Source organism: Megalobrama amblycephala, linkage group LG19 (assembly GCF_018812025.1).
Source record: "Megalobrama amblycephala isolate DHTTF-2021 linkage group LG19, ASM1881202v1, whole genome shotgun sequence".
NCBI lineage: Eukaryota > Metazoa > Chordata > Actinopteri > Cypriniformes > Xenocyprididae > Megalobrama > Megalobrama amblycephala.
In genome coordinates, this window is record NC_063062.1 from 15,916,232 (window position 1) to 16,060,410 (window position 144,179).

At 37.1% G+C, this 144,179-nt stretch overlaps 5 protein-coding genes across 12 annotated transcripts; 3 read left to right on the top strand and 2 right to left on the bottom strand.

The window, feature by feature from the left end:
• Nucleotides 1-23,760: 23,760 nt before the first annotated feature.
• ccpg1 (cell cycle progression 1) lies at nucleotides 23,761-59,956 on the top strand. Of its 7 annotated transcripts, none has more exons than XM_048167687.1 (12): nucleotides 23,762-23,915; nucleotides 25,449-25,519; nucleotides 28,079-28,163; nucleotides 31,359-31,447; nucleotides 31,530-31,737; nucleotides 38,259-38,348; nucleotides 41,726-41,892; nucleotides 44,279-44,414; nucleotides 46,856-46,944; nucleotides 54,328-54,453; nucleotides 56,830-58,148; nucleotides 58,973-59,956. In XM_048167687.1, the coding sequence occupies exons 2-12, from the start codon at nucleotides 25,460-25,462 to the stop codon at nucleotides 59,163-59,165; spliced, it is 2,562 nt and encodes an 853-aa protein (XP_048023644.1). In that variant the 5' UTR covers nucleotides 23,762-23,915; nucleotides 25,449-25,459; the 3' UTR covers nucleotides 59,166-59,956. The 7 variants fall into 7 exon arrangements, with proteins under 7 accessions (XP_048023649.1, XP_048023644.1, XP_048023646.1 ...); XM_048167689.1 differs by having other exon boundaries at nucleotides 38,265-38,348; XM_048167690.1 differs by having other exon boundaries at nucleotides 38,268-38,348.
• A 101-nt stretch (nucleotides 59,957-60,057) lies between these two features.
• On the bottom strand, nucleotides 60,058-67,859 carry pigb (phosphatidylinositol glycan anchor biosynthesis, class B). Its single transcript, XM_048167694.1, has 12 exons — nucleotides 67,511-67,859; nucleotides 66,762-66,891; nucleotides 66,544-66,661; nucleotides 66,370-66,474; nucleotides 66,128-66,258; nucleotides 63,570-63,710; nucleotides 63,433-63,484; nucleotides 62,371-62,582; nucleotides 62,163-62,227; nucleotides 61,864-62,077; nucleotides 60,396-60,576; nucleotides 60,058-60,254 (listed from the first exon to the last, which is right to left on the bottom strand). The coding sequence occupies exons 1-12, from the start codon at nucleotides 67,623-67,625 to the stop codon at nucleotides 60,123-60,125; spliced, it is 1,596 nt and encodes a 531-aa protein (XP_048023651.1). The 5' UTR covers nucleotides 67,626-67,859; the 3' UTR covers nucleotides 60,058-60,122.
• A 584-nt stretch (nucleotides 67,860-68,443) lies between these two features.
• On the top strand, nucleotides 68,444-68,923 carry LOC125253688 (protein PIGBOS1). Its single transcript, XM_048167695.1, has one exon. It carries the CDS (start codon nucleotides 68,497-68,499, stop codon nucleotides 68,671-68,673), a length of 177 nt encoding a protein of 58 aa, XP_048023652.1. The 5' UTR covers nucleotides 68,444-68,496; the 3' UTR covers nucleotides 68,674-68,923.
• A 1,811-nt stretch (nucleotides 68,924-70,734) lies between these two features.
• Nucleotides 70,735-93,434, top strand: rab27a (RAB27A, member RAS oncogene family). The gene is made up of 6 exons (XM_048168299.1): nucleotides 70,735-70,974; nucleotides 82,299-82,471; nucleotides 85,656-85,741; nucleotides 85,889-85,992; nucleotides 86,535-86,658; nucleotides 91,909-93,434. The coding sequence occupies exons 2-6, from the start codon at nucleotides 82,319-82,321 to the stop codon at nucleotides 92,108-92,110; spliced, it is 669 nt and encodes a 222-aa protein (XP_048024256.1). The 5' UTR covers nucleotides 70,735-70,974; nucleotides 82,299-82,318; the 3' UTR covers nucleotides 92,111-93,434.
• A 5,892-nt stretch (nucleotides 93,435-99,326) lies between these two features.
• On the bottom strand, nucleotides 99,327-135,604 carry LOC125254560 (potassium/sodium hyperpolarization-activated cyclic nucleotide-gated channel 1). Of its 2 annotated transcripts, none has more exons than XM_048169217.1 (11): nucleotides 135,380-135,604; nucleotides 116,121-116,316; nucleotides 115,916-116,017; nucleotides 115,697-115,834; nucleotides 111,011-111,172; nucleotides 110,831-110,924; nucleotides 110,334-110,461; nucleotides 110,097-110,228; nucleotides 109,715-109,952; nucleotides 99,821-99,988; nucleotides 99,327-99,580 (listed from the first exon to the last, which is right to left on the bottom strand). In XM_048169217.1, the coding sequence occupies exons 1-11, from the start codon at nucleotides 135,562-135,564 to the stop codon at nucleotides 99,534-99,536; spliced, it is 1,590 nt and encodes a 529-aa protein (XP_048025174.1). In that variant the 5' UTR covers nucleotides 135,565-135,604; the 3' UTR covers nucleotides 99,327-99,533. The 2 variants fall into 2 exon arrangements, with proteins under 2 accessions (XP_048025174.1, XP_048025175.1); XM_048169218.1 differs by lacking the exon at nucleotides 135,380-135,604 and adding an exon at nucleotides 128,022-128,176.
• Between the last annotated feature and the right edge of the window lie 8,575 nt (nucleotides 135,605-144,179).

Sequence of the window (144,179 nt, forward strand, 5' to 3'; positions counted from 1 at the left end):
CCTCTGGTTTGAGTCATCTGCCTTTACTTCTCTTCCATCTTTGTCCAGTTGCTTTTGGCTCTGGTGCTGTAATGGATCAGCAGCACTGGTTAGGAGGGTGTTCCTCACGACACCTAGCCAGTCCTTTCGGTCTGCCATCTGGGCAGTTAGGCTGAGCATCTGCAACATTTAGGCACGCTTGTGGTGAGAGTAAGGGCAAGAGACTACTGCAAGATCAAACAGAATTTAGGGCTAAAGGCACAGTGAGCAGCCAGGTGTATAAAATACAGCTAGGTTTAATAAATGACTTAAGATGGTTCTTGTGGTCAAATTATTTCTTAGTATTTCTTACTGATGGCTCACAACAGGCTTGACCTCTGAACAAATGGAAAAGAGAAAGAGAGAGGAAGAGGAGAGCTTTCCTATTAGATTGTGCTTATTAGTGGTGCTCAAAACTATGCCATAGCAATCATTCAGATTCCTTTGTAACTGGCTCATAAAATTGAAGCAACTGTTGTAAATAAACAAAATCAAGAAGGAGAGTATGTCTAGTTGCTTGTGGTTATATTGGGAAATTAAACCACACAAGACTAAACAGGAAAATGTAAATAAATCACATAAATGAAAGAAATAATACTAGTAAAAACAAATAGCTGACTGCTATTATAATTAAAATCAATAAAATATTTAAAGAAGTGATTAAAACAGCAGAATGACCTGGTATTGGGAATAGTCAATAGCACTAGTGATTAACAATTAGATTAGCTTTGGAAATCACTCTATAGTTGGTCACAGCTGCAGCGTGTTCAGGACCACACCATGTGTGTGTCCCTCCCAGAAGTTTAGTCAACGTGCTATTGAAATCATCTCAATAAATCCTAGAATTCTTCTTTAGCTAAACAGTTTACATGTAATTAAATTTAGATTTAATTACCCTAGTAATTGCAGATTTAGCTGAACAGTGTTCAGGGAGAAATGCACCTAAGTGCAGGTGAAATTAGCTGAGAAGAATTAAAGGTAAGGAAAGAGAGAAATCAGAAAACCAGGAATGTGGTTAAGGGAAATTGGTTTAGATCAGTTCACACTGCATACACACAAGCTATAGTTAAAGGCTTCACGTAAATGATGCTAACCACTAACTGTAGAAGCTATTAGTTAGCTTAGCCTGAGGTGCAGGGCTGCTAGGTGAGGTTAGCTTAGCCACCTAGCCTGGTTTGTTTACAATATGGCATCACAGGGTGATGAGTTAGCACTTCCTGTGACAAGTCGTTGTCATGGGAACCAATGCACATCAGGGCAATTCAAACAGTTTATTGAGACTGTCTGCTCATTTCAAACAAGTTACGTATAGAGTTAAAATGTGACGCTTATACTTTCAGATTTTCAAAACTTGATATTACATTCAGTAAAATGCAAATATGTTTTGGCATTTGCAAATTTTACTCATGTAAACTCTTCTCTCTACTTTAAACAACGTCTTGTACTTGTTTAAAGGGTAATTACACAGTTTGCTGTAAGTCAAAGCTTGTTTAAGCATATATAGTTAAGTCCGTCTTGTGCATGAATACTGATATTCCTTTCAGCGAGTGAAACACAGTTTTGGTCAAAAGGTAGCTATGCTTGTAGATGCAGCCAAAGTTTAGATGAATGACATCAATCTTAACTATAAAAGGGGAGCATTACCAAAATCTACATTTATATAACACTGTACTGAGATTCATTCATCAGAAACAGGTTAAGCAATACTGCAATTGGTATTTCTCCAACCAAAGCAGAATAATCAATTCTGGTACAGTTTACATGCCGCTGAGCTGAGATTCCTTCGTCAATACAGGCTTACGCTCTAATACTGAGATTAGGATTTCTTCACTAAAATCAGATTAACTTTACACTGATACCATTTGAACATATGCTAAAATGTGTCAAGAGTAGACTCTTTCAGTTACAGTAGAGATGTCAATTCAAGCTATCACTTTATCAGCATCTAACAAGGCAGCAATTAGTGACCAAAATGCGCATCGTCTGACATATTCTGACTGGAATTATCAAATGCACACTTTTAAGTTGACAGTGGTTTAAGCTCATAACCTTTGTTTATTCATGCCCGCATTCTCCACCATTTGTAGCAAATTAGCTCAAAATAAATATGAATAATTAATCATAACTAGTTATAATTAATTATTAATATTTTAATCAGTTAATAAAATTAACTTAATGTAATAAAATTAATATTACAATCAATTAACCTGTTGTTCAATGAACACACAGTGTTAATTGTTTATTAATTCTAAGAAATGTTCATTTCCAGGTTATGGGAAATGACAATCTTATTCTACTAAAAGCCTGTAGTCAGGACCGACATGAATAGGGACTCCTGTATATGAGCGCACAACACAGACAACCTTACGTGTGACATGAACAAGACTTTATTAACTAGACTAAACACTTAAACTACTCTAACATTCACACACATACATGCATACAGTTTACCAAGAGAGAGGGGGCTAAAGCAGAGTACAGGAAGCAAGAGGTTACAGCATTGTTGTACATTTCAGCAGATCAACAGCCTTGAGCAAACCATCAGTTTAGTTTTAACAGGCCCTTCTTTCAAAGGGGTAAGGATACTCAATGTATCCGATAATGAGACTAAGTTTGATACTTGCATGTCTCTCCAAGTTGAATTAAAACTGTCCTGATGCAATTTGTGGAGGCTTCCGTTGAATCTTTGCTGATATTGTCTTGATGAAAGAGAACCAGTTGGATTCAGAGGATCTTTGGTGAATGGAAGGTCTAGGCCGAGGCCTGGCACAAGCTTGGGGTTCCTTAGAAGCTTCTAGCTTCTTACAGCATCATCTTGACGTCAGCATTTGTCAGTAAAAGAAAAGAAGAGGAGGACGAGCAGGAAGAGCAGGGGTTCCTTGTGATCAGTGAATATAAGGGGTGAAGATGTCACACCCTCTTGAGGTGTCTGAGCCAATAAGGAGTTCCCCTTTCAGAGGGAAGTTTTACGAGTCTTTGTTCTGTAGCAAGATATTAGCATGAGACACTGGATTGGATGAATGAGAGAATAACCTTCTAGCTTCCTATAATTCTAACATGTCACAGAGTTAGTAACATGTAACATAAATTACCAAATAGGAAATTAAAGTTGGAGTCCGTAGATACCAAACATGCTGCCAATGTGATCTCAGTTAACTATACATTTGCAACTATGGAACATTAATACCAAAATAGTTCAAAAGAGAGAATTAATACATAGAATAAAGCCTATAAAAGGAAAGTCATGAGATGGGAAAATTGGATACATGTTTATACATTTCCCAAATGGTTATATAGATAATACATAGGATTAAGAGAGTTTATTTGTCCTTCTCAGGAAGAATGAGTCACTAGTCTCTCCAGAAATCTTCTGGATCATAAAAGTACCATATAACTGTAACAGGACACCTAGGTTGGCCTGTGTGCTAGCAACATTGGGATGCTGGTTACAGTTTTAGGGGGATGAGTTCAGAGAACTTTGATAGTGAGAGTGAGTTTATGGGTAATTCATTAAATACAATGAATAATTGTGTGGCTGAATTGTCCAGACGTTACAAACGTGACCGACTGAATGGGAACGTCTCGGTTACAAAGGTAACCCTCGTTCCCTGAAGGAGGGAACGGAGACGTACGTCCCGTCGCCACAGTCGCTGTACCCCGCTGATGCTGCCGCCTATCCGGTTCGGCTCAGAAGCGAAAACCTGAAGATGCAACGCACCTGCTGCTCATTATATATCCGCGCTGCGAGGCGAGCAGCTGATGCATATGATTGCATGCCGATGTGCATTGGCTCGTTTTAGTTACACTCGAAGTAGATTGGCCTCTCTAGCGAGATTCCTATTCGTCGGTCTGTCCGACGTACGTCTCCGTTCCCTCCTTCAGGGAACGAGGGTTACCTTTGTAACCGAGACGTTCTCAGCGCTTCACGCAGTAACACTGATGTTTCATGTTATAGACAAACCTTAACATGTTATTCTTACAACCTGATTTTTAAACTGTTTTGTTTATTTATTTATTTTTTCTCTCGTTTCAGGCTCAATCATCTGATGTGCTCCATTGTTTACGTAAGTATTGTGCTTATTTTCAAGTGTATCAGGTTTATGACAAAGAATTCAGTGAATAAACGATTTTATTTTGTCAATTATTTTAAGCAATATTTTAAGATGCATCTTTTCTGAAGTGTAACAGGAGACATTACTGAGATCATATGCTTAGCTGTGAGTCCTTGTTTTCACAAAAATGCTATGGTGAATGAATGCACAATATTCACTTCTCTCTCTTTCTCTCTCTCTTTGCTTTTCTGCTTTTAGGCTCTTTGACATACACCCTAAACATGGCTCAAGATCCAGGAAGGGGGGAAAATAACCTTCTGTGAAATATGGTTTTGTTAACGTAAGTATTGCACCTAATTTCACATGTGATGTAATCAGGTTTATGGCAAATAATGGACTACTTGCACTGAGGCTTGTAACACACGTTTTGAAATAATACAACTTGCCTATTTCTGCTTAGTGATCGATGCTGCAGTGTGTGTGAGACCTGATGAATAAGTTCAGGACAAACCTTCATTTATTTTTATTAAATATTTTAATCCCTATTTTTCATTGACAATCATTTCACTGTGTGTAATTCTTAGTATTCAAATTCTTAATATTCAAAGTATATTTGTCAGTCCGCTGTCAGTGCATTACTGTTTAAATGGTTAGTTCACCAAAAAATGAAATTTCTGTCATTAATTACTCACCCTCATGTCGTTCCTCACCTGTAAGACCTTCGCTCATCTTCAGAACACAAATTAAGATATTTTTGATGTGAGAGCTTTCTGTCACATGTCGCAGAGACACATGGATTACTTTAACAATCTGTTTCCTACCATTCTTCACCTTGAATGTGTAAGTTGTGCTGCTGCCTATGGAGGAACAGAAAGCTCTCAGATTTCATCAAAAAATATCTCCATTTGTGTTCCAAAGATAAACAAAGGTCTTACGGGTGTGGAACGACACGAGGGCAAGAAATTAACAACAGAAATTTAATTTTTGGGTGAACTAACCCTTAAAGATGAATTTAAATATTTAACATTGCTAAATGTCTCGAGGCAGGTACCACGTATTTATTATACTATTTTAAAAGACTGGGATAAGAGCACCAACACACACAAGCTAAATTCAACAGGTATAAAATATGAGAAAAACGGTAAGAGAAAAACGGTAAGAGAAAAACAGTAAGAGAGAAACAGTTAATAAGAAGACGAGCACTGGACTGCAGCAGGTTAGTGCTGTATGGAGGGGAGCTGAATGCTTTTACCAGAAACACCCGAGATGTAGTACGACATACAACGCGGAAGCAGTTGTGCATATAGTCCATTCAATGAATAAACAATTTCATTGAATACAATTATAATCATTATTTTTTAGTTGCATCTTTTCTGAAGTGTTCATTGGACATTTTAACTTACTGCAATCAAATGCTTAGGCTGTTAGTCCTTATGTTCACAAAAATGCTATGGTGCATATATTCACAATATTCATTACTGTTTTCTGTCTCTCCTTTTTTTTCTCTTTCTTTTCTGCTTTTTTAGGTACTTTGACATCAACCATGAACATGGCTCAAGAAACAAGAAGGGAAAGTGACTTCCAAGACTGGCAACACTGTGCAAAAAAGGAGCAGTACTGAAAAACTTGTAGGCCTACTATTTGTTTTTACTTCAACTTTGAAAAAATGTTAAATGTAAAAAAGATTGCTGTATTGTTCATTGATAACTGCTGAGTGCATTTAAAATGTTGACCTTTCAACATTGCAATTTTCTGCTTTTTTCCATAAAAAAAAATAATAAAAGTTTTAAAACTCAAGAGTATGTTGCTTTCCATTTCCTTTGCCGCCATATAACAAAACTATATTTTTTAATTATTTAATGACAAATATAAGTGTAGTATGAAAAGCTGTATAAATGCAGTTAATAGCTGTAGATAAACAGTATAATGCTGTAAAAGTACATAATATTACAGCAGGATACTGTATTTGATAATTACAGCACTATACTGTAAATGTTGTTTACAGAAGTAGTACTGTAAAAATACAGTAAGTGGCTGGCAACCCAGCTGCCAGTATTTTACTGTAAATTTACAGCGAAAAGTTTTACAGTGCAATTAGATATTTACAAACTGATGGATAAGGAACCTTGTGCACTGTTTGAATTGGTTGAATGTATGGGGTATTTTAAATTTGTAGCTGGAGCAAGAAACACCCCATATACTAATTTTGTGCTTAAAAGATCCGAGGGAATGCAGTCGGCCCAAGTTTCCAGGGTACATGGCCTGGAAGCTCAGATCCCCTTTGGCTTCTGCAAACTGTCTAAGCCAGGGGAGGAGCCGCACCTTCCTTTGGGAGGACCTGAAGGGTGCTCAAAGTAATTAATGGATTCTTTGTAAGATCAGATCCAAATTTGGCTTATACTTGAAAATCAAGCAGAGCACAAAGTTTTGCCCTTAAATGATTCTGTACAGAAATATAATTGATTATTAAAATCATGGGAACCAGAAAACTGGGTGGAATGTTACCTGAATGTGTTACTAACTAATATGTTTAAGAATTGTGAACAAATGTACATGTTACTGTTAAAATGTAAAGTGAACAACGTTTGTGTGCCACAACTATGCTTGAATAATGATGTTAAAAAATGAGTCAGGATAATTGCATGAAGGGGGTGTTGTATTATATCAAGAAAATGCAATTACCCTGCCTCCTTGTTAAGGTTTTGGATGTCTGTTGCTACACATTTGGCCAATGTATTAAATATTAGGCATTGCTTATAATATTATTGTTATTTATATTTGTTTGTTTCTAAGAAATGTATTGTACTGTATGGCCAGAGATGTACAGTTATTGCTATGTGTGTGTGCCTGTTTATGAGGAGCAGAGCTGGACTGCAGCACACAGAAGTGTGTGTGGTTCTATGTGAGTGTGCTCAAGGACATGGAGAACTGTGGTTCTATTCCTAGAACCTTATAAGGACATCAGCCATCTTTACTGGAGTCCAAGGACACAAAAGCCAGACAGCTTGCACCAGCGAGGCCTTGAGAAGTGTCTGGAAACTTTGGGAAAGTTACAACGTACGTCAATCAAGAAGATAACGTAACGTCTGTGATAAACAACACGAGTATAAAAGACTGATGAGCTGATTGCCTCTTTGGATACTGATACGTCAGTACCCCCGACGCCTAGAAGCCCAGAGCTGAGGACAAGAAACCCCAAGCTGAAGATGGGAAGCCCAGAGCTGACTACACCTTTGACTCAAGAGTGATTACTGTATTTTATACCTTTAATGATTAAGTTTTATTTGCCTTTACATTTTTGTTTATTATAAAAGAAAAGTAACCAATTAAAAGAAATTTAATTGATTACAAAAGCTGCCTACCTTAGCTTGATTTATAGTGTTTTAAGACTTTGAACAAGAACGTACCACAGAGGAGTCTTCTGACCAAATTGTAAGTAATTTAAAATGCTTATAATTTAGGCCAGACTCGACTTACTTTACCTAACCTGAGAATAATAAATAATAAGGTTAAAAGGTGTTAAGATCAAAATACACACCGCAAAACAAGAGTGGCTTGACACAAGGAATGCAACAGCTGAAACCCATGTCTTGCATACGTGTGTATGTAGTGGTTCTTGAAGCACTGACTGCAGCTGCAGTCCACTCTTTGTGAATCTCCCCCACATTTTTGAATGGGTTTTGTTTCACAATCCTCTCAAGGGTGCGGTTATCCCTATTGCTTGTACACTTTTTTCTACCACATCTTTTCCATCCCTTCGCCTCTATATTAACTCCCTGAGGTCTGAAAACGCGCCAGCGCGTTTTGCAGGGTTTTTTTCACATTGCAGCAAAACAGACTTAAAATACTCTGTCATTTTTTGTCATAGAGACATAAGTAATATATCAATTGAAACTATAGAATATCTTCTTTTATTTGTATACACTCAGAGTAAAAACACAATGTTGTGCTTTTTGCAAAATAAAGAAAACTAAAATGATGCATGATCTCTCGTCTCCCTCTGAACGAAGTCCAATCTGATAGTTCTCAGAAAATGAACTGTAACTTAGTGAATACTAATGACAAAAAAATTCAAACGCTGAAATGTCAGGTTTTAAATCGTGCAAGTCAAATCGAAAACAAAAATTCTGTGTTTATGTAATATGTATGAAAAGAGAGCCATGTCAGAAGTCCGTGATTCAGCTCATTACCCGCTAATGCGGCCACGCCCACGGAGCCAGCGCTATTCATAGGCAAATTCAGAGCCAATACATGTATACATCGTCTCAATCGTGTATTTATTGTCTTGAAAAGTGTTTATCTGTATGTAAAAGCCATGGTTAACGACCTCTGGAAGACATGCCGTTAGTTCCTGATATGTCCTCTTCTTCTTTATAATAATTTGTGGACTAAATGTGCACAGAGAGCGCCCTCCGGCTGCAAGTATGAATTGAAAACACCATTCCTGAAATGTCCTCTTCTTCTTTCAAATAATTTGTGGACTAAAGGTGTACAGAGCGCCCTCCGGCTGCAAGTATGAATTGAAAACACCAGCGCTCATAGTGATAACAGTGAATTCAGACAGGACCACTTTGGCAAGTTACTGAGTTTATTGAACACAATTATCTTTGGCGGTATGGTTCCTTATGGGGGTTCTTGCTCCAAAATTAATTGGACATACAAGAGCTTTAACATTAACCCCCCGGAACCATCAGTTTGGAAATACACAGACAATTAAGACACTAGTAATGTCTTTAAGAGCGAACGTGGTATCATGTAGATATGGCAGTAGGACGTCTATACTGTAGCTTGGTTATGAGGATGAGTGTCTCTCAGCAGTGAGGTCCATGCCGGCCGGGACTTGAAGCCTTATTGACTTTAAAGGTAGTGATCTGGAACAAAAGAAGACGACAACCAGAAGGTGCACTGTAATATGCTCATGCTTATAATGGGGAGGGAGGGAGGGTTGCGAGCAGTTTGAGCATACTTACCGAGCAGCGATGCCACGTATATATGTCCCGTGTCTAATAGGAGAATAGTAATGATTGGAGCGATTTGACAGCTGACCGTGTCAGCTGGTCGCGGCACTATGCCTACGTGGCCTGACTGAACTAACGCTGCGCTTGATTTCAGACAGGACCACTTTGGCAAGTTACTGAGTTTATTGAACACAATTATCTTTGGCGGTATGGTTCCTTACGGGGGTTCTTGCTCCAAAATTAATTGGACATACAAGAGCTTTAACATTAACCCCCCAACATGATGAGAAGGAATACTTGTCTGAAGTAGAACCCCCCCAAAACCATACTTGTTCCATTCCTGCAAAAGAGAAAAGACAAGTTATTGAGATATACTTAAAGGAGCCTACTGACTATCAGAGGGGTATTCTCCCCTCTAAAAGGAGGAAGAGAATAGCAGGCCCCTCTTTAAATTTAAGTAGCGAGGGGTGTTCATCCCCATGCAGAGGAATGAACAGCAGGCCCCTGCAGTATAGCAGCAAAGGGTGTTCTCTCCAGCGGGAGAAAACAGCAGCCCTTTTTTTGTTTTTTAATATATGTGAGGGGTGTTCTTCCCTCGCTGAGGGATGAACAGCAGCCCCTGCAATTATAGCAGCAAAGGGTGTTCTCTCCAGCGGGAGAAAACAGCAGCCCTTTTTTTTTGTTTAGCATGTCCACTGATATGGCATGAGGGGTAGAAGAGCAGCACATCCTGCACGTGCAAATACTACTAGTAGAATGTTTTTTTTTTATTTATTTTTTTTATTATTTATAGCTGTTTAATGATTTTTGTGCTAACAACACGTCCTGAGTTGTAGGCCTAATGTATCGTTGATATGCTGATGATGACCAACGACCCATTGCTTTGAGCATGGGTATGGAGACTGTTGAAGCTGCGGTGGTTGCTGCGCCTATGCGGAATGAATGGCTGGTATAAAGCGCGGGGTCCATGCCGCAATGAAGGCATGCGGTTCGGAGACGCGAGGCAAACCAATGCTTGGACATAGCTTCTCCCTTCTCTGTAATGAAAAGTGGATCTGTAGGGTTTGATTTACTGCGTGAGCTAACCAGCTGGTTCATTGGTTCTGGATATGTTAATGGTACTTCCGTTATTATCTCTGTCTGTTTTGGAATGTTTCAGATAGATGGAAAAGTATTCGGTGTGAAATGATATGTCTTTAACTGTGAGATCGTGAGAAGGGTCGAGTTTTTTAGTGTTAATGGTGAATTCCCCTCCTCTGAGGAATCCATAATAGGCGGTGAGGAACGTTGCTTCTAGAAGCAAGTTTGTGTGCGGAGTGAAGAGACCTGATCTTAATTTATCCACCATCGTGTGCACCTGTGAGAGAGACAGCGTTAGTCGTTTATCTGGAACAGCGGGACTTTCCTTTTTTAACCCGTTGAGGAGAAGGCATATGGAGGGATTTTGCAACAGGCTTTGGGAGGAAGGATCTATACATCTAAGGTGGAATTGAATGCCTGAGATCATGATCTTGATGGTAGAAGGCTTAAGCTTCCTGGATTCAAAGGAATGCTTAATGAAAGCACATGTGATAGAAATATTAGCTGGGAGTATAGGCTCCGAGAAAGCGTTGCAGAAATCTGAAAAAGACGACCACGCCGAGTCGTAAGTTTTAAGTGTCGTTTTTGCTAGCCCTGATCTCATGTAGTGTGCGGCTGATTTAAGGTAATTTTGCAAGGTTGCATTCAGTCTAGGACTGTTTGACTGAAGTCCGGGCAGCCCAGTGATGAAACCGCTTCCGGACACAGGCGTCTGAATTCCTGGAAATTAAACCGAGAAAGAGAGTCAGCTATTTTATTATCCAGCCCAGGAATGTGAGTAGCTTTAATGGTAAAATTGTTCATAACTGAGATCCAGGTTAGGTGCCTAACGTACATCTAACGTGATAGTGTCATGCATTTCCTCTATGGTTTTAGACAAATCTAAAAGTCTGGAAATGAAGGAACGACCTTGGGGAATAATCCTCATAGCAAAATTGAGATGGCCCAGCAGAGAAAGAAGATCCCTTTTTGTTAAGGTAGGTAATAGGGAATAAGTTCTGATGAACCCTCTAATCCTTTCTAGTTTGTCTAGCGGAAGAGATGCTTGCATTTTCACTGAATCTAGCGTGATCCCTAGGAAATCGAGGACACGAGACGGGCCTTTTGTTTTTTCTTCTGCAAGAGGAATGCCGAATGTTTTGAACCCTTTAACCAGGGAATTGATGCTGCGCAATGGGTTGGCATCTGGAAAGTCGATGAGGAGGAAGTCATCCAACAGGTGAAGAACGAATGGTAGTTTAAAATTATTTAGTAATATCCAGCAGAGTGCTTCAGACAGTGTATCGAAAATCTTTGGGCTGCTTTTACACCCGAAAGTGAGTCTGACTGAAAAATAAAAAGTTTCTCGCCAACTGACCCCGAAAAGATGCCACTGAGAGGGGTGTAAGGGCATGATTTTGAAGGCGTCGGTAATATCCGCTTTAATGAGCCACGCTCCTCTGCCTGCTAATTTAATGAGTTTAATTGCGTTGTCCACTGTGGAATAAGCCAAGGAAAAAGGTTCTGAGGGAATTAAACTGTTAATGCTCGGAACCCCTACTATAGAGTGGGGAGCGGATAAATCAATGATTAGACGTTTTTTCCCTGAGTATTTCCTAACTGCGACTCCTAAAGGGTTAATGCGAAATAGATTGAAAGGAGGTTGATCGAAAGGTCCGATCATGTAGCCCTTCTCAATTTCTTTCCCCATCAGATCATCAACGGCCTGTGGATCTTTGTTAGCCGACTGGAGGTTTTGACAGGTGAAAGAGAAGGTGGGCAGATAGGAAAGACCAGCTAGGAACCCATGCATGAGCCCTAGAATGAGGTAAGACACGAAACAGCGATTTGGATGCTTTTCCAGGGCTTTAGATAGCTCCTTGGTATTCACCGGAGTGTTTATTTCTTTTTTAGAAATTTTGTGCGCCGTGGACAAGAAAACTTCGGGTGACTGTTCCCGCAATAGCTGCAAGCATGAAAAAATTTACAGTTATTACGAGTACAAACATTCTCATTGAAATTATAGCAAAGAGGGGTTTGTCTTTCAGGTTTCACCTGTTCTTGCGTTGAAGCGCTAGTGTCCTGAGTTGAAGCGGTCTTAGGACAGAGAGATGCGGTGTGGAAAAACGAGCCGCAGAGTGAGCACGACAGTGCTCGGTGGCCTGTAAAGTGTCTGCTAATGAGAGCAAGATCAACCACGGACCAGTCCAGTCGCTGATTAAAACGTTGAATGTACATTGCTGCTTTAGATGAAAATTATTTGTGGTATTCGTAGAATAGAGTGCCTCCGTAAGACATGGCGAGATCCGAGATGATGGCTAGATAGGTGTCTAATTCCTTTCTCCTGTCCGGATACACTTCACAGATAATGTCTCTGAACACGCTGAAAGCAACGTTAAATTCTGCCATAGTTAAACTTTTGGTGAGTCTTGGATCGTTATCTTTAAGAATGACCGATATATCCCCACAATCCACAATCCTTCTTTCATTAGTTTCTGCGCATAGCAATATTTTAACCAAGTTAATGTCATTACCTGACAGATTTGAGCGCGCAGTTGGGGAGAAATAGCAGCTGCTGGGGGGAAAAAGGGCACCCCGGTGGAAGCGGCAGGTAAAGCTGATCCGAGAGATCTTCTGGGAAGAGCCAAGTCGGGAAAAAGTGCGCAGTTTGATGTCGAGCTTGAAGTCTGCCCGTCAAACATCGCCCGAGGTGCAGAAGCCGAGCGCGATTCCAGCGCCTGGATCCTGTTGTCCATGTCGGAGAGGGATCCTTGGATTGACAGCAGCGCTGTGAGAACCCTGTCGTCTCCCTGTTGTGCTGAAGCTTGGGGGGGATTAGATGTTTTAACCTTCTTTGAAGTTGGAGATGCTTGATCATTGGATATATTTTTTCTTTTCTCCGTGGCTTTGCGGCCGGTAGATCGGGGAAGAGAAGATACGTTGGTAGATGGGGGCTGCGGATCTTTATTGACTTCTTGTAAGAAGGTCAGGAGCTGATCATGATTCAGATTCGGAGGCACTTGTACGTTAAGAGAGTACAAAGTGGCCAAGATCCTTTCTTTGGGCCATTCGCTGATGGAAAAAGGATTCCTTGCTGCTATCCTAGAGCTGCGTCTCACTATCTGGGTTGGATCGCTGTCTTCGGTATAATGATCCAGGATCTCGTCCGGAGACTCTTCAGATAGGATTTGTCCTAAGATGTCCGAAGTATCCATGACCAGGAAGCAGCAGGTAAGATGTGCAAGAAATAACGTGAACGTAATTTTCATGCTGTTGTCACTGTAACGCAAATCTTGCGAGCAGTTTGAGCATACTTACCGAGCAGTGATGCCACGTATATATGTCCCGTGTCTAATAGGAGAATAGTAATGATTGGAGCGATTTGACAGCTGACCGCGTCAGCTGGTCGCGGCACTATGCCTACGTGGCCTGACTGAACTAACGCTGCGCTCGATTATAGAATAAACTCTGTATAGAATAAAATCTGTATAGAAAATTGACGTAAACATATGAGAATCCATCAATATTTCTCCAAATGTGCATGCTTTTAAACTAAAAACCTATAGTCAGACTCTTTGCATCACATAAATACATTATATTTTAAAGAATATAATAGAATACCATTATTTTAAATTGAGCTGAGACATGATTACAGAGGTTTTTTTCACAGCCTACCTGACTGAAAGGCCTCATTATTATGCAGCACCATTAGAGGTTCTTTATGCAATTCTTATGTCTTCTCAGGTGTAAATGATCCATAATTCACGATGATTCACGCCTCCACGCATACTGTGTTTCTTGACAAAAACTGTCTTACAAAAACTAAATTAATATATCGTGTTATATGAACAAGTAGGCATTATAATTTTTACATAATTTTTAAGCAAAAACTCTAGCCTACAACCTCCAATACCCAGAAGTCTTGTAAACACAGATTTAATATATATTTTTGGCCTTATTTCAGTGACTTAATTTTTTTGTTTTTTCAATAACCACGCATAAACGTTATTCCTTCAAAAATACAAACACGTACATACATGTTCCTCACATATTATGGTAGCCTAGTTTGTGCTGAATACAGTGTAATGACACTTTTGTCATTTATGTTTATGAACAACTGAAAAAAGCACAAATGTCAGGGCATGTCAAAACTTCTCCAGGCCCCAAATCAGCCTCAGACTCCAGAGGGTTAATGTGCTTGGACACAGAGCTCTGTGAACATCCAGCTATTTTGCAATGACCTTTTGTGTCAATGGTCGTCTTTTGGACAATGTCAAGTCAGCAGTCTTCCCCATGATTGTGTAGCCTACAGAACTAGACTGAGAGACCATTTAAAGGCCTTTGCAGGTGTTTTGAGTTAATTAGCTGATTAGAGTGTGGCACTAGGTGTCTTCAATATAGAACCTTTTCACAATATTCTAATTTTCTGAGATACTGAATTTGGGATTTTCCTTAGTTGTCAGTTATAATCATCAAAATTAAAAGAAATAAACATTTGAAATATTTCAGTCTGTGTGTAATGAATGAATATAATATACAAGTTTCACTTTTGAATGGAATTAGTGAAATAAATAAACTTTTTGATTATATTCTAATTATATGACCAGGACCTGTATATTGTCTATATTCTGTAATTGATATTAAAATTCTATTGCTATTATTATAGTATTATACATATACTATATGCTATTATCAATATATTATTATGGTATCATTGTATTTATACTATAATATTATTGCACTTCATTATATGCTGTATACTGTTTATTGACAATATTATATTCTTTATTATTGACTACATTATATTATATACTACATAAAGTATCTATCTGTAAATATCTGTATCATTTTAGTGCTAAAAATACAGAAAGCAGCATGTGTGATTTGTATTTGACGATTTGTTTCATTTTCTCAATGGTGGTCAATTCTAAACACAAGAAAAGCTAATGGGTTAAAGACAGAAAATGCCTTTTCCACAATAAGAAATCTTTATTTCATTTAATGTGAAAATTAAATTGTATCTCAGTATGGGCATCTTCACAATTCTTATCGAAGAATACAGCATCCAAATACATGACAAGTCTGAGCTTTGACTATTCCTTATTAAAATAAATATATATTTTTTTAAAGTTTAACTATCGAGATATTAAGTAACTAGAGATGTGACTTTTTGTATACCACATACATCATAAACCACTGAAATCGGTTGATTAATGTAAACGTTATTTTTGTTTTTATCCAGAAAAACCGCAGCTTGCCCGTTTACTTGCATTTGTTTACAGCCCTGCACAACATGGCAGACTCGTTGTCGTATAGCAGCAACATTCCAAAGCGGCCAACAGGGAGTCTATGTATTTATTATGTCTATGTGTACAACGTTTATTAAAATTACATTATATTTTAGATTATGAAAGGTTTACTCACCATGATAGCAAGTTATTTTGGTTTTCTGGCAATTAGCAGTAGCCTACAGAAAGCCCGCCAGGTGTCGTCATTATGTCAAAGCTAGCACGTGTCTTGTAACTCATATAGCAGAAATAATGTTAAAGTTCTCTTTAACCACTTTAAGCTTGTTTCATTATATTAATTAATTAAATAATTAATTTCCAAATTTAGTTAGTTACGAAAAAAGAGAATGTGGGGGAAAAAATATGTTCAATATAAATAGGAATTAAAATATTATAAAAATACACTAATAAAAAACATTGACAGGGAAAGGATATTACATTTAAGCTTAAGGGTCACTGCTACATACAATAGAGTACCTCAGGGATGACGTGTTTTTGTAGGCCAACCCGGAAGTTAGCGGCGCACGGGTTCCCTCAGTTGAAAGCCTATGCATTTTTCCTATAGACTTTTGAAAAATCACAGAAAATAAGCTCTGTGTTTAACAAAGGGTTATGACACTTACATGTTTTGTCTATCAAGATAATCTTTACAAGTTAAAACAACATTTATACATTTTGAAGCCTAAATAAAGTCATCAGATATAAAAGGCTAACAGTAGGCTATAAACGGACTACAGCACACCATGGTCGCGAATCAACGTCGTCACCACCAAGCTTCCTCAAACTGTATTTAAAAAACAACGTTATTTAAAAACATGCTCGCTGATTATGATCTGCACTGTGTATGAATACTTATCCACTTTTTCATGAGAAATGCTGTCCAAATGTCCTGTTTATCATGATGACGTCTAAAGTCCCCGCCAAAGGAAGTAGTTTTAGCCTTTTAGCACTTTGTTAGCAACCGCCGTTTTTAAGACACAGTAAAGGTTTAAAAAATCACAAGCGGGTTATAATTGGTGTGTTTTATGTCATAGATCAAAACGTGAAAATATTTAGAGGCTTTGTTAACCACAGACCTTATTTCAGGCGATTTAGCAAAAACTCATTCAAAAAACCCATTGACTTTACGGCGTTGGAACCGGAAGCCCTAAAAAGCTAACTCGCTTCCGGTTTTTGCCTACAAAAATGCGTCATCCCTGAGGTACTCTATTTACCACATGGTAAAAGGAGACCCACCCCCACAGCATTCAACCTAAACTGGTCCGGGTCTGTGTGGCCATATATCTCACCCAAAATCAGACCAGCACTTATGGTCTATAACTGGGCCGAATGTGGCTAAATGTGCCGTGTCTCAGTGCAAATCAGGCCAAATCCGCACATCCTATAGCCAAATCTGCCAACCATTACTGGGCCAGAGCTGCCAGAACACAGCCGAGTGAGCCGACACTCAGCCGCAATTGGCCCAATTGCACTGACTACCTGGGATGTAATTGGTGTGATCTACTGAACAAATACATCCATCACTGTCCAAGTCGCTTTTTTGAGTCTGAAGAAGAGAGAAATCTTCGTGAATGAATTGAATGAACTAGTACGTCGTTCGTAGATAAATGAATGAGAGTGTCCAGGGTAGGTTGGTCATTTAGCATGTGAGTCAATCTTGTTCAGCAATGCACATACACTTGTTTATATTCATATTTAACATACATAATAACTCCACATTTAACAATCCTAGATTTATCAATGTGTAAATGTCTGACCAAACAATTAAAATGTTAATTATGCAAGAAAATCTTTGGTCATCTGAACCACTTATTTAGACTTTATTTAATGAGTAGATTAGGCACACATTTAAGCCAAATCAGTTCTTTGTAACAAATAGCCTAAGTTAAATACGTTCGTTGACTTAAGACCATAGACAAAACACATAAGACGCTCTTTTTCGCCGCCTGCTGGCATATGTAATATGAAGAATTGGTCATCTGAACGAATCATTTTGAACTAACTTTTTTTTAATTTTTTTATTAAACAATACCAAACATCAGAGCATTAAATCAATACAGATACATGTAAAATACACAAAAAGAAAAATACAAACACATAAGTTGCCAGAGTAATAAAGCAACAACAATGCAATATAGGCTATGTAAACCTTAAGAGGACAAAAAGGATGAATAAAGAGAAACAGTTTTCATAGATTTGGGATTAATAGAGCATTGGATAGATTCGATATACCTGTCAAGATCATCTCTGAATAGAGAAAAGAGAGGTTTAGAGTCAGTAATTTTTTGTTTATGAATGTGAAATTTACCCAGTAGGAAACACAGATTAATTATGTAATATTTCCCTATATTCTCTTTAGAGTAGTCAAACAATCCAAAGAAAACATCTTTAAAACAGAAAGAAAAGTCACTTATTAAATATGACTCGATGAACATTAACACATCTGACCAAAATTTCTCTGTGTGGGTACATTGCCAAAACAAGTGAATGAAATCCTCCTCAGCAGAGTGAAAGAAAGAACAATTGACTTCAATATCTGACTTATATTTCTTAAGAAAGGCTTTTGTCGGGTAACATCTGTGAATTAATTTAAATGTTATTTCTTTTACTTTATTAGTAAGCAGATACTTGTGTGACAAGGACCACACTTTCTCCCACGGTAAATTCTCTACAATATTATTCCAATATGGTATTATATAAGGAATTGTCATCAACTGTCTCTGGAAGAGGGCTCTGATTTTAGAATTATTTTTATGTTGCTCTACAGAAAAGCACACATTTCCAATCATTGTGTCAGTTAGGTTCAAAGAGTGAGTACATGGCCATGGAAATGTAGAACCTTGCAACAGAAAAGACACACCAGAAGGAAGAGCATTGAAAACAATAGCGTATTCACTAGTAGTTATAGGAATTTTATATTTCCGTAAAAATATATGGAATAGTTATAAAGTCTGCCCTGTGAATTAAAAAGCTGTCCAACTAATAGAAGGTCATTTCTGAACCAGTTGTCAAAGAAAAGTGACTTATTTTTGTAGAGAATATCCTTATTGTTCCATAAGTAATATCTGTGTGGAGAGAAGTTGTGTTTGTATATCAGGGACCAAGCAAAGAGCATCTGCTTATGGAAATTAGAAAGTTCGAAAGGGATCTTTGTAATATTATAATTACAGAGTAGGAGAAAATTCAGGCCACCAACTTTAGAGAAAATATAGTTAGGGATAATATTCCAAAGTGAGGACGGATTATTAAGGAAATATTTAAGCCAATTAATCTTAAAAGTGTTGTTTAAAGTAGTAAAATCTAAAAAATCCAACCCCCCTTGTTTTAGTGGATTCATCAGTACAGATTTCCTAATAAAATGGGTTTTATTTTTCCAAATAAAATTATTTAACATGCTATCAACCTTTTTTAATGTTCTATTGTTCACCTCCAAGGAAAGAGCTGCATACGTTAGTCTCGACAATCCTTCGGCTTTAGAGAGTAAAATTCTTCCTATTATCGACAAGTCTCTCAGCAACCAAGAATTTAGTTTCTTTTGGGTTTTCATTATTAGAGGATCGAAATTGAGTTTACATCTTATTTTTTGGTCTTTATTAATTACAATTCCTAAGTATGTAACTTGATCTTTCACAGAAATATTGTATATGGAGGAAGCATTACAGCTTTTAACAGACATCAACTCACATTTGTTAATATTTAAATAGAGACCTGAAGCTCTGGAAAAGAAATCAATCAGTCTTAAAGCTAAAGGAATTTGAGAGGCATCATTCAAAAACAAAGTGGTGTCATCAGCTGTCACAGACACGTCAGGTTCCACCTCACTCCCTTACCCACGCACTCAATCACCAGCCTACTAATCACCGCCACCTGCACATCATCACCGCAGTCATCAGCACTAGGATAAATACCACACACTCACACACACTCATTGTCTGGTCTTGTTTGTGATACAACCTGTTGTACGCTTACCTTCAAGGACTCCAAAGTGATACTTACCTGTCTCCGTTATCTCCTTCGTCTCCATCGTCTCCTGGTCTCCTTGTGTGCTTACCTGCCTGTGTGTGAGTGTGTTCGTCTGCCAGCTCCAGCGTCTCCTTCCAGCGTCATCTGCATCATAAAGAAAAGGACAGTATTACCTCTCATTCATCTTCAAGATCATCGTATTCACCAGTCTACTCACCTGTTTCTCTGCTGATCATTTCAATAAACTGCAACATTGCTTTTATCTATGCCTCCGGTGTCTCTGTCATAACATCAGCCAGCTGGCTAATAATAATTTGTCTATCGTCAATTGTAATACGTTGTAAATTACTACTGGAAATATGCAGAGCTAAGAAGTGAGAGGCAAGCAAGAATAAATATGGAGATATAGGACAGCCTTGTCTTACACCGCGTGACAAATTGAATCTAGGTGAGGTTAAGAATTTTAATTTAATAACGCTATTATTATTTCTATAAAATGCCCTGATGGCTTTACAAAATGAATCTCCAAACCCAAATTTGGTAAGCGCTTGAAATATGAAGTTGTGCTCGAGTGAATCAAAGGCTTTGTAGAAGTCTAAGAAAAGTATATAACTGTCATTAAGGATGAGATCTTCATAATCTAAGATATCTAGGACTAATCTAATATTATTTGTAATGTGACATTTTTCCATAAAACCTGATTGTGATTCATCGGTAATACAGTTAAGGACATCTTTAATTCTTTTTGCTAAAATCAGGGCTAAAATTTTGTAATCATTAGGCCTATTTAAAAGGGTAATTGGTCTATAATTTTCTAGACATTCTTTATTGGGTTTGGGTATTAAGGTGATAACTCCTTGTGTCATTGTAGGTGGAAGTACTTCTAAATCAAAATTTTCTTCAAATACTTTTAGCAAAAAAGGGGATAAACCATCACAGCCGGGACTTTTATTATTTTTTAGACTCTTAATAGCCTACATAATTTCAGATAACGATATATTGTTATCACAAGCTTCTTTGTCTTCTAGAGAAATAACATTATTTTGATTAATAGATTCAAAAAAGGATTTGGCAGAATTATCACAATATCCTGGTGTATATAAATTACTATAGAATTTGGAGCAAAAAGAAGCTATGTCCTTAGGATTATCGAGAACTTTATCATTTGTATCATTCGGAGACGATCAATAGAAGCATTCACAGCATTGGATCTTTCCAACCTTAAAAAAATAGGCTGAATTCTGCTCTCCTTCTTCCAGCCATTTTTTTTTTTGATCTAACATAGGCTCCTTTAGCTTTGGATCTATACATGTCGTCTAATTTATTTTGTAGATTGGAATATTCAATATTTTGGATATCTGTCAATGTTTCCTTAAATGATAAAGCAGAAAGTTGTGAAAGAACTTCATCCTCTATTAATCTTTTTTGCTTTGCCATCTCACTTCCAAATTTTCTTAAAGGTGCCCTCGAATGAAAAATTGAATTTATCTTGGCATAGTTGAATAACAAGAGTTCAGTACATGGAAAAGACATACATTGAGTTTCAAACTCCATTGCTTCCTCTTTCTTATGTAAATCAAATTTGTTTAAAAGACTTCCGGAAAACACGCGGATCTCAACATAACACCAACTGTTACGTAACAGTAGGGCTGCACGATTAATCGCATGCTATTCTCACGCGCATTTCGTCAGTAAAGCCGGTTCCCTGATTACCGCTAAATCGCCATCACCTGTTTTTAAACGGAGCGCCTTTTAATAGACGGAGCCGTAGTTCACGGACAAGCCACGCAATATCGCGTTCATTATCGCAGGCGATTCATCTGCGATATGAACGCGATATTGCGTGGCTTTTCAGTGACCTACGGCTCTGTCTATTAAATGCCGCTTCATTTGAAAGCAGGTGATGGCGATTTAGCGGTAATCAGGGAACCGGCTTTACTGACGAAATGCGCGTGAGAATAGCATGCGATTAATCGTGCAGCCCTACGTAACAGTCGGGGTGTACGCCCCCAATATTTGCATATATGCCAGCCCATGTTCAAGCATTAGACAAGGAAAGGCAGTATTAACGTCTGGATCTGTGCACAGACAAGGTAAGCAAGCAAGAACAACAGCGAAAAATGGCAGATGGAGCAATAATAACTGACATGATCCATGATAGCATGATATTTTTAGTGATATTTGTAAACTGTCTTTCTAAATGTTTCGTTAGCATGTTGCTAATGTACTGTTAAATGTGGTTAAAGTTACCATCGTTTATTACTGTATTCACGGAGACAAGAGAGCCGTCGCTATTTTCATTTTTAAACACGTGCAGTCTGTATAATGCATAAACACAACTTCATTCTTTATAAATCTCTCTAACAGTGTGTAATGTTAGCTTTAGCCACAGAGCACAGCCTCAAACTCATAGAGAATCAAATGTGAACATCAAAATAAATACTTTACTCACATGATTCGATGTATGCACACAGCATGCATGACGAACATCTTGTAAAGATCCATTTGAGGGTTATATTAGCTGTGTAAACTTTGTAAATGCGCTGTAAGAGAGCTCATGAGGCAGGGGGCACGCGATTTAAAGGGGCGGCGACTGAAAAAATCAATGTATAGTTAATGATGCCCCAAAATAGGCAGTTAAAAAAATTAATTAAAAAAAATCTATGGGGTATTTTGAACTTAAACTTCACAGACACATTCAGGAGACACCTTAGACTTATATTACATCTTGTGAAAAAGCATTCTTGGGCACCTTTAAGAATTTACCCAATTCATATTTTAAAAGCTCCCAATTACGTCCATAATTATTTTGTGATTTAGCCCTTTCCCAGTAAATTTGGATTAGTTCAATAATCTGTTGCTTGGCCTTTTCATATTTAAGAAGGGAGTTATTTAATTTCCAGAGCAACAGTTTGGAGGTAGGAATTGCTATTTGCGATAAATTAACTACCATATAAATAGCATTGTGATCAGTCAGTGGGCTGTTGCTAATATTAAAAGAGATATTATTACTACTTAACCACTTAATGTTTTAGAATGGTGAACGATAATCAATTCTTGATCGCCTTGAATGGTCTTTGTTACTCCAGGTATACTGTATTAGATCCGGATACATTTCTCTCCAGATGTCAACCAAGTCAAATTTATCCATAAATGCTACAAGATTTGAATTTGGAGAAACTGCTTTCCTTGGAGGGTACCTATCTAGCATGTTATTCATTGTTATGTTAAAATCACCTCCTAAAATCAAAAAGGCAGTAGGATATTTACCTAATGCATATGAGAGTTTTTGATCGAGCGTGTTAAAGAAATCAGTTTTCTGCAACAGAGTTGTATCCATAGATGTTGACAATAATTAAAATAAACTGATTGATGACAATTATCATTAGTAAGAAGTGTCCTGAAGGATCAATACTGGTTTCCAGAATATTACCATTAAAATTATACCTCATTATCCCTACTCCAGCAGAATGTTCTGACCCATGTGACCTCCAAAATTTGGTATCTTTAGATGTAGAGTGACTTTCCTGAAAAAAAAAAAAAAAAACAGAAATCTACTTTGTGCCTCTTAGAAAACAGAAATAAAGCCTTCCTTTTGACATTGTTTTTTAAGCCCCTGGCATTTAAAGAAAATAGAGACAAAGACATAAAAAAGAAAACAAGAGTAGGCTATCTAATACCTAACGAACAAGGTACAGAACAGGATATCAATTAGAACAGAAGAAACTTCTCTAGAATAATACGAAAAAAAAAGCAACAGATCGCCTGACTCTGCAATACAAAAGAACAATAGTAAGTCATGCGTTCAAGTCTTTCTCCCTTATCTTCCCATTTATATTTTGTCTGTTTATTCACACTTTCGTTCCTCTATCAGACATTTAGCTAGTTTGCGGATTCTTCTTCAGAACGAGCATATGGTCGGCTCATTTTGAACGAACTGAAAATGATTCGTTCATTTTCAGTTCGTTCACCAAAATGATTCATTCATTTTCAGTTCGTTCACCAAAATGATTCGTTCAGATGACCATTTCTTCATATTACATCCGCCAGCAGGTGGCGAAAAAGAGCGTCTTATGTGGTCGCGTCAAAGTACCGCGAGAGCGTTTCTAAAAGCATATGGAGCCGTCTGCACTCTGATCACTCTCGCGGTACTTTGATGTCATACACCGACCGGTCTGTGCAGCGCTGCTTCAAGTCGAACAAACCTAACATGTCATTCTAAGATTGAAATTAAATTTAAAATCCGGAATCACTGTTAATCAAATTAAGCTAATCAGCAGATACACTTCAAAAAGTCACTCACAGGATAGGTTAGCCTTGTGCTGCCGCAGCTAGAGGGAGTCATGGGAAATGTTGTTTTTAGAGTTCAAGAATGTTAAGACACAACTGAGGGGATGGTTTCGTGTAAAACTACAACTCCCATGCACCTTCCTCTCGGCAGCGGCCACCGTGTTGTTGTCCGTGTGATGTGATGTTGATGTTTTGGCTCAGTTGAGAGGCGTGACGTTTAATGGTAGATTTGTACAGAGGACATTTGCCTTCTTCCCTTCTCCCGCTGCAATTTACCTTTAAAACCGGTAAGGACAGCTAATAAGGCACCTAATGCAGTTTAAAGTCACCATAAAGCTATAACAGGACTGAGAGATTAAAGAGACTCATTCATAATTTGTAATTTTGAGTCGGTTTGTCATTTTGTCTGCTCATCTCTAACCTACAACAGTTTAGTTCACGTAGTGAAGCAGATGTTGAGTTTTGTTGGGTGTTGTTTGAATGCAAATATATAACAGTTCTAATTTTACATTATATGAGTCTGCCTCGATTTTATTTGTCTGAACTGTTCTGAGCTAAGATGTACTCTAAAATAATCCGCTCACTGTTGACAAGTAACGTTATATTTATCTATATATTTTATCTATTTTCTGCATCATGCACCACCCATTTACTTCCCATCCATCTATAACAGGAAGGGGGTTTCAAATTCAAAGTATTTCAATACTGTGAAAAATGAATATTCTAAATATGTGAAAAGTATTATTTGAAAAAATATTTATTTTCTATTACGTTACTTCATTGTTATTTTTCTACTCACTATAGTACTGTACTGTTAGATATATTATTTATTTGGTAACACTTTACAATAAGGTTCATTAGTTAAACATTAGTTCATGTATTAACTAACATGAACTAACCTTAAGCAATACATTTGTTACTGTATTTACTAATCTTTGTTAAGGTTAGTTAATGAAAATACAGTTGTGCATTGTTTGTTCATGTTAGTTCACAGTGCATTTTACTAATGTTAACAAGATTTTAATAATGTATTATTAAATGTTAAAATTAACAAAGATTAATAAATGCTGTATAAGTGCAGTTCATTATTAGTTCATGTTAACTAATTTTAACTAATGAACCATATTGTAAAGTGTTACCATTTATTTTAATCATTTTTTTTTTTTTTTTTTTGATTTAAATCATATTTTATTTACTTTCAAATTTGGCAAGATAAATAGTTACTGTAATCTTATGTTTATTATTTGTTTTTCAAATTTAGTGGTTTTGTTTGGATGATGTTATATATGTGCAATGACACTGTTCTTCTGCTTTTTTGGATGGTTAACAAACCAGAGTGTGCTATTTTAGTTGCCTCTTTCTGAAAAACAAACCAGTGAAACAACCAGATGTTAGTTTTGACCTGTTTTTTTTTTTTTTTTTAAAGACATAGTTCAACCCAAAATGAATTCTCACATTATTTACTCAGCCTCATGTCTTTCCAAACCTGCTTGATGTTACAGAGTTTTCATTAATTCTAGCATCTCTACTAGTCTTGAAAATGCAGTGCCTTATGGGTTCAAAAACATTTTGCATGAAGTTAAACCAGAATGCACCAGATTTCACTTTGCTCTCAGATCTATGATGAAGAAAAAGTTTCTTTATTTGTGTGTAATTCTTCTTATTTATGGAGATCTCTATTTTGTATGGCTTCTGCAAATGCATAATAGCCATTTACCATTGACAGGGTCAACCTGACATTTCCATCCCATAAATGTGCTTTCAGGTAGACGTCATTACAGAGGACAACAACATAAGTTTTGTTTACTTTTGTTTTCTAGCTGGTTGAGAGATGTCTGAAAGCTCCAGTGACACAGAGTCATCCTGTGGATGGACAGTCATTAGCAATGAGGTGATTTTTTTCAATGCTTGGATCGTTACTCATCAGGTTTACCTCAAATCTGAGTATAAACACTTTTGGGGAGTTATCTTTTTATGATCCTCTTCTGGGTAAATTGAACAATGCCTGTCAACAAAACACATACATATTTTGCTCCAAAATCTAAAGATAGAAAAATATTAAATTATTATTATTATTATTATTATTATTATTTGCATAAGGAAAATTTAGCATATATATTTTGGACCTTTTTTTGGATTATTATTTATTTATTTATTTATTTTTATTGTGCCAATATTTTCATTTCCACATTTGCTTATTGATGATACTCATTCGATACTCTTTTGATTTTGGGTTGAAATATGAGCCATGTTTTTTGTAAGTTTCACTCAATTTTATTTATTTTATATATAAATTATACATTTTATACATATTTGAGTGAAACTTAGTACAGTGTAATATAGTTATACACATAATTGCCATAGTTTTTACATTTTACAAAATTAATATATATAATTTATAATATATATACACAAATTACAAAAAAGTTATGGAAAAAATTAAGAGACCACTTAACATTGATTTCTGAACTTGGAGTGGTCTCTTAATTTTTTCCATAGCTGTATATATATATATATATATATATATATATATATATATATATATATATATATATATATATATATATATATATATAAGGTTATCTTGGTGTCACATATACCCTGAACTCTCAGTTGATTATCCCAAACCCTGCTTACTTGAGGTATGCTGGTTCCAAAAACGCATTCGGGAGTATGTTCAGCCAACCCAGAGTATGTTCCCAGTTAACACACCAGGCGACGAATCGATGATTCACCATGGAAACAGACACTTAGAAAAAGCGTGCCATTCTACTTCCTCCTTCTTCTTTTGTTTAAAGGGGTGGTTGATTATGATTTCACTTTTTTAACTTAAGTTAGTGTGTAATGTTGCTGTTAGAGCACAAACAACATCTGCAAAGTTATGATGCTCAAAGTTCAATGCAAAGGTAAATATTTTCTTTTAAAGAATTCTCTGTTTAAGGACTATAACAAACGGCTGGTCGGGTCTGGGTTGGTGACATCACTAACCCTAAAATTTACATAAACTCTGCCCCCGAGAACACGCAACAAAGAGGTGAGGCCATGTTATCGCAATACAGTACGTAACACAAAAGCAATAGCATGTCAGAAAAGCAAGACGACAACATAAGTTATAAAAACAATTAAACTAAACTATACCTGTTCTATCTTAATGCAGCATATATTCTCGGGCTTTGTAGGCACCTTACAACAGTTCCCACACAAGCGATGTATAGATTATCATAACAGAATATGCAAACCAATGACTTTAAGATAGTTAACTCAACATCAGCTACATAAATTCATTAACTTAACATTCAGAAACGTCCTGTTGCATTCTACATGTTGTCACTTCTTCTTGAGGCTCTCCATCATTGTCTGACTTTGGTTTGAACATAAAAGGCTGAACAGTTTCTGACATTTTCATGGAGTCTTCGTGAGGTATAACACTATTTGCTAACAGGAGCTCTTGAAACCCCGCCCTCTGATTAGGAGCATCAGCTGATTTGCATTTAAAGGGACACACAAAATCGGAGCATTTTTGCTCACCCTCAAATAGTGACAAATTTAACATGCTATAAAAATTATCTGTGGGGTATTTTGAGCTAAAACTTAACATACACACTCTGGAGACATCAGAGACTTATTTTACATCTTGTAAAAATGGAGTTGGCGCCGAGGCCTCACGGGCAGCGCGCCGACATGTAGCGCTAATGCGAGTTCGAGTCCCGGCTTGTGGTCCTTTCCCGATCCCGTCCCCCTCTCTCTCTCCCACTTCACTTCTTGTCTGATCACTGTCCTATCATAATAACGGCAAAAACACCAAAAAAAATCTTTTAAAAAAAATGGCATTATACCACCCCTTTAATGGCAATTTACATAACCTACTTAGTGCACATCACCACCTATTGGGTGGTTGTGCAATCATTTTTTCAAACTTTTTATTTAATAAATAATCGTTATTCACTGAGAATAAGAATTATATTGTTTGTTTGATGCTATTTATTTAGAAAGATATAACATATTTATTTTATTATAGAAATTATAGTATATATATATATATATATATATATATATATATATATATATATATATATATAGTATAGTATAATATTGTATATATATAACTGTAACTATATGATAAATTTAGTTACATTAATATAACTATATTAATTATATAACACGCATCTGAATAACCCTGGAACCGGAGAAGGTTATGTTCAGAGAGCAAGTTGCTATGGCTACTTACCTACCCTGAAAGTTACCTCCACTTACCTCCACTTAGGTTATCCACTTACTTACTCTTAAACATACCCAGGTATGTCACATAACCTGCTTTCTGGAATACCCCAACCCCCCCCCCCCCCCCACACACACACACACACACTTTTAGAAGCCAATACAGCTGCTTTTTATTTTGTTTACTTAGAAACATAGTGATAGTGATAACCTTGGTGTGTGTGTGTTACAGGGTTCGGACATCGAGACGCTGGGGCCGGATAACACTGGAGAGTGTGAGGATAGAGCAGTTAGTCGTGCTCTGGACACACCTGACGGTGAGGATGTCACCCTTTGTGTCATTCAAAATGAATAAACAGAAAACTATTTATTAGGGATGCCCCGATTACGTTTTTTGTGCCTCAAAATCATTGAATATTGAGTATCTGCCAATACCGAGTTAAAAACAAAAGAGAGTTTCTTAGGTGCAGGGGTTCAAATGTAAAAAAGAGACATCAGTAATGAAATATATACTGTGTGTGTGTGTGTGTGTGTGTGTGTATATATATATAAGTGAGTACACCCCTCACATTTTTGTAAATATTTTATATCTTTTCATGTGACAACACTGAAGAAATGACATTTTGCTACAATGTAAAGTAGTGAATGTACAGCTTGTATAACAGTGTATATTTGCTGTCCCCTCAAAATAACTCAACACACAGCCATTAATGTCTAAACCGCTGGCCACAAAAGTGAGTACACCCTAAGTGAAAATGTCCAAATTGGGCCCAATTAGCCATTTTCTCTCCCCGGTGTCATGTGACTCGTTAGTGTTACAAGGTCTCAGGTGTGAATGGGGAGCAGATGTGTTAAATTTGGTGTTATCGCTCTCACTCTCTCATACTGGGCTGCGTTCCAGTTCGGTTTTTAAATGCCCTTCCCTCGCTAACTTCCCTCGGTCTCGTTGACTCGGATGTACGTCATTGCTTACGTTGCACGAGTGCCCACTTCTGGCGGAACCTTTGCAATGGGCTGAACTGGAACCTCCTAAGCCCTTGATCACTTGGAATCCGCAATGGTTTATTATTATATAATAATAATTGATTATTTGAATAATTGATTAATAACTGATTTATTATTTATTTTTTCCCCTTACAAATTTGTTTAATACAGCATTCTATATGCATATATGTGTGTTTTATATGTTTAAAAAAATAATTAATATATCATAGAATTGTTTAAATCGGTTAAAATCGAGGGAGCGAGGGTCTGTCCATGTAAACGTTCCTCGTCCACTTCACAAAGTGGAACGCACTTCAAAATGGCGGCAGGGATTCCCCCGAGGGGAAGTGTGTAGGGAAGTTCGCGAGTGCGTGTCTAAAACTGGAGTGGAACGCAGCCTAGGTCACTGTAAGTTCAACATGGCACCTCATGGCAAAGAACTCAAAATAGAAAATTGTTGCTCTACATAAAGATGGTGTAGGCTATAAGAAGATTGCCAAGACCCTGAAACTGAGAACAGGCCTCACCATGGTCGACCAAAGAAGTTGAGTGCACGTGCTTAGCGTCATATCCAGAGGTTGTGTTTGGGAAATAGACGTATGAGTGCTGCCAGCATTGCTGCAGAGGTTGAAGGGGTGGGGGGTCAGCCTGTCAGTGCTCAGACCATATGCCGCACACTGCATCAAATTGGTCTGCATGGGTGTCGTCCCAGAAGGAAGCCTCTTCTAAAGATGATGCACAAGAAAGCCCGCAAACAGTTTGCTTAAGACAAGCAGACTAAGGACATGGATTACTGGAACCATGTCCTGTGATCTGATGAGACCAAGATAAACTTATTTGGTTCAGATGGTGTCAAGCGTGTGTGGCAGCAACCAGGTGAGGAGTACAAAGACAAGTGTGTCTTGCCTACAGTCAAGCATGGTGGTGGGATTGTCATGGTCTGGGTCTGCATGAGTGCTGTCGGCACTGGGGAGCTACAGTTCATTAAGGGAACCATGAATGCCAACATGTACTGTGACATACTGAATGATCCAACATATTGGATTCCAACATGATAACAACCCCAAACACACCTCCAAGACGACCACTGGCTTGCTAAAGAAGCTGAGGGTAAAAGTGATGGATGGGCCAAGCATGTCTCCAGACCTAAACCCTATAGAGCATCTGTGGGGCATCCTCAAATGGAAGGTGGAGGAGCGCAAGGTTTTTAACATCCACCAGCTCTGTGATGTCGTCATGGAGGAGTGGAAGAGGACTCCAGTGGCAACCTGTGAAGCTCTGGTGAACTTCATGCCCAAGAGGGTTAAGGCAGTGCTGGAAAATAATGGTGGTCACACAAAATATTGACACTTGCGTGTACTCACTTTTGTGGCCAGCGGTTTAGACATTAATGGCTGTATATATAGTACAGTCCAAAAGTTTGGAACCACTAAGATTTTTAATGTTTTTAAAAGAAGTTTCGTCTGCTCACCAAGGCTACATTTATTTAATTAAAAATACAGTAAAAACAGTAATATTGTGAAATATTATTACAATTTAAAATAACTGTTTTCTATTTGAATATATTTCACAAAGTAATTTATTCCTGTGATGGCAAAGCTGAATTTTCAGCATCATTACTCCAGTCTTCAAAATATTTGTGTACAATATTTTTTTTCAGGATTATTTGATGAATAGAAAGTTCAAAAGAACAGTGTTTATCTGAAATCTAATCTTTTGTAACATTATAAATGTCTTTACTGCCACTTTTGATTGATTTAATGCATCCTTGCTGAATAAAAGTATTCATTTCTTTAATTTCTTTTCAAAAAAATTAAAATAAAAATTCTTACTGACCCCAAACTTTTGAACGGTAGTGTATAATGCTACAGAAGCTTTGTATTTCAGATAAATGCTGTTCTTTTGAACTTTCTATTCATCAAGGAATCCTGAAAAAAAAAGTACACAACTGTTTTCAACATTGAAAATAATCATAAATGTTTATTGAGCAGCAAATCAGCATATTAGAATGATTTCTGAAGGATCATGTGACACTGAAGACTGGAGTAACGATGCTGAAAATGTTAAATTGTAATAATATTTCACAATATTACTGTTTTTTTTACTGTATTTTTAATTAAATAAATGTAGCCTTGGTGAGCAGACAAAACTTCTTTTAAAAACATTAAAAATCTTAGTGGTTCCAAACTTTTGGACTGTACTATATATATATATATATATATATATATATATATATATATACCCTGTGTTTACGAGGATACTAGCCAAAACGGCATGTCGACATTTTTGTGTGACACAGCCCTACTCGCACGTCAGGCACACACATTTGAGCTTCTTCTTTTCCTCTTAATGGTTTCTTTTTGATTACAGTTCATTGTAGAATGTAGTATTATTGGCTGGTATTTTTGGCTGTGTGTCAGCACACAAAAGCAAAAGGATGAATGTAATGATTGCTATTAACTGCTATTAACACACATGCTAAACCAGGAGTGGTCAAACAATTTTGAAATATTTTAATGCGTTTTCAGACGAGCGGGGTGAGGAGAGTTTGGGAGAGACTTCTCTAGACCTCACACTGAGAGAGGAGTCGACAACAGAGGCAGCACCTGCCCGAGAGGTGTGAATTTAAATCCAAAAATTACCTCTTGCCATTCTTCTGTATGCCAGCTTAAAGAAGGCACATTTATGTTTTCTTGCAGGCGGGAGATGATGTGGGTGGAGAAGAACATGTGATTCTTTGCTCCTCCAGTGAGAACTCTGACATCATAACCCTGCCAGACTCTTGTGAGGCAGAGATTGATGCATGGGAGGAGCCTGTTGCCAAGCAGGCAAAGGAAGCAAGAAGTGAAAAGTTTTATCTCGGAAGCTCATCGAGCAGCCAGTATACTTTTAGAGATTCTGAGACAAGTGAGTGGAAACTGTTGCCTTCAGTTCATGTTGGAATGCTTGTGTTTACATTCATATGAATGCCACTAGAATGCCATAATTAGCAGTGGAATTATTACAGCTGGGATGATACATCGATTCTCGATCAATACAATGATATTTTCTCTCTCTAATCGATTCTGAGCTTAGTTTTAACCACAGATGGCGCTCTAGGCTAGTTTTTAACCACACTCTCAAACGCTCACGAAGAAGACAGCTGGACAGCGCTAGTGCGTTCGGCCAAAGAATATACACTAGTAAGAAGCGACACTCAATAGAACGTTCCATTGCAACACCGGTGCCCAGCAGCGGTACCCTGCGTTTCCGCCATTTTGTGGTGAAAGTGACTCGGCAGTCCACTAGTTTCTATGGCAATATCAGCTGCTTTGTTAAAAAAAAAACGTACATTAAATCTGAAATCAAACTTGAATGATGACAACACAGAATAAAATACTATCACTAGTGATCATCAAATTCTTTTAACAGATTAATTTTACAGACTTTGTGTTTAAGTCTTCTACTTTTTTCACAAAACCTTTGCTCTCTAGAAACCCAGTCAGTTTGTGGTTAAAATTCTTTAAAAGATCTAGTATTAGCATTAGGCTTATAAACACTGAATTAATACCAACATATGAAATTAAATTAAGGACATGCATCAGGCAAATTAGGAATGTTGGACAATAAATATATGAATATAACAGCTTGATTTTGCAGTTTTGTCTAATTTCTGTTAAAGCAAAAGTGTCCAAAAGTGGGAATTATGTGATAACGGACACGCCAATGCAATGTATTATAAGATCATTATGTTTGTAGCATGATCCATTAAAACGTACAATATATATATATATATATATATATATATATATATATATATATATATATATATATATATATAATTTCAATTAAGACCTAGTGGAGTGATACTATTATTACTATTACTCCTCTAGGTCTGAAATATATTGTTCGTTGCAAACATGATGATCTTAAATTTATTAATTTAATATTATAAGTTGCATAAAATGGAAATACTCAATAAAGTAGGCTAACTACGCTACCTCAGATGGGTGAATGGTTGGATTCCACAACTGGTAAAATAAAACATATATAAGACAATACAACATTTACTATAGGTGCCATAAAATTTACTGATGATTTCATTTGAAAAATGTTCTTTTGCGCTTCTGATTTGGCAGTGAAATTTGCCGATTTTGGGTGCGTAAGATGTGAAGGATTCTATGGTCCAGTTAGTATTTTCACCCCATAATGGCGGCCGCGCTACCGGAGCGCCATCTAGTTGCTGTTGCCCAAAAAGTATCAGAGTGTCGCCTCTTGGGTTCTATACTCTTTGGTTCGGCTGAGTCATGTAAGTGGTTAAATATACTTGCACCTCGGCTCAGAATGCTATTATGATGAACTTTATGAATGATTATTTTAGGTTTAAGTGGTGTGTGTAAAGAAACTGGAAGCAGGCAGTGTACGAGTGTTTCTAAAGCACGTATATCAGCTGTTTAAAAACTAAGCTCAGAATCGATTCGAGAGAGAATCGCGATACATCGGAAAATATCAGAATCGCTCTAGATTCTTTGTATCGCGAATCGAGATTTAATGTATTGTCCCAGCCCTAGGAATTATCTTTAAGACTGACTTAACGAATTAAAGAAAAAAATCATGGTGGAAATTAATTTGTATTGATTAAGGGTGCTCTAATCAGGATTTTTGGGGCCGATCACCGATTACCAGTCACTGAAAGCAGAGATAATAACAATGTATCATGAATTGACAACTCTTTATTTTTTGGCAAACAACGTGTGCAACATTCCATTCCCTCACTTAGAGGTGATTAGTAACAGCTTAGAGCTTAACAAATATAGATTTCCCCTGAAATAAATAACATTAAAAAAGTCTTTATCAACATAGACTAATCATGTGTGAAACAACACTGTAGTCTTCACTGCATAAATTAAATATAGAATAACCCTACTAAAACTACTAAAGAGCAGTAAGTATTAATTTTCACTGTATTTATAAAGCACTTTACAACTGCACCTGCAGACCAAAGTGCTGTACAATCAGCATAGAAAAACATGCAACACATAAAAACAACACACAACCTACTTATACACCGGATACTAGCTCAACCTCTCAGGCTAAAGTAATTTGAAAACATTTAGAAATGTGGTCTCTCTAAGTTCATGTGGCAGACTCTTCCAAAGCCTCAGACCCCTGTTGCGCCCCCTTTTAACTTTAAATGAGTTCAAGGTACAGAAAGCAATGATTTATTATTTGATCTTAAAGACCTAGGTGCTTTGTGAAGAGCAATAAGCTCAGACACATAAGCAGTAGCCGCACCATGCACTGCGTTAAAAACATACAGCAGAATTTTATATTTTATCCTGAAGTCCACTGGTAGCCACCTGAGAGAAGCCAAAATAAGAGAAATATGATGACGTTTCCAAGCACCCACCAGCAGCCGAGCCACCACATTCAAACGTGATATAATGGTCTGACAGTACCCCACATACAAAACACTGCAATAGTCAAGGCGAGACAGAACAAAGGCAATAACCTTCTTTAAATCTTTTCTTGACAGAATAGGCTTTAATCGAGCAATAGACCTAATCTGTAAGAAGCAACTCTTTGTCTTTTGTTGTTTGATTGACATTACAGACAGACAGAAGCAAGTACATTAAGCTGCTCTCACTTAAAGACAGAATGCACGGATCCAATATACTGTTACACCTATGATTTATTTCTCAACTGTTTTTGTTCACTTAAAGGTACGGTAAGTAGATTTTGAACAATGCTGTTGGACATTGTTGATATTTGAAATCAACCCAAACAAACCCACCCCTCTCTTCATTGCTCTGCCTCCAAAACTCACACTCCAATCCTAACCACCCTGCTCCGAGTCAGTTTCAAACCCCAGGCCGATTGCTGCTGGCAGGCGAGGACTTTTGTAATATAAACGCGGGTCCTACAGCGCTTGCCCGGTCATAAACCTTCATTTTCAGTGATATTCTTTTGAGCTCTTTTGTATTGTGTCCCATCTCTCATTCTGCAGTTTTTTTTCCTTATTTTCAAATCTCCCTCTTGCCCCTTCTCTCTCCTCGACCATCATACGCCCCCTAATGCTGATTGGTTACACGTTTGTTGTTGTCATCTGCCCGACTAACAGAGTATTTGACATTCTACTTAGTCCACCTTTAAAGGGCTAGTTCACCAAAAAATGAAAATTCTGTCATCATTTACCTACTCTCAAGTTGTTCTAAACCTATATGAATGTCTTTCTTCTGCTGAACACAAAAGAAGATATTTTGAAGAATATGGGTAAAAAAACAGCTGATGGACCCTATTGATTTACATAGTATGGGGAAAAAATACTATGGAAGTCAGTGGGACCCATCAACTGACATTCTTCAAAATATCTTCTTTTATGTTCAGCAGAAGAAAGAAACTCATACAGGTTTGGAACAACTTGAGGGTGAGTAAATGATGACAGAATTTTTGGGCGTTTCATCATTTTTGGGTGAACTGTCCCTTTAATACATAACCAACTGTGTTTACACGAATACTCATGAAACCGGGCATTTTCACATATTTCTGTGTATATTTAACCATTTAGGCGTGAACTCAAAGATCAAAGTTCACTTTGCTTTTCCTTGCGTTCCACTCCCCTCGTAACGTGCACACAGAAAGCCGCATGGAGAACACAGAACAGTATCTCTTTCAAGGCTTAAAGTAAATGCAGTTTTAATAACTCTTTTTATTATTGAGCATGCCCTGCAGTTTAGCAACAGCAGACTGCATTTTATGACAATCACTGATTTAGCTGATTTGGACGTTAGGTTTGGACTTTTAGGGAGGAACAAAAGCGCACCACTATGCAGGAAAGAAATGCACGGACAGCCCTAGTTTCTTACTGACACTGCTGTAGAGTTGCTGTCATTGCAATGTTTTTCATGTGTTCTTTTTATACGCAAGCAGCTTATGATCTGGTGTTTTCAGTGTCTCAGAGATAGAATTGTCAAAAGTACCGACTTCGGTAACTATCGGTACTGAAATTTTAAAAATGTGAAGCTTTGAGCGCTGATGAGTGGATTCGTAAACACCTCTTATTGGCCATTGTGTTGATGCGCTCATCGGATATGTCTGCGATTGGCTGCAAAGATCAACGCACGGCAGCATTTGAACGCTGAAAGCACGCTGTTTTAATTTGAAAGCGGAAGCATTTGAAAGCAGGTGTCTATCAGCGGACTGGTCCGCGAGCTTCATTGATGACTATTTACAACGTTTTTCAGGGCTGCAACTAACGATTATTTTGATAATCGATTAGTTGGCCGATTATTTTTCCGATTAATCGGATAAAAATCCTAATTTTATTTATTTTTATTTTGACAAAAAAAAAAAACACTGTATTGCACATCCTGCCCAATGTACTTCAAACAAATGTGCCAGCTGAATGCTATGAAAACATACAGTGCTTAATTTATTAGACTACCTGTCATAATAAAGAGAGAACGCAAATATTTCAGGATTCTGTCAAAAACTTGTTTAAAGCTAAAAATGGTATTGCCATTTATTAGGAAAATAACAAACTGAAACAACTTAATAGTTTCTAAATAATATTCACACATAATATTCAAAAAATGTTGTTATTGACTGTAATTGGACATCTGAAATGTCTGAAGTGTTTTACTCTTTCCTGCTTTCTTGTAAAACAGTAAAATCAAAAATGTATGGATAACAACAATAAATATATTGTAGCTTTAGAAATACTGCTGTAACTAAAAAGCTTATGGATACTGTTGGATTAACCATTACAGATACATGAAAAATAATTTTAGCACCAATACTGATAGTTTAGACTGCCCTGGCAGTATCAGATGTCTAATAACTTTAGCACTGTATATAGTGAATATAGTTTAAATCTGTACTCTACATTAAAAATGAAGATAGTAGTAAAGATTATAAAGAAAAACACAAACTCAGTGTTAACCAACAGGCAAGATAAATGTTTTGCAGGAACACACACATTCACTCTGGACACAATCACCTCTTAAAATGTAAATGCTTGCGTGAATTTGTAACATTTGCAGATAATAGCCGTAGAATGAACGTTTTGCGCTGAGGACGCACATACATCTGTCAAAACGCCTGACAGGGCAAGCCATTACACTAATGCATTAGCTTGAAGCTTAAAAGAATTATCATGTTTTGATCAGCTTTGATCTTGTACCTTTCCCGCAGCAGCTGACTCTGTTTCCTCCACTATTTTAGATGCATTTTTGTTCATAGAAATGCGTTATTCAGTGCTGTAATTTGACGCGACTGGCAGAAGTCTTCGTGCACAGTGGGTGGAGCCAACTAATCGATCATGAGAATCGTTGTCGAAGATTTTCATTATCGATTATTATCGATTTTATTGAATAGTTGTTGAGCCCTAACATTTTTACAGCGTTGATCATTGAAGCCAATCAAAGACATATCCGATGAGCCGTGAACACAATGACCAATCAGAGGTGTTTACAAATCCGATCAACAGCGCTCAAAGTGTCACATTTTTAAAATTTCAGTACCAACTTGGTACCGAAGTTGGTACTTTTAACAACTCTACTCAGAGCAATAATAATGATAATAATTATTATTATTGAAAAATAATCAGAAATAATTGTTAAAAAAAAAAAAAAAAATTAATTCACAATTTTAATCAGAAAAAATTCCCCCCAAATGGTATAGCCCTTTGCAAAATTACTCAACCCAATTAATGAGACAGACTTGTGTGATAAAACTATACTTCCTATCTTTCTCTTTGGCAGTGCGAGAAAGATCAAACATGCATCACTTTCACCTAATGTACATCATTTCCACTTTATTTTGTTGCACTAAGCATCTTGTATTTGTTAATAAGTGAAAAAGATAGAAAGTTGCATTGTAATTATGATTTGTGAAGTGTCTGAAGTGTCTTTTAACATCTGTCACCCATCTTGTCACTTGCTGTTAGCCTGAAAAAGCTGGGTGAATTCCCAAGCTGTTTGGGAATTGTGTTGGGAATTTTTTTTTAGAATTTTCTAGAATCATTCCCTGGAATTCCCAGTGTGTAGATCTTCCCATTGTGTTCATGGTATTTTTTTTATGGATGCATCTCACAAAGAAATGTTCAGGTCATATTTCACAACCAGAAATTATATATTGCAATGCATAAATGTAAATGTTAAAATTTTTGTGTTAAAATGTTAAGAAATTTTTATGTATAATTCTTAATAATAAAAATTATGTAATGCTTAATTTCTTAATAATATAATTATAATTTAATTATAATTCTTAATTTTAATGAAAATAATGTCACAATGCAACATTTTGTAATGATCCTAAAATAGGCTCCCCCTCCCTTTTTTTTTTTTTGCGAAATATAAAAATATTTTCCGGTTAAATATGACCCACACATTTTTTAACAGTTTTCATGACATTCGCCGTTGTTGAAATGTTCCTCTCTCTCTCTCGAGTGGCAGCAGACTGGTGTTGGAGTAGATGGGGATTTTCCAGGACGCTGTGGGAATATGGCAGCCAGCTCCACAGTTCTCTCTCTCTCTCAGGTGCTCTGCCATGGGAGTGTGAGCATGTTATGATCAGCATGCTGATAAAGCTCTGAGGACAGCAAGTGTGTTTGTGAGTGAGTTAAGTGATGTGGCAAAAATAGGTTCAGCCACATTAACCTGGCTGATGAAACGCCCAGCCAATAGCTGCGAGAAGAGATAACACGTGGAAAAAGCCACGGTAATGTGTTTGTTTGACCTACATTGCAGTGTGCTTTCATATGTGTCGTAATTCCATTTCTTGAGTTGACTTGACTATGAGCTAATTAGTTGTGTCAGTATTTGTACTCCTGCCATAAATTATTCCTCAAATCATGCATTGTTGTGGAAAGATGTTTTTAATATTCATTAGAGTTTATAGAATCTTGGTTCCTTCAGGTGTGTTTCCAGTATGCTTAAAACATTTCTTCCTTCTGTATGATGCATTTCTCTTAATATTGATGCAGTAACAGTTTAAGCATAACAAAAAAAACAAAGGAGACATTCACAAAAGCCATCCTGCATGATTAGGCCTGCAGCTGTAGTTTTGGAGCACAAGTCATGTGCTGGTTTAGTCGATTAGCTTGTTACTGTAGCGTAAACAGGTCCGTTTTCCTGTGCTGCATCATTGCAATGTGAGATGTGTTGTGCAAGCATGTGTTTGCTGTGTGTGTGCAGAAATGAGCTACAGGATTCACTGTTCTGCACTTTGCATTAAATCCATACAAATTCCATTGGCATTTGTCAGAAAGCGTGTGTGTTGGAGCACAAGTCATGTGCTGGTTTGGTCGATTAACTCGTTACTGTAGCGTAAACAGGTCCGTTTTCCTGTGCTGCATCATTGCATGTGAGATGTGTTGTGCAAGCCTGTGTTTGCTGTGTGTGTGTGTGCAGAAATGAGCTACAGGATTCACTGTTCTGCACTTTGCGTTAAATTCATACAAATTGTATTGACATTTGTCAGATGTGTGTTGGTCAGGTTTTGTTATTTGGTCCCTAAACAGTAGGTAAAACCTCACATAACCTACATTACATGTAGTGAGTCATTATAATGAATTTGGCTTCATAAAAGGGCTAAAAATTAAAGCCTGAGATGGCACAATGTCTATAGTCCGTTTACTGACCGTCAATTTTTATGTTTGAAAGGTATTCAGAGTTTTTGTATACATTTCTACTACTTTTACTACTGTATGAGTTTCAGTACATCCAGTTCTGGACCAAATCTGTCCATCCATCCATCCATCCATCCATCCATCCATCCATCCATCCATCCTCTGTCTATTAGGGCTGCATGATTAAATTGACATAAATTGAGTCACAATTTTTTTTCCCTCTCAACAGACAGCTAAACAGAACAACATGTAATTTACTATGACAAATGTCAATTGCTGCAGTCTTTAAAATATGTAATGAATTTGAATGATTAAAAAAAATCAGTTTGAATGAATGATTCAATGACTCACTTATAAATACTTCACTTGTTTCATTACCGGATGAATCAGCGTTTTTTGAACAAATCTCTTGAATGAATGATTCAATGACAAATACATTTTTTAACAGTCATGATGTAATCGATACAATCGTTATTTGAAGCTCTATATGTTACTTTCAAAAGGTGATTTACTCTATTTTGAACGCTTCCGTAGACATCAGCGTTTATATCCGAACTATAAACTTTTATCCCAGTTCTTCTGTGATAAGATAAATATTTGTAACACAGAATTATGATACTGTGTGGTTGAAAAGACTGAAGCTCTTTCATGCACGACAGCTGCTCTCTCTGGCTCAGTGGCAGCGCAAATTTGAAAGTTCCGGAGTGATTTTGTCAAATGTTTAATAGACATTTGGCGAATTGTTGTCATTTAGAAATGAAATTGCGATCTTTTAACGATTGTCATGCAGCTCATCTATCTATCTATCTATCTATCTATCTATCTATCTATCTATCTATCTATCTATCTATCTATCTATCTATCTATCTATCTATCTATCTATCTATCTATCTATCTATCTATCTATCCTTTCTGTCTATCCTTTCTGTCTATCTATCCTTTCTGTCTGTCCGTCTCTGTCTGGCTAGTTTTATTTATTGCTATTTTATGTTTTCTATTTTTTAAATGTATTGCTATTTTTATGTATTGCTACCTTTGTTTATTTATTTTATTCATTCATTCCATTATGGACAGTTCCTCCGCTCCCTATGCACAGAGTATGCAGTTTGCATAGGACTCCAACACCGCCTATGCTCAAAAATAAAAAAAATAAAAAAATAAATGTAAACAGAAACATTGATATTAAAAAGAATTATGGAGAATGCAGTAACTTAAGCACACACAACACGCCATCCCCGCTTCGCCCCACACCCACCTCATACCGACAACAGCACTCTGGCGCTGAGAAGCGAAAAAGAAAAGAAAACAAGATTAATCACATGCATCATTTTTAGGAATGTTCACAAACGTGGAACTTTATATTTTTGACTATTGTAGTTAATGGGTGGGATTAATTAAACGTGTTTAACAACGTTAAGAATTTGACCACCACCAACGCGTCTGCCTGATTTGATAGCTATAATTTCATCATTTTAATGTGCTATGCATTGGATTTTGAACCATGGTAAAGATATTTGTTGCCAGATTTCACGATTACTCAATTAATTTTGAGTGCTCGATTTCGCAAAATCATAAGTAAAATCATAATTAGACCATTTTCGAAGGCTTCGTGATATATTAAACAATTTAAAAGATGATAAATAACCTACGCTAAGACATGAGAATACTTTTCTAAATGTTCACTGCAGTTTCAAAATAAAAGTTTAAACCCTCGTTCTGACTCTGACATGTTTTGATAAATTTCTTGTTGAAGAAATTTCAGTGACTGCAGCATTTATACCATAAAGGTGTGGCCAAATATTAAAGATTAAGTGGATATTTTAATTAAATGTTTTTTGGCCGATATTAAAAAAGGATTTGATCATGCTGTAACAACAAAAGCAAGAAGTGTATCAACAACAATCACCTAGCCGCTGGCACCCTCTGCTGGCATTTGATATAATACATAATGCGCGTAAGTTGATTGTTTACATTATGTATTTTGACAGTGTTGTTTAAAAAAAAACATAAAATAACTTGCTTTTGTTACTTTCATTGAAACATTTATTACTCCCTCAATGTTATTATATTGGCTATTTATTTTAAGTGATTTTAAAGACTGTTGTTCACTTCTATTTTTATAACCAAAAAAAAAAAAAGGTAATGCGGTGGCTGGGGGGCTTCTGCTTAGGGCACCCATTTGGCCAGCAGTGGCCCTGATTATGGCTCACCGCACAATGGTAATTATAACTGGCTCAATTTAAGAACAGTAGATGTTAAGGGTTGTGTGTGTTTTTATCCACACAGCTTTCCCAGTGGATCAGCCTGTGCAGCGAGACGGTGGTAACAGCAGCAGTGAGGATGAGGACGATGAGATAAAGGCCAGCCCTGTGGTGAGGAGACGCAAAGCAAGGAGGAGCACTAACAGCTCAGAGCCTGGAGACCCCCAGGAGCCCCACAGGAGACAAGAGGAGGTGCCTATCACAACAACAACTCATCATTCCATAATGCTGTATAATACTTAATGATAATTCATAAAGTACTTGTTTTATTTTTAAATACAACAAATACTTTTTAGTTAGCTGGAAATTATGCATCTATAATGTCATGACACATATAAATTTAAAAACATGCTTTTGCTGGAAAACAATGAAGCACTTCTGATGTGTTTGCAACCAACCTATTCTAACTAGGGGTGTAACGGTTTAAATTACTCTCGATTTGGTTTGTATCACGGTTTTAGGGTCACGTGGTACGGTTTTGGTATGGGTTGTGGTATGGTTTAGTTTGTTCTATGTTTAGGAACAAAAAGGACAAATTCAAAAAAATATATATATATATATATTTATTAGGTAAACACCTAACACTGGTCACAACAAACTTCCTTAAAAAATAAGCTGTTTTTCATCCCTTCAAAAATCATAATTTATGAGTACTTGCATTATTATGCTACATGTATCAACATACAGTGCTTTTCAAAATCGACATTAAATATTTGGAAGCTTAGGGTCACTCTTTTAAATTCTAGGCTACTATCTTCAGGTTTTTGTGCAAGAACATTACATTTTGTGCATTTAACATTTTCTGTTGCAAGTTGAGATCTGCTTCCAGTACAGTGGAGAACACTCTCTCACTTGGCACTGATATTCCAGAGACAAACCGGTATTGTTTTACAAGTTTAGCAACAAAAGGATACTTTCTCTCATGCAACTTCCACCATGCAAGTGGATCTGGATCTGTATCAATGCAGTTTTCTGCCTTGTGTGTAGTTGGCTAGTATGTTAGTCATCAAGAAGAGGCTTAGTTGACCAAAATTTTATTAGTGGGTTAGTCACAGAAAAAAAAAAAACTCCACAGGAAATGAAGTCACGCAGTCCATGAGGGCGAGATCATTAAAGGCGCCTCACTTGCATTTTTTCTTAATAACAGCGGAAATGTTTGGTCATACGGGTAAGAGTAATATATCATTCAAAACTGTAACTACTTTTATTTTATTTATCTACTTTTATTTGTGTAAACTCACAAACTTACAACAAAACATGCTTTTCTAAAATAAAGACAACAAACAAGATGCACTTTCTGCTGTCTCAGTCTCCGTGAACTGGAGCATGTCACAAAAATGAATGGAAACTCAGCATGTAGACTACTTGCCTCACAGACATGAGAAATATATCTATAGAAAGCTTGAAATGTCTGCTTTTAACAAATAGGCTCTTCTCTGATTATGTTATCCATATGAAGCTTTATGTGTGCGGAATAGGCTATATTATGGCCTAGCTTCTGCTGCAACAGGCTGACCCTACAAAAAATATTGAAATAATTAATAATAGAATACATTTTTCACAATTAAAATTGTTTAATTTTTATTCTTAACAAACTTTATGAAACTACTTAAGTGTGTGTGTATATATATATATTTGCAAATTGCAAATATATATATATATATATATATATATATATATATATATATATATATATATATATATATATATATATATATGTTATATATATATATAATATGCTGTTTAGTGATCTCTCCATCAAGTTGGGGTTTCATGAATTAGTTTGTGAACAGCTATATCTAGCATCTCCTGCTTGACTTTCAAGGCATAAGCTGCTAAAGTGATTTTCTGGAAACTTTTCTAACCTTACTCGGCAGATTGCTCTGTTTAAGTGCTACTTTCTTCTTGGCTGCAAGGTTAATAATGTGTGCAAAACATACAATTTGTGGTCCTAGTCCAGCTGCTTCTTTGATGGCATTCCCCATGTCCTGTGCATTATATGTGGTGACTGGAATGGTGATGTTAGGTCTCTCTAACTTCCACTTTGTCACTGCACTCATCAGTGCATCAACCAAATGACCAGTGTGACTTTAGAAGTAGGTGGAGGCTCTATTAGTGGCTTGTCTATTTGCTTGCCATGCTGAACTGCAATACCCCAATACATGATGAACTGTGACGTCACCAACTGATTTACATACTAACAGTTGATTGGTCAGATACTCTTACATGAAACACACAGCGGAGCTCTGTCTGTTTTATGCGTTGTTGTTTTTTTTGTTTTGTTTTTTTTCACCAAAGCATATGATAGATGCATCGACAGATTTGAGACTAACCGCAGTGCAAATGCATGCCGAACCGTGGGGAATGATATGGTTAGATTTTTATTTATTTATTTATTTTACATTAAGAACCATTACACCCCTAATTCTTACTGATGCAACCTAGATTTTCTTTGAACAAAGTTACATTTTCCACAAAACCTCATTTCAACCAGCTCGCAAAACCATTTATTAAAAAAAAAAGAAAAAAAAAAGTGCATGCCATGTTCTGAAATTATGCATGTTTGATTCTACATCAGGTTGTTGAGGAGATACAAGCCCATCCAGATGCCTATGCTGCTCCGCAAGATCAAGGTCATGTCAGCGGCACTCTGAACAAATGCATCCTGTTAGCGCTGCTCATCGCCATCAGCATGGGCTTCGGGCACTTCTATGGTGAGCAAGGTCCTGATGTCTTATTCACATGCTCGTCTTATTAAAGGGTTGGTTCACCCAAAAATGAAAATTATTCTATGATTTACTCATCCTCAAGTCATCCTAGGTGTATATGACTATCTTCTTTCAGATGAACTCAATCGGAGATAGATTTAAAAATATCCTAAGTCCTCCAAGGTTTATAATGGTTGTGAATGGTACCCTAAATTCTGATAACAAAAAAAAAAAAAATGCATCCCCAATCGATGCATTTGTGTAAGACAAGTATCCTTATTTAAAGCTTTATAAAGTAAAATAACGAGCTTCCAGGACAGGCGTACGCAGGGGCGCCATGAAGAGTTTTAAGGGGGGTATGCAAGACATAATTTTGGACATAATGAATGTTTTTTTTTTCTTTCTTTTGACGTTTAATTAGAAATTTAAATAATTTATTAGTGAACATTTATATTATTTCAAGAAACATCCCCCATCCACCCCCGAAACAAGATTTATTTTAACCCTGTGACTTGTACGTTCACACCGGTGTGATTAGAATGTTTAAATAATTCATTTTGATAATTCAAACGTGCTTTCGCGCTTTGGCTGGTGCTGAGAGACGGACATATATCACAACTATTCAGTGTTTTCAAACACATAATGTTTATTTGAGGTTTCAGACATTTAAATACACATTAAAATGAAGTACTGTAAAAAAAAAAAAAAAATTATAATTATATATTATACATTTATAGTTTTTTAAATTCAAATTCCATACACTGATGCCTTTGGAAGCTGCATAGCTATTCTTTCAATTATAATTTGACGAAAAAAAAAAGTTTTATTCATATCAGATATAGACTGTGTATGAAACAATAAAGTTTACTCTATTCTTCACTGGCCACTTAGCCTACTTTTATGTATTTAGGAGAAATGGATTAATTTATGTGATGTAAATCCGACAGGTCCTATGAATTGCGGTGCAAACTCATGCTGCATTATATCAACTAACATGATCATTAAAGGTGTTTAAACGACACATCCACATATTTGACAATCGGAATATATAAGTTATATATTCAATATTTTGAATAAAAAGGAAAAAACAATACATATCTGTCTGTGTGCTGCATGACGCGTCGCCATGGAATTAATAGGTTCTAAAATAATGTTCTAAAATACTTTGGACCCAGACGCTGCCGACGTGATCCAACCCCGCCGTCTGCTTTGTCGTCGGCTTGTTCCGGGCTTAACACGTCGTGTGCTGTATTTTGAAGTGACAAGAGAGCGTGCTCACGTTCAGTTCTTACTTTCTATAATTCACAGATTTAAATTGTATTTTACTACAATATTATTAGTTAACATGTTAGTTACTGTTTATATAAGCAAGTAAAGCTTCATTTACATAGCACATTTTAAAGCAGTCTTTACAAAGTTCTTTACAGAAGACATATGCTGTATACATTAATAATTGTTCACGTACGTGCATATGAAAGTGTGGCAGTACGGTGATGATATCAGATGGTAATACCTTGTAGAGATGAAACCGTTACCAGTTTGATGACAAACCATGATAAAATTCTCAATGGTTAGTATTACCATTTCATATTTTAACTATCATTAAAACCTTATTTGATTACCACAATTTGAAAGACTAATGGTAAATACTGTCCAGCTTTAAGAAAAGTTAGTAGCAGTCTCACACAAGTGCAATGAGGTTTTACAGCAGGTATGGGCAAACTGAGTCCTGGTGGGGTCCATGGCTCTACCATTGGAGAAAGCGTAACGGCCAACTTGGATCATGTGTGCCTTGATAACCAATCACATTACTGCCTTGACATCATTGAATTTTGTTCAGAGTTGTGCAACAGTCAATCACTATTTGTGGATACCATAGAAATGAATGAGAAGTGCCATAAACTGAATCCTACCTGTCACGCAATTGTCTGTGACTTTTCGTATAAAAAATAAAAAGATTTTGGTGTAAAATTAAAAAAAAAATAGATTGATCCAAAATGAATGTTTAAGAGCAAACAAGTTAGGTTAGATGAGAGCCTGTCGATTCATTAAATGATAAGCCGTTTTGCCTCTCCTCCATTGACATCCATTAAAAAACAGCCTCTGGTCTCCTTCCCTGTGTACCACAGCGTTTACTCTATTTTTTGCTAACCTTGTAGGCTTTCCTTGAAACAGCTTGGCTAGAAGGCTATAGGCAGGTGAGTTTGATCAGGGTTGGAGCTAAACTCTGCAGGACAGTGGCCTTCCAGGACCAAGTTATCAATGCAGTTTGCACATGATTATATTTTACAGATTTCCTGAAAACTTTATCTTAAAAAACAGCATGTCCTGAGTGTAATTTTTCCTACTGAACCTGAACCCTGGTTGTGGGAATGAGGTTGTGTCCAGTTAAATTTTACTGATATGCATATAGACAGTATTAATAACAGATTGTGTGTGTGTTCCAGGCACAGTGCAGATTCAGGAGAGGCAGAGAATTGTGGAAAAGAGCCGCGTGTATGAGCTGGAATTACCGTGTAAGAGAGAACTTGACATTGTAAGTAAGGTCTGTCTGTCACAGTCCGCTCACTAAACATGAGAAAGACTGCAGATCTGAAATCTCAGTTACTTAGATTCAAAGACTCGTTTTATCCTAGAGAGTATGGAAGTAAAATGACAAATGTTTTTGAAAGAAAGAAAAAAAAATGCATTGCCTTAAAGGGTTAGTTCACCCAAAAATAATGTCATTTATTACTCACCCTCATGCCGTTCCACACCTGTAAGACCTTTGTTCATCTTCGGAACGCAAATTAAGATATTTTTGTTGAAATCCTGCATAGCCAGCAATGACATTTGCTCTCTCAATATCCATTAATGAACTAAAAATATATTTAAATCAATTCATGTGAGTACAGTGGTTTAATATTAATATTATAAAGCGAGGCGAGGAGAATATTTTTGGTGCACCAAAAAACAAAATAACGACTTATATAGTGATGGCCGATTTCAAAACACTGCTTCATGAAGCTTCGGAGCGTTATGAATCAGCATGTCGAATGAGCGGTTCGGAGCGCCATGTGATTTCAGCAGTTTGACGGTTTGACACACGATCCGAATCCTGATTTGACACGCTGATTCATAACGCTTCCTGAAGCAGTGTTTTGAAATTGGCCATCACTACATAAGTCGTTATTTTGTTTTTCTGGTGCACCAAAAATATTCTTGTCGCTTTATAATATTAATATTATTGAACCACTGTACTCACATGAACTGATTTAAATATGTTTTTAGTACATTAATGGATCTTGAGAGAGGAAATGTTATTGCTGCCTATGCAGGCCTCACTGAGCCATCGGATTTCAACAAAAATATCTTAATTTGCGTTCTGAAGATGAACGAAGGTCTTACAGGTGTGGAACGGCATGAGGGCAAGTAATTAATGACATTATTTGGGTGAGCTAACCCTTTAACAATGCTTGCAATTTAATGGATTGTATTTTCAGGGCTTGCATTTTGGGGGGCTGTTTAAGCTGTGACTATTTCAAATGAAAACATTTCATACACATTTTCAATAATTTATATTCACCTTCCAGACTTTGTTTCCAAAATATTCAGACTATTTAAAAATACCACCTATAATATTCAACAGGCAGTTTTTTGGTCCATTTTATTTCGCTTTACAAATTCACTTAGATAAATTTAGTGGTTCAAATTTGGCAGAATATTTAACATTGCACATCCGGGAACTGCAGGAATAGCAGTAGGGTACCAAAACATAATCTCCATCTGCCGTTAGTCACCTAACCAGCAGGTGGTGCAAGTGGGTGATGTGAAAGACCAAAGCAACAGGTAGAGTCATTCATTCATTCTCAAAACCGTTTTACTGAAATGGAGCAAGCGGTAAGTATATGTTATGATTTTCAGGGCCAGTATATTGTCTGAAGCGCATGCCTCAGGTGCACTTAGGGCCTTTCCGAAACCACTTTTGCTAGTTTAACAACAGAAAAAAAAATGGTCGGTGCGCCAGGTGCATGGACCAAAAGGGTTGTACCTAGGCTGAATTCCAAATGGCACACTTCTTTCGGTCTTGTTGACTTACGATGGCTGCCGCCTGCACGTGTCTGTTAAGTCCATGAGACCGTAGGGTGTCCCATTCATCATTTTAGGTTTAAGAAGGGTGCTTGTGAGCAGAGTTGGATGTAACGCGTTACAAAGTAACAAGTGTACTTGCAGGCTTGCCATACCCTGCTGTTCCATCTTTTCCGTCACTGCTGAAAACAAGGTCCATTTGCAATCATGTTCCGGGGGGAATGCTTCATCTATTTTCGATATAATATAAAATATCGCATTCCTTTGCTACACTTAATATAAACTACGAATGATTACTAGCAGCATATGTGACCCTGGACCACAAAACCAGTCATAAGGGTCAATTTTTTTAAAAATTGAGATTTATACATCATCTGAAAGCTGAATAAATAAGGTTTGTTATGATAGGACAATATTTGGCTGAGATACAACTATTTGAAAATCTGAGGGTGCAAAAAAATCAAATATTGAGAAAAATGCCTTTAAAGTTGTCCAAATGAAGTCCTTAGCAATGCATATTACTTACAAATTACTTAAAAATAAGTTTTTGATATATTTATGCTAGGAAATTTACAAAATATCTTCATGGAACATGATTGTAACAAGGTTAGTAGATATGGGAAGAAGGAGGCGGGAACCGGTGAACATTGAACAAAACTTTAATCTCAAAACAAACAAACAAAACGAAAGTAATGCCGGCAGACCCTCGCGGACGTCTGCCGGCTACACAAACATAATAAAACATAACGTAAAGTCCAGGCCTGGTCCTCTCTCGTCCTTCACTGTAGTCGCTCCTCCTTTTATGCTCCCGGAGCTCCTCCGTGAGGGACTCAAGGCCGGTGTGCCTCCCAGGTGAAGCTCATTAACACTCGCGCCACCGGCTCTCGCCCGCCCTGGTCGCCACAATGATCTTTACCTAATATCCTAATAATTTTTGGCATAAAAGAAAAATCAATCATTTTGACCCATACAATGGCTATTGCTACAAATATACCCATGCAACTTATGACTGGTTTTGAGGTCCAGGGTCACATATAATCTTGGCTCAACATTTACTAACCCATTACATTTATATTTTTATATAGTTCCATAGTTGTTGTTTTTTTTTTTTTTTGTAGCTCTGCCTGTACGAGGATATCGGCTCCAACAGATAGAACATATAAAAAATTTAAAAAATGTTATATTAATATAACCCTAACCCTAATAGAGATATAAAGATATACATTTAAAACCATAGACATGACAGTCTTGTCGAGTAATTGTAAAAAAGTTCTGGTTAAAGCTCCGTCACTTCCAGTTTTGTCCGAATACAGATAAAAATAATTTAGAGATTGTTATAGATACATACGGAGCCCCTAAAGGGACATGGTGGTAGAAAAAAAAAATGGGAAGGAAGGAAATTTTACTTGGTGGTGGAAAAAAAATTTGGGATGGGAGGAATTTTTTTTTTTCAAATCTTTTGCGTTCCCTCGCAAAGATTGCGTTCCCTCGCAAAGATGTTTTGCGTTCCCTCGCAAAGATTGCGTTCCCTCGCAAAGATGTTTTGCGTTCCCTCGCAAAGATTGCGTTCCCTCGCAAAGATTGCGTTCCCTCGCAAAGATGTTTTGCGTTCCCTCGCAAAGATGTTTTGCGTTCCCTCGCAAAGATTGCGTTCCCTCGCAAAGATTGCGTTCCCTCGCAAAGATGTTTTGCGTTCCCTCGCAAAGATTGCGTTCCCTCGCAAAGATGTTTTCCGTTCCCTCGCAAAGATGTTTTGCGTTCCCTCGCAAAGATGTTTTGCGTTCCCTCGCAAAGATTGCGTTCCCTCGCAAAGATGTTTTGCGTTCCCTCGCAAAGATGTTTTGCGTTCCCTCGCAAAGATGTTTTGCGTTCCCTCGCAAAGTTATAATCGTTCCCTTGCTGTGAGCTCAGACAAACACTTCCTCTTTAATGTCCCGCTGGCTGGCAGTAGTGTTTTAGTTAGTAACATACGTTAATAATGCACACAAATAATGCGTGGCTCATAGAGTTTGAACTTGTTGGACTCAAAAATGAATGCAGTCAGTGCTTATGTCAAGCAGTTCGGATGGTAATATATTCACAGATTCGAGCTTCCCGGATTAATAACTCGTGAGCTAAACGTTGTTAAAACACAAATGCAGCTACTTCCAATCATAGTAGCCTAGACAACAAGCTACAACAACCGGGGTTGGGAGGAATTTTTTTTTTTTCAAATCTTTTGCGTTCCCTCGCAAAGATTGCGTTCCCTCGCAAAGATTGCGTTCCCTCGCAAAGATGTTTTGCGTTCCCTCGCAAAGATGTTTTGCGTTCCCTCGCAAAGATTGCGTTCCCTCGCAAAATGTTTTGCGTTCCCTCGCAAAGATGTTTTGCGTTCCCTCGCAAAGATTGCGTTCCCTCGCAAAGATGTTTTGCGTTCCCTCGCAAAGATGTTTTGCGTTCCCTCGCAAAGATTGCGTTCCCTCGCAAAGATTGCGTTCCCTCGCAAAGATTGCGTTCCCTCGCAAAGATGTTTTGCGTTCCCTCGCAAAGATTGCGTTCCCTCGCAAAGATGTTTTGCGTTCCCTCGCAAAGTTATAATCGTTCCCTTGCTGTGAGCTCAGACAAACACTTCCTCTTTAATGTCCCGCTGGCTGGCAGTAGTGTTTTAGTTAGTAACATACGTTAATAATGCACACAAATAATGCGTGGCTCATAGAGTTTGAACTTGTTGGACTCAAAAATGAATGCAGTCAGTGCTTATGTCAAGCAGTTCGGTTGGTAATATATTCACAGATTCGAGGTTCCCGGATTAATAACTCGTGAGCTAAAGGTTGTTAAAACACAAATGCAGCTACTTCCAATCATAGTAGCCTAGACAACAAGCTACAACAACCCAATTTTCCTCAAATGTGTTTTATAATAAATTGGTCTCTATGAGCAGGCGGCGGAGATACACGCCTGAAGGGACCGTCTGAAAAGTGCAAAACCCGAAACCCTTTTGCTCATTTTATATTACGAAAAATACTCAATAACTTCACTGTAACATACTGTACTGGCACCAAATTCAGTTCATACATCACTGCTCTCCTGCTGGTTATAGGTACTACAACACTTAGTTTGGCAAGTAGCACTTAAAGGCCTTCTTTACACAAATGATGTTGGTACACAGCTTACATACAACAGCTTTTGCATGATAATGGCTTACTGGATTTGATGGCATTACAATTTATTTAATATTTTTACTAATAACAGTTAAGTTATTATTATATTATTTTATTTAATAATTAATAATCATAAACGTTATGCATTTTTTTTTTTTTTTTTTTTTATCAAACTAAGTGTTGGGTTTTGCACTTTTCAGACGGTCCCTTCAGGCGTGTATCTCCGCCGCCTGCTCATAGAGACCAATTTATTATAAAACACATTTGAGGAAAATTGGGTTGTTGTAGCTTGAGGGAGGAAGTGTTTGTCCGAGTTCACAGCAAGGGAACGATTATAACTTTGCGAGGGAACGCAAACATCTTTGCGTGGGAACGCAAAAGTTTTGCGTGTGAACGCAAAACATCTTTGCGAGGGAACGCAATCTTTGCGAGGGAACGCAAAACATCTTTGCGAGGGAACGCAAAAGATTTGAAAAAAAAATTCCTCCCATCCCAAATTTTTTTCCACCACCACATAAAATTTCCTTCCTTCCCTTTTTTTTTTCTACCACCATGTCCCTTTAGGGGCTCCGTAGATACAGGCTCCTCTGCACACCCCTAATATAAATGCTGTTAATTCATGATCCCTACAATAATAGTCAAAGGTAATTAATATAACCTTATTGTGAAGTGTTATCATTCTTTTCTGAGCTACAAAAGATTTACAGCAGACATGAAGATTATAGTATCAAATGAGGTTGATTAGGTTGAGCAAATCATGTGATGTGATAAACTTCTGATCAGTTATCCACTGCTTATTTTTTCTGTATTTTTTGCATTTCACAATTGGAGAGATGCTGCAGTGTTACTAAAACACAGAAAGCTGGGGTCTGAATTCTTATGAAGTTGTGGTGTGAACAAGAAAGGGTCTGAGATCACTTCAATGCTGAAGAGGACCAAAAAACACTGGGTTCTCTTTTAAGCCCACTAGATTGTGAACACCAAAAGGACTGAGGTCAGTTTCGGCGGGTTCCTTTTCTGTTCACTTTGAAGTGAACTAGGTTTGGTTCTTTTAAAACGAACTATATGTGAAAACACCCATGATGTGATTCCCCCCGATTCTGATGTGCAGAACAAACATTATATCTAAAAAAGACCTATATTGCTCTCCGTTGCTTTGTTTCCTTAACTTTATATTATAGCTTGTGTTCCGCTGTGCTGCAGTACTCTGGTTGCTCTCATATGTCATACTCCAGGATTCCCTTTCAATTTCTGTAAACCAGTTTTGAAAATGAATGAATGAATGACTCTATGAATGAATGAATGAATGTTGCTTTGGTCTTTGTCATCACCCGCTTACACCACCTGCTGGTTAGGTGACTAAAGGCAGATGGAGATTATGCATCTGAACTTTGCTGTTATGGATTATTCAATTGTTAATAATGCAAAGTGTATGAAATGTTTTCATTTGAAATATTCACAGTTTAAATATACAACATTAAATTGCAATGCATTTAATTGCAAGCTCTATGTATGTTAATGTAATATATATATTTTTTTTTCAATTAGTGCAATTCAACACTTTTTTTCTTTACGTTCATAAGAGAGTAAAAGCAGTCAAAACCCTTTAAAAGAAGAAAATAACATGATGGCCTGGTTTCACAGACAGGGCTTAGACTAAGCCAGGATTAGGCTCAATTAGGACATTTAAGTAGCTTTTATAAACATACGCTAGAAAAAAACATTACTGATGTGCATCCTGAGACAAAACAAAGGAACTGACATATTTTAAGATACGTCAGGGCTAGTTAAAACAGTTAAAACAGCTCAAACATGCATTTTAGTCTGGAACTATCCTAAGCCTTGTCAGTGAAACTGGGGGGAAAAAAGTCACAAGACTTAAGCTGACTTTCATGGCGTTAAGACATTGCATAGTGATGGACAAAAGTTATTTACTAGTTTGAATGCAGTTTTCTGATCGATTACACCTATCTGTGTTCTATGTTTTGTCCTGTTTGTGTCATTGGTGAACTTTGTCTCAGCTTTCATCATCCTGTAGCTTTTCTGCTGATAATTTCCTCTCAGACTCAGCTTTGAATGATTTGAGAGATTTGGGTGTATTGTTGTTAGTGGGCTTTAATAGCTTCCCCTCAACTAAAGTGGTGTATATCTTGCATGTAAAGTTCCAAAGACACATTCTTTAAATTCCCTTGCTCTCTATTTAATGTATTTAAATTTTTCCTAATTATTAAGGATCTTAATCAAACCTTTTTTTTTTTCTAGACAAGCATTATATAGGATTAAAAAAAGACATTTTAAGTTACAAAATATTTCTATTTCAAATAAATGCTGTTTGAACTTTCTATTCATCAAAGAATCCTGAAAAACAAAACGTATCAAAAATATGAAGCAGCACAACTGTTTTTAACACTGATAATAATAATGAATGAAATCAGCATATTTGAATGATTTCTGAAGGATCGTGTGACACTGCAGACTGCAGTAATGATGCTGAAAACTTTGTATCTCAGGAATAAATTACATTTTAAAATATATTACTTTTTTATTTTTGATCAAATAAATGCAGCCTTGGTGAGCATAAGAGACCTTAAAACATGTTTAAAAAATATTTCCGCCCCCAAACTTTTGAACTATAGAGGTTTTAGAACCTCTAGAGGAACTATAGGTTTTAATGGATGTCCATTCTCACGACCCTGTCTCTATGCATTTAGGAAGTGGTTGAGAACCTAAAGGAAGATCTAGAAGAAAAGCAAGGCATGGTGCTGTCCCTCACGACCGTCATGGATAAGATAACTAAAGAAAACCAGCAACTCAGAGTCAAACAGGAAGAGCTACAGGTAACCTGTCTGCATTTACGGTTCCCTGCAAATTGTCTTGTTTTTTAGGGGAAACTAAAAACTAAGTGTAGCTGCTACAAATTTCACCAATTTTTATTGGTTGTCAGTGTTATTTTAGTATGTGTGTGTGTGTGTGTGTGTGTATATATATATATATATATATATATATATATATATATATATATATATACACACATATATACAGTGGGTACGGAAAGTATTCAGACCCCCTTAAATTTTTCACTCTTTGTTATATTGCAGCCATTTGCTAAAATCATTTAAGTTGATTTTTTTCCTCATTAATGTACACACAGCACCCCATGTTGACAGAAAAACACAGAATTGTTGACATTTTTACAGATTTATTAAAAAAGAAAAACTGAAATATCACATGGTCCTAAGTATTCAGACCCTTTGCTCAGTATTTAGTAGAAGCACCCTTTTGATCTAATACAGCCATGAGTCTTTTTGGGAAAGATGCAACAAGTTTTTCACACCTGGATTTGGGGATCATCTGCCATTCCTCCTTGCAGATCCCCTCCAGTTCTGTCAGGTTGGATGGTAAACGTTGGTGGACAGCCATTTTTAGGTCTCTCCAGAGATGCTCAATTGGGTTTAAGTCAGGGCTCTGGCTGGGCCATTCAAGAACAGTCACAGAGTTGTTGTGAAGCCACTCCTTCGTTATTTTAGCTGTGTACTTAGGGTCATTGTCTTGTTGGAAGGTAAACCTTCGGCCCAGTCTGAGGTCCTGAGCACTCTGGAGAATGTTTTTGTCCAGGATATCCCTGTACTTGGCTGCATTCATCTTTCCCTCGATTGCAACCAGTCGTCCTGTCCCTGCAGCTGAAAAACACCCCCACAGCATGATGCTGCCACCACCATGCTTCACTGTTGGGACTGTATTGGACAGGTGATGAGCAGTGCCTGGTTTTCTCCACACATACCGCTTAGAATTAAGGCCAAAAAGTTCTACCTTGGTCTCATCAGACCAGATAATCTTATTTCTCACCATCTTGGCAAACTCCATGCGGGCTTTCATGTGTCTTGCACTGAGGAGAGGTTTCCGTCGGGCCACTCTGCCATAAAGCCCCGACTGGTGGAGGGCTGCAGTGATGGTTGACTTTCTACAACTTTCTCCCATCTCCCGACTGCATCTCTGGAGCTCAGCCACAGTGATCTTTGGGTTCTTCTTTACCTCTCTCACCAAGGCTCTTCTCCCCCGATAGCTCAGTTTGGCCGGATGGCCAGCTCTAGGAAGGGTTCTGGTCGTCCCAAATGTCTTCCATTTAAGGATTATGGAGGCCACTGTGCTCTTAGGAACCTTAAGTGCAGCCGAAATTTTTTTGTAACATTGGCCAGATCTGTGCCTTGCCACAATTCTGTCTCTGAGCTCTTCAGGCAGTTCCTTTGACCTCATGATTCTCGTTTGCTCTGACATGCACTGTGAGCTGTAAGGTCTTATATAGACAGGTGTGTGGCTTTCCTAATCAAGTCCAATCAGTATAATCAAACACAGCTGGACTCAAATGAAGGTGTAGAACCATCTCAAGGATGATCAGAAGAAATGGACAGCACCTGAGTGAAAAATGAACTTAAATGATTTTAGCAAATGGCTGCAATATAACAAAGAGTGAAAAATTTAAGGGGGTCTGAATACTTTCCGGGGGTCTGAATACTTTCCATATATAATGAATATATGGTAACACTTTAGTTTAGGGTACAGTTCTCACTATTAACTAGTTGCATATTAGCATGCATATTATCAGGATATGTGTTGTTTATTAGTACTTATAAAGCACATATTAATTCCTTATTCTGCATATATACTCTACCAATCAAAAGTTTTTGAATGGTAAGATTTTTTTAATGTTTTTAAAAGAAGTCTTCTGCTCACCAAGGCTTAATTTATTTGATCCAAAATAAAGCAAAAACAGTAATATTGTGAAATATTTTTCCAATTTAAAATAACTATTTTTTTCCAATTTAAAATAACAATTTAAAATAACTGTTTTCTATTTGAATATATTTTAAAATGCAATTTATTCCTGTGATGCAAAACTGAATTTTCAGCATCATTACTCCAGTCTTCAGTGTCACATGATCCTTCAGAAATCATTCTAATATGCAGATTTGCTGCTCAAGAAACATTTATTATTATTATCAATGTTGAAAACAGTTGTGTACATATATGTATATATGTATATATATATATGTGTGTGTGTTTGTATTTTAATTTTAGTTCAATATAGTTTTGTTGTTTTTTATGTCTAAATAGTTTTTATTAACTATTACCCTGCTGGTTGTATAGTTCAAAATGCATACCTACTCATGTGAACTGGCCACATTAACAGTTTGATTTCCTGTTTGAAAATACAGGCCCAAAGACAAGATTTATATGAGCAGCTGACGCAAACCAAGAGTGAGATGGAATCTCGGCAAAAAGACCTGACCATGGAGAACCAGCACCTTAAAATCACTTTGGAGCGAGAAGAGGCATCTCTCTCAGCTCTGCAGGAGGAACTGAGGTACCTGCGGGGACAGATTCGAGAGTTGGAGGAGAGAGGAGCCGGGACTGACTCAGTCCTCTCCGAGAACCAGCGACTGAAGGGCTACTTGCAGGAGGAGAAACAGAAATTACGCAACTTCATGAGCCAAAGGGAAGCACTGATGGCTGAGGCTCAGGTGTTGCGGAAAGAGCTCGATAAAGAGCGGAAGGCAGCGGACAAGCTGAAGGGGGAACTGGAGGAAATGAGTCGGAAGGAAGAGGATGCTGAGGGCAAGACGGATCCTGAGACTGAAGAACTGCAGGCTCAACTTGAGGAGCTTGAAAACAAGTTGAAGTTTGAGCAGCAGCGCTCTGATCTCTGGGAGAGACTGTACGTAGAGTCGAAGGAGGAGAGAGCCAAGGGCGACAGGGACATAAAGACCAAGATTCCCAAGGATGGGATGCTGGGAAAGGTGAAGGAAACGTTTGATGCTGTGAAGAATTCCACAAAAGAGTTTGTGCAACATCACAAGGAGCAGATCAAGAAGGCCAAAGATGCGGTTAAGGAAAATCTCCGGAAGTTTTCAGACTCGGTTAGATCCACGTTCAGGCATTTTAAAAACTCAGCCTCGACCGTGTTCAACCATGAAAAGAGGTTTCAAGAGAGAAAACCCGAGCGTCAAACATTTCAGCAAGAGCAAGGAAACAAACGCGCCGAAGACTGGCAGCCTCAGAAACCTTTGCATCGACATCCTCGCAAATCAACCATGGACTCTTCTTTTCACGCTGATCGCAACACACGCAAACCTGGTAATCAGAATGACCACAGCACTATGGGTCAGAAAACGCCACTCAAAGGCTGTTCGGGTGTTTTTGACTGTGCGTATCAGGAGTCGATGAGTCTGTTCAATAAGGCAATGGACCCCATTCGTGCAGATGAGTTTAACGAACTTCTGCACAGTTATTTGCAGAAAGAAGTCAGCCATTTCCACCACTGGAGGGAGCTGGAGAGCTTCATCAAAAATTTCTTCCATAACGGCGTCTTCATCCACGACCAAATGCTGTTTACAGACTTTGTTAGTGGCGTTGAGGATTACCTTGAGGAAATGGATGAATATCACAGTCTCAGCGATGATGTGTTTGAGGATCTGGACGACTACATATACCGGCACATATTTGGAGATACATACTTGAAATACTTTGGGCCGAGGTAAGCCATTTTGTGGTGTTGAAATAATCTTCTTTGTTATTTAATATATTTATATAATATATTTTATTTATATGCATATAACTTAAATTTTATCCATCAGGAATGGATTCTTTATTAAACGCTGTTTCTATTTTTTATTTTTTTTTACAATGCGCTCACTACGATAACTATTTAGTAGTTATCAACACTTGATGATCTGAATTGACATGTAAAAGAAATTATGTTAAGGTAGTAAAACTACTATAGTTTGGCAAATGTAGGTGTTTTTATACTAATGTTTTAATATTTTATTTGGTAACGAAAGCAACAGAGTTTAATCCACAGACCAGTGTTATTTATTTTTTATTACTTTTTAAATACTTTGTATATAAAATTGTATTTATTCATATTTTGAATTAGCTTTTATTTTATATTTTCTCAGAGCAACATTTAAAATATCAAAACACACAGATCGTCCATATAGACTTATAGTCTATAATAGTATTATAGAAATGCAAAAGCCTGTCTGATAACATGGTGGATAGCAACAGTTGCTAAGGGAGAATTGATCAGCGATGTTTATGAGGGGGAGTTTAGCAAAGGTCAGTGGGCTGGATTGTGAAAATTGAGCATTTGAAACCAGAATTCAGTCAGTGATGGGTCATTTCTTGTCTGTAATCATTTTTAGTACATACATGTTGCATGTCGATAACCATGTTCATCTCTGTTGCTTCTCTGTCTGTAGGTCTGAGAAAGAGTAGAGTCTGCATGTTGACACGCATGAGTGAACCACGAATGAGGCTTTGTGGCAAACCCTAAACAATTTCCTGTTTGTAAATTTGCAGTCGACCCTTCGAAGTCCCGGGGTCGAAGGGTAAAGCATGGAGTCATTGCCAGCGGCAACAGAGGAAGCACCAGCAGCCACGTCCTCGCCCTCAGAGAATGAAGAAATGGAGCCAGTCAGAACGTGACCCCAATCGGCAGTTCACAGATGTCAAAATAGAGCTGGGTCCCATGCCCTTCGATCCCAAATATTAGAAGAAACATTTCAATTCAATGTTGCTCCATTTTTTTTTGTGTGTGTGTCTTGGAGGAGGTTAAAGAATGCTTTGGGTTCACCTTTTCTGTGATTTTTTGCACATGTAAATGTTTTAATTTAACGTTTCTTTCTGCACTACGTTGATGGCAGTCTCAAAGTTAGAGAATCCAAACTGCATTTTTTAGCAGTTTAGAATTAGTTATAGGTATTTTTGAAGCAGATTTATCTTCTTTGATTCCCTGAACTTGTGGAAAAAAATATTTTAATACTGAAAGTAGTTTTGAACACATAAGTGGGTAAATTATTTTTGATTTGGGTTAGTAACCAAAAAGCAGTTTGTATTGTAGCATTTTAATTAATTCATGACTATGGTTTTCTAAACTAAAAACCTTATGTTCCAGTTTGCTTAGGACCAAATAACCAATCAAAATAAATTATTTTGAAAAAATCTCAGATGTTCAATAGGTTTGGAGTAATAATGATGCTTCATTATAAAGGTAACTTTGAAGTGTTGTGGATTGACTGGTTGTCACGTGGATGCTGTAATGTCAGCACTGTTTTATTTGAACATGCTAATCAGTTGAAGATATTATTTGAAATGTTTCAATCTGCAATTGTTACTGCACTATTTACCCCACTTTTTTGTGTGTGGTCATGGGCTAAGTAACATTCCTTGTTTGGAAACAGCTCTAAGATGCACTAGTCATCTGCTCTAATGTAATTAAACACAAATGCACTTAACTGCTTATGTTGCACTTAAACTGTAGAATAAAAGTCTTTCAATGCTTCATTGATAATTGTCCTCCTGCCTTGACAAATTAAGCTAAAACAGAAATGGATCTTACACTGGAAAAGTGTTTGCAAGTCTGGTGTGAAATCAAAGAGACAATGTAACAAAAATAAAGCAAGTCTTTATATAAGTTTGCAATTGGTTGTACATTTTCAAACAATGAAAATTAATTCATCTTTAGTCTAGATCCTCTGTTGTATATTAATATGTTCTTTCCCAGTCGACCTTCAGGAAAGTGAGTGTGGAAAATTTCAGCTTGTTTGGTAAATCGGTTTTCTTCTAGGAATTCTGCAATTTCCTAAAAGAGAAAAACAAAATTAGTATAGAGAAAATAACTGACATATTTAATTACATTTCTAAAAGCAAGTATTAAAATGTAGATCCTGCAGCATTTGTGTTCAATGCGTTTGACTGCATTTCATTGTTTTCGATCTTTTACCTTCTCCAGGGAGTCAAACAGCACTATATGTGAAGGTAACGTTGACTGAGATGGAAAGGACGTTCTGAGCCAGTGAAGAGGGTTTGAGAAGAACATAGCTGCTTCATCCACATACTCCTCATTTCCTGTAAGATCAGGTGGACACTCCAGGAAACGCAGTTTGAGGGGACAATGTAGGTGACTGGAAAACATAAGTGGAACCATGATGTCACATCATGTTATTGCTTTAACCCTATGAAGGCTACTGTATTGATATACAATTTTGAAGTCCTCTAAATGATCAACATGATCAAAACTTTGCTGAAAAAAAGTTTTTGTACATCATCTACTACATGTCTTCTATCATCTGATTGATAGTTTATACTTTTTAGCCAGAAAAAGGCCTTTTAATTGTAAAAATGTCTTCAGGTCATGGTTCACATGTTTTTGCTATTAAAACTTTACTGTTTTTTATAAAGTAAACATAAGAACTTTTATATTGCTAGTAATATTTCATGTTAAACACTTACTGGACTGAAGCAACTTTGGTTTACTTGATTATCCATACACACATATGAACATTATTTTTCTTTAAAAAAAAAAAAAAAAAAAAATGTAACAAATATCATACCCATCAGCAGGGTTGCCAGGTTTTCACAACAAAACCTGCCCAATTGCTCCTCAAAACTGGCCCAATTACATTTCAGGGGGGTCCCACAGTAAAAATCGCATTAAAATCGCATTCCAGGGGCCAAATATCACGTTATTTTGGGTCGATTCAACCCGCGGACATGAAAAACAACCCGCGGCAATAGTGTAAAAGTAGCCCAATTCTGGCAACACTGTCCATCAGGCTTTTGAGAAATGTTCAGCTTATGCTGTATGTCCTACGCCTTCCCTATTCTACTTAAAAATGGAACTGGAATAAATGGAATATTCCTGGAATGTTTTCATCAAAAACCTTAATTTCTATTCAACTGAAGAAAGAAGGACATGGACATCTTGGATGACATGGGGGTGAGTAAATTATCAGGAAAATTTTATTTGAAAGTGATAATCCTTTAAATATCATCTTACTAAGACATATGATTGGCAGATATAGAGTGACAACTTATATTTATATGCATTTTATGCAAGTAGTCGCTATACTGTTATAAAAATCTCACTGTTTTACATTACAATTTTCATATTTTTGGCCATGAAATTATCAGCAACTGCACTACTGCATATTTTTGCTCAGTTTGGGCTTCTGAATAAAACTGAGGTGTTTTTTTCCCATCCATAATCATACTACATCATACTATATGAGTCATAAAACCTTGATTAATCTAATATGATGCTCAACAAAAAACAAATATGCAATTTTTTATTATTTTTTTTCTCTAGGATTTACAGGATTAATGCACTATGACATTTATAAAGTACATCCAAGAATACCATTCTAACACGTTTTCTAATGTGTTCAGACACTAAATATGCATATGCTCACCTGTACAGTGGTGTGGAGTGACAGGGCATGAGGAACAGCAGCTCAGGTGTGTTCTGAGAGTCACTGATGTCACACAGCCGTTGTATGTCATGCATGACATCCAGAGATCCACGCTGGTGAATTAAACCCGTATATAAGGCAGGAAACAGATTGAGCACCAGCAGTGCACCAGCAGCAGTTTTCCTCCATGCTTGTAGCTTCGCTAAAGACATACCTGTCACAGTAAGAACACATGAAGACCTTCAGAACGGTTTAAAATCTATATACATACTGATAAATACTCAGGCCGAAATACTCACCGCAAAATATCATACAGAATGGCAACACTGGATAAATAAACCGGAACTCCTTATGTGCGAGCAAACTGCAAAAAGCATATTTCATAAGCTAAATAAAGATTTTTACATTTTCTGAAGCAAAACCATGCAGAAGTTGCTGACACAATGCTATGGCATCTTGGCCTGACTCTGTATGTGTCTGTAAGCATGACACATTTTCTCAGTGCACCTGTAAATGGCTGTAGTCCATAAGATGGTTATTAGCAGGATTCTGTGCTTTTTGGTGGCCAATGAACAACCGTGCATGAAGAGCGGTATGTGAGGTCCGATCACGACCAGCAGACCCTGAGTGAAGTACCAGTGCCACGGATGAGCTCCGTAAAACTCCGCCACATTGTGCAGCACATTAAACTTCAGGAAGTTCCATTGGACCAGGATCCACTATAGAAATACAAACACATAATGGTAATTCTGATGATACATGCAATTCATACTTCGATCTATGCCTGAAAGCTTCATGTTTTCAAATGCCTGAATCTCATAAAGACTGTCGAGAACATGTCAAGGTTATGTTTCTTCCTTAAATAAACTAATTATTATTTTTCATAAAGATTGGAAATTAAGCACATTTTCCTCCCTAATTCTTATATGTCCAGATGTTTTACTTTAGATTTTGATGATTATCTCATTATTTTTTTTTTGTTTGTTTGTTTGTTTGTTTGCTTGTTTTGTTTTGGAATTTAATTATATTCAGTGCAAGAAATTTGTAGATACTTTATATTTGAAATATACAGTTGACATTCATGTCATTGTTATTCTTATCTAAAACTATTTTAAAAACATTTTTGTTAATTAAAAATGAAGCTTAAATTAGATCAAATATAAAATATTAGATGAAAAACTTAAATGCAAATTAGAATTGAAAATAAGTTTTAGTTGAAGTGCTAAAATTACTAAAACTGAAACAAATAAAAACTGATAAAAATGACAACAGCACATAACAAAATCACTAAAACTTCAAGTAAAATGAAAATCTAGAAGATAATTTCAAAATATTAATAAATACTATAATAGTATTATATTATTATATGAAATTACACTGATTCACGTATTTTGATTTGGGTTTTGAAATATGACCTCTGCATGATCTTTACGGACTTTGTAAACAACACTATCCATTTCTCCAAAACCGGTAGTGTTTGAAATAAAAATAATTTTTTTGTCTTGGGCTTTTTGCTCAGTAGAGCAATTCACATTATTTTTATTTTTGCAAAAGCAGTAAAGAAAATACCTTTCCATAGAACACAGAGTCTATCAGTGTCGAGACGGCCAGTGCAAGAGCCCTGCACAAATGATGGAAACAATCATGACCCAACAAAGATTATCGCTGGTATCCAAACTACAAGTGAAAACAAATGCAACATGTACGCAATGGGGATGCATCGCTGTGTGATGAGCTTCAGCTTGTTCTGTTCCCCACAGAAATGATAGAACAGCAGAGGAAGCCAGACGATCAGAGCTGTGGGACGGATGACTATGGCCAAGGACACCAGACACAAATATTTCCAGCTAAATAGGAGAGAACCCAAAAAAATCCACCTATGAGTCTCTGAAAATTTTATGCAATCACTAGTGTGTAGTAGAGCTGCACGATTAATCGGTAAAAGACTGAGCTCTTGATTTAAGTGCACACAGATAACAGTGCGCGAGCACTCAATTGAAGGTGAAACTTAGCAGTTAATCCGCAAAACACAACTACGATCTGTTTAACTCCTTGAGGGTGGGATCTTATGCTTTCAAAGCTAGCTTGCTATTGGTAGCCTCTCCAATATTGCCTACCCTACCTTTAAACCTTTGACAAGTACAAATCACAGTGATTCAAATCTTTGTTGGTGCTGCTGCTGAGACAGAGAGATCAGTTGTCATATATGGTCTTTTCAGCCTTCTCAAACACAAAATATCCTTATTTCTGTTACAAAATTCAAATTATCACAGAAGTACTGGGATAAAATTTTCTAGTTCAGATATAAACACTGATGTCTACGGTAGCGACTAAAATAAAGCTTCAAATAAATATTGTATCCATTACATTGTTATACCAGTAGGTGGCGACAAGTGACTTAAAATGTATTTGTCATTGAATCACTCATCCAAGAGATTTGTTCAGAAACAATGATTCATCGAGTCTTTCTGAGTGACTCATTGAATCATTAATTTATATATATTGGGGGGGGGGGTCCACTAGAAAGTCCACTAGAAAGTGTGCACGGTCTTTGAAAGGTTCGCGCGCTGAACTGTGCACGAGATGGAGCGGGACACGGAAAATGAACTAAGGCCTGGCTATAGTCTACCCGCGGCTTAAGACAACTTTTATTTTATTTCACACACAGCACAGAGAAACATCTTTCTAATAAACCGACCAAACTGCCTGTCAAGTGATAGACGAAACTGACAATGATTTTATCTTTTTTAAACAAATGAAAGGCAATGTGGATAAACATTCACAGCCACGATGTACAGAACACTCTCAAAGATATAGAAGAAAATGAATATGCCTAAAAACATTTTGGATCAATAAACTTTAAAATATATATATATATATATATATATATATATATATATATATATATATATATATATATAACTGCAGAAAAGCCACACTGCAGATAGATATACATATCATATGTCGGCAAATCAAATTACATCAGCCAAATTGTCTGTGGGAGCAAGCTTTAACTAATCTACAGCGCAACATTGATGCACCAAAAAACAAACAAAAAAAACCAATTAATTTAATTTTAAAATATATATTATAATTAATATATATATATATATTTTTTAATCAAACATTAATTTACAGAATTGAATTAGGACAGAATATAACGTTCTAATAAATGAAAATAGCCTAATTAAAAAAATTAAATATGATCAAGTCAAACTGCAAAATGCCTGAAGTTCAGGGGAACATATAGCTATTCAAAACACAAGCCAGAAATAGTCAAATTAGATAACCCAGAGTGATCAATAAATAAATTAAAATTAAAGAAATTGTTATAATAATTAAAGTATAGCTAGAATTCAACTTGTCTTTTTAACTGCAGAGGCAATAAACACTAAACTGGAGTGGCAGTCTTTTTAGCTAAACATTAACAGCATCCAAAAATCAAATTACAAGCGGCTGAAATAGTTTGAAATCACTTGTAGCTACCCTACCTGATTGAGAGACAAAAATCCAGTCTTTCACGCGATCTGCCTGTGTCCGTTTGAGTCTTTTAAAATAGCGCGCTATAGTCAGCCCGTTGGCCGGCAGAAGCGCGCCGCAGTGTTTGTCGTTGTTGAGTTCTAGGACATGAGCTGTTGGCACAACTTGCATCATACGTTTTTTTTGATCATCTTTTACCATTTCAAAGTGCATCAAATTGTACACTTTATCCCAGACATTGTTGAAGATTTAATCCCTGCCGTAAAGATGCTCATCTGCCGGTCACGGATCATGGAAGTGAAACTTAAATCGGTCACAGGTTGGATTTATTCACGCACATTCAAAATATTTATTAAAAGCTTCTTTCTTTTCACATTTTTATTTAAAGTATCACACACAATAGGCTGTATATTAACCAATTGGGAAAGAACCGGTAGGCAATTTCTATGTAAAATCAGATATTGAGCGCCCACACATCTCTTCTCATAACACTGCAACGATTCGACTGTGAGATTGGTAGTCGAATCAGGCTCCTCCTATCGAAGATTCGAATCGTCGACTATTCAGGGTCACCCCTAATATATATATATATATATATATATATATATATTTCTTTTTTAAATAGACAGCAGCAATGTCAGAACTTCTAGAAAATTACATGTTATTTTGTTTTGGGAGAATCGTGATTTAAAAAAAAAAAAAAGAAAGAAAAAAAAAAACAAGATTCCCAGTTTATCCAAAATCGTGCAGCTCTAGTATGTAGATATGACATTAAATTATGCACCTGTTGTGCATTTTAGAGCCAGGTAACGGGTAAAAGCAAAGCGCCAGGGTGGTCAGAACCGTTTCCATGGTGTTGGTCAGAGTCCGACTGCAGCAGTACCAGGTGAACCATGAACACAGCTGACAGAAACACTTAGAAAACACAGCAGAAGTGAGTGGTACGAACACAAAGCATTCAAACTTAATGCACAGCTTGTGTATCTGCCCAATATCTGATTAGCAATGGAAGGTACATCATCTTACTGTCCATTTGGCCACATCTGGAGATTCCCACTGCTGGACGAGGCGGTACAGCTTCACGTCGGCATATGCAGCCAGCAGTGCCTGGAAAACACGCGGCAAAAACACCTGCAGAAACAGGTATTCATGTTAAGGAAACATTACACTTGCTGTCAATATAATACATTGAAGTCTTACCAACAGATACGCTGTGTCATAATTCATCAGATACAGGAGTTTATACATCAGAGCGAACAGGAGAGGATAAGAATATCCTCGGATGCCTTCCTTCCATTCCCAGGTCTCGTAGCCATAAGTGAGAAACAGGTTAAGGATCTCATTTACAGTTAATGTTTCTCAAGTATTATATTCAAACCAAACAACTATTTTGCAGTTCAGGTCATAAGCAAGGATATCTGAAGACCATTCGATGGGAAATCTCAAGCGACTGCCAGTACTCATCTGGGACGAAGCTGGTCTGCACCAGGAAGCAGTTGAGCAGGCGGAATATGACAATGAAAACTGTGATACTGATGCCATAGAATTCTGCAGAAATTACAAAATTAGAGCACATTTCTAATGTTAGCAGGTGCATTAGAAGTAGAATCCCAAGTGTTTTTTTATGGCTGATGCCAAAATCTTGAGAGCAGGGTCACTGGTGGCCAATATAATGCTGATTAATATAATGGATTTTTGGATAAATTGACTTTTTTATTTTAGTTGTAGCTCTAATTAATTTTTAATGTGAGTTTCATTGGATTTAAAAAAATATATATTAGCATTCTAAATTCACTGTAAGAAATACTATCATCGATACATACTTTACCATTTAAATGCAAATAGATTAAATTAATAAATGATAAATACTTATACACACACACACACACATATACATATACATACATATACATATACATATATATATATATATATATATATATATATATATATATATATATATATATATATATATATGAAGTTAACGATCTATGTGAGCAAAACTGTCTATTTAGGGAAAGCAATCTTGAGTTTTCATGTTACAAGGTCCCAGAATCTAACTTGCCACTTTTTGTTATTCAATTGTTATCTATTATATGACTTTCTATTATTATTATATGATTTGCTCCAGAAGGAGTCTAAAGCCCAGGTTCAGGAAGACTCTCACCAAGTGTTTGAGGTCTCTTTTCATCTGTGCTGTACAGAATGGAGCTCCTCTTTCTCAGTCTCACTGGTTCACATGAGGATTTGTTCTGTTTGAAGCGGTCTCGAATCTTTTCCATTTCTCCACATAAACCTCAAATGAGTTTCAATGTTCAGCATTTTAACTCCGGCTGTAAATGTTCATTTTCTGGCGCATTTACGGAGCGTTTTCTACCATAAATTTAAAGATTTAAACACTAGTAGATCTATTTCCGTGTTTTGGTCATCTTCTTCTTGTACGATTTAATGGTGGTTGACAAGCCAACTTAAGGGGTTTTACCGCCACCAACTGGACTGGAGTGTGAACCATTCCGTGTTTTGGTCATGGCGTCTCACATGACCTCATGAATATGTAATAACGACGTAAATGCAGGTCTTTTAACGCTTAATATGTAATGTTTATAATAATTTTTTTTATAATAAAGTTTATTGACATATGATTCGTGGTTCATAAAAATATGTTCTAACACCTTATTATGAATGTATGTTGAAAAAATTGAAATGCGGAAATGTACACGTCGCATTTGGCCTGCGTGAGTTGCCGTAGTCGCACGGTCGTCCTTGTCTTACATGTGTTTTAACTGCAGACTTCTCTAAAAACTCTTTTAAAATAACTGGAAAGGATTGAAACCATCAGGGTGAGTGAGAAAAACATTAATTGCAAAATTAAGATATACATGTGTTGAATGTTGTCGTAGCCTTATAATGTTCCTGCGATAAGTTTCTTCACATTTAGCGTAAGTGAATATTGTTATCTAACTTACTATACATGCTCATGTACTGTATTGTACAGATGCAATTGCACATCATTTATGCTTACGCAAAATACCACAAACAGCCGAAGAAGATCTGATATACAATATGCAGTGAACACACATTTTGTATTTTTTTTTAGGAGTGGGATGTTTTGTGTCTCTTATGGGTTCTTCTGTTTCTTCATAACATAAGATCATGTTTGGAAGACGGATTCCCTTTAATCAGATTGCATTTGCTACTCTGGTCGGAGTGGTGGGAGGTGTGTATATATACAGGCCTGTATTTGAGCTGCCCAGAAAACCTCCAACTGCACCAGATCAAGAGCTCAAGCCAGACACTGAGGAGCAGAGAGCGGAAACTACCCAAAAATAAGTACAAGAGGCAAATGCATTTGCAACCAAGGACTGATGTCGGACAAGAGTTTGAATGTTTGTTATTTCCATATACTTTGTAAATGTTCACTAAAATGTTCTAAATAAAATGCCTTATATTTTCACTGCAAATTAGCAAAAAGATTCTACACCATTGTTAATTTATGGATGCATTCTGTATTGACAATAAATTTGTTTAAATAAATGACTTTTTTTTCCCATTTACAATAAAACAATCTAAGTTGCATGTACCAAATACAACAGTATTTCATATACACTAGTATATCTAGTATAGAATACAGTTGTGCTCAAAAGTTTACATACCCCTTGCAGAATCTGCAAAATGTTAATAATTTTAACAAAATAAGAGGGAAAATGCAAAATGTGTGTTCTTTTTTATTTAGTATTGTCCTGAATAAGATATTTTGCATAAAAGATGTTTACATATAGTCAAAAAATAGCTGAATTTATAAAAATGACCCGTTCAGAAATGTACATACCATTGATTCTCAATACTGTGTGAGGTTACCTGGATGATCCACGGCTGTTTTTATGATTTGTGATGGTTGTTCATGAGTCCTGTTTGTCCTGAACTGTTAAACTGAGCTCTGTTCTTCAGAAAAATCCTCCAGATCCTGCATATTCCTCAGTTTTCCAGCATCTTTTGCATATTTGAACCCTTTCCAGCAGTGACTGTGATTTTGAGATCCATCTTTTCACACTGAGGACATTTGAGGGACTCAAACTCAACTATTAAATAAGGTTCAAACATTCACTGATGCTCCAAAAGGAAACACGATGCATTAAGAGCCGGAGGGAGAAAACTTTTTGAATTTGAAGATCAAGATAAATTTTACTTAATTTGTCTTCCGGGAAACATGTATCTTCTGTAGCTTCTGAAGGGAAGTACTAAATGAAAAAATTAGATATTTAAACAAAATAAGACAAATTTGGACATCTTGTTCAAAAGTTTTCACCCCCCGGCTCTTAATGCATTGTGTTTTCTTCTGGAGCATCAGTGAATGTTTGAACCTTTTTTAATAGTTGTGTTTGAGTCCCTCAGTTGTCCTCAGTGTGAAAAGATGGATCATACAGTCATACAGTCACTGTTGTAAAGGGTTCAAATATGCAAAAGATGCTGGAAAACTGAAGAATTTGCAGGACCTGGAGGAATTTTCTGAAGAACAGAGCTCAGTTTAACTGCTCAGGACAAACAAGAGACTCATGAACAACCATCACAAAACAAAAAAACAGTTGTGGATCTTCCAGGTCATCACACACAATATTAAGAATCAAGGGTATGTAAATTTTTGAACGGGTCATTTTTATAAATTCAGCTTTTTTTTTTTGCTTTTTTTTTTTTTTGACTATATGTAAACATCTTTTATGCAAAATATCTTATTCAGGACAGTGCTAAATAAAAAAGAACACACATTTTGCATGATCCCTCTTATTTTGTTAAAATAACATTTTGCAGATTATGCAAGGGGTATGTAAACTTTTGAGCACAACTGTATATATTAAGGCTTATTTGCAATTAGAGAGAATAGAATTTGCAAAATGTTCATAATTTAAACATATATAATAATACTAATAATAAAATGTAAAAAAAATTAAAGAAAAATCAATTATTATAACGTGTAAACATTCACCGATGCTCAAGAAGGTACCTGACATTTTATACCACCAGATGTCGCTACACACGCACACAGAGTTCTTCTCCTATTGCGCTATTTGTGCCTATTTTAAACATGATTATAGATGCAAAAACCAACGCTTGGTACTAATTAAATCAATTTAAAGCTCAAAGTACTTTGTGTGTTTTTAACAGAAGAAATGGCGCAAACGAACCTATCCTACTATTGCGAAGGCTTGGCTCATGAATATTACAGAGTTGTTGAATATTCATTCATATCGCAACGTGACGTTCGTCTAATAGTACTTCCTGATTGGCTGATTTTTATGGAAAGGCTGGTCTCATAATAATATTAATTACGTTATTCGAGCGGTGGTCGTCCGGGCTCCAGGAAGGTCTCAAAGCAACGTCAGCCCTACCTAATTAATAATTATGAGCCAAGCCTTGACCACGTAGGATTGGAGGTACAGCACGGGAAGTATTGCGTCACAGCACGGCCGCTTACACGCACTGGTGCTTCATGTGGGTGTGGGAGCAACTTTAGGAAACAAAGTGTCCATCGCTTCAAAAGTATCACACAATTGTACTTGTTCTCCGTTGGTTTAATATTTTCGAAAAAGCTTTTAAAATCCGACGAGATCAACAGACGTTCGGGTCACTGTCCTGGTAAGTAACTTACATGTATTAGTTTTTTAACTCTTCAAAGGGTGATGATAACAGTTTGATTATTTCTTGTCAACTCGTTTAAGTGTACAGTTTGGCCTTTTGGTTTTGTATTCATGTATAGACTCAACAAACACGCAATATGTAATGATGTTTGCCCTTCATATATTATGTATGTTGTGCATTAGGACTAGTTATGTTAGTCATAATAATGAGTGTTTAGTGATAGACAGCTGCCGTTCTTGGGTTTGAGTTATCGGTTCACACGTGTCCTTGATCAAATATAGTCATCTCAAACACATTCATATGATTATGACCTGAAATTATAATCTGTTCAGAGAGGAAGAAATGTCCAGGGAATTTACCTGCCTCACCTGGGAAAGTACACTGCTTCACTCCCATATCAGGTTACCTGTCAGGAATGTTTGGTTTAGGGATCATTTTTCCTTCTGAATGATCGAATTTCCATTCTTTCTTCCTTAACTGGTGAAATACTGTAAGTAACTGTAAAACATATGTTTGTGACTCAGTCAGAATTGATCTATTCTGTGGATTGATTTACCATGAGCACAATGGTATTCTGAATTTAGCACGTTTTAATGTAAAAAAAAAAAAAAAAACTGAGTAAAAGTTGAAGTTTGAGACCATTTCACCCCCAAAATGATTTTTTCTCACCCCGATGTCAGTCAAAACCTGCCAATTTCTTTCTTCTTTTTTTTTTTCATGGAAAATCCAGTTTTTCCATGCAGTGAAAGTTAATGATAAATTTGATGTTTGGTCACCAGACATATTCAGGAACCATTTATGTTGATGTCACTTACATCAGACTTAGGGTTAGTTCACCCAAAAATGAAAATTCTGTCTTTTATTACTTACCCTCATGCCGTTCCATACCCGTAAAACCTTCGTTAATCTTCAGAACACAAATTAAAATTTTTTAGTTGAAATCCGATTGCTCTGTGAGGCCTCCATAGGGAGCAATGACACTTTCTCTCTCAAGATCCATAAAGGTACTAAAAACATATTTAAATCGGTTCATGTGAGTACAGTGGCTCAATATTAATATTATAAAGCGACGAGAATATTTTTGGTGCGCCAAAAAAAACCCCAAAATAACGACTTATTTAGTGATGGCCGATTTCAAAACACTGCTTCATGAAGCATCGGAGCACAAATGAATCAGCGTGTCGAATCATGATTCGGATCGGGTGTCAAACTGCCAATGGCTGAAATCACGTGACTTTGGCGCTCCGAACAGCAGATTCGATACACTGATTAATTTATGCTCCGATGCTTCATGAAGCAGTGTTTTGAAATCGGCCATCACTATATAAGTCGTTATTTTGTTTTTGTTGGCGCTCCAAAAATATTCTCGTTGCTTTATAATATTAATATTGAACCACTGTACTCGCATGAACCGATTTAAATATGTTTTTAGTACCTTTATGGATCTTGAGATTGCTACCTATGGAGGCCTCACGGAGCCATCGGATTTCAACTAAAATATCTTAATTTGTGTTCCGAAGATTATGAAGGTCTTACGGGTGTGGAACGGCATGAGGGTGAGTAATAAATGAAAATTCTGTCAATTTTGGGTGAACTAACCCTTTAAGACATCGTAATGCGCCATATTTGAATGTCCACAAATTTGAGTACTACAGTGGAAGGGACACTTTAATTAATATTGAATAAATCTATAATATACAGTAATTTCCACACAAATCTCTCATGTAACTTCAGAAGACTTGGAATATAGTACACAAGTCGTACTGTATTTTTAGAGCTTGACAGCTCCGTTCACTTTCACTGCATGAAGTCAGAACATTCTGCAAAACATTTTGTTTTGTCGCATGGAAAAATATTTGGAATGTGGAACATAAGAGTGAGACATTTTTGGTTAAATCATTCCTTTAAGCATCTCAAAAGAGAAATCTGTCCTCAGAAGAACTTTCCACAAAGCTCAAATCATTTAAACTGGCTTATCATGTTTTCTTGTCTGCTCTAGAGAAAGCAAATTAAATGAACATTGGTTTGTGTGTTTTTAAGTGGGGTCTTAGCAGGGCTGGGAATCGAGGGTCACATGACAGGATGCCAAGAGCACATGAGCACCAGCTGATGGTTATTAGATAAGCCTGATGTTAAATCTTACAGTTCACATCCTTTTGAAACACCAAAAAGAGCCTTTATATAAGCCGTCAGTGGCACTGAAGTGTGTCTTTTTACACTTACTATGGCAAAAAATCACTCTGACACTTTTCTATTCAATAGAAAAGTTGATTCAATTCATTATTTAGTTAATGAAGAATGTTTTCAGCCAATTGGAAATGTATTTGCCTGTGATTTAATTTCAGATAGCTTCAGTGGTATTAGTACAAACTGCATCACCATTACTATTGCTTATATATAAAAGTATTTAAGTGGAGTTTGTGTGTCATCCTGCTGCATTTGTGTTGCAGACATGAATGATTTCTCAAATCATATGTGTTGTTGAGGTGAGTGTGCTGCTGTTACTTTACTAAGTGATCAGATTCACCATTTTCATCTGCTGGACCATAAAGCAGGTGAAAAAATCCCACAGACACACATTAAAGGAGGGACCATACGGTGCATTTAAGTCCTCCTAGGAAGGTTGTGTTTACAAATGGGGAAGTTGTAATTATGGCATGAGTGTTCAAATCACTTTGGTCAGGGCAAGTTGGCGGTTTACCTTTTCTACCAAAAAAAAAAGCATGATTTTTCTTTTTAACTCTGCTTTTTGTACTTTTTTGTACTATCATGTTTTGGTAACACTTTGCAATAAGGTTCCATTAGTTAAAGCTGCAATATGTAATAATTTTTATAACTAGAGGTTGCTAGAGGCCTATTCAAAACAAAGGCGTAGCTTGATGACGGCAAGTTTGAGTGCAGAATCTTGGGATATGTGGTCTTCACATCATAGCCGGTGGAAATAATCGGGATAGGACCAAGGAAGAAATCATGTTCATGGATGCGATTATTAACGTTACTGTAATATGAAGCAGAGCAAGCCGAGTGTTGTGGGAGCTGAACGAGGCCGCTGGAGCGATTGTGCAACACATTCCTCACGAGCTGCAGAACTTTTATTATGACACAGTCGCTGGCGCCGCTTCCGCTTTTCTGGTCATGAGTATGAGGTAACACAGCTCTGTTTATCATATTAGATACATTTGAGTGTGTTGAAAATGTTATAACGTTACTCTGTGCGTTCACTCGGCGGCTGCTGTGAGACACTTGTTAAACACTGCAGTAAGATAGATCGATTTTAGAGTATCATATTAAATTCTGGATGGCTTGTGTTGATAAATGACATGCAATTAATTTTAAAACGTATTGTATCATGGAGAAAATTCTGTATTACTGTTACTAAAAATAAAGCTGCATCTGATTATGCTATGTTAGCCACTTGACAAAATAGTGTTTTTCTCGGAGGCATGGTAAAGCATGGTACTCGCAAAAAATCAAGAAAATTAGATTTAAACAATAAGACTAAACGTGTGGAGCTATATAATAATAATTAGTTTTCTGTCTATAAATATATCAAAACAGTTGTTCCCTTGTCCATTAAAACATGTAATATATTAAAGCATCTTTGGTGTTCCCATGGTTTTTACAAAATAAAACCGGAAACCGAGGGTAATGTGGGTATGACGCAATTGACAGGCGACTCCTCACACATCCCGGAGCCTTGGTTAAAATTGCAATTTTCTTACGATTTACAAATAGTTGAAAACATTTGGGATATTGTAAGTACTCAAGTGAATAAAATATATAACACTGGCCTAGTGGTTTTTGGATATTTTGCTGCAAAATACTTACATATTGCACCTTTAATGCATCAACTAACATTAATAATGAGTATTTATTATCTTTAACCTTAGCCTACAGTGATACAAGGTGAATAAAATAATATCAACAGATACACCTTTTGATTTTAACATTGTATTAGTAAATGCTGAAATTAACATTAACTAAGATTTATAAATGCTTTAGAAGTATTTTCACCGTTAGTTCATATTAACTAATTTAGTTTACTAATGAAATGGAACCTGTGTTTTGTGTAAGTGTTACCCATATTTTGTACATGCAACTTATTTTACTGTAAATAAAAAATCATTATTTTCAACAAATTAACTGTTATTATACAGACGCTGCATCCATTGTGTCCACCATGTTTTCTAACTGACATGTCTTCAACTTGGAAACTTCAGAAAATGCAGATTTTCCTCGTAATACCAACTTTGTGGTGTCGTTCATGTGCTTTAAACTTATAAATACTCTTTTAAAAATAAAGGTTCTTTATTGGCATTGATGGCTCCATGAAGAACATCCATGGAACCTTTCCATTCCACAAAAGGTTCTTTATATTGCAAGAAGGCTCTTTAGATTATTAAAATGTTCTTCACACTAAGAAAAAAAAAAAAGTTCTTTTAAGAATGGTTCACTGAAAGGTTCTATGTGGACCCCAAAATGGTTCTTCTATGGCATCACTGTGAAAAAATAAAAAATAAAAACTTTTTTTTTGGACCTTTATTTTTAAAGGCCGGGTGTAGTTAGGTCGTCAGGCAGTCAACGAGTATCTGTTGGGCTACTTTTTGGATGTTCAGTTTAGTGAACTTGTCAGTGCATGAGAATTAAAGCGAAAGTGATGAAAGGGAGCAAGTAAGTCAAGACGGCACAGACAGAAGGCTGGTCTAATATTATGTTATCCTACCCGAGCATTCCAAAATGTGAATATTTTCAGATCAACATGAGCCACTTAAAATGAAGAAAGTTGTCAACATAACTGACATTCAAAATAGTAAGCAAGAGCTGCATTGTTTACGTTTCGTATATCTGCGTATATCCTTTTTTCTCCTTTTGAATGATGACTATAGACTATTGATACCTGCTGACATATAGACAGTTAATTCCTTACACGCAGGCACAGAACGCACATGCTCGTTTGCAGTCGGCTGTAGTCTGTGCTGTGTGTTCAAGCACAGCATTTTGTTCCAGCCGACACAAGGCGACAACACCTTTGGTTTTTGTTGCCGCTAGTTCTTTGAAGTCGGCTTGGTGTGTGTCCCAGGCTTAAGACTGTACGATATTTCTGACATGACTTCAACACAGTCCAAATGATCACAAATGCTGCATCTCAGTTCGCCTACTTATACTACGTCCTAAAAGTATATACTCTTTTTGTAAAGAAAAAGTACATACTTTTGAGTGTGTAGCAGAAGAGTGTGCAAGCTTTGGGACATACTACCTTGTCATAATTGCATCTTTAACGGACGTTCTGTCACTTAGTTACGCAACCTGTAACTGTTTAATCTACCCTGTCAATCATCTTGTCACAGTTTAATTTAATTTAATTGAATGTGGAGGATTTTATTTCCTGTTTCAGAGAGAAAAGTAGTCGCACGTTTATCTGCCAGTCATGGGTCTTTCATGCAGAGAACTCTCCTCATCTTTGCATAATGATGCATTTAAAAGTTAATGACCAAACACATCGTTATAAAAGTTCACAATGCTGTTGCAGAAGAAATTTAATGTGGATAACATTTAATAAATATCTTTTCGTCAGGTTAGATACTGATTATTAATCATTCAAGCCCCTTTATCTTAACCGCTCTGCTTAACCGTCGGTCACGCACATTCGTCATGTTTGTAGTTTAACACTTTTTATTCGTATTTGTAGTTCTAATCAAATTCTCGTCCACAGCGCAATGTGTTATGGGCAGTTTTAGCCATTAGAAGTGTGCACGGATCTGCACTTCGAATTCTAACTGGAAAAAGTAGACCATCCGGGTATCTTTGGAATACTCATTTCAACATACTACGATTTGGGACATACTAATTCTTATTTTGAATACTATTTAGGACGGATAGTATGCGAATTGGGACGCAGCAAATAAAATACTTCTTTTCTTGCAAGACAGAAACAAACCATCCAGGACATCCTAGATTTAACTTCAACTAGTTCATTAAATTTATGTTGTCATGTCTTCTAAAACTGAAAGGTTATAGTTAAAATGTGATTTGTAGTTGGTTTGGAATATCTAATAGGCCAAAGAAAATATCTTCTTATGTTTCTTGCGTCAGGTCAAAGGTTATGAGCTTCTGTAGGTCTGCATGGTAATTTTATCTTTCACATGCACAGCTTGAAAAGAGGGAAGTGGACGATGGAAAAAAAAAAACAACTTGTCAGAGCTTGACTGGTGAAGAAACTCTGGTGTGAAATGCAGAAGAGTTTTTGGTTCCTGGGTCCACAGCTCTCTACGTTAGCACTGGCGTGCAGCCCAGGGTGGTGCTCTGCTGGGAATGTTTGATAAAAGCCTCCATCTCTGTTTCTCCTTTTCTTTATCCTGGCTTTCATCAGGGCTGTTTTGGTTAAACGGGAAGCACAACTCAAACTCAGGCATTTCGTTGAGCTGTTGCACAAGGCCAGTGATTGTTTAAACACATGTGATGTGTCTAACTGAAATGAAGGTGTCAGTCAGTCTTCAGAAGTTACAGTAGGGTCAAATGACCATCAAAGACATTTCAGATGATGCAGCCGAACACTCAACATCTGTGTCCACAACTGATCCTTCAGGGTTTGTGTGTTCATGCTTATACAGTATAGCACATAAAGATAATTTTGTTTTTGCAAATCGGTGCACTTTCCAGACAGTGAAAACTCAGTTTCTAACCATCTAATTTGTCAGTTTTCATGTAGCCATAATAAATGTCAATATGTGAAAGCTGCAGTATCGAAAAACAAAGCTGCAGATCTTAGTATGCTCCTTCTACAGTAAGAGTCTTAAAGTTGAGCAGATTTGTCCTCATTAGAGTGTGATTCTGTGTTTGTTTATAAGCAACTAAGAAGATCAATGCATAGTTGAACTCTATGAATTCTGTTTTGTGCACCTTTTTTTGAACGCTAGAATCATGCAGAATCAAGTGAATGTGTTATTATCAGCTTTAAAAATTTTAGTACGAAAGAAATGTACACCTGCCATGTGTAAATAGTGCATAAATTATCTGAACATGTTGTTCTTTTAGGCAAAATGATGACTGCATTTTGATAACACTATGCATCATGATAATATTTCATGAGTTTGTTTGCCCATAGGTAATGTTAAACTCACATAGGTTACAAATGCGACATTGTTGGCTTTCTGTCCACAGTGGAGGGCCAAAGCTGAATTTATTTTATATATATATATATATATATATATATATATATATATATATATATATATATATATATACACTTACTCACTGGCCACTTTATTAGGTACACCTTGCTAGTACCGGGTTGCGTACAGAATTGCTTTAATTCTTTGTGGCATAGATTAAACAAAGTTCTGGAAACATTCATCAGATTTTGCTCCATATTGATATGATAGCATCACGCAGTTGCTTCAGATTTGTCAGCAGCACATCCATGGCCCTGTCCCAAATGGCACCCTAAACACTCGCAGTCTTCCTACGAATCTGCACTTTTGTGACGTAACGCTGTTTTGACCGTCAGAAAGAAGTCTGCTGCAGAGCTTGCAGCAATGTGGAAAGGTGCATATTGACCGCAAAGGGGGGCGCTCACAAGCACCCGTCTGAAACCTAAAATGGCAAATGTGATACCCTATGGCCTAGTGGATTTCATGGTCATATGCATGAGATGGCCATTGTAAGTCCACAAGACCATAATATGAACTGTGCCATTTGGGGCAGGGCCCATGATGTGAATCTCTCTTTCCACCGCATCCCAAAGGTATTCTATTGGCAAAGTGTGGTTTTGGACGATATCAGCATAAATTCTTATCATTATTTGGTGCAAATACATTAAAGTAACTTAACATTATCATTGAAGACCAGCAATAATAATTTTCATTTTGATTACATAGTAATAGCAGTATATTCATGTCAAAGTCAGACATGCCCCTTTGCCAACTGTGATGCCTGGTTACTGGTTTAAACTAGGCCCAGGTTTGTAGAATATTTTTGGGTCAGCACACCTTAATAGCTTCAACAATTGATTGCCAATTAAGTTTAGAACACAATGAATCAATTAGAATCCAGTTTAGGTCAGATAGCTGCTAATGGTGGATATTTTGATGAATCGAAAATGTAAGTTTTTTTCTACGTATAAACTGTTTATATAATAAAATATGTTTTCATAGTTTGTGTAGTCCCTTATCAGTGCAAAATTATCACAAATTAAAAAGGATTCATGCCAATATTGTCCAAAACCCCACTTTTCTAGGTCATTTCCAAACTTTTAGAGGGCAGTGTGTGTATATATATATATATATATTTTCTGCTGAAAGTTCAACTATAATGCAACAAAGAAACACAAGCACAGTTCTCTGATCAGCCAGAAAAAAAATGAACCCAAGAAAAGTCTCCTGTGGTCTCGCTGGTTGGATCCAATTGCTTGGGTCAGCCCCAGACACTAAGCAGCTTGCAGTCGGGATGGTCTTTAGCCCTGCCGTGTGAAATAATGTGCTCGTTTGTTTGAGTTTTTATGTTCTTTTTGCAGTCATATGATCCGCTTTAATGCGGTCTGAGGAACTCACTCTGAACATTTTTACAGTTACAGCTAAGCCATCGCCTTACTACAGCTGAGCCAAACCTTTTCTCTCCTCAGTTGTTTGCTGACATGACAAGACAAGATGCGTTTCAAGACATTCTAAAATCATAGTGCTGTAGAAACAGGAACAGGTTTTAAGCACTCTTAATTCTTTTTAATTAAGCTTACACATGACATCATCTCACAAAGAAAGAACATTCATTGATCTTGCGAGAAAAGATGTTGATGTGCTGTAAACGCTTGCTGTAATTTTCAGGCCTTCTTTCACAAAACTTTGAGGTTATGTGTAACTTAAATTAAATGAAGTGACCAGATCACAGTTCTGCAGTTTATGTTGACTTGTTTACATTATAAGAGCATATGGTAAGACTTAACAAGCTCTTGTCACAGAAGCTCTTGTGATTTCAATGTCACATTAAACCTACACTACTGTAACGAGGTCAGTAGATGTGGGAAGAAGGAGGCGGGAACCAGCGAACGTTCAACAAAAGTTTAATTCAAAATAAGCAAAGAACAAAGCGAAAGTAATGCCGACAGACCCTCGCGGACGTCTGCTGGCCACACAAACATAATAAAACATAACATAAAGTCCAGGCCTGGTCCTCTCTTGTCCTCCACGGTCGTCGCTCCTCCTTTTATGCTCCCGGAGCTCCTCCGTGAGAGACTCAAGGCCGGTGCGCCTCCCAGGTGTAGCTCGTTAACTCTCGCGCCACCGGCCTCGCGCCGTTCCCTCACGGCTCTCGCCCGCCCTGGTCGCCACAACTACCAAGCATTAAAATAATTTACTGACAGTTAAAAATAGAGCATGACCATTTTAAAGCCTAAAGTGATGGATAACGATTGTCACTAGTGTGACATACCATGGGTTATGAAACAACTTTTAACTGAATGATGTCTCTGTATTGTAGTCATAAGCCACTCGGTTAACAGTGAAAAGAAACTTGATTTGACAAATGTGAGTAGAAATAAAAGCTGTTGTGTAGATGCGTTCATGTGTGAGAAGGTGCTTTTTCCTCATTTAAGCTCCAGGATTTCAGCATTTATGGACTCACATGACCAATAACAAATAAAATTGGTTTAAGAAGCATATTTACTGTTCAAAAATAGAAATGCAGCACTTGTCTCAAATTCTTATTTTAGTTTCCTGTTACTAAATCAGCAGTTTCATCAAAACAGTGAAATGAATGATGTGAAAACACTTGCCTTTTTTCATTTTGAACAAAATGCTTTAAAAATGGATGTCTCTTGATGGACTTTGTCGACTAATGGGTTCATTTGGGGTTCTCTAAAGTAACGATAACCATCGATAACTGGGTTGGACCAAACTGGCCCATAACCGATTAATCAACCTAAAGTTTTTTTAAAATGGAGACTGAATGAAACATAACACATAAAATAGTGTTGAACTTTTTTTTTTTAAATTGAAAAACAGTACTCAAAATGCACTGTACTTTTTAAATATAAAATTATTAATATGTTAATTATACCTTGATCATTCATGTTAGTTCATAGTGTATTAAATAATGTTGAGATACATTAAAATGTAAACATTTATTAGTAAATGTTGAAATTAAAAATGAACAGTACATTACTTAACCTTAGTTAATGTTACAAATCTACTCTTATTGTAAAGTGTTACCATTTCAGACAAATCCAAACATGCATCTATTCAAAAAAATTAATTACTATTTAATTCAATGAAAACAGGTGTGGTCTACTGTATACATATCGTTTTATTGTCTGTTTTAAATCCGGATCTGAAGTGTCCCGCTCTGTGCAGCGCAGTCTCATGTGTCAAAACAAACTCCACCAGGCCTCACTGATAGTTTTTTTATCTCCCCTGTAGAGGCCGCTTTCGTACTGTATAATAACAGTGAACCCTTCTCAGCTGCTCCAACAATGAGATCTATAACTAACTTCAGAACCACATGTTTCAACAGTCTGAAGAAAACGGCACCAGACCAACACCTGACGTTAGGGTGGTGCTGACGATCGTATATAACCCACCACTTACACTACCCTTCATTATAACTATAAGCTCAACCTTAACGAATGCGAACCCCACCCAACCACTAAATCTGATGCTATAAGCTCCACCCCAACACTGGTGTGAGACTGCTGGCCCGGCGCTGTTGACCTCAGACTGCTGTGACATATGGTTCTGCAGTTAGTTATTAGCAACTGACACACCCCGGAAAAACTATCAAATATGGATTTTTGCCGATTACCAGTTGTTTCAGGAATCGTTGTTGGTGCCAATTAATCATCAAAATCGATCAATCGGTCAAACTCCACTCCCAAGTCAGCATGAATGTTGTTGAATATCCTGCCATGTTATGAAAGTAAAATGGGTTTGCGAGAGGAAAGTTATGTGCCAAATGGTACACTATACTCTTATGCTAAGCACTATGTACTCAACAGTGCAGTGTATGAGTTTTATAAGGTCAGAGTTTGATAGCCCATCCCCCTCCGCTACATAATTAAAGCAACAACAGTTGAGTGCATGAAGTGTCCAACCTTCATCTGGGTATTGTAAGTACAGTTCACAGTTTCAAAGTTCAAAAGAACAGCATTTATTTGAAATATAAACTTTTTTAACATTATAAATGTCTTCCTGTCACTTTTGATCAATTTAATGCTTTCTTGCTGAATAAAATTATTAATTTCTATGAAAAAAATCTTACTAACCCCAGACCTTTTAATGATATTGTATATCATTGATACTACAATAACACTGCTCTGTGTTTGTCCATCGCAGGTCCTCGTTCAGCTTTCAGTATGTCCGATGGGGACTATGATTACCTCATCAAGTTCCTCGCACTGGGGGACTCTGGGGTGGGAAAGACCAGCTTCCTATATCAGTACACGGATGGCAAATTCAACTCTAAATTCATCACGACAGTGGGAATAGACTTCAGAGAAAAACGAGTGGTGAGTATTTGTATTACTGGAATTGACATTAAGACATTTTCATAGTTTTATTGATGTTTCTTATATTCCCTTCATCGATGTGTATATGCAAATATGCATGCATTGCTATTTATATGTTGACATTTTAACTTATTTTTGAGTATTCAACTATGATGGTATATTTATAGTTTTATGCAAATGAGATGCCTTTCTCACAGTCTCATTGGTTCAGATGTTTCCTGCTTGATTTGTAATGGAGGTTTAGTGTTTTGGAGACCCGGCCGGGGTTAACTGAACTGTGAAATCCCATTCTGTTCAGCTCAGCACATGGAATCTTGCCTAGAGGTTGAAAACAGCCATTCATGTATAAATCGCAGCCTCAGGTGCAGGGAGGTATACACACGTTTGTCTGAACACGGTCATGAATACTAGATGCAGCAAAAAAAAAACACATGCAGTACACTGCGCTCTTGCGAAAGCAAACAGACGTTCTGAGAGTAATTATGCTTTTCCTGAATGCAATATGATGCCTAAGGCAGCTTAATTTGTTGGGAACATGCTACGGCAAGAGGCAGCCTACATAATCCACATGATACACACCTTAAAATATGTCAGTCAGATAGATAGATAGATAGATAGATAGATAGAAATATTGAGGTTACACAGTATATACAGAATACAATAATATGAACATTAATAATATTTATCATGTAATATATTATGTACAACCAATTATTGTAGTAAAATAAAGTCCACTGGAAGCTTAAAGGGTTTATTATATGATAATATTATTATATGATGATGAAAAAACTGTACATTATCCCACCTATTACTTGACTTACCAAATAAAATACATGGGCATAAAATATTGATTTAAGTAGAAGCTATTTTATTAGATAAAAATATGAGAAGAAAGAGTGTGGCATGATATGAAGATTTGAATCTAGCAGCTGTATAGCAAACTCTTGATGATTAATTTCAGTGTCGTTAAACTGAAATATTTGACTGCAGTATTTCACAGAGACATGCACCAAAAAGAGTGCATTAGTGGCTGCCCACTTTTTCAACAGCCTTGGATTTTTCCTATTAATTCCATAGGGATATTTAAAAAAGTTTTTTTGTTTGTTTGTTTGGTTTTTTATATATAGTGAGTTATAAGCCATGAACCAAACCAACTAGCTATGAGGGGAATCACAACATTACAAACCTTGATTTAGAAGCCAATAGGGCTGGGCAAAAAAAAAAAAAAATCGATTAATCGTTTTTTAAATTGTGGTCGATTCGATATAGGTTCTCAAATGCCACAAAACGATCTTTTTTTTTTTTCATATTTATTTTCCGCAAACATTAAACATAATATCTGATTGACGTTAATCTTATTACTAGTCTTCTCCACTAGATGTCATCCTCTTATTTACCTTGCGTGATAGCGGGGACCCTGTCATTCATTCAGTGCCGGATGGCAGATGCAGGTGCACCTTTAAGCGTGAAGGACGTTCCAAACAGTTGAAGGAACTGTCCGCTTGAATGGACAAATTCACAGATTTATCTCAAAATGCTTGCCTTGGCGAGTATCCTAGTAAACATAATCGGTAATGTCTTAAGTGAAAGACAACACGTCTATCAGTATATTTGATGCGTGCATTAGTCTTGTGCAAGTGGCAGCAGCCTAATATTCCTGCTGCTGTCTGTGTTTTTAATGTTAATCAAACTACAAAAGACAAAGAAATCACTCACTGCTTTTCACTGAATAACTTTTTTGTAACTTTAATAAGGATTCACCTTTATTTAATTTGTACAGTGAAGATTATATGCAGTGTTGTTTTATATTTTATTACTTTATTCAATTTCTGTACCTGAAAACTACTGTAAGACCTACGTACCTGAAAAACCTGAAAGCACTGAATATTTAATTTGTATCTTTGTTCTGTTGTATTTATTCATTTGTGCTATTGCTTGTAGTTTGATTTATTTGTCTCTTTTTTTATTAATAACAGTTTACTTGTCTCTAATAATCTTTTTTTATTTTAAAAATATATTTTATTCATTACATATTTGTGGTGGGGCCAGTGAAAATATAATCATTGAATTTGTTGAATCTAATCGAGATTTGAATTGAGCTTTTGTGAATCGGAATTGAAACGTGACATCTGTATCGATACTCAGCCCTAGAAGTGAAAGAAAAAACAAAGGTTCAAAACTGTGTACTTAACAGCTTTATTGAGAGAAAGAAGTACAATCCCACGAAGCATTGCGAATGATACAGTGAAATTAAAAACAATGTCAAAATATAAAACTACTGATTTAAAGATATAAACTCAGCAAAAAACACTGATATCAACATAATCAACGCCGAAATGAATCTGCAGCAGTCAGGTAGTACAAGTCGGCGCTCTTGAACGTTGTTTTTTTGTTGGGATTTTACTTTCAGACTGTTGCACTCTATAATACCAGGGTTGGTGAACGTCTGTCCTGGAGAGCCACAGTCCAGCAGAGTTTTGCTTCAACCCTACTCAAACATACCTGAACAAGCTAATCAAGGTCTGAAGGGTTACTAGAAGGCTATAGGCAGGTGAGATTTTATCAGGGTTGGAGCTGAACTCTGCAGGACTGTGGCTCTCCAGGCCCGGAGTTCGCCACCCCTGCTCAGTTCCCATGGTAAAAAGAACTGACTGAACATTTGCTTTGAGAAAACTGAATTGGGACGGCAGGTATAGATACAGAACATGAATTCAGTACTGCAGATCGTGTGCGTGTTTTAGGGGAAAGATGAACGCAGGATCCTCCCAGCTTCATATGGCATAACAGAGCAGGGATCCCTCCTTAAGAACAAACACTTCAGCACTTAAGACATCAAACAAATGCTGATCGTTTAGGGCCACACAATCAAGAGTCATGCTACTAATGAGACACTTCCAGCTCTGAATCATCAAGTGTGCATTTCGTGGTTGTGTTTGACTAAGTGAAAAGTAAATTCAAGTTTCCTGGAACTGCACACCAACATGCTAAAAAAAAACACAGAACACCACAGCAACCACATAGCAACTCCCTGGCAACCACCACAACACTGTAGCAGTGTGGTAGCATATCTTGCATCTGGCAAACCTCACATTTTCTGCATTGAGTATAGTTTCTTTGTCAAAGTGGCAAGGATATTTAAGCACTATTATACACTAATGTAGTCTCCTACGGGTCTCTGAATAAGGTGTACAAATCCAACGGTCCTGATGGCACAGCCGGGAGAGGTCAGAGGATCCACATTCAGCTGTGGGATACGGCCGGACAGGAGAGGTGAGATGCAGATCAGTACTTTTGCTTTACTTTCTAACATACACTCAATGAAAGAAATCAGATTAGAGTCAAAGAGGTTTTATTTGATGTTCTGGATATTTTTCACTATTGCGTGACCCATGTCTTCTCCTCTAAATATTCATGCAGATTCCGGAGTCTGACCACAGCGTTCTTCAGGGATGCCATGGGCTTCCTGTTGCTCTTTGACCTCACGAACGAGCAGAGCTTTCTTAATGTGCGGAACTGGATGAGTAAGTCCTTCATACCTTACTGAGTCCTGATTCACACATATACATACAGCAGACCTTATCTTGTTTTAATACAATTACGTTTTTAAATTTCTCTGTTATTACATTTAAAGAGTAGCTACATACATACTTCATAAATTGTTTATTTTTACACAAATGATCCTTCCAAAAATATTTTGTATTTTATTTTTATCTAGAAGATTATGTAATTGTGATAATAATAATATAATATATTTAATATAATTTGATTAATTGTATTAACTAGCAGTTTACAGTGGTTGCCCATCTTCTAATAATAATAATAATAATAAATTATTGAAATATTTTTATATAAATATTTTGTATACAATTTTTTAAATTGTATTTTTTTTTTAACTAGCAGCTTATAGTGATTGATCATTATTATTAGATAGGTAACCACTCAAAGCTGCTAGTTATCATCATCATCATTATTATTATTATTATTATTATTATTATTATTATTATTATAAATAATTTTCAAAAAATGTTAATTTAATAATTAACTCCTGTGATGTCTTGTGCAGGTCAGCTGCAGACGCATGCGTACTGCGAGAATCCCGACATTGTCTTGTGTGGAAACAAATCAGACCTGGGGGACCAGCGTGCCGTGAAAGCAGACAATGCACGAGAACTGGCTGAAAAATATGGGTGAGACGCCACATTCACTTGATCCATCAGATCTGAAAAGACTTGCCATGTATCTGTGTCTGAATGTGATGTCACACACGAAATTGTCTGCTTCGAAAATCAATAGTTTTTTGTTATGGACTGGATTTCCTGGAAATGCTTCGCTACTCACTTGTGCAATGTTCTATTGATTGAAAGCATTTAGGTTTCGTAGTGTCCGGATGCAGTGGTGCCGGACCAAAGTTGCTGGCGAGCTAGTTACAAGGTCATCACATACTAATTTGATTGTGGAGATAAAATTATGAGAAACATTAGGGAAGTTGTACAGGTTTGTCTGATAAAGTTGTAGAAATGTGAGAATTCCCAGGTGTGCAGTAATGTGACGCGAGATGATTTGCTGGTGTGTTCGAGACGCATCTCATTGTAGGTCTTCATACGTGTTCACAGGGTGCGGGCGACTGCAAGGATGTTTGTTTTAAGGGCTGTGTCTGTACCATGTTTGCCTAAGATGAGGGCAGCTCTTGTTAAATGTGACACGTTAAGATGGCGGTATACCGAAAGGCTAATATTTACTGTGTTAATGTGAGGACTCGTCAGTTTAGACAAGCACTTAGCATATGCAGAGTAATGCTCGGTATTACTACAGAAGGTATCTGAGAATATTTTGGCCTCATGAACAGATTTTAGGTATCAGGAAAATTAGATTTTCATTGCTCTTAATTATGTTCAGTACAATTTTGCATGAAGTTACATGTAAACCTTCAGAGTCACTTGTTAAATGTCAATCTTGATTCAGTCCCTCTTTTGACATATTTAGATGTACTGACTTCATTGCGTTGTCTGTTATACACAAAAAACCTATGTATTCAAAAAAGTGAAAAAGGGATTGCTTTTTCCTTTGAGTTTACGGTAAGGCTAATAATTATTTTGATAACGGTCTAATCTAACAATTATTGCAGCAGTTAATCTTCTATTCAGATGAATAATGTAAGAATTTAAATCATCGGCTCCTAATGGACAGCTTTTACCTTTTTGAAGTTAAAAAGTTGAAGGCATTTGCTAGATAATATGAAGACAAGAAGATGAAATCATCATCATCATAAAAATGAATTATGCCCACTGATTGTGCTGCTTGTATTATATATACTTTTTTGTTTTCGTACCCGATTCACTAAAGAAATTATGATAGTGGTGAAAAACATGGCCTAAGAATTTGGGCTGAATGCAGTTTGCATAACGCATTTCTCCATCCTGCAGGCTGTGCGGTGTACTACTACTGAAATACGTATGTGTGTGTGTGTATATATATATATATATATATATATATATATATATATATATATATATATATATATATACACACGTGTGTGTGTAAAAATCCTGTGCTTGTCTACACTACATATTTAGATATTTACTCCGAACGCGTTTTCAGTCATTTGATGAGAACAATAAATATTTAATATACTTTTTAATTAATTGTATTTTAACTAGCAGCTTAGAGTGGTTGCATTTATTCTAATAATAATAATAATTTATTGAAATATTTTTATATAATTTTTATAACTAGCAGCTTAGAGTGATTGTCCATCTAATATTAATAATTATTATGTGTGCAGTATACCATGTATAAAAATCCTGTGCTTGTCTACACTACACATTTAGATATATACTCAGTTATAAGGTGTTTTCTGTTATTTGATGAATCTCACATTGTTAATTCATTGTCTGTATATTCTGGTTCGAATAAGTACGACTGCATGAACGTTATCCTCTATGTCAGTCTGCAGACACATTTACAAAGAGTTTTATATACAGTGTGCATCGTCTTCTGCATGTAAACACAGAAGAGAGAGCTTCCGGGTTAGATGTCAGAATGCCAGATCTTGCATCAGCACCACACGCATGCGTCGTGGCTCGTTCTCGTGAACGTGTGTCGGAGTCCCACACGGAAGAAAAGAAGTTGTTGGATAAATTCGTTAGATTTTTTTTTTTTTTTTGTGCACATAAAGTATTCTCGTTGCTTAAGGATGAACCACTATATATGCACTATGTATGCCTTTACTATCTTTCTGGGCCTTGACAGTGGTAATTGCTTTGCTGTCAATGGAGAATAAAAAAAAAACATCTTGGATTTCATCAAAATATCTTAATTTGTGTTCCGAAGATGAATGAAGGTCTTACGGGGTCGGAACTACATGAGGGTGAGTAATTAATGACAGAAATTTCATTTTTGGGTGAACTAACCCTTTAATTGCAACAGGCTATAGTGGTTACATCATGTTCGGTCTCGTGAGATCAAGCAACTATTTAACAGTGATGTGAGTTTGCAGTGACTCGTCTGTTGAATGTTATCAGAGTGATCATCAATTCTGTTGACTGACTCTCACATCTAAACTCCTCCCAGGCTTGTCTTTGTACAAACAATAGAGACATTTGAATCTATCACTGCTGGGGTTCTCAATCTTTTTTGCTCTACGACTCTGCTAGCGTGGGAGTTTACAACATAGCTGTGGGGCTGGTTTAGCCTGGGTGCCAGCCCGAACCCTGCCCACAACATTTTTTGGGCATCATATTCTGACTAGAATTGAGTATGACCACGTCAGGCTAGGGCTGGTTCGCTTACATAACTAAAACAAACATTTTTTTCCCTCTGCGTTTTTATTATTATAATAGAGTGGAGCTCTATCTGTATTGTACTAGCATGTTAAGATGCTAGTCCACGCTAACTAGTTGAAGTGTTCTCTCTGTAAACATTGTCAAAATATCATCATCAAAACAATATCATTGTTTGACATCACAATGATATTTTTTACTTTATGATGAAAAGGTCTGTGTACATGTTAGAGGTTTTTAGCCTCCCTTGTCATTCTAATACGGTTCCCACAGGTGCACCTACATAAACTATAACAGTGATGCTGCTGTCATGTCTTATAAATAACACAAACTAAGGTGACACTTACCATAGAGAAACTCCAGTCATGATTGCGAATCAGTTTCTGATTGATCGACTACTTCAGACGTTTCATTGTCAGACTCGAGCTCGAATTGATATGGTAAAATCGATGCTGTCTTTTCTGTCCATACATTGTATACAATGTCTGGCGAATTGATAGCTGTCATTCAGTTATGGCAATGGGCGTTTTGTTTCCGGCCATCTGACCAATCAGAGAAGTGTAGGCTCACAGAAAGGAGGGGTTTAGTGAGACTGATTCTTCAAACTGCTTTTAATGAATCATTTACTAATCATTGAGAATTGAGGTGAAATTAAATGTACATTATGAGAAAACAAGTGTTTTTTGACCTAGCATGCATGTAAACCTGTTGTAGGAGACTGCCAAAACAATATTAGGAACCTTAAAAAAGGCAAAGTACTCCTCCTCATGTCGTCCCAAACCCATAAGACCTTTGTTTGTCTTCAGAACACAAATTAAGATATTTTTGATGAAATCAGAGGGTATCTGATCCACACATAGGCAGCAACGACGTTGCACATTTTGAGGTCCAGAAAGGTACTAAAGACATTGTTAAAACCATCAATGTGTCTACAGTGGTTCAACCTTAGTATTATGAAGTGACAAGAATACTTTTTGTGCGCAACAACAAAACAAAAATAACTAGTTTATTCAACAAATTCATCAGTGTTTATATCCGAACGGCGGCTCAGTATTGGCCAGCTCTGGTCACGTGAGCTGCACAACGCATGTGTGTGTAGACACGTCAACGGTTTTAACAATGTCTTTAGTACCATTCTGGACCTCAAAAGGTGCAATGTCATTGCTGCCTATGTGTAGATCAGATGTGTAGACCCTCGAATTTCATCAAAAATATCTTAATTTGTGTTCAAAACTTACAGTCTCTCACTTCCGTTAAAATGGATCACGGATTTTCATGACACCACATCACACTTCAGCTTCTCATCAAATCTTTTGTCCAATCAAATGCTCTTTAGAATCTGAAGTCCCACCCCCTCCTACATTATCATCAGACACTTAAGTTGCAGCTGAAATCGGTCATTTGTTCACACATTTACTAGTTTCTATGGTGAATGGCACATAGTGCACTATATAGAGAATAGTGTTGTCAAAAGTACCGACTTCGGTACCTAGTTGGTACTGAAATTTGCTTTGAGCGCTGTTGAGTGGATTCGTAAACATCTCTGATTGGCCGTTGTTTTCACGGCTCATCGGATATGTCTGTGATAGGCTTCAATGATCAACGCTGTAAAAACGTTGTCAATAGTCATCAATTAATCTCTTCACTAAACGCTTACACAGATACACACGGGAGCGTTTGAAAGCAGGCGTCTATCGCGGATCGGTCCACTGTTAGACACCTGCTTTCAATCGCTCGCGCTCCCACTTTCAAAACGCTTTCAAATTCAAACACTTCCGTGTGCTTTCAAATGCTCCCATGCGTTGGATCATTGTAGCCAATCACAGGCATATCCGATGAGCGCGTCAACACAATGGCCAATCAGAGATGTTTGCGAATCCTCTCAACAGCGCTCAAAGCGTCACATTTTTAAAATTTCAGTACCGATAGGTACCGAAGTCGGTACTTTTGACAACACTAATAGAGAATAGGGAACGATTCAGACAGTGTAAATATGCTTTCCATTTACGTGAATGAAGTTAGTATAACGTGAACCACCGCAGCACGAGCACAATGTTCTGGCCCAGGGACACAAGAGCACAGAGCGGATCATATCCGCGAGTTGGCTCAGACCACGAAAGTTATCGGACCCATTTAAATTCTGCACAGAATGCTGTATTTTAAAGTGATATAGAGAAGATTAGGAGGAGAAACGGTTAACATTAGATATTAAAAGGAAACAGGTTTAATGAGTTGAATGGCTCTGGCCGAGCTGTGATATAAACAAAACATTATTGGTTATTTTAAAAAATCTTGCGGGGCTGTTTGATATATCGCCCTGTCTTCCTGTTTCAGTTGAAATCACGCATTGAAAAAATGCTGCATGTTCCAAGACGCTTCAGTGGGCCTTTAATGACAGAAATTTAATATTGGGGTGAACTAACCCTTAAAGCTAAATTCATTAGAAAATATATTCAAATAGAAAGCAGTTATTTTAAATTATAAAAACATTTCACAATATTACTGTTTTCACTGTACAAATAAATGCAGCCTTGACAAGCATAAGAGACTTCTTTCAAAAACATTAAAACATTATGTTACATCTGTAGCTTAGCAACATGCTAGTGCCAAACTCGGTTGGAATTGGAATTGAAATCCATTTGATTTGTCTTCTTGCAGTGTCCCATACTTTGAGACAAGCGCTGCGAACGGTGAGAATGTGAGCCATGCCGTGGAGGTTCTGCTGGATTTGATCATGAAGCGCATGGAGAGATGTGTGGACAAATCCTGGATACCAGACGGAACGGTTCGAACCAACGGTCACAGCACCAGCGACCTGGCAGAGCCGCGGGACACAGACCAGAGCAAGTGTGCCTGCTAATGCCACGTTCCTGCCACTTTACAGTAATAATCCTCCCTGTGTGGTCTTTGCTTCAAGATGCAGTGAAGGCTCAATAATCTTTTTCATTATTCATATTCATTTTGGTTTAATTCACTGGCTGTAGAGGATCAGAGACCCTGCGCTGCATTAAACCTGGGGTTGCCACATCCTCACTTAGTTTTTCTCAGAATGAATGGATTAAAGCCACCTAGATTATCAAGGCTGGTACTTTAGGCTGGTTACCAGTCTCCACATTTTGAGAGCACTTTACAACAAATCTTTCATTCAGAACCCTTAATGCATCAGACTAGATGTGTATCAAGGGCTTGATTTCTATCGCTGTTCCTTTCACTGTTAAAACTAAATCTGGACTATTGCATGCAGTGGACATCAGTGCATTTCTCTGATTCCAACACTGTGACACAGTGGTTAGAAAATGAGGTTTGTGATTTCTAAATGAAAACCTCACATCTTAAAATCACTGAAATATAAACACATTTAAAATATATATTTAAAAAAAAAGGTTCAAAATGACAGTTCTGTCATTATTATCTCACCTCCCATGTTATTTGAAACCTGACTTTTTTTTAATGAAAAATAAAAACATTTGAAGTTAAAATGATGAGGGTGAGTAAATTATGACACGATTGTCTTTTTTTTGGTGAACCTGGTTTCAACTTGGTTTGGTAAAAATAATTTGTGCTGGTTGTCCCTCTCTAGTGGACTGATGATGAATCGCACTCCCTTCCATGCCACTTTTTAACAAGTTTGTTGAACTTCACACTTTTAAATGTTACTATGTTATCTCTAGTCATGTAGATATGTCAGACAAATAAAATAAGTATTTAGATGTCATCGTATTCATATTTAGATTAGTAGTTGATTTATATTGTATATTTGTTTAGACATTGACCAGGTGTTAGTTGTGGTTTTTCTGTATTTCTAGGCTCTGGTTCATGTAACTTTACTGCCATTTAATCACGGGATTTGATTTGGAATGTTGTTTAGATTAAATATCCACATCTATACTGTAAATTATGGTTAAAGTTCATATTTTATTTCTCAAAAAGGGGTTGCAAAGTGCCAGTAGAGTCTGTTCATCTTATCTCTTTACAGTCCCTCCATTTCACAAAAGTAAAACAAAAGAATTCTGAGTGAATGTTTTTTAATTTTCTGTGGACATTTTGGTTTCGTTTACAGAATCATTTCCAAAGTGCTTTATTTTACTGTAGTGCCTGTAACACTGTATCATTGCCAAACACTGTCTTTTGTGCCAAATACTGAAACTCTGTTTGAGAAAATAAATATATTTTATTTATTATTACGATGTTGTCACATGCACCCTTTTGAAATGCATTAATAGTGATAATCTACATGCCTGTCTGATGAAATCAGAAATTGCAGCACAGACCCACAAATTAGCCCTGGTTTGTTTTGAATTTTTGCTTAAGACATTGGTTGCCTCACAAAGAACTTCTGTTTTTAGTTTGGCAATGTGATTTCAATCTTTATCGAACTGCTGCCTCCATCAAAGAAAACCTGAAGTACTTGGAAAGAAATAGAATAAATAAACAGAATGCCCCCCCCCTTTTTTTTTTTTTTTGCTTCTCTTACAACATCTATTCTTTCAGTTTACTTGATTAATAATAATAATTATAATGTATCTATATAGCACCTTCTGAACTGAAACATGTAAATAAAAAAACGTGATTCTTGTTACTTTTCTCAACATTGGTGATGATGCACTAAACACAGCCACAGAGTGCAGGATAAGGCATTTAAAACATTAAACTATTTTATAGATTCTTGGGGCCGATTTCCAGCCTTTGCAATCAATATATTTATACGATTATAAATTTTAGGGTATAAAAATATACTGGGAATAGTATTAGGTTCTGGTGTGTTATCTATATGAGCGGTGATCATGAAGGAAACATTCCAATCAAAACCAAAGCTGATTCCAACAACACAACCAATCAGAATGATGTGGTGCAAACACCTTGATCAGCTGACGACAGAAGGGTGCATTCAGAGCCATTGAGAGTTGTTTTTGTTTTTTTCTCAGATGACCAAATTGTGGCCAAAATGTGTGCAGCTGGCTTAAAGTGTTTATTTTTCTGAATTTCAGATCAATAATCTGGTTCAATTTCTGACCAATATTTGAATTATTTCATTTTTCCTTCTTATATTGGTCTAATAAACTGGTATGATCTCTTTCAGATAAAATCATACCTAAATGGCACGCAACAGTCACTTCACTGTGAACGGCTCATGGCCATATAGTAATTAGGCTTGCCACTACACCAGATAAAAACGAAATTTATGAATTTAAAGGGTTAGTTCACCCAAAAATGAAAATAATGTTACTTATTGCTCACCTTCATGTCGTTCTACAGCCGTAAGACCTTCGTTCATCTTCGGAACACAAATTAAGATATTGTTGATGAAATCCGATGGTTCAGAGAGGCCTCTATTGAGAGCAAAGCCATTGAAACTCTCAAGGTCCATAAAGGTACTAAAAACATATTTGAAACAGTTCATGTGAGTTCAGTGGTTCTAACTTAATAGTATAAAGCGACAAGAATACTTTTTGTGCGCCAAAAAAACAAAATAACGACTTTTCAACAATATCTATATGGGCCGATTTCAAAACAATGCTTCAGAGCTTTACGAATTGAATCAGTGAATCGGAGTGCAAAAGTCACGTTATTTCAGCAGTTTAGCCATTTGACAGGAGATCTGAATCACTCATTCGAAACAAAAGATTCATAAAGCTCAGAAGCTTCATGAAGCAGTGTTTTGAAATCGGCTCATATAGATATTGTTAAATTCGTTTTTTGGGCGCACAAAAAGTATTCTTATCGCTTTATAATATTAAAGTCCCTGTAAAGTAATTTTAAAGGGATAGTTCACCCAAAAATGAAAATTTGATGTTTATCTGCTTACCCCCAGAGCATCCAAGATGTAGGTGTCTTTGTTTCTTCAGTAGAACACAAATTATGATTTTTAACTCCAACCGTTGCTGTCTGTCAGTCAAATAATGGTAGTGGATGGGAACTTCTACAATAACAGTAAATAAAACTTGCTTAGACAAGTCCAAATTAAACCCTGCAGCTCGTGACGACACATTGATGAATGCCGTTGGACATAGTGGTGTATTAGAGGTAAAAAATGATATAAATACTGTTCGGTTTCTCGCACAAACCGATCGTTTCTTGTCTTAAGACATCAATGTGTCGTCACGAGCCGCAGGGTTTAATTTGGATTTGTCTGTCGTGTTTTATTTACTCTTATAGTCCAAGTTCCCGCCTACTTGCATTATACCACTGACAGACTGCAGCGGTTGCAGTTAAAAATCATCATTTGTGTTCTACTGAAGAAACAAAGACACCTACATCTTGGATGCGCTGGGGGTAAGCAGATAAACATCAAATTTTCATTTTTGGATGAACTATCCCTTTAAAGTATGTGTTCTGAGTTTGTCACACCACAGAAAAATGTTATTAACCACCCAGCCAAATTTGAATGATTAAAAAAATCTGCAAGTAAATGAAATGTTATCAAAATCTCGAAAAAATAGGCAGCGCTCTCTGCTCTCAGAGAGAGCGTCCGCTGTTGGCGCTGAAACCACACCCACTCGCCAGAGCTGCAGTCTCAACTGACTTGTCTAATGAGTCAAACATACTGATGCATATAAAAAGAATCATGTTAGAGGGTTGCAAATTTTAGTAGAGTTACTGTGGACTACCTGCTAATTATAACATAAGCACACAAGGCATCTTACACTCATTTGTGGGCACGTACTGCAGACTGTTGTCGAGTCGACAAATGACAGCGCTGCGAGACAGAAGGATGAAGGCCGGGACGGGAGAGACTCTGTCTGGCCTCATATCATATCATTGGTTGTCGGTGGGACGGTAGGAAGGCCGAGGCGGGAGGGGGGCCGAGGTCTGTTCAGTCACATTCACCAAAAACAGCAGATTATTATGGAGTCAAATTAATGCCTTAAAGTTTTGCACAAAAATAAAGTTTTGCAAAACATAAAAAAAAGAATTGAGCAATGAAAAAATGTTTTGCAAACAAAAATAAAGAATTGCAAAGGAAAAATAAAGTATTGAGCAGAAAAAATAAGTTTTGCAAGCAAAAATAATAAATTGCAAAATAAAATAACGTAGTGCAAAAATAAAAATATAATCAATTACAAAAATCAATGACAGCTGTAATCCTATTTTATCTTTGCCACATATTTTTCATGCTCAAACCTACTAAATCATTTGCAACACTCATTTTATTCTGTGTTTCAGTCAAGCGTGCGCTCACGATACCGGTTTTCCTTTGCGCTGCACTTTTCTGTGCGGTTCTCTTTATGGCACTGGTTTGACGTGGGGGTGGAGTCAAGAAACGGGGGCACGCCCCCGCGAAACACGTCATCGGCAGGAGACGCAGATCGCAACAGAACAGATCAAGCATAGAGAGAGCGCATTTGTTATAATCTGAAAACCACGGGGGAAAAACAATCCAACCGTCTCCATTGACTTTGTATTGCGTGAGGCTGCCTTCTTGTCTTTTCTGACTCATTACAAAAAACAGAACAATGCCTAAAAGCTGCTGTGTGACAAGGTGTACAGCTATCAAGCTAAAAAACCCAGAAATAAGTTTTTATAAGCTGTCGACCCCAAAAAAGGAATGTTTAAGGACACAAAAATGGATACAGGCACTGAGACAGAGCGCAACGGGTCATATTACTATAAGAAATGCATTGGAGGGGGTCGTAATCGGCGACAACATATGCTAAACAAACCAACAAAAACAAACCATTCATTATTTTTAACCATGTCAAAGAATTATTTCACCTGTTGCCGATTACGTTCCCCTCCAATGCATTTTGCGGGGGCGTGCCCCCGTTTCTTGACTCCACCCCCACGTCAAACCAGTGTCATAAAGAGAACCGCACAGAAAAGTGCAGCGAAAAAAGAAAACCTGTATCGTTAGTGCACGCTTGACTGAAACGCAGAATAAAATGAGCGTTGCAAATGATTTAGTAGGTTTGAGCATGAAAAATATGTGGCAAAGATAAAATAGGATTACAGCTGTCATTGATTTTTGTAATTGATTATATTTTTATTTTTGCACTAGTTTATTTTATTTTGCAATTTATTATTTTTGTTTGCAAAACTTATTTTTTTCCGCTCAATACTTTATTTTTCCTTTGCAATTCTTTATTTTTGTTTGCAAAACATTTTTTCATTGCTCAATTCTTTTTTGTGTTTTGCAAAACTTTATTTTTGTGCAAAACTTTAAGGCATTAATTTGACTCCATAGATTATATGTGAATCCCAGCAGTCTAATGAAAGTTTGTAAAATTATCCGGTGTAGCACGATCGCTTTAGAGACTAAATTAATCCACCCCTTCATATCATCGTTATTTAAATAAGGAGACCGAGCTGTATTGTATATAACAACCATGTAATATGCATTTGCGTGTCGAAGCTCTGTGCGTCATCGACAGTTATATAGTGTTAGGGGCGGAACCATTGTTCGGGGGCTCTAGCGCGTCATCGGACCCCCCGTTTTAGCTCCGCCCAAAAAATCCTGAACAGAGACTTGGTGAAAAACTGTTTAACGCTCTAACTTCACAATTAAGCTTACACAATTCACAGTCTTTGTAATGTGTTTCAGCAATACATTTGTAACATTTATGTGTTTAGAAATAATTCTCAGAATTGACTTTACAGGGACTTTAAGATAGAACCACTGAATTCACATGAACTGTTTCAAATATGTTTTTAGTACCGTTATGGACCTTGAGAGTTTCATTGGTTTTGACCTCTATAGAGGCCTCACTGAGCCATCGGATTTCACCTACAATATCTTAAAGGGGTGATTCAATGCGATTTCACTTTTTTAACTTTAGTTAGTGTGTAACGTTGCTGCTTGAGCATAAACAGTATCTGTAGAGTTACAGCGCTGAAAGTTCAATGCAAACGGAGATATTGTCTTTTAAAGTTAAGGCATTTTAATGCCTACAAAAACGACCGGTTTGGACTACAACAAGCTTCTTCCCGGGTTGGAGACATCATAAACCCTGCAAAACACACCCCCGTGAACACAAAACAAAGTGGACGAGGCCATGTCGCACGCATAATGAAAGCGGAAGAGTTGTGTACACCGGACGCGAGCGTCGCGTCAAAAGATATAGAACCCATTATAATCTGTGATATTGTCTACACTGGATGCGCCGTGGAAGACAGCTTCCAGAATCTACACAAAGGCTTTTACTGAAAGATGAAGTTCCCACTTTAAAAGCAGAAGCTGCTGTTTATGGGCTTCAAACTGTAAGTACGTTTTATTGTTTGTACATGTCTATTAAACATATAGTTCTGTTGCTATTTTTGGTTGCATCAAGGACGTAAAAAAAGAGCAACACTATTTTGCCGTGATTGCAGAGGTTCTTTTTGACCCTCTTCATCTGGGTCTGATTCGGGCTCAATTTTATACAGCAATATAGACGCCATTATTTACATTTCCACCTAAGCGTGTAACAACGAATGGTAAAGGGCGTGGCGTTTCCGGACGCTTCAGCGAATCACAATACACTGGGCCAGCTACCAACCCGCTAACCAATCTGAGCACAGTGCGTATTTCGGAGGGAGTGGCTTCATAGAAGCAGGAAGTCATACAAGCCGTTCGAATGACAGTGGAAACAGAGGTGTAGAATAAAGGTAAAATATATGAAAAATACAGCATTTTCAAAAAAAAAGAAGCATTAAGACATGTTAAACTGCGCCCACACAATCCAGCCTACAAAAAACCACTGAACCACCCCTTTAATGTATGTTCCGAAGATGAACATAGGTCTTTCGGGTGTAGAACGACATGAAGGTGAGTAATAAATGACATTATTGTCATTTTTGGATGAACTAACCCTTTAACAAAACCTCACTGGTGTCATAATGCTTGATATCATCATATTACGAATTAAATTATTATTATTAATGAATTAAACAACTACCATACATATATCCAGCCTCACCCGGAGACGGTTACATAGTCATACAGTTCTACTGTAGCAAATCTCAACCTCATATTAATTACCGTCAAAAAATGTAAATAGTGCAAAAAGATCTTAGCTCCAAGATTTTTATTGACAGTGGGTTTTTATTTATTTATTTATTTATTTTTGGGAGTTCAGTAGTGTAACAATACAGATAATATGTAACTTTATACATATACTTTATTGTATTGAAAATTGCATTGATATACGTTTTGTCAAGTAAATTAATAATTATTCAAATAAAATTATTAATTGCAGCACCTTAAACATCTAAAACTATAAACACCAAGTTTGAATTTTTTTTAAATAAAATAATCTTATTCAAGATATTAAATGAAAAGCTAAAACACTACACGTTAGTCTGTCTTCTCACACACTGCTCGAAGTTGATGTAACTTGGAGACACAGCCCACCACCTTCAATAAACAAACAAGTCTTAAAATCATTATGACATCACAGATACAGATTAATGAAGCAAATCTGGAACATTTTGATCTTGTGAATGATTCATCAGTGCATGTTATTAGACTGTTTTTTTTGATAAGTCACATCCTACTCACTTTCTCTATGAAAACTGTTTCACTTGTAAACATGTAACATTACGGAAATCAAGATTCTATCATGTATATCAAAGCAACTTATAATGTGAGACTTACTTTCTAGATCATTTTTAAGCTGTTGAGCTGCTGCCCTCAGTTCGTTCACAACATGTGGGAACTCTTTCTCAATCTCCTGAAAATCTTCTAATGACAGGGAGAAAAGGCTGCAGGTGGTCAGAGCAGAAACCGTAGCCAACTGCCTTCCACCAAATAGGAAGCTGATCTCTGCAGAAACACAAAACTTCTTAAAATGGTGAGTATGAGGCTGGTTGTTTGAAACACATTGGAGTTTCACAGCAAAGATTATCTGGCTGACCATCTGATCAATACTGCACACAAAACTGGAAAATACTTTCTTGATCTGGCAAGCTCTGTAATCTGATATGATGAGATACATAATGATATTTCAGAAAAATGCTGTTTTTTTTTTGTTTTTTACTTTCTATTCCACTCAATCACAATATAATTATTTATTTAGTTAAAAGAATGATTAAACGCAAGTTTCCATTGTCAACTGCAGGCGATTTCCTAGTTTTCCCTCTCTCTTTTGAGTGCATATCATACGCTTGTCAAAATGAAACGTCAAATATTCAGTTAGTCCCATCCACAATGTTATCTTTACGACACAAGGCTGTAAAACTCATAATAGTGATTTGTGCATTTGTGGAGTTGAATTAGAGTTTGCTCACACTAGGCACGGTTGCCTTGAACCGAGCCCGAGCGCGATTGTCCCCCCTCCCCACTCCCCCGCTGGCCTGCACTCACATTGCCCTTAACGCTCCGAGCCGGAGCACGCTTACGTCATAAACGATGCAACTTTTTGCATGGAAGAAAACGGGAAGAAATGCACTTTCGCTAAGATACTGCCTAATAGATTTATCATTTATGCCGCACAGTGATTTTCTCTTACAAAGGCAGCTGACATTAATGGAGGAATTTGCAGCTTTACTCGCAAAGTACAATTCCTGTTCATCAAAAGGTGAGAAGCAGACCCGTTATAAACCCAAATACACTCAAATTAATTACATGAATTGATAAGTGTACTATCAGAGAAGTAATAAAGATGTTTGCCGTTGTAACGATGACAGTAGCACACACAAAAGTAGTAGCTGTTCCGTGTAGAGGGCTGCAAATCTCGTGGGAGCAGGCTGTTTTACCTTTGCTGCAGACGGGAGTGAGCGATCAGAAAATTTTGCGGGAGACCCACAGGGAATGGTGGGATTTGGCGTGTAGAAATGGAGTCAACACATGAAGTTGAGAAGAAAATTAAAGCGGCTGTTTACTTGACAAAAGCAAAGCAAGACAAGTCAGACATCGGGAAACAATTCTCAAAATTTGCGCGTTTTATTTTGAGCATTCTTGCATCTAGTGCACCGTCATTCATGTGAGGGTGGATATTGGAAGAAAGACGGGACAGTCAGTCAGCAATATACTTTTCCTTCATAGTAATATGGAGTAAGCAGTGCAAGGCTCAGTGATCAAATTGTTTAAGTAGGCTACATTATTTTTATTTATTAGTATTATGTTTCTTTTTTGCAATAGCCTGTTAAGCAAACTATTGTGAATGTAAAATCTGAGATTTTTTGAGGTATTCTTTTATTTTATTTCTTTCGTTTTGTATTTAATTTGTTTAAAGTATATATTCTAAGTCCTATGTGTTTATTTAATAAGTTAAAGTTGATTCTTATTGTGCTTTGGGTTATTTACTTAGACTGTTTGTTTAGTTAATCGTTCAGTGAGTGTGTATGCAGTAGCCTGCATTTAAAACTTGTGGTGCCGCTAGTTGTGGTTTTGTTTTAACGGTTAATGATTTATAACGCTAATAAAAAAAAAAAAATACCCAATGTTTTTATCACATTTGGTCCTTTGGTTTAGCGGCTACTTCATCTCATTTAAACGCAATCATGTTTAAAGTCTGTTATTCTGGATGTTAACTTGAACGAATTTAGTCTGAGTATTTGTGTAAGCCTACATTTTTCACAAGCTCTGAGAGAAAGTATGTGGGCGCAGGTGGGAGTGGAACACGCAGGTTGCGGGAGCGGGCGGTCCTGGTCAGACATTCAGCGGGAGTGGGTGGGTGTGGGTTTAAGAAATCAGTCCCGCGCAGGGCTCTAGTTCCGTGCTCAGGCAGGCTTAGCGCTCACACTGCATGTGAACCGTGCTCGAGCCCAACCAAACTGTGCTCTGGCCCACCTCCGTGAAGTTGGCACCCCATAAAACGAAATAATCCTCAAAACTATGTCATACATTTGTGCTGGGTTGGTCTTTGAGATATTGAACATTATTTTTTTGGTCATGTGACATCATTCTCCACCTCATGTCTTCCAAATCGCTTCAAACAGGTGCCATTAGGTTGTGCTCGATTTGTGCTGGTTTGTGCCATTAAAACAAACACTGTACCTGTTTTCCTCCCACAGATATAACAAATATAATTCGGGAGCTGTGACGTCACTCTCCACCCCACTTTGTCTAAATCGCACGAAATCGGCGTCATTCGTTTGTGCTCGATTTGTGCCGGTTTATGCCGTTAAATGTTTTATGAACAGTTATGTAACTCTCCACCCCATGCCATCCAAATTGCTCCAAACTGGTATTGTTCGTTTGTGCTTGATTTGTGCCGGTTTGTGCCGTTAAAAGAATCCCTGTTATTGATTACCTTTTTTAAAAAAAAAATTATGAAAAAACCCAATCAATTCGCCCAAAATAGTCTCATTTGTTTGTGCTTCATTTGTGCTGGTGCCAAAAGTTTCGTTTGTGCTGCTTCGGTTTTTAAAATATTAACCCTCCTAGTTTGGGAGTCACACTTGTGCTCTTCGCGGTCAAAATTAATATATTATATTATAGCTATACCAAAGCCTATACATTTAACAGAAATAGTAGGAGCAATGTGATTTCAAATTGAGTCTCTGTTTGCTTTCCTCATTTTCAGTGTCAGAAACGTAAAGTTGTGCAGCATCAGTCCGTGTAATTCCTTCAATTAATTAGCCTACGTCGAGAAAAACAACAACTTATTTCATTGTCTACTAAACCAAATCGAAAAAACAAATAAAGTCATTCATTTAATTTGATTTTACCTGATAATAAACAAAGACAAATAACTTTTTTTCCTTTTTTTTTTGTATATAAGAAACTGAAAAATGAGCTTTAAGAGGTTTTTTTTGTATTTTTGGTTTATGGGTAACACTTAAAATAGTTTATGCTTTAAAATTTGTTTCGAATGTTTGGGTGGCCCCTAAAATACTCATTTTAGATTTATGTGGTCAAACAACATTGAGGAATTTTTTTATTTATTTCTATTTATTTTATTCTTAATAGGCCTAAGAAAAACTTAATTATGCAACATGTTTCACTCGTTATTAGAATAATTTTTTTTTTATTATAAATAATAACATAATTTGTGTTTCATTGGAAAAAGCCAAAATATCAGAAAACAATGGAAGGGATCACGCCGGCGCCTCCGCAGACAAGAGAAGTGTGTTGTTGTGCTCTGCACCAGATGTACATTGGCAAGAAATATATGAAACAACCAATTAGAAAAACTGCAACTAAAATGCAGAGCAGTAGCCTACATCAAATGAACTGCGTGATGGGACATGCAAGACATTACAAGTTGAACGGTGTTTCAGGGCGCCACTCATGCGAAACAAATATTAAAGAATAATCACATTTTCTTACCCATGAATAAAATTACGAAAAACTTAGCTTGATTTTTAATTTTTCAGTTTCTTACACAAAACAAAACAAAAAAAAAATCAAATGCTTTCTTATTTCTCTTTATTTCTTTTTAAGTAAAAAATCAAATCAGCCTACCAGGTACACAGACCTGGACCCCAATCCAATATTGTTCTTATTTCATTATTTCTTTGCAAAACCAAAATGAAAAAACAAATAAGAAATTATCATCAATTAATTATGTAATCATGATCAATTATCCTTTAGGAAACACTGAATATTATATAAACCTTTTTAACAATGTTGATTTGTGTACCAGGAGTAGCTAGTAGGCCTATTTTCTATGATGATTCCATATTTCTTTGAAATATGAAACAGTTTTTCTTGATGTTTTTTGTGTGTGTGTGTGTGTGTGTGTGTGTGTTTTTTGTACATATTATGAGAGAAAAGAGTCCGATGTTTTTTATTCAATCTTTTTTCGTTTTTTGGCTAAATATTTTTACAAACAAGTGTAAAGTTAGTAAGCTAAAAGTAAACATTTCTTTAACCTTTAAGGCTTAAAATAGCCTATAGGCTATTTCTGATTCTTCATTCAGGCTGGTAAGGTCATTGCCTATAATTCAGTGTCTTATATTTTAAAAACCTAAGCAGCACAAACGAAACTTTCACCTGCACAAAACAGCACAAATGAAGCACAAACAAACAAGACTTTTTTGGGCCAAATTTGGAGCATGTGGGCGGCTGAGTGACCTGAGAATGACCTATAAAAGTTATTTTAATATTTTAAAAACCAAAGCAGCACAAATGAATCTTTTACCTGCACAAACCAGCACAAACGAAGCACAAACAAACAAGACTTTTTTGGCCAAATTTGGAGCATGTGCGGGCTGAGTGACTTGAGAATGACCTATACAAGTTATTTTGATATGTTAAAAAACAAAGCAGCACAAACGAAAATTTTACCTGCACAAACAAAGCACAAACAACCAAGACTATTAAGGGGCGAAATTGGAGCATGTGGGGGGCTGTGTGACGTCATCGCCTATAATTCAAAGTCTAATATTTTAAAATCGAAACCAGCACAAACTAAACTTTTACCGGCACAAACCAGCATAAATGAAGCACAAACAATTGAGACTATTTCCTGTGAATTTGGAGCATGTGGGGGGGCTGGGTGACCTCAGAATGACAAATAAATATTCTTTTAATATCTAAAAAAACAAAGCAGCACAAACAAAAATTTTTACGGCACAAACGATTGAGACTATTTTGCCGACGTTTTGCGTTGGTTGGGCGGCCAACTTCACGCCTATCTAAAAGTCATCATTTAGAGATTCTTTTAACTGCACAAACTGGCACAAATCGAACACAAACGAATACTGGTTTGGAGCAATTTGGATGGCATGGGGTGGAGAGTTACATAACTGTTCATAAAACATTTTTCGTTATATTTAAGAAGAGGTCTTAGTTACAATTTTTGTTTTACCGGCACAAATCAAGCACAAATGAACGACGCCGGTTTCGTGCGATTTAGATGAAGTGGGCTGGAGAGTGACGTCACAGCTCCCTAATTATATTTGTTATATCTGTGAAAGGAAAACAGTTACAGTGTTTGTTTTAACGGCACAAACCAGCACAAATCGAGCACAAACAAATGGCACCGGTTTGAAGCGATTTGAATGACATGGGGTGGAGAATGACGTCACACGACCAAAAAAATAATGCTCAATATCTCAAACACCAAACCAGCACAAACGTTCGTTTTTGCGGCACAAATCAGCACAAACGTAGCACAAACAAATGACATAGTTTTGGGGATTATTTTGTTTTATGGGGTGCCAACTTCAAGGAGGTCTCTGGCCCAACTCTTCCAAGTGGGACAGGGAAACGAACCGCGCCAGGGCACGGAACGGAGCGCTCACACTTGTCAAACGAACCGGGCTATGAGGGTCAAGGGTCAGAGCGCCTAGTGAGAGTACACCCTTAAGGTGATGATACACGGGGCAACTTTTTGAGCAATGTTGCTGGGCAATTTTGCAGTCAACTGGCAACCTGATGAGACACAGGGCAACTAATTAGGGCAACGGACAGTTGGCAGCAACTAATCAGAGAGGAGCAAATCTATTGCCAACCCAATAAATACTTTATTATAAACACTTGTTAGGCACTTTATTTCAACTTTTCAAATATTTTCTTCATTTTAATTAAAAATAAATGCTTTTCCGATCTGATTTTTGATAGGAAAAGGGAGAAGAGCGAGTTCGGCAAAAGGCGGATTGTCTTTTTAATATTTAACTGAAAACATTCAATGGCTTAATTACAGTTTACACGCATTACATTGGACAGTTGTTGCTATTTTAAGCATTATATGAGGTAAATTCCTTGTTTTGGGTTGACGCATGACAACTTACTAGCATAAAAAGATATAAGTTCACACCCCTTTTCTCCGCTCCACTGCCGCTGAGAGGCCGCCATCTTGTTTGAATTTTTTTCTGAAATCTCCGAACCAATCACGTGATCGGCTGCTAACATTCTGATTGGAGGATCTCAAAATTTGCCCACGACCGATCTAACGAATCTAGATATAAATTTGTTACTCGTTCTCAGTGGGAAAGTGCCCAAGCAACATTTCTCTGCAACATTGCTCAAAAAGTTGCCCCGTGTATCATCATCTTTAAAAAATGGCAAAGCAAAAATGCGTTTACAACAAAAACAGCACAGCCGCTAACTGAATAAAAATATGTAGATTTCACGTGCTCATGACTTCATGAAAAATGCACAGATAATAGAAAATGGCACATCATTATTTAAAGCAGATTCTCACGATTAAAATGAAACCATGAAACCATAAAACCATAATATATTGCACTGATCGCAAGATATTACTCATGGAATGATGTAACATACTTGGCTAAAAACATGTCTCTCATTTTTCCGGTATGCAGTGTGTATCCAATGTTCCCTGAACCATCCATGTTTGTTTTCCAACGTGGAATAACACAAAATAGATATCATTTTAAAGCTTAGAAACTCAGCTTTTTAATGCATCTAATCATTTTGAAAAACTCCTAACACGTGCTGAGAAGTGCCTCTAAACCGGAGTTTACTGCCCGTGGGCGCCATCTAGCTGCGAAAAAATGAATAGCAAATTTTCTCCGATCTTATTGCCTTCCTGAGTTATTCCATGTCACGTAAAAAAAAAAGAAAAATTATTTAAAAAATTAGATATATTTTTTGTGTTTTATCAGCAGTTTCTCAGCATGAAAATGTCCAAATGAAATGTAATTTATATTTTCTAAAAATTTAAAAAGTGTTCTATCAAATGATACCTACCTTTTGACTCTCCTTGCTACAGTTTTGGAGTTATGAGTCTTTACTTTTGTGTATGTCGCTCAGAAAAAAACTCTAAAAAAGCCTTCAGGTCTTAAAGGTGCCGTAGAATGGAAAATTGAATTTACCTTAGCATAGTTGAATAACAAGAGTTCAGTACATGGAAATGACATACAGTGAGTCTCAAACACCATTGTTTCCTCCTTCTTATGTAAATCTCATTTGTTTAACCTGTTAACCTTTACTGGTGCGCCGACGCACCGAAGCTTCTTTGTTTAAATTAGATCAAATTCACTGTTAAATGTAATGTAATTACCTTTACAAACTATACATCATTAAAAAGATCTAAGACTCAAGCTTCAATTTTTAATCTCTATTTTGCTCTTAATATCGTATGGTGTCCGTTATTAGTTAATATGCGTCGGGAGTTATGAATATGACTAACGGAGTTGTTACCTTTTCATTGAAATATGAGCGTCATCCTCAGCCATTGAGAAAAATCTCCTGTGAGATCACCATGAAAAAACTCGACAAAATAACATCCCTCAGGGCTTTTAGCTTAAAGGCATGCACATTTGGAGAAATATTGATGGACTGTCATACATTTTTGTCAATTTTCTATACAGAGGAGTAATATTTATTCAATGTTTACCCAAAACGCGCTGTTGTCATCATATTAACACTGTATACACTGACTAATGTGTTTTCAACTCATACCTGCAGCCGGAGGGCGCTCTGTGCACACTAGTCCACAAATGCCTCAAGGAAGAAAAAAACATATCATGTGACCTTCCAGGAACTAACACAGAGATCGCTGAAAACATCAATAAATATGCAAACACTTTTGAAAGTAATAAATACACGATTGTGACGATATGTAGTTTATCTTTGTTCCTTACGCCATGTCTGGTATTAATAATAGATAGATTATATTAATAATGCAATGATAATCGAGATTTTTCTCGCTTTTCTCATTGTGCAGAATAGCATACAATGATATATTTTCTGTCTGATTTTTTACCCGAAGCCACATCACATCAAAGAAGGTTATTTAAAACACTCGACTTGTATGTTTGGAGTAAAAACATGGTTTTAATCTTATAAATTGTCGTGTTTTGTTGGTGTGCTAAGCTAACATGCTAGCAAGCCCAGAGATGCACCTGTTCTGAGCTAATGCAAATAAATCATTTTGAATTGTACAGCTCACTGATTTTTTTTTTTCTTTCTTTTTTTCAAGAAGGGCAATAGATACAGTTTCAAAGAAGGTGAAGTGAGAAGTTTGGTAAAAGAAATGAGGGATTAAGGCCCCGTCCACACGGAGACACGTTTCAGTGAAACCGCACAAATTTTTTATAGGATAGGCGTTTCGTCCACACGGATCCGGCGTTTTCGAAAGGTGAAACCAGGTCCCAGAGTGGAAAAATTTGAAAACGCCGTCTTGCCGTTATCGTGTGGACGGGGCAATCCGTATATGTTCTGAAACGATGATGTCATCACCCCACGTGTCGACCCTAGTCAGACACGCTAACACCACAAAACAGCACCAACAACAGCAATAGCAGACTCTACATGCTTGCGTTCGCGCTGCAGAAGCTACTGAACCAAAATAAAGTGTTATTTCTAAGCTTTGCTAAAGTTTGTATTCAGTGCGCAAGGTTTATGCGCATGCTCCAAGTCTTCTTCGCTGCTTTAAGTGCATTTCTGCGGCAGAATTACAGCGCCACATAATGGTCTGGCATGTATACTACATTGTTTTGAGTTGTTTCAGTGGTTTCGTGTGGACGCAGATATTTTTTGAGACAAGGAAAAAAAAAGATCGGTTTAGGGTAAGTTCCAGCTTCGTGTGGACGTAGCCTAAATCTTGAATAGTAATTATAATATAGACAAAAGAAAAGAATAATTAGAGCCATAAGCAGGCCGGAGAGGTGTGAATGTGTTCAGGGGAGACTGAAACTGAATGGGGCAGTTAGCACCACAAAACAATATAGATAATACACTTGAATAGATGCTTAGATGACGACAATAAACATCAGTTAGCACTTTAGAGTCTTTTCAAAATAAAGTCTCATGAAATGGTCTTGAAAAACATTTAATAAAACTCAGAGTTTTAGACTTATCATCTTCAGATTTGAAATATAACATGGTCAGACATGTGGCTTTAGCTGCAGTGCATTTCTAGATTGCTAAAAGGCCAACTTCACTTTTATTTCCATAAAGATATTTCATAAAAATACATTTCTAATAACTTTTCAAAACTTTGAAGCTATTTTTAACTATTTTCTTCATTGTGACAATAATTAATTATGACTTTACAATAAACTGTAAAGTGTCTGCTTTCAAATGAGACCTTACTTATGCTTTTAGTGCAATTTTGCAGTTTGGGTATGTCATTTCTTGGGATTTTCCAAAAGCGGAGGTGCAGGTTAACAGGTCAAAAGACCTCTGAAGAACAGGCGAATCTCAACATAACACCGACTGTTACGTAATAGTCGGGATCATTAATATGTATGCCCCCAATATTTGCATATGTTTTTTTTTACTTTAACTCAAAAAAAATTAAAGCAATTTCAGCTTTCTTTTAGTTATATGAGTTGTGAGATTCAACTTGATTTTTAAATCAGTTTTAATGTAATTTAAGTTGAAATGACTTGTATCGCCAATATTATACTCAATTTAAAACAGCAAAAGAACATAAGTTTTTAAGTTGAAAGAAGTGGAAATTTGTGGTTTTTATAGGTTGTTGTTTGCTGTTTTAAAACTTTGAACTTGAAACTGCCGCGCTATATTTTTTCTTGATAATTTGGCATAACGTTTTCATACTCAGTTTTCATAAAGTTTTATGAAGGCCCACCCCCTTGAACATCTCTGGCTGCTAATGTGGGGCCAGGCTTTATGCGGTTACTCTACACAAGAGCTGAATCACACAACTGTAAGTTTCTTATACATCACCTCCAAAGTGATCTCCATCACACAGCTCCATGCTGAAAGATTCGTTCTTCACCAGCACCCGTCCATAGTCAATGAAGAACATGTGGTCAGCTGCAGCATTCTGATGAATGATGATGTCACCTGTATTGAAGAACTCATTCTCCAACTTTATCAAGATGGCTTCTGTGAATTCACTGTTAAGCTTCATAAACATGGAGCCTTTGTTCAGCAGGTTGAAACACATTTCCTCCATAACATCCTTTGAAACAGAAAACACAGCACTATTAAAAATTTCTATTAAAAAAAAATAATAATAATTTGAGTAAACCTGCTTCAACAGCAGCAAAACTTGTGTATGTTATCTGATTTTTGCTTTCTAGGCTTATATTTTTTAATTAGAAACCTTTCTGAGGCGTTTTGACAACAAGTCAAGGATGTTCTCCTTATTCCACTGCCACTTGTACTGGGCAGTGGTACGTTGGCGCAACATTCTGGGAAGCTTTTGGAACATTGGGGAGGATTGTAGCTGGTTCATCTGAAATATTCATATATCATGGCATAGTATTTATTTGTTGAATAAACAAAATTAACAAATATAAACCAACAGCTTTAACTTAAAACTTTAAACTTTAAACTTCACCTTTATCTTGTATGCATTGCCAGTCACAGACATGCATCCAATTGCACTGATCAAGCAAGAAATAAATGCAAAACACATTATATATCCAGTCACCATACTAACAAGAGCTATCCACCGTTCATCCACACCTAAAAAACAAAAGGGAATCACTTTAGCTCAAGGTAAATAAATTTTTTTTATTATTTATTTATTTATTTATTTTCTTCAATACTTCTGGTATTTGAAGAAAATGCAAAACCTGATGCCACAATGCTTGGGTGCAATGCTTTTTTTCTTTCATTTGGCAGATGGAAATCAGATGTATGATCACTCAAAAGTAACAGCACTTAATAGATTGATAATAGATTCACAGGTTTTGAAAAAGTAAAAGTGATGCTGGCAAACGCCACTGATTAAAGTGTTTTTAGGAAAAACATTTTCTGCACCAAAGACTGATTATTAGATAGATTATATATTCTTAAAATGGATTAATGTTGAAAGAATGCTGTGCGGCATACGTCTTGGTGTGTAAATTGATTCAGTTGATCTCCAGGCCATTTGAGAGAAAGCTCTGAAGGAAGCATAGGAGTATTTTTCCCCGATCGATTTATTCTGCAAAATGTAACAGAAAAAAGGAAGACATGTTGAACACATCATGTCAATAAATGCCTGAATAACCAATAAAAAATGAGACATACCACAATTTTCTCTTGTACAACCCAGCAGTCTAGGGGAAACTCTTCCATTACAGATAGGAAGTACTGAACACAAGTGTTCCAGTGCCAAATGAGGACCATCATCAGGAAAACAAAGAAAACCCTGAATGACTTCCTGACTACTTCGAGCTGTATATCGGAGACCTAAAATGACAGATAAAATAACAAAGTCTCCACAGAACAATAATGGTGTACAAAATACAACCAAAATACAAGTCATGTTGCTTTGTTGCTTTATTGTGTTATGACAGGTAAGGAAAAATATTAGAAAATACCACAAAAATATCTATTGAATTATGAGTTTGTCAATTAGAGGTAAAAATCCTTTCATCTTAAATTTAAATTTTGTAAAAAAAAATCTCCAAAAAGCACTGACCCTCTTCTTATTAAAGGTGCCATCGAACGTTTTTTTACAAGATGTAATATAAGTCTAAGGTGTCCCCTGAATGTGTCTGTGAAGTTTCAGCTCAAAATACCCCATAGATATTTTTTAAATATTTTTTTTTAACTGCCTATTTTGGGGCATAATTAGAAATGCGTCGATTCTTTAATTGCTCGCGCTCTCCGCCCCCCCCCCAGAGCTCTCGACTCTATCATTGCATAAACAAAGTTTACACAGCTAATATAACCCTCAAAATGGATCTTTACAAAGTGTTCATCATGCAGCATGTCTAATCTCGTAAGTACAGTGTTTATTTGGATGTTTACATTTGATTCTGAATGAGTTTGATAGTGCTCTGTGGCTAACGGCTAATGCTACACTGTTGGAGAGATTTATAAAGAATGAAGTTGTGTTTATGCATTATACAGACTGCAAGTGTTTAAAAATGAAAATAGCGACAGCTCTTGTCTCCGTGAATACAGTAATAAACGATGGTAACTTTAACCACATTTAACAGTACATTAGCAACATGCTAACGAAACATTTAGAAAGACAATTTACAAATATCACTAAAAATATCACGATATCATGGATCATGTCAGTTATTATTGCTCCATCTGTCATTTTTAGATATTGTCCTTGCTTGCTTACCTAGTCTGATGATTCAGCTTTGCACATCCAGACGTTAATACTGGCTGCCCTTGTCTAATGCCTTTCATAAAGTTGGGAACATGGGCTGGCATATGCAAATATTGGGGGCGTACACCCCGACTGTTACGTAACAGTCTGTGTTATGTTGAGATTCGCCTGTTCTTCGGAGGTCTTTTAAACAAATGAGATTTATATAAGAAGGAGGAAACAATGGAGTTTGAGACTCACTGTATGTCATTTCCATGTACTGAACTCTTGTTATTCAACTATGCCAAGATAAATTCAATTTTCAATTCGATGGCACCTTTAAATACTATTTTAGCCTTTTTTGTGGGGGTTCTTTAGAGGTTCTTCAAATCACTGTTTTTTTTTTGTTGTTTTTTCCTGGATTCTTCAAATCAGGGGTACTCAACAGGCGGCCTGCAGGCCATATCGGCCCGTCAGCATTAAATTTGTGGCCCGCATCATGCTACAAATAAATGTTTTTTTATTATAATTTGCATTCAAAATTACTGTGAATATTAATTCATTCTATTTTACATGTACACTAAGGTAGGCAGTGCTTCCCACAGGTTTGAAATATACTTGCAGTGGTAGCCGGGTGAAAAATTCTCCTATTACCCATGGCACAAAAATGGTCTACTACATGTGACAAACAAATAACGTGTGATTTTTAACATTATTTTTATTCAATTATTTAATTTTAATTACATAGCATACTATTACATTTAATTAAATACTAATATTATGCATTATTATGCATTGTAAACTATGCAAAATTACAGCATTTAAATGTTTCTCCTTTTCCTATGTTCTCCTTGCTGTCATATAGTGTCTCTCTCAGTGAATGGGACACAGATTTTACTTGTAAAATTTATATAATGAATAATATGTGTGTCAAATAATGTTCTTAGTCTTTTCTTCCGGTGGGGGTGACTACAATAATTTATTATGAATTAACTACAATTTATTGTGTAACCAAAATATCAATAATACCTAAAAGAAAAAACTTAGCGTGTGACTTTTAATTATAAACAAGCCCGAAATACACTGGGATTCTTGAAATGTCTGTACTATTGCAGGCTGATCCTTCAGATACTTACAACCATATGAAACATTTTATATTAAGGTCATAAAGTTAACATTGTAATAATTCATCAGCTTGAGTTCATTAGCAATCGCTTGGCATAAATCTGCGCTTTTCATTGATTGAGAATCACTTTGAACCAGTCTGAAGCGCTGTTGCGCGAGCTTGTAGAATGCGCAACAGCGCCGCCTTGTGACTTTGCAACTTGCAGCACCCGTGGGAATGTTAGCGGGAATAAACAGTTCTGATGCACACATAACAACAAGGTATGAAATGACTAGTTAATCGATCGTGGATGGTTTCATTATCTTGGATGGATATAAAAGTATAAGAGGATAAAAATAATAAAAGCAAAAATATGTCTCCAAATATAATTGGGCAGCCATTATTATACCTGGGCGGCCCACCCATGTAAAGTCTATGTGTGGGAAGCACTGGAAGGCATATAGTGCACGTGACACTGTAATCATCAGCAGAGAACGCACATAGTGTACGCGTGCAGCACAGTTTTTCTAACCGCAAAGAACAATATAGACTGAAGGCACTTTGCACGTGCACACTGAATAGTTGAAGAACGCTTGTGTGAGGGGATTAAAAGATACCAGCAACTCTATTTTAAACGAGTACAAAGACATTTATTGTAACTATTTGAGTGAAAAAGGCTAGACAAGCATAAACCTCTCTAGTGCACGTGTCGAGCACTTGTGTTTGTGAACGCTATCAAAGGCTCGAGACAAAAAACGCTCAAGTAAAAAAACGATCAATCATGTAATGCAGTTTCCATCATGTAATGTAGTTGACATTCCTCAAACTTTGCAGTGTGTAAGTTGCCGATAGTCCTCTTAGCAGCATGAGAAACAAAACTTTTATTCTTAATGTCAATGTGCTATAAACAGAAAGCAAGCAGAGAGCGCTCCCATTACAGATCTGTCACATCATTGAGCTAAAGGAGAATATCTTATTTATCATGTTTACAACATTTGTTATAATTATAGAATTCATGAGACTGAAAAAAAAAAAGGATTCTGACCAATAATAATAATAATAATACAAATAATAAAACCTTTGAGTGACCCTGAGTATAAATAGCAATGAGTGCAATGTTTTAAAGGTGCCCTTGAATGAAAAATTGAATTTATCTTGGCATAGTTGAATAACAAGAGTTCAGTACATGGAAAAGACATACACTGAGTTTCAAACCCCATTGCTTCCTCTTTCTTATGTAAATCTCATTTGTTTAAAAGACTTCCGGAAAACACGCGGATCTCAACATAACACCGACTGTTACGTAACAGTCGGGTGTACATCCCCAATATTTGCATATATGCCAGCCCATGTTCGAGCATTAGACAAGGAAAGGCAGTATTAACGGCTGGATCTGTGCACAGACAAGGTAAGCAAACAAGAACAACAGCGAAAAATGGCAGATGGAGCAATAATGACTGACATGATCCATGATAGCATGATATTTTTAGTGATATTTGTAAATTGTCTTTCTAAATGTGTCCTTAGCATGTTGCTAATGTACTGTTAAATGTGGTTAAAGTTACCATCGTTTCTTACTGTATTCACGGAGAAAAGAGCCATCGCTATTTTCATTTTTAAACACTTGCAGTCTGTATAATTCATAAACACAACTTCATTCTTTATAAATCTCTCCAACAGTGTGTAATGTTAGCTTTAGCCACAGAGCATAGCCTCAAACTCATAGAGAATCAAATGTGAACATCAAAATAAATACTTTACTCACATGATTCGATGTATGCACACAGCATGCATGACGAACATCTTGTAAAGATCCATTTGAGGGTTATAGTAGCTGTGTGAACTTTGTAAATGCGCTGTAATATAGTCGAGAGCTCGTGTGGCAGGAAGCACGCGATTTAAAGGGGCGGCGGCTGAAAAAATCAGTGCATAGTTAATGATGCCCCAAAATAGGCAGTTAAAAAAATTTATTTAAAAAAATCTATGGGGTATTTTGAGCTGAAACCTTACAGACACATTCAGGAGACACCTTAGACTTATATTACATCTTGTGAAAAAGCATTCGAGGGCACCTTTAAGTAGGCCCAAATAAAAGTCTTATGATCCAAGTTATAATTGTGGCCCTTTGCATGTCATGTGGTTAAAATGCGGCCCTCTTGGCCTCCGAACTTGAGTACCCCTGCTTTAAATCATCAAATCATAAATCGTTTTCTCAAAAAGTAGAGAATCCCAAATCCTTTGTATAACATTGTATAACATCAGCCTTTTTATTGTAACAATTATTTTTACGCATTTGTCAGTCAAGTCGGTATTACTTAAATACAGCAGCACTGTACATTGTTTTAAAGCATTTTTATAGAAAATATTGCTGTAATAATATCTTCAATTTCATGTCATCATTTAGCAGTTAATTTAAGTCTTGATTTATTTATTATTTTTCCCCAGGTGAGCAAATCAAAGGCGACAGTGGCAAGGAAAGTTCTCCTCTGGCTGTACAGTGTGAACATATTGCCATTGATATTTTCTTGCATTAACATAACGATGAGTGAGTGCTGAAACTTACATCTTCCAATTCAAAGCAGAATCTCAGAAGCTTTGGCACACGGAGTAAACGGATCAGACTGAGAACCCTCACAAACATAAGTATCCGCACCATCTTCGAAGCCACCAGTGAAATAGTGTCAGCTTCATAAACATGCTCCTGTGGTAAATTGATTGTACTGTAAGATATTTCTCTACAATTTGATCAGTGTGAGTGATATTAACTGAAAAATAAAATTACCACAATAATAATGATAATGTCGACCGGAAATGCAGCCACCATATCAGGAATAAACCAAGACCGGAAATAATCCTTTCTTATTAGTTTTGGATCAAGGATGGCCTAGACAGAAACAGGACAGCATTGTATCCATTTTAACAGTATTTTAGAAAGGTGAAGCCATAAATAATTAATATTACACAAGACAATAAAGGTGCGTTCTTACCTGACCGTCTTCATTGAAAATACCAGTTCGAAAATTAAAGCCAACATCAATACAAAACATGACATCTGAGAATACATTGAAGGCCACCCAGTATTTGTGGGCACTATCATGCATATCTTCAGAAAATGCCATGTCTAGAGGAATTGTTATAAGGTTCACGAATGTTAGGACCACCATAAACACAAGATAGTAATGCCTGAAAGACAGAAAAAAAGCAAATGTTAGCATTTCCTTTTAGATGATCTGTGATGGCATTAATGATACATATGAAGACATTACATGCTCATGACAACATATTTATTTATTTATTTAAATAGTGATAATGCTATAGTAGACTTCTGGTGTGTTCAAGTCCTCCTGGGAAGTTCATATTTACAAGGTGGGATGTTTACGATGACAAGTGCTTTCAAGTCACTTTCATCTGAGTAAGATCATGGCGTTGTACCTTCTCTTAATTAATTACATAATACAGCACTTCTACTTCTAGACAATGAAGAACAAAGAATGTGCATCAGGCGTGTTTTGCTTTTTTGTTTTTAATTAATTAATGAAGCCACTGTAAACTTTATTGTTACATATTTTACATTGTCATGTTAATGCTATATTTTGTGCAGGCAATTAGCTTACTTCATTGTATACTGAAAAGCCTGAAATTGTCACAGCTAAATACCTTTAAAGGTGCTCTATGTAAGTTTCTGACTGTACTAAAGCATAAAAATACCATATGTTTATATATTAAATTAAATTATATTATATATAATTATATTATATTATATATAATATACAAACCCGATTCCAAAAAAGTTGGGACACTGTACAAATTGTGAATAAAAAAGGAATGCAATAATTTACAAATCTCATAAACTTATATTTTATTCACAATAGAATATAGATAACATATCAAATGTTGAAAGTGAGACATTTTGAAATGTCATGCCAAATATTGGCTCATTTTAGATTTCATGAGAGCTACACATTCCAAAAAAGTTGGGACAGGTAGCAATAAGAGGCCGGAAAAGTTAAATGTACACATAAGGAACAGCTGGAGGACCAATTTGCAACTTATTAGGTCAATGGACCCTTCGCTAAGCCCCGCCCTCCTTAGTTACTGTTGCTACGCCTGTCAAGCTTTCGCGTCTGGCAAGTCATTTACAGTGTGTATGCACCGGTGTCAGACATTTTCAAGAAGATAATTAGTCATTTTTGGCGAACAGGTGAAATATCTGAGAGAGCAAGACAAAAGAGACTGCAGTATGCATTCAAGGGATATATCCATGACATAATATGCAACCGATTAGAAAATAATTTGATCAAAATTGAAGCTAAAGCTCCCAGCGCGAGCAGCAGCCACCTCATACGTTGACCATTCAAATGGGAGAAACGCAATTTATTGAGAAAAAGCTTTGTTCATCCACAGCAGGTTAAGTGAAATTAGTGAAAATAACCTAATAATTATAAATCAAACAGCTTATCCATAAGTCTTGTGGAATAAACGAGACGTTAGCCTGACCATTTTGCAATGATAATTCTCCCGCTTATATTTTTAGCACGCCAGGCTAACGTAACTCCGTCTTGCCTTTAATCATTTTATTTCATGTTCAAATATATGCATTATGAACAAAGAACCGTCATTATTTCCAAGCAATGATGTGCTGAGTTAGCTAGCTAGCTAACCTACCTGTCAGATTGTCCTACCCGGGCTTACTGCATATGCATACATCAATATTACATCATTGTTGTCATGATAAATAACACAAAATTACTGTATGCACTATTATAAGGGTAGGTTCAGGGTTGGGGTAGGTGTAGATGTTAATAAAGCCATAGACCACATTAATATCACGCTGGAAGCACAATCTGATAGGTAACGTTTGCATTTTTCGGATTTTGTCAGATTTTGCTAACGTTACCTACTGTTTCAATGGGAGGTAGCAAAATCTGACAGGGTAGCACAAATTTTCAGAACACCGGCATTCCTCCACTTGGGTTTTAGGTGTCGGGAAGGGAAAAACTTTTAGGATACCGGGTATCAGGTTAACACAATCCATGAGCACAACGCTTCGGCATGTTCCCTCGCTCGAAAGCTTGACAGACCTCCCGCACCTAGTAACGGTTGCTAAACCACGATTGGCCTATGGCGGTTTTCGGGCGTGGCTTAGCGAAGGGTCCATTGGCAACATGATTGGGTATAAAAAGAGCCTCTCAGAGTGGCAGTGTCTCTCAGAAGTCAAGATGGGCAGAGGATCACCAATTCCCTCAATGCTGTGGCGAAAAATAGTGTAGCAATATCAGAAAGGTGTTTCTCAGAGAAAAATTGCAAAGAGTTTGAAGTTATCATCATCTACAGTGCATAATATCATCCAAAGATTCAGAGAATCTGGAACAATCTCTGTGCGTAAGGGTCAAGGCCGGAAAACCATACTGGATGCCCGTGATCTTCGGGCCCTTAGACGGCACTGCATCACATACAGGAATGCTACTGTAATGGAAATCACAACATGGGCTCAGGAATACTTCCAGAAAACATTGTCGGTGAACACAATCCACCGTGCCATTTGCCGTTGCCGGCTAAAACTCTATAGGTCAAAAAAGAAGCCATATCTAAACATGATCCAGAAGCACAGGCGTTTTCTCTGGGCCAAGGCTCATTTAAAATGGACTGTGGCAAAGTGGAAAACTGTTCTGTGGTCAGACGAATCAAAATTTGAAGTTCTTTTTGGAAAACTGGGACGCCATGTCACCCGGACTAAAGAGGACAAGGACAACCCAAGTTGTTATCAGCGCTCAGTTCAGAAGCCTGCATCTCTGATGGTATGGGGTTGCATGACTGCATGTGGCATGGGCAGCTTACACATCTCTTTCAGGGAAGACCTTGCATTTTCCAACATGACAATGCCAGACCACATACTGCATCAATTACAACATCATGGCTGCATAGAAGAAGGATCCGAGTACTAAAATTGCCAGCCTGCAGTCCAGATCTTTCACCCATAGAAAACATTTGGCGCATCATAAAGAGGAAGATGCGACAAAGAAGACCTAAGACAGTTGAGCAACTAGAAGCCTGTATTAGACAAGAATGGGACAACATTCCTATTCCTAAACTTGAGCAACTTGTCTCCTCAGTCCCCAGATGTTTGCAGACTGTTATAAAAAGAGGGGATGCCACACAGTGGTAAACATGGCCTTGTCCCAACTTTTTTGAGATACATTGATGCCCTGAAATTTAAAATCAACTTATTTTTCCCTTAAAATTATACATTTTCTCAGTTTAAACATTTGATATGTCATCTAGGTTGTATTCTGAATAAAATATTGAAATTTGAAACTTCCACATCATTGCTTTCTGTTTTTATTCACAATTTGTACAGTGTCCCATCTTTTTTGGAATCGGGTTTGTATTTATTCAACATGTTGAGTTCACATACTCGTTTTTCTGAAAACCAATGCTACAGCCAGTTATTTTACTTTGAAATTTGCTTTCCATGCCGGAATTTCTTTTTTTGTTTTGGTCTGTGCAAAACCGCACGTTGCCAATTTACCCAATAGTATTTCACCACCCCGGGTTGCCAGTTGGTGGAAAACACATGCAGCGAATTGCAGCCATGGAAGCCAGCGAACAAACTGGGTCAAACATCGCAGATTCTACCCAACCTAAAAAGACTCAGCATCCATCAAAAGATGTCTATGAACGGGAGCATATTAAAACGTGATATCAACTCATAAATTACTAATTATCTTACAGTGTGTAAATCTCCACGCCTTCCAATGTCAATTGAGCTCGCTCCTGTTGCGTGTCTTCAAACTGGCAACCCGTGAGAATGTTGAGCCTGAGGAGGAGGTGGCGGGGCGAACAATATTTTGAATTTGGACTGCAATGCCCATTTCAACCACTAGCTGTCATTCTTACATGGAGCACCTTTAAGTATTGTGGTATTCCACCATGTTTCTCACTGACACGCCCCCAACTCATACAGATTTTAATTTATGGCATTGTGGCATTGTAATTATATATAATTTAATTTAATATATATATATATATTAAATAAACATATGGTATTTTTATGCTTTAGTACATTCAAAAACTTACATAGAGCACCATTAAAGGTATTTAGCAGTGACAATTTCAGGTTTTTCAATATGTGCGTTCAGCTCGTAAATACAGTAGGTGGCCATCCAAAACGGTGGTTCTACCGCCGTGCGTGCCGCCGCCGCCTTGTCGCAAAGTGCATTTGCAGCTTTTGACCACTGAGTGGCGCTTTAACCACATTATCCAACAAATGCATCAAAGCACATTTATCTTTATGCAAAATGTCAATTTTCTCACATATTAGGCCTATATTTATCACAAATACATTTTTTATTTATATTTTAAACTCCTTTAATAAAACAGCATGGATTTTTGACCCGCACATACTTTGTTATTCGTTACCTGTCCTTTATTTGACAGATAACTACTTAGGAAAAATATATCTGTTTGGACACTGATTAAGAAATTGTTGCGTGTTTCATGAATTATATCCTTTATTTTAGTAAATGAATAATTTCGCTCCCATTATTAAGGCACGATTTAGCTAAATCACTGCAACTAAAAAGAATGAATGGATTAATAAAACGTCATAAAAAAAACTGTAACTCCCGCAGCCGCATTTAAATACAGGAGTGTATTCTATTCCTTAAAATATCAAATATCAAATTCAGAAACAACACATTCCAGCGGATAGATCGCCTCTTATTTAACACAGACCTATGATTTTATTATCGAATTGAGATATTTCTTTCTTTTTAGGTACAATTATTCGCTGAGTTTAAGTTCATTTTTGAGACGTTTCAGTTTCTCGCAGAGAGACAGCTGAAAGCGCACCCTGTTTTATATTTTATTTATTTTATTTTATTTTTTAAAAGTACAAGGTTTTGTTGTTATTGTGAGCGTACACAAATAAAAGTAGACCATTTGTAATCTTGCATCAATCTGTAGGCTATCGCCAAAAATGACGGAAGGCCTATTTTAAGTTGTTTCAGCTGTCATGAGGAGAAAATCCATCAGAACGCCCCGGCGCTTTCGTCGACCAAAGGGATAAAAATGTAACCAATTTAGTTTCATATTTATATTTAAATATTGGGCTATAGCCTAATATATATATATATATATATATATATATATATATATATATATATATATATATATATATAGAGAGAGAGAGATTTTTTTTTTTTTTTTAAGATGTCACCAATGTTGATTATGAAAAGTGAATAGCATGATGGATGCGCAATGTTGGGAGACAAATGCAGCGGGTTAGACATGATTTCGACCACTTCATTAAGTTTTTTTTATAGTAAGTCTTTCTTTAAAGTGAATTTTGTTTTGTAGATGTTTCATCAATCAATTGCCTATGTGCTGTGCACAATTGCCTTTATTCCTTAATTAATTGATAAGATGTTTTGGTCTAACAATATATTTTAGCTGGTCTAAATTCTAAGTTAGACACAAATTTGCATATAGGCTTGGCTATATAAGGTTCCCTTCTAGATTGCTGTTTCGGCCGCAAATTTTCAGTAATTTCGATCGGTGCATCAAATGATATAGGCCTAAACCAAATTCATGTATTTACAGTAAAAGAATAAAGAAATAGCTTATTGGCTAGGATATTTACGTTTGGGCAATATATAATAATAATAATAATAATAATAATAATATCTCAGCAAAGACCGAACATATTTATTTGTCTTGGCACACGACCGCTAACAGTAACACAGTAACATAGCGCATCAAAGCTTGCTGTTGTCTTGGCTACCATACAAACGGCGATGGAAACAACAGTGAATTTTTTCCCCTTTTGTGGTAATTTAGCACTATATTTTCTATGGTATTCTGCTTGCATTTTTGGGCTTCAGTTGGATGCTTTATTTTTATCTTTAGTCAATTGAGTTTAGTTCTAAAAAAAGCAAAGGCTAAATAGTAAATAATCTGCAACGGGGCCCATCATAGGGTGGGGGCTGCGGGGGTGTCCCGTACGCCCATGATGTAATGGTAATACATCGCTTACAAAGGGTTCATGTATGATTATCAGACGATTTTAATGTGTTAATGTTTCAACTATATCGTGCAATTATAGCTATGCAACAATCTGATAAACTGCAATTGTGCAGTTTGTATCCATTAACACGCTCATAAACATTACAAAAAGAAATGTCATGCCATAAGCTACACAATTACGAACAAAAAAAACGTTGATAGCCCAATAATCAACGTTTTGTTATTCAACAAGTGCGAGGCTATTAAGATAAAAAGTTTCTGCTATAGATAGTTTGCACCTAATCTGACTCTCCACAATGGGCTCCACAATGCATATGAATATTTTATAGGCCTATTTGTATTTTGACTGCAGTTAAGAGCAAAATGACGAGAACATGTTTAATATTGGAAGTTTAAGATTCTTTATTAAATATTCTTACTTTATGCAAAACATATAGGCATCTGTACATTGTACCTCTATAACATCGTAACATAAATTATTAAATTATAGTTCAAATGAACCGTACAAACCCAATCTTGGTTTTTGCTATTTATTTAGGCCCATTTATTTATATCAGCAGATCTGTGTTGATTCAGTTCATTTCAATAACTGCTGATGTTACTGTGGTTAAGCTGTAAAGCAGCTCGAAAGAATTGACCAAGATATGTTACATTATGGCTCCGTATTAGTAGAACAATAACTGTAAAGAATCTTTACTGCCATCCAATGTTCCTTAAAGACAAAGAAATAAAATAAAAATGTTAAAGAAAAACAAACAAAAACAACAAATCGATTGTGTTCCATTTATATATCAATGTATAATGCTTAAATTATCTTGTGTGTATAAAAGGCACTCACCCAACCCGCCGCCGGCGAGAGCGTCAACAGTCGCCTTGGCCGACCTGCCAACAACGCTGTACTGTTCGTTCAAACCGCCGCCGACGGGAGGGTCAAAGTAAATGACAAGTCGCGTCAACCAATCAGAAGCCTCTCATGCGAGGACCTCTACATTCCAATTGGTTGCCGCCGAACCGCGTCATAGCTCATTACCATAAAGTTAATCTGATTTCAACTCTCCTCGACGCTCTCACCGTCCAAGACGCGCCGCTCTCGCCGGAGCTCGCCGCCGGCTTTCATTGAAAATGAATGACTAGCGTCACTTTGACGCTCTTGCCGCCGGCGGTGTGAACACACAGTAACAGTACTTGCTCTGCAACACTTGACAAGTTTGAGAGAGGGGGAAGGGCGCTTTGTTTAAAATGTTTGTCACCAAAGCCATTAATCCGGAGGGCGGGAGACTCAAAATATTAGCCTAAGCTATGCGTGACAGACCTTTTTGCAATCTTAGTGCTTTTTGTTAATTTTAACATCCTGATCTGATCATATGAAATAAGCTGACGAAATACACAATTGTTAGACTCTGTTATGAGTATTTGCAGTAAGTTTCTTTATTTGTTTGTGTTATGGGGATTTGCAGAAGTTCCGAATGGAATCAACCCCCCCCCGCGCGTTTGCCAGCGTCTGCTGCTGCCGAGCAGAGTATGTGCGAAGTTTTGACTGGAGCGAGGAGGGATTTTTTTAAAAGTCGGAGCGTCGTGTTTTTTTTTGTTTGTTTGTTTTTTGTTGTTTTTTTAAATTTGCAAGAAATGTTATGAGTTTGGCGTGTGGTAGGAAAAAAAGGTTTGCACAATAAGCCACTACGCAAATTTGTGTCTAACTACAGGGAGTGCAGAATTATTAGGCAAGTTGATTTTCTGATCATATTTTTTTCCCAAGCACATTTTACCAATTCCAATCCACATCAATCTTAATAACTACTATTAATATTGTTTTTAATCATTTATAAGTGATATATAATTGTTCATGAAGGCTGGAAATGAAAAATGCCTTATATTCAGGTGTGCAGAATTATTAGGCAAGTTTTCTTTTACAGGCAAAATGAGCCAAAAAGAGATTTAACTCAGACTGAAAAGTCAAAAATTATTAAATACTCATGAGAAGGACGCAATACTAATGCAATACTAGAAATTGCAAAGTTAAAGCATGACCAAGGGACAGCAAAATGCTCATTGGGTCAGCGGGGTCAGACAAAAACAGGTGGAAAAGAAAAGACACGTTAACTGCAAAATAATTAAGAATTATGTGTGAAACCATCAGGAACCCTTTAGTCTCCAGCGCCACCATTTTCCAGAACTGCAACCTACCTGGAGTCTCCAGAAGTGCAAGGTCTCAGGATCTCAGAGACTTAGGATAGCTAAAGAATCCTAAAAAATGACCCGCACTTGATAAGAATCACAAGCTGAAGTGTTATAAAATACATGAAGACTGGGTTTTTATAGGCCTTATAAACCGACAGCTTGAGAGTGACTCCTGAAGGACCAGCACCACATCCTCTTGTACCACTGTTTGAAGAATTTATCTTCCAGAATCTGGCAGTAAGTTTTGGAAGATCATTTTTAGTCCATCTCTGCAAGACAGACATTTCAGGATAAGAGATGGACTAAAAGTGAACTCAAACACCTTACTGCCAGATTCTGGATAAATTCTTCAAACAGTGGTACAAGAGGATGTGGTGCTGGTCCATCAGGAGTCATTCTCAAGCTGTCTGTCTATAAGCCCTATTAAAACCCAGTCTTCATGTATTTTATAACACTTCAGTTTGTGATTCTTATCAAGTGCAGGTCATTTTTTAGGATTCTTTAGCTAACCTAAGTCTCTGAGATCCTAACACCTTGCACTTCTGGAGACTCCAGGTAGGTTGCAGCTCTGGAAAATGGTGGCGCTGGAGACTAAAGGGTTCCTGATGGTTTCACACTTAATTCTTCACCTTAATTCTTAATTATTTTGCAGTTAACATGTGTCTTTTCTTTTCCACCTGTTTTTGTCTGACCCCGCTGACCCAATGAGCATTTTGCTGTCCCTTGGTCATGCTTTAACTTTGCAATTTCTAGTATTGCATTAGTATTGCGTCCTTCTCATGAGTATTTAATAATTTTTGACTTTTCAGTCTGAGTTAAATCTCTTTTTTGGCTCATTTTGCCTGTAAAAGAAAACTTGCCTAATAATTCTGCACACCTGAATATAAGGCATTTTTCATTTCCAGCCTTCATGAACAATTATATATCACTTATAAATGATTAAAAACAATATTAATAGTAGTTATTAAGATTGATGTGGATTGGAATTGGTAAAATGTGCTTGGGAAAAAAATATGATCAGAAAATCAACTTGCCTAATAATTCTGCACTCCCTGTAGACCAGCTAAAATATATTGTTCGACCAAAAACATCTTATCAATTATTTAAGTAATAAAGACATGTAATAAAGTAATACATAAATTTAATTAAAACAGAAAGACGTCTATTGCTTCAGCCTTAATTAAAGGCCACGGAAACATGGTTTCGTTTGTTACGCAATCCACTCCACACCCGACGTTCTTGGTTTTCTTCCTAATTAATTAAATATAGGCAATTGGTTGATGAAACATTGATTGAAATTAAGATACAATTTCTACAATTTAAGAAATTCACTTTAAAGAAAAACTTACTATAAAACAAAACTTAATGAAGTGGTCAAACTTATGTCTGACCCGCTGCATATCTCCCGACGTTGCGCATCCGTCATGCTATTCCCTTTCCATAATTAACTAGGTGAAATTTTAAAATAATAATAATAATAATAATAATAGGCAATAGCCCAATATTTAAATATAAATATGAAACTAAATTGGCTATATTTTTATCCCTCTGGTCGATGAAAGCGCCGGCGCGTCCTGATGGATTTTCTCCTCATGACAGCTAAAACAACTTAAAATAGGCCTTCCATCATTTTTGGCGATAGCCTACAGATTAGTGCAAGATTACAAATGGTCTACTTTTATTCGTGTACACTCACAATAACAACAAAACCTTGTACTTTTGAAAAATGAAATAAAATAAAATAAAAAAACAGGGTGCGCTTTCAGCTGTCTCTCTGCGAGAAACTGAAACGTCTCAAAAATGAACTTAAACTCAGCGAATAATTGTACCTAAAAAGAAAGAAATATCTCAATTCGATAAGATATAGGTCTGTGTTAAATAAGAGGCGATCTATCCGCCGGAATGTGTTGTTTCTGAAATCATGGCCAGTGCTCGTTGCTGCTGTTATCAGTTCTCTTGGCGCTTGTGCACACGCTGCATTTCACACAGACAATCGAGCGTTTCGTTCTGGTAAAAGCACAAAACAAAATGCACACAACGTGTCCTTGCTCTTGCTGTACAATCACTGATGAACACATTTGATTTTAATGAGTAAATTAGCCTAAATATTTATTCCTGCCGGTATTTTAGTCTGCGATATCAAAATCACTAAACATTAGACTAAGAGTAACTAAGAGCAAACCAGAATGAAAATGTTACATTTTTAATCTGTGTGTGTGTGCTCCTAATATATATATATATATATATATATATATATATATATATATATATATATATATATATGCCTAGTAATGACTGTTTAATGACAATAGCATACAATAAGACTTTGTAAAGGTCTTTCTTTTAATTTTTGATGCATAGACTATAGTCTAAGACTATCCCACGTTTTGAAATTAACTCTCACTTTAAATTTTTTAATTGTTTTTAAGGATGTTAAAATGTTATATTATAAATGTTATTGTTGTTTTACTTTGTCCTTTCATCTCCATTTACAAACCGACATTTTATTATTACAGTCACTTTCCAATCCGTCCCTTTGCGCCACCTGGCGGTAGTTTTTTTACACGCGACTGAATTTCAGTTAACGCAACGGCCCTGCGGCGGCGGTATGCGCGGCGGTAATATCCATTTTGGTTGTCCACCTACTGTACGATCTTGCAACCTGGTCTCATGACGAAAACGTACCCGTGGGCACGTTTTGGCGAGTCGCGAAATACGTACCAGTGAGTACATATCGCTGCAGTTTCACTGCGAAATGTCCACTAAGTGGCGCTAAAAGCGTGTTCCTTTTTTTTTTTTGGCGGAGCAGATAATAGGGTGAATGCGGTACGTTTTTATGATGTTGCTTTTTAGACTAATCGCCGTGGATTTGACATTTGCGCTCCGTTTCGTTTTAAAATAACATCCCACCAACACTACGCCTAAACCTACCCGATGGCGTTAACAAAAGCAAACGTGACCTAAGAAGCGTCCGCGATTGTAAACTGTTTTCCAGCTCGTTTAGATCTCTCTTTTTTTTTTTTTGCCCCAGTCAGTCGCCTTTCACGGGATTCCTACCCAGGCAGGGGGAGTCGACTCCTTGTCGTAAAATCCAACTCCGTATCGGCCGAGCTACCGAGCAAGCTTGGTTGCGGCCAAAAAAAGCGAAACGCGTAGAGCCGGAAAGTCCAAAGTACGTTCGTTTACAAATCGGGCGCTCCGGTAAGAAGCGTTTCGAAGTCGTGACATGATATTGCGCGTGGAGATGTCAAAACGAGGCTTTACGAATCCGTAATCCGACCCAAGCCGTCGTCGAAACCGTGTGTGAAAACGAGCCAAAGCGCTCATTGACGTTTTACCGGCCTCTAGCGTTCGTTTCTGTCAGAAACTGCAGCCAGACGTACGCGCCGGCAGTGGCGCCTGCAGCTGTACGGCTGTACGCACTGTGCGTACCATGAGAGGGCACTAATTAATGCCGGGTTTTTTATTTATTTATTTATTTTTACATCATTTTTAAAATGATTATTAAATTCTTAATAATCTCTTAATAAACTCTTGCGAGATATTGAGAAAGCATGAGAGAATGAGAATAAATAAAGGTGTGTATTTGTGTGTTTTAAATTGTGTCTTTACTTGAATAGTGGGGGATGGGTGAAAAGAAATTTATTGGCTTTAGTTTTAAAACAGTTAGGCAACTCCAAACCCACCCTCTTTCATCGGATGATGCAGATCCAGCTGCCAGCTGCTCAGCCTCCTCGCATGGAACCGCGACCCTCCAACAGCAACCTTCAGTTCCTCCCAGCCCACAGGTACCTGCTGCTAGCTGCCCGGTTACGATAACTGACATAGCAGATATCGGAACATTTAAAGCGGATGAGCTTAAATTGGCAACTGATTTCGTTAAACTCAGTGCACTTGCAGAGTAGATTCAGACCACCCAGAGACTGGGTCGCTCCGTCAAGATCCATTTTTGGGAAACAAAGAAAAATCCCTGATGAGTTTTTCAATGAGACTTTATATCCAACATTGAGGTACAGCATATCACAGGATGGCCTGTTCTGTTTGGCCTGCATACTTTTCTTCACTGGCGAGATGACTCTCAGGACAAAGCCATTCAGTGACTGGAGTAACGTAAAAAAAATCGTTACGAAGCACCGGTCCACTCAAGCACATCAGGTCGCTCAGTTACGTGCTGCAGATTTTCTACGTGTGTACAGGAAAGAAGCAGTCAATTTGTGCAGCGTTAGATCGTTCCCACCAAGACACAACAGAATGCAACAAATATGGTGTCAAAACAATAATTGATTTAATTGCTGTTTGCAGACAGCAAAATGTACCTCTTATGGTGCGTTCACACCGGACGCGAATGAAGCGGTAAGCGCGAGTGATTTACATGTTAAGTCAATGCAAAGACGCGAACTGACATCCTGCGGCGCGAATTGAGCGATTCGGGCGTTTGACGCGCTTAACGCGTGATTCGCGCAAATCGCGCAAGTTGAAAAATCTGAACTTTGGCGAATTTCCGCGCCGCGTTAACCAATTAGGAGCTTGCTCTAGTAGTGACGTGACGTAGCGAGCTGAGGCAGAAATTTGAAACAACAATGGAGGACAAAATCATCGTCGCTGTACATCTTCATACATCTATAGAAACAGAAATAAAAAGGATCGTGTTTGAAAGAAAGTGAGTGAGGAGGTCGGATAATCTTATAAGTTGTAAAAAACAGTCTTTACTCAATTTGAGCTATATATATATATACATATCGTCGCTGCCCGATGAAACTCACGTATGTCCAAAACGGTTACTTTTCAGGAAGTGAAAAAAACACCGTATTTCAAAAGCAGTTGAATGTAGCGTTGTCATACTTGGTACGGCATCTTTACATGTAACCATATTCTTGCCAGTGTAATGATATAATCCACATTTGACCAAAATTGAGTTTAAATGGACATACGTGCATATTTTACAGTAACGGTGGTCGATACGCGTTCTTCCGATCATTAATTAGAATGGCCAAGTCGCGTTTCATATTGACAGATGAATACGCTCAGTTTATTAAATAGCCTACGTCTTAGTTTTATTAAACACGCTTAGTTTATTTAATATTGTGGCGACCAGGGCGGGCGAGAGCCGTGAGGGAACGGCGCGAGGCCGGTGACGCAAGTGATAACGAGCATCACCTGGGAAGCGCACCGGCCTTGAGTCTCTCACGGAGGAGCTCCGGGAGCATAAAAGGAGGAGCGACGACCGTGGAGGACAAGAGAGGACCAGGCCTGGACTTTACGTTATGTTTTATTATGTTTGTGTGGCCTGCAGACGTCCGCGAGGGTCTGCCGGCATTACTTTCGTTTTGTTCTTTGTTTATTTTGAATTAAAGTTTTGTTGAACGTTCGCCGGTTCCCGCCTCCTTCTTCCCACATCTACGAACTGTGTTACATATATTAATTATAAATTTATTAAATGTCTCTTGCAAACTATGAAGGGACAATGAGTCAATACACTGACATGGTAATGCTAGACAGATGCTTTGTTTGCACAGTCCTACCGTAATTTTGTCACTCCTAGACGTACGTCAGGGGGGAAACGTTTACCTCGATAAAGGAAAGTCATTGTCTCACCAGGCTATGTTTATTTGGCAATGTAACCTCACAGTGTTATTCGGCTATCCAGTGCTGAGCTTCGATGAAACTTCACGAGACCGGCGAGATGCTTCCACAGGGCGGGAGATACGCGGCGTGATTGACTGCTTTGACACCAAATGGATATACGTGAAAATCAGATGACATGATTTCACAACTTTTCATTGGCCATTTAGATATGCAAAGCATACAGTATACGGAAATGAACCTGGACATTCAATCCGTCGAAAAATCTCAAAATCGGCAAAATGGACATACGTGGTTTTCATCGGACAGCGACGATATACAAGCCAACTAAAGACGACCAATTGAGCTTATTCGCTGTAATTTACAATTATTTCCCCACTGACAAGTTGTGTTTATTCAGAGGAAGTGTGCAGAAAGCAGTGGGAGAGTCTGGGACACATAAAGGAGCGGGAGAGCCCCTCTCATGACGCAAATTCGCGTCTGTTGTGAAGGGATTTTCACGCGCGAATGAAGCGAGTAAACTGAAAATGTTCAAGCGTCCAACTACGCGCGAATAGCGCGATTTATTCGCGCAAGTCGCGTCTGGTGTGAACGCAGCATTAGAGGTCACACAGACGAACGCAGCAATTTCCATGCATTTCTTAACTTTCGTGCAGATGGTGATGCAACCTTAAAACAGTATTTGCAGCTTGCACCTTCAAACGCAAATTACTGTGGGCATCAAATACAAAACGAAATAATTGAGTTGTGTGGGAAACAGATTCAGAACACAATTCTTGAGAAATGCAAACGAGCCCAGTGGTTCTCTCAGCTGTCGGATGAAACAGCTGACATCAGCAATTCAGAACAAATCTCATTACTAGTCCGCTATGTGGATCGTGACTCTGGCAACTTTTCTGTTCGAGAGGACTTTTTGTGCTTTGTTTCTACTGCTGATACCACCGGCGTGACGCTAACAAAAACATTGCTGGAAAAGCTAGACGAATTTAAATTACAACCTAGCAATATGGTGGGACAGGGGTATGATGGGGCTGGGAACGTAAGTGGCAAGGTGCGAGGTGTTCAAGCCCGAATTAAACAGCTGTATCCGGCTGCCACCTATGTGCATTGCAGAAACCATGCACTTAATTTGGCAATAGTGCACTCAACACGCAACCCCTTGGTTCGAAATGCCTTGAATGCTGTACAAGACATCGTGTCTTTCATAACAGCTTCACCAAAACGACTGCAAACCTTTTTAGGTGAAAGCAGCACGAATCAGCGTTTACAAAAGTTTTCGGACACACGCTGGTCTCAGCATGATGTGTGCATCAGCACTGTCATCCAAAACTACGAGAACATCTATGTGACAATGGATCACCTGAAGACTGAGGGGGACCCCAGGAGCTGCAATACAGTGATGTCTCTTAGCAGAACAATGGAGTCATTTGATTTCATTATCAGCATTATTGTGATTCAAGGTTTATTACAATATCTAACGCCTCTTAGCAACAGTTCGCAAAATCCAACTTGTGATCTACCGAGTGCTGCCAGTAATGCCAGTGTGTTGGTGATGCTGCTTCAAAATAAAAGGGAGGATGCAACGTTCGGAAAGATGTGGGATCAAAGTTGTGAGCTGGCTGCCAAACTTCATATCAATCCCTCGGTCCCTCGCATAGTAACAATGCAGACAAAGCGGTCAAACACACCAGCAACAACGCCAGATGAATACTGGCGACGGAATCTGTTTCTTCCCTTCATAGATCACCTAGCATCTGAAGTGAAAGACCGAGTTTGCCTGGCACTCCCACGACTGAAAGGCCAGTATTTGCTGCCGGAAAAACTGTCAGAATTGTCGGACACAGTGTGGCAGGAGATAAAAAATGAGTGCGGGGCACTGATGCCCAATCTAGATGGTGCTGATGTTGAGCTGGAGCTGTGGAGGCAATTTAACGGTACAACACGCAGCAGCAGTGACATTTGTGAGGTTTTAAAGAACACGGTGGATTTTTTCCCAAATTTACATTGTGTACTTAAAGTCCTCCTAACTATGCCAGTCTCCACGGCCTCTGCAGAGCGGTCTTTCAGCGTATTGAGGCGACATATTTACGCAACACGATGACAGACTACCGGCTTACTGGATTTGCCCTTATGAACATTCATCCTGAAATTAAAATCAGCGGAGAGGAAGTGCTGAAACAATTTGATGCGACCGGGAGGAGGAGAGTAGACTTCAAATAGGTAAGCAAAGGTTAGGTTTTATCAATAATTAAGTGGTATTTATTAAGTATTTGTGTGCGTGAGCGCTTTATAGTTGGTGATCGGTGATGGGGGTGGGGTGGGTGGTGGGTTGGGTGGTACCTTGACAAAAATGACAAAAAATCACGCCCCTGCGCGCCGGTACGTAATTTTGTGTCTCGCGAAAACGTGCCCACGGGTACGTCTCTCCCATGAGACCAGGTTGGTTTACTCCAGTGCTGATATAGATAAAGTAACTAAATTAATAACTATTGTTTCTTACATCAGAATGAATCAGTACTGAATTTACTTATGGATGCTGACACCATTTTCTTCTAGAGCTGCTGTGCAGCCAAAATTATATACCAGTTATCACTGTAAAGCTGCTTTGACACAATCTGCATTGTAAAAAGCGCTATATAAATAAAGGTGACTTCACTGTTTTCAACATTGATAATAATCAGAATTGTTTCTTGAACAGCAAATCAGCATTATAATGATTTCTGAAGGATCATGTGACACTGAAGACTGGTAGCCTGACTTCGTCATACTCATATTCTAGGCAGAATGTGAGTCTGATACTGCTCCATTGCACTTGAATTATGGGGCGTGTCTTAACCGAACCAGTAAAAAAAAAAACTCTGCACTCAATTGGATAGACCTACAACCAATCAGAGCAACGCAGTAAGTGACGTATGTTGAACTTGTACTTAAACTTTTACCGAATCCCGTTGGAAGGACGGCAAACACATCTTTCCAATCTACAAATGCCTTGATTGCGGTTCTTTGTTCGTCTTTTAAAATTAATGCGTTGTCGATTTCTTTTATTACAGACGTGATAGCGGAATCTAAACATCTTACTTCTCCAGCTGCAGTCATCGTTGGTGAAAACCAATTCAACCCAAGCGCTCTTTGATGACGTGGGTGGTTACGTAACCGCAGATAGCCTGTCCATCATCGATTAAAAGCCCGCCCTGGCAATTTGATTGGCTTGGCCTTCTGGGAGCCGAGCATAATTACTCCACAATGGATCGAGTCCAGACCGAACTTCCCGTCCAAAAAATGTTGTAGGCGGGGTTCGGGCTGGCACCCAGGCTAGAAGACTGGAGTAATGATGCTGAAAATTCAGCTTTGATCACAGGAATAAATTACATTTTTCAATATACTCTCATCGAAAAAAGTGATTTTAAATTGTAATAATATTTCACAATATTGCTGTTTTTACTGTATTTTGGATCAAATAAATGCATCTTTGGTGAGCATAAGAGACTTCTTTTAAAAATATCGAAAAATCTTACAGATCCCAAACTTTTGAACAGTATGCCTATGGTATAGCCTAATAAAAGTGTTAATAGAGTTTTTGTTATTATTATTATTATTATTAACAACAATAATAGATTGTTATCATTATTATTATTTTTATTTTACAGAACAACGGTAAAATTACAATACTAACATTTATGGATGTCTTAATGTCTTTCTTTCAAACGTTAAACCACGAGCTTTTATTTTGGCGGAAAACAACAGGGATGCCTTTATATTGTCAACAACAGATTTATAAACAATTCTCATTACGAATTTCATAAGATGTTTGCCGCACGTTGCGTTCCTAAATGCAAATTATAAGCGAATCAAACACACAGGACTTGCAGAGAAGCATTTACTGTGTGAATGGAAACTGAATGCCGTGTTTTACTTACAGCATCAGACTATATTTCTGTAAAAATTTATTTAAAAGAAGTTACCGGGAAACTGGTGAGTAACACCGTTTCAGCGCCGATTTTTACGCACATTTAAAGGTCCCGTTCTTCGTGATCCCATGTTTCAAACTTTAGTTAGTGTGTAATGTTGTTGTTAGAGTATAAATAAAATCTGTAAAATTTTAAAGCTCAAAGTTCAATGCCAAGCGAGATATTTTATTTAACAGAAGTCGCCTACATCGAACGGCCAGTTTGGACTACATCCCTCTACTTCCTTCTTTAATGACGTCACTAAAACAGTTTTTTGACTAACCTCCGCCCACAGGAATACACAAAAAAGGGGGCGTGGTCTTGTTGCGCTCCCACGGAGAAGAGCAAGAGTTGCGTTTGTAGAGTGTTTGTCGCCATGTCGTCAAAACGCTGTTATTTTCATCCTGCAGTCCAATCAACTTTGTTTGGCCTTCCCAGGGACGCTGTACTTAGAGATCAATGGTCACAATTTATGTTTAACTCGGTTCCCGAAAATTATAATTGTGGTATCCTTACTGCAATAGTTAATGTTGGACTGCAGTGCACATAATGGCCACAAGAGGGGACTATGTTTATGTATATGGCTGTTTTCCGTATGAGGTACTCTTCTGAGTGAGTGCTAACGTTGTACATTTTCTGTCGCTGCTTGTGGAGATTAAAGAGTTCAGTCTCTGGGGAATTATTGTCTTTTGTGTTCATTCGGCAGGACACCACAATAATCCACATGTAAAACTATGTGCAGCACACATTATGGTAAGAGGCGTGACCTTTCCGGGCAAGGTGCGCTCTCTATGGCTCTGGGTTCGCTAAGCTGCTGTCGAATCACAACACAGGAACCGCTGGCACAATCAGAACTCGTTACGTATTTCTGAAGGAGGGACTTCATAGAACAAGGAAGTCATCAGCCCGTTTTTATGACAGTGGAAACAGCGGTATACAGATAAGTAAATTATGTGAAAAATACTGTATTTTTTTACACGCGAAACATGAACACATGTTATATTGCACACTATAAACACAATCAAAGCTTCAAAAAACCACGAAAAACGGGACCTTTAACGCTTTGAACCCTAGCAAACATGCTGAAGGATGTCCAGCAGATGGAGCCGCGAGCGATGAATCCGTGCGTGAAATAAATGTATTAGAAAACGTAACATTTTGCTATTTATTTAGTAATCAAGGCCATTTCACGATTTCAATCATTATAGTAACCAGCTAAAATCACATCCCTGAATAAGATGTTACAATATATAACGTTTTATATATGTTTCTTTTTCTTTCAGTGTGTCATTCATGTTCACTCTTACTATCCTAGAGATTAGGATAATTAGGAGATTAATTTAAGACGTCATCTTTTTTTCTTTCATCAAGTAAGGTTACAGCGTCTAATTAGCATATGATGAATAATTAGAAAGTGAATGAGCTTGATTAATATGAAATATAGCCTGGTGAACGTTACTACTTACACAAGGGAGGCTAACGTTAGTGAGCCTGTGTTTGGCTAACGTAATTACCTGAAGTAACTCCTTGGGTTCAAGATCCAGCGGTAGGTTTCGCCTTCAGCTTCGTTTTTCTCCTCATTTTCGTTCCCTTCAACACACTCTAATTGTCTTCCTTTTACGAGATATTTAAGGCCTGGAAAGCGTGTTTTTTCAGGACCACTTAAGCTATTTCCACTCATTGCGACTGAGCAACTCATAAGCAGATACGTTATAGCCGTTATTTCTGTTTGAATTTTAAAGTGACGCGAACCGGCGCGTGACAGTCGAGCGGTGACGACAAGCTACACGTTTTAAAACTTCGTTCGTTCACTGGATTGTTTTTATTGGACCGATAATGTCGCTATATATTAGGAAATGGTAAATGGTCCTGAAATTATAATACATTTATGTTGACAAATTTAAGTAGGCTACATTCCAATGTCAGTCATTTATCCACACGCATGCACACACACACACACACACACACATAGGCTAGGCCTATATAAATAGGAAATACTGTTTGTTTGTTTGTTTGTTATTAATAATATTTTACTATAAATCAAATTCAGATCGTATAAGGAGTCTGACCCTTCACCATTTTAACGTTTTTTTTCCTCACATTGTTTTTTGTTTGTTTGTTTGTTTGTTTTTTCTCACAGTTTCCCACATTTATGAAAAAATCCTCACATTAGCCAAAACAAAACATTAGTTGTCTTTAGGTTTCTGTGACATGGTGCTGTTTCACTGAAAGAGAAAAATATGCTGCAAGTGCAACCCTTCTTTTATTGTTATTAATATGCAAGGAATAAACAGATGATAATTTTCATAGGGGCTACATTTGAATGCCTGTGCATATTCTTTCTCAATTCACCTGCCATTTGCAAGTGTGCTAAAGCGGGATTTGGCACCCTGCACACACTTCTTCAAACAACACACCAACAGAGAACCGTGACTCTTGATTCCTTTATGCGCGCACACACACACACACACGCACACATAGGGTTTCCGTGTTTAATGGGGACTTTGCATAGACATAATGCTTTTTTTGTATGTTCAAACTATATTCTATACCCTAACCCTACCCCTAAACCTATACCCATCACAGAAAACTTTCTGTATTTTTACATTTTCAAAAAACAATTTAATATGATTTATAAGCTGTTTTCCTCATTGGGATCAAAACATGTCCCCACAAGATGATCTCTGATATTGCCATCCTTGTGGGGACATTTTTTCCCCTTAAATTAAGGTTTACCAGGACCACACACACACACACACACCTACACACACACACACACACACACACACTTATGTCTATCAGTTCCACTATTCTGTCATCTTCTGAGAAAGAGAGAACCACATTGCCAAAGACTAACGGCTAATTTAAGCTCTCATGTTTGAGTTTCTAAAGTGTTCTGCTCATGAATATGATCAATCATGCTGCTTCTTTTACGTTGTTCAAGCTGAACGAATAATGACATTCTGTGGTAGTTTGATCCTGTGACCATGACACAGGGATCATTTGTCATTGTCAGTTTAAAGGCATCAGGAGTCATAACGTAAAATTGTCAGGACGGGATTCTCCCGCTCATAAATTCAACCCCAATAATCAATCATGAGTGTGTAATGATCTGTGATGGATAAATGAGAGCAGCCTGTGCACTGAAATTCTATCATCTGTAGAATGATATAATCCAACTGTTAGGCCCCTAATCACGTGCGCCAAATAATCCATTAAACTGATTTCAGATTAGGTTTGATATGCTATATAACTATTTCTGGTGATTAATTGCATTTATTGGACACTCAAACTATTTCCAATTTTGGAAAGTGTTCTGGGTTTTCTGTGTTCTCCTGTATCATCGTTGGGTGAAAATTTTAAGTATGATCTTGAGTAATATGTAGTACTCTTGTTTAGGGGTCAAATCATTTACCCTAAATATGAGCAATGCTTTCCTTGGCAAACACCATAACTATTTTTGAGTTGTAATTGTTTAGAGAAGCCAGTAGATGGTGCCATTTCACCATTTTGCTTTGTGGGTGTGGTGGTAAGTGGTGATGAGCAATTCTATTTCTATTCTACTTTTTAGCCATTTATAATCATATGTTATTCCAATGACAGAAATACAATATTGTGAAGGATGATGCAAAATTAACAAACAGTGCATCAAACAAATCCTCTGCTTAATGAATAAAAGTAAATATGTGCAAGCTGATATATTTTTTTTCTTTGTGCAAACAAATACAACATCAAACCTTTGTAGATGATGCTTATATCAGCCTGTCCATGCTGCCTGTGCGATGTAAGGACATAAGCATTAGTGAGCACAGTTTATCTCTGGAGTGACGGATGGACGCGCTGTCTGAAAATGTGATCTGGGATTCCATTTTTTTATATCAGAGGTAGAGAACGTTAAGTCGAGAGTTGATCTGATTTAAAGTCAGCAGGTTCACGCCACTGCCTTCAGTTCATGCACTTAGGAGATAAAACTGGATCCACAGCGACGCAAACAGCAAAACAACTTGTTTTTTGGGGTTATTTTGTGTCTTTTAATGATCTGTGTGACTTATTAAAAATATTTATTATATTTAAATATAGTTAAACTGTTGATGATTAAATAGAATGAAAAGTTTAAATGGCAAACTGTATGTTGGTTTGAGAAAAGTAATAGTAGTTTTAAAAAGTAGTTTAAAAAACTTGAAGTATGAAGCAGTTTTAAGACTCAGACAGACAGATAGCTATGTGGTTGGTTGTTAGGGTGTTAAGCAGTTGCTAGGGAATTCTGGGTGGTTGTTAGGGTGTTGCTATGCATTTGCAAGAGTGCTCTGGCTGGTTGCTGGGGTGTTGCTGTGCTGTTGTTAGGGTGTTTGTTTAGGGTGGTTGTTATGCGGTTGCTATGGTGCTGTTATGTGCATGATATGGTGTTCTGGGTGGTTGCATGGCAGTTACTAGGGTGTTGCTGGGCAGTTGCTACATGAAAAATGAAATCATTTACCTTACGTAATTTGGGGCAGTTGTGGCCTAATGGTTTGAGAGCCGGACTTGTAACCCGAAGGTTGCGGGTTCGAGTCTCAGTACCGACAGGAAATATAGGTGAGTGAATGAACAGTGCTCTCTTCCACTCTCATTACCCACAACTGAGGTGACCTTAAGGAAAGCACCTAACCCCCCAATCGCTCCCCGCAGCAAATAAAAAAACGTTCATGGGTGTGTGTTCACGGTGTGTGTGTGTGTGTGTGTTCAATACTCACTACTGTGTGTGCACTTGGGTGAAATGCAGAGCACAAATTTCATGTATGGGACAGCATACTTGGCTACACTTCACAATGTCAGGATTATGTTTTGTTTTGCCTTTGTGTTTATCGATTTCTGTCTTCTGTGTTAGTTTTGACCCAGTTTTCCCCATTAGTTTAATTCATTCATCCCATTCACCTGTGCCTTGTTAATCACCTCATTAATGATCTTGTTTGCTCCTTTGTTTGCCTGTGTATATGTCCTCAGTATCAAAGTCCTTTCACACTGAATGCGAAATTTGGCGCGAATGTTCGCCGTGATTACGCTCTTGAATCAAATCAATAGATCCCTATGAGGGTGTTCACACTGTGCGCGAACATTCACATCGCAAAAAAGCAAGGATTTTTTTTTCCACCTGTGTGTCGATTTTTTTTTTCCCCCGAAGGTTTTTTGCCATATACCAGACAAATGCATTGTTGATTGGTGCCACCTAGTGTGCAGACGTGAATTAGCAGAAGATTATCAGTCATTTCGCGTTCTGTGTGCAAGGTCTGTTCTTCAGCGATTCGCCTCACTTTTTTGTGTCGCATTCAGTGTGAAAGGGCCTTCAGTCTGGTCTTTGTCCTGTATTGATTTGCGTTCACATGTATGTGGTTGTGTTATCTCCCAGTTTTCCTCCTGTCTATTGTGTTTGGACTTAGAATTAAAGACTATTTCATTTTGACTCCTTCGTCATGTGTTTCTCTACAGCCACCTACCCTGACACACATCAATTTCACTTTTTTTAATGCACAATTTTAGTTCATTCAAAATAAATCAGTTTAGTTTATTTGTGGCCTCTAGACAATAAATTCTTTGGAGCTTTTTGGCCTATTTTTTGTGTGCAGATCTCTTTTGTTTTTTGAACTTATGTTGAAACAAACAATATTGTTCATCATTATACACAATGGGTTTCAAACCCATAAGACCTTCGTTCATCTTCGGAGCACAAATTAAGATTTTTTTTATGAAATCTGAGAGCTCAGACCCCTCCATAGACAGCAATTTAATTACCACTTTCAAGGCCAAGAAAGGTGGTAAAGACAGCGTTAAAATAGTCCATGTGACTGCAGTGGTTTAACCTTATTTTTATGAAGCGACGGCGACTTTTTGTGTGCTGTGACTTTACTTTATAATGACTTTATTCAACAAATTCTTCTCTTCCCTGTCGTTCTCCTATGCTGTTGACATACACACAGTGTAGCACTTCCGGGTTCTACTTCAGAATGCCGGCTCAGTATTGGCCAGCTCCTACGTCAGCATCACACGCATGCGTCATGGTGCTCACGTGAACAGCGTCGGCCAATACTGAGCTGGCATTCTGACGTAGAAATAGTGTAGGAGAATGACAAGGAAAAAAATAAATTGTTGAATAAAGTTATTTTTGTTTTGTTTTTGTGCAGAAAAAGTATTCTCGTCGCTTCATAAAATTAAGGTTGAACCACTGCAGTCACATGGACTATTTTAATGATGTCTTTAGTACCTTTCTGGGCCTTGAAAGTGGTAATTTAATTGCTGTCTATGGAGAAGTCAGAAAACTCTTGGATTTCATCAAAAATATCTTAATTTGTGTTAATGAACAAAGGTCTTGCGGGTTTGGAATGACATGAAGGTGAGTACTATGACAGAATTTTCATTTTTGGGTGAACTAACCCTTTAACTTCATGTATTCAGTTAAGCAAACACAATGAATGTGTTACGCAGCAATTACAACTTGTGCTCGCAATGATTACAATATAAGGATAATATTACAGTATTAGGATAATATTTGAAAGTTTTGCATGTCGATCCAAAGTCGCTGTCATCTGAAACCCTTGCAATTGTCTGCGTCACCTGAAAACACTGAAATGGCTGGATCCATCACTGCATAAATTTCATCGTATTATATTAGCTGCTTCACTGGTGCCTGATTTTTCAAACATCAGTCATAACATAAGCTATATAAAATGCATAAGCTGATTCACTGAAATACTTTTGCAAATGCTGTTTCATGGTAACTTTAAGGTTAATGTCTCAAAAGCAGGAGAATGGACATATAGTTCAATACTTTGAATTTTGTCCTTTCCTGAAATGATCCTGGTGAAGTCAGGCATCTCTAATACCTTAAACTCTGTGTGTACAGCAGCGTGTGATTGTGTTTGGAGCCTTTATCGCGTGTTCGGGATTAGATGACCCTGCCGAGATGGATAGAGGGAACGTTGCGAACTGCCTGCTCAGAATCTACTTGCCAAATCATCGACGTCGGCTGAACTCTCGAGTGATCACACACAGTCACTGTTTCTTTCACTGGTGCTTTCAGTGTAAGCGTCATCTCGCGTCATCTCGTTTCCCAGCAGCCTCCGTTCATGTACATATAGGTGTGAGATGGGCATTAGGTTCCTGTCCAGACTGTGAGATTGCATTCTGCTCTTCTACATCAACAGCTCGCATTCAATTCCTTTATAGTCTCTAAGAGCATCAAGGGACCAAATTTGCTTGCTTAAAATGTCAATTCCAGTATCTTCAGATATGTCTGGTTCCCATGTGCTGACTTACTCTGTTTGACCTTCAGGGATGCCGCTGGTTTTTACGTTTTTAAAGATCTGCTCTGACATTTTCCTCCAGCATATTGCCCTTCTGGCACTGATGTGGTTTACTGATCTCTCTTCCAATGTACACAGACAAACCATTGGAAGAAAATTTTCAGAATGTTAAACTTTAAAGAAAAAGTTCTGTAATCATCTACTCATCATGTATATGACTAACTGACAAAAGTATCTTGATTCTTTAGTGCAGCTGACATAAAATCAATACATGTGTTGAGTACGACTAACACAGCTCATTTACACAGAACCAAAGACTAAAACCTGAACTTATGTAAAACTTTAACACTACCCTTTTAATGCTTCGCAAGCACTTTTATTTCCTTCAGGAAATGCAAATCTATTTGGAGCAGCCCTCTTTTGTTGGATCTGAGTTTTTGGACAGTTTCTTGGCTCTGTGACTTTTTCTTCCTCTCACTGCGTGTTTTATTGAATTTGGCCTACAGAAGAGCAAAAAAAGAGCATTATTATCCTCTCACATTTGTTATTCCAGAACCTCTTACTCTGGCCCATTCATCATAGCTGAAATCCAAAGCTGATATCTGGCGTAAAGGAGACCTGAGTTGTCTGAGTTTACTTTTTATCTGTTAATTAGCAGAAGCTTTCCACCCCGTCTTGCTCAAGAGCACAGTAGAACCAAATGATTAGATTACTGGTACGTGGTAAAAACTTTTGAGACTCGTGTTTTTAATCTTAAATCAAGGCCTGATGATATATTATTCGTATTCTAGTGTAGCCAAATGTTTGACAATTGGTCCACATTGCAGTTTTGCCTATACAGCGACAAACCATGAAATGCCACAATAACAGAGTGGTGTGGAAATTCAAATAATGATGCAGCAGCCAGAAAACAGCTGAATAGAAAATACTGGGAAAAAAAACTGTGGAAAATGTTTGTAAACTTGGTGATCAAAATTTCTATCCATAGAAAAAAAAGTTATTTTTATAATAGTGTGTACTACTATACTATAGTATATATATATATATATATATATATATATATATATATATATATATACAAGATGACTGCAAAATAACAGCTAGCCTAATATACAAATATAATACAATCATTCAAATGATTTAAATCCTTTAAACAGTTGCCTTTCAAACCAACAGGGAAGTTTTCATTGCACTGACTAAACATTAAATTTACTGCTTCTGAGTTCAGTTAAATTTGCTGGACATAATTCTTTACTCCTGGTGCTTGCTGGTTTCTTACAGAATAATAGTTTATCTGTATTTGCATGACTATTGACCCTGGTGTTTTTAAAGTCAGCATTAAAAAGATGTTGTAGACATTATTTAGAGCAGTGCCATGACAAGTATGAAAGCGAGGCTGTGAGGGATAGACTTGCTGTGTTTTCAATGGCATCTGCTCCTAGATCACTTATAATTTTCCAGTTTTTTTTTTTTTATTATTGTGCTGAAATTTCTTAGGAAGATATTTTTGTTAGTTCCATCAGCAGAACAATCCAAAGGCACATTAAAAAGCAGTACAACCCACTGAAGAGATGTAGTCCATCCCTCACAGCCTCACTTTCATTCCTGTTAAAAATAAGGTCTATAGACTGTCCCTATCGAGATGTTGTGTTTTGCTATTGGTCAGTCTCTTGTGAGTGACAGGTTGTCCCGCCCTCGTGCCAGTAAACATAATCAGAGAAGAAAAGAGATGTTGCTGCAAGAGGGAGGGGAAGTTATTTTGATTAGAGATTACAAGGCACATGAATTTAAAAAAAAATAATAGTAATGTTGCATGTGCAATGGATAAATCATTTATAGTAAATCAATATTCTATTAAAAATCAAAAATACAAAACAAAAACAAAACCAAGAATTGTCCATTTTGATTTAATGGTGACTTTAAAAAGGAATAATTGACCTTTTGTGTTTCATTAGCATTATGGCCTATAATGATCTTTCAGATTGAAGGGAACAGTCTCATAGTTTGAGCACATAAGCCAGTAGATGAACAATGGGATCTAAATCTCTTAGGACGGGGATTCATTTGTGCCACTGAGGCTTGAAGCTCTTATATGGAGCTTTAAGGGGACTCATGGGTAAAGATGTCATGTGACAGGTATTAGATACTGTATAGCAGTCCTGACACCAGGGGTCATTAAAGGAGGATGATGGACAGAGAGGAAATGGAGTGGAGAAAGGGCAGGTGGAGATTCTGCTGCTGTCAGTTCATCCTTAAAGCTAAGCAGACGCCACGTCCCCAGAGAACACAGCAGAAAAACTGGCCTGCAGCAATGTGCACCCTCACTAAATGACCTGAAATACTACATGCATAAACTCTCACACACACACACACACACACACACACACACACACACACACACAAGGAGATGTTTTAGTATTTGAACTGAGACCTGCAGGAAAAAGGGTGATCAAGATGGGAGATTGAATAAATTCAGTGCATTGTTCATTAACATAAAGTACTTTGTCTCATGTTTTCTATTTGTCTTAACAGTTTTGTTCTCAAAAGCATTCTAACATTCTCTTGCTGTTTTCAAGTTAATAAATACCATGTGTTGAATTTAACATGCAAAGTAGCAAAGTCATGTGACAACAATGTGGGAGACTACCATTTAAAATGTTTATCATTGCATTTTGCATACATTCTCACAAACAAAATCAAGTAATAAAAAAGTTACACTTAAAAGTCAGTAATTTAAAAAATACATTTATCCTGCTATAATATAAATTTCAAACATTTAATTATCTGTTGTTTGCATTATTTTAAATTACATTTGTATTAAACTTTGTATATATTACATTTTTGAATATATTTATTTTAATAATTTGTATATAAGTTTTTATAGTTGGCACTATACAGATATCATATATATATATATATATATATATATATATATATATATATATATATATTCATGTTGCTTGGAAAAAAGTGCTTTTCTTAACAATCAGATGGTGTAGTTGCAACATCTACCAACATGGGCAAACTAGACCATTCC

Excerpts from the sequence above, each read along its gene's own strand:
- LOC125254560 (XM_048169217.1), bottom strand. The coding sequence starts at position 135,564 with ATGAGTTGCTCAGTCGCAATGAGTGGAAATAGCTTAAGTGGTCCTGAA. Across the intron at positions 116,317-135,379 it reads AACCCAAGGAGTTACTTCAG|GCATTACTATCTTGTGTTTA; the intron begins GTAATTACGTTA and ends TCTGTCTTTCAG. Across the intron at positions 109,953-110,096 it reads TGTCAAAACGCCTCAGAAAG|GATGTTATGGAGGAAATGTG; the intron begins GTTTCTAATTAA and ends TCTGTTTCAAAG.
- ccpg1 (XM_048167687.1), top strand. The coding sequence starts at position 25,460 with ATGTCTGAAAGCTCCAGTGACACAGAGTCATCCTGTGGATGGACAGTC. Across the intron at positions 25,520-28,078 it reads GGACAGTCATTAGCAATGAG|GGTTCGGACATCGAGACGCT; the intron begins GTGATTTTTTTC and ends TGTGTGTTACAG. Across the intron at positions 54,454-56,829 it reads TCAAACAGGAAGAGCTACAG|GCCCAAAGACAAGATTTATA; the intron begins GTAACCTGTCTG and ends TTGAAAATACAG.
- rab27a (XM_048168299.1), top strand. The coding sequence starts at position 82,319 with ATGTCCGATGGGGACTATGATTACCTCATCAAGTTCCTCGCACTGGGG. Across the intron at positions 85,742-85,888 it reads GATACGGCCGGACAGGAGAG|ATTCCGGAGTCTGACCACAG; the intron begins GTGAGATGCAGA and ends ATATTCATGCAG. Across the intron at positions 85,993-86,534 it reads TAATGTGCGGAACTGGATGA|GTCAGCTGCAGACGCATGCG; the intron begins GTAAGTCCTTCA and ends TGTCTTGTGCAG.
- pigb (XM_048167694.1), bottom strand. The coding sequence starts at position 67,625 with ATGGAAAAGATTCGAGACCGCTTCAAACAGAACAAATCCTCATGTGAA. Across the intron at positions 66,892-67,510 it reads AAAGAGACCTCAAACACTTG|AATTCTATGGCATCAGTATC; the intron begins GTGAGAGTCTTC and ends TAATTTCTGCAG. Across the intron at positions 60,255-60,395 it reads TGTTTGACTCCCTGGAGAAG|GAAATTGCAGAATTCCTAGA; the intron begins GTAAAAGATCGA and ends TTTCTCTTTTAG.
- LOC125253688 (XM_048167695.1), top strand. The coding sequence starts at position 68,497 with ATGTTTGGAAGACGGATTCCCTTTAATCAGATTGCATTTGCTACTCTG.